This window comes from Mixophyes fleayi, chromosome 7 (assembly GCF_038048845.1).
Source record: "Mixophyes fleayi isolate aMixFle1 chromosome 7, aMixFle1.hap1, whole genome shotgun sequence".
NCBI classification, from domain to species: domain Eukaryota; kingdom Metazoa; phylum Chordata; class Amphibia; order Anura; family Limnodynastidae; genus Mixophyes; species Mixophyes fleayi.
The window spans coordinates 93,399,229-93,514,463 of record NC_134408.1 but is presented as its reverse complement, the minus strand read 5'-3'; the positions used below and the strand labels follow the sequence as shown (position 1 = coordinate 93,514,463).

The 115,235-nt window shown below is 41.0% G+C and overlaps 1 protein-coding gene across 1 annotated transcript; it reads right to left on the bottom strand.

The window, feature by feature from the left end:
- Positions 1–24,878: 24,878 nt before the first annotated feature.
- On the bottom strand, positions 24,879–94,524 carry LOC142097890 (caspase-8-like). The gene is made up of 9 exons (XM_075180126.1): positions 94,434–94,524; positions 86,298–86,623; positions 73,740–73,836; positions 45,177–45,318; positions 42,990–43,040; positions 42,838–42,908; positions 41,556–41,685; positions 37,533–38,022; positions 24,879–27,365 (listed from the first exon to the last, which is right to left on the bottom strand). The coding sequence occupies exons 2-9, from the start codon at positions 86,600–86,602 to the stop codon at positions 27,200–27,202; spliced, it is 1,452 nt and encodes a 483-aa protein (XP_075036227.1). The 5' UTR covers positions 86,603–86,623; positions 94,434–94,524; the 3' UTR covers positions 24,879–27,199.
- Positions 94,525–115,235: the final 20,711 nt, after the last annotated feature.

Sequence of the window (115,235 nt, the reverse complement as noted above, 5' to 3'; positions counted from 1 at the left end):
GGAGGGAGGTCTGATGTGCATGTAAAGGGCATTAGGGGAGATCTGATGGACATGTAACGGTCATGTATGGATGTCTGGGTAGTATGGGAATGTCTGGGTGGCATGTGGGAAAGTGTGAGGGGCATTTGAGGAGGTCTGAGGGGCATGTTGGGGCATGAGGAGACATCTGCATGGCATGTGGGGAGTATTCGAGCACATGAGGCATCTGAGATGTTGTGGGAGTCTGAGAGCCTGTGGGTGTATTTTGTGACAAATGGGGGTCTGAGGGCATGTGGGGTAATTTTGGAACAAGAGAGAGGCATGGGGGTGTAATTTGGGATGAGTGATCTGGGGGTGTTTTTTTTCATTTTGAAAAATTAAGGGTAATGTGCAGTCTCTTTTGAATGTTGGTTGTATGAGTTATATACTGTGCGATATGTGTTATGCATTATAACAGATATAAAAGAACAGCACAGTGCTCCAACAGGGGTGGGACATATCATGCGCTTGCTCAGGGTGCTATGACTGGGTACACAAAGCCTGGAGAGATGGGGTTGAAGCAGGGAGGGGGGAGTACTCCTTGTTTCATTTGCACTGGGCCCCATAATTCATGCTGGCAGCCCTGACCTGGTGTCTTGTTAGGTATCAAAAGTTACTCCAGGTACAGGACATAGGACACGAGCAGGAGCTCATTGAAGCAGCAATGTTTCCCCATAGGTGACAAAGTTATCACAGTTGAAGTTGCTCTGCATTCCAATACAAGTCACAGAACAGCACCGGCAAATTCATCCCTGATATCAGATTTCATAAATTCATATCTATCTGATCACTTTTGGGTCATGATCTTGACACTAGCTAACTAAAAATCCAGAAAACAAAGCACTCCTAACTTATAAGCTTACTTAGAATGGGTGCTCTTTCACTATTTAGGAGTGAACTCAGACTCCATCCTGCTGGCAAATGTCTGGTTGCACTGTGTTCCTTTTACCCACTACAGTGCTTGCAGAACTTTCTAAGGAACAGATAACACTGATACTAGTGTTTCCTAGGCCCACCTCTGCCCCATGTTGGGATCCTCTAACCCAGGATGCAGTGCGCACATGTGCAAAGCACCGTCAGCGCGTAAACGCCATTTTCACACTTAATTTGCAAAGTTTCAGTTCTTTGTACCGCGTTTGCTACCAAAAGTAGCAACTAGCAACTTGACCCATGACTTGCACCATAAGTGGTGCATCACCAGGACCACAGAAGCAGATGAGCCCTTACATTCAGAAAAATAACAATCTGCTACCTGTCCTATCTATCCTTGGCTAGAGACAGAAAAATGATGCAGTAGAGAGGAGGAGCTACACGATATATATGACCTGGGGGCAGTTCTATTTTTCTCTGTCTACCTGAGGCTAGAAGGGACTAACCTATAGTAATGGCGGAGGAGTGAATAGGTATATAATAAGTATATTAAAACACTATTTTATTTATTTTAATATTTAAATATTTGTATATATTAAGTGGCTCTTTACCCTTAAATAGACTTCTGAGTGTGCGTTCAAGACTGTATTTCCTGTACTGTAACTTAAAAACCACATATAATGGTTTTAGGAAAAAAGTAGGATAATTGCCTGAAAAAAAAAGATAAACAAATAGCAAGAGCAAAACATAAAAAACAGTTCCACTTTGCCAGTCAAAAAAGAAAAACATAAAAAAACCATAAAGCTTCCATGGTGAAAGAAAAGCATAAATCTCATTGACCATGCTTAAGAAAGACATATCTGGCTAGTAAAACTTAACAGAGGTACAAGTGTCACCTTTCTATTAGTTATTGCCCAATATTGATTCTCCTGTTATCTCTCTATCATTGTTTACTTAGCTAAGAACTCTGATTTAGGAGCCTATTTATTAATCCTCATTTTCATTGAAATTCCCCGAAAACAGACACAAATCAAAGTGTCATGTGCAAGCTAATTTTTAGGCATATAAATCTGCAAATATGTGTTTGTGAATTAATTCCTAGAAATAATTGACATGGCTCAGAGGAGCAGGTTTAAATCAATGTGTTTTGTTTATGTTAAACTCTCCAGAGGGGGCTAGTAGATGAGAGCCTGAATCCATTGTAGCACCTTGTATCACTTATGGCAGGTCGCAAACGTGAAAGCCTTTGAAAATATCACTTTCAAGACAATGAAATCTAACACATGTCTGGGAGGCCCCAGACATGCTGACTCCAGAGACAGGGTTATATGTTAATGACAAATTCAAGCTGAGTGAGCCCTGCAGCTTGTTTTTAAAACTGCACTGTGACTGTAAGAATTTGTTCACTTTTGGGGAGTCAATCTGATATTGAAGAGTGTCCCATTTTTCCTGCTTCTCCCAGCACCAGAAACTTGATTATAAGTGAGTTATCAATTCAGTGTTTTATACTTTTTATTTAAACGACTGCATTATATTTGTATGCCTTTTATTAACTGTTTTATCTTAAGCACTGTGGATGTATTTTCCATATTACATTACACTTAATAAGTTCAAGTCTCAGGGGTATATTTACTAAATTGCGGGTTTGAAAAAGTGGAGATGTTGCCTATAGCAACCAATCAGATTCTAGCTGTCATTTTGTAGAAGGTACTAAATAAATCAAAGCTAGAATCTGATTGGTTGCTATAGGCAACATCCCCACTTTTTCAAACCCGCAGCTTAGTAAATCTAGCCCTCAGTGTTCTTACGAATTCACGCGACAGTTTGGTCAAGAAGCTACATAATTGAAATGAGGAGAACATTTGTGGTTTATGTTAACTCTGATTAAAGTAAATTGTGCTAGATTAATGCTAGGGAGAACCGAAGGCTTCCTAAATAAGAGTGTCAGCTCTTCATAAAAACATCCTTGGCGGTGGCATAGTTGGTAGGGCAAAGCTAGTGTGGGACATAAATAGGGAAGAATTTAATCATTTTAGACAGACCAGGTGGTTGTTTTTTGTTTAACCCTGTGTTACACACGCATCACGTACGCACAGGTGAGTGCTGTTCGTGACAAATTGGTGGCAAGCTTGTGGGATATATTTTTCATTTTTTTTAGAACTTAAGTGAATTAGGGTTGTGTGATTCCTGAGAGAGAAAATACAGACTTTTTCACCAGAGACTGAACTCAATGCTTAAAACATTAAAAGACATACAGCAATTTGTTTCTTTCCTGTTTTTATTATCTTGTTTTTATTAAACTGTGGGAGATGGCTGCTGCATATAAATGTATGGCCAAGGATACGCTCATTGCACAATGTGAGGAAAATGTAATTCCCAGCCATGGCAAAAGCAGAGAGCAATTGATTGAAGCCCTCTTGCAGAGAGATTAGCATCAAGTCATAGATGTGTCCCAGGAAGGGCACAGCCCAGATTCAGAAGCGGATCTGACTGTGCATATTGCTTCAAACGGTGGACTGTTAATTTCGGATGATTCTAATAGTTCACGTGTGGACACTGCTATGGACGTTTATTGGCACACTGCCCTAAAACATCTGGGGCCAGCAGACATTACAACCAAAATGCAGCTTATACAGCAGTACCAGAAGAACGAAGCTGCAGAATGCCAGCGCCAGTCTGCGGAGAGGCATGCTGCTATGGAGGCAGCGGAGAGGCATGCTGCTATGTAGGCAGCAGCACGCCAGGCAGAAAGAGAAGCTGTCGAGCGAGAGGCGGAGAGGCGGTACCAGCTGGTGCTTGCCAAGCTCCAACACCAGCCAGAAGCCAGAGAGGCTGGTATCGGCAGACCCCGTCCAGAGAATTTACCTGTATTGGAAAAAAATGGGGATTTGGATGCTTTTTTGCGAGGATATGAAAAGACGGTATGCCGACAGTATGGACTGCACAAAAATCAGTGGGCTCAATATTTGACCCCTGGTTTGCGAGGTAAAGCGTTAGAGGCCTTTTCCAGATCTTCCATCTGGGATGGCCGGAGATTATGAGGCAATCAATAGTGCCCTACTACAGCGTTTTAATATCACCCCGAAGGCGCACAGACAGAAATTCATGGCCAAGGTCTATCTTGACTGGGGTGCTGGAAGAGGTCTAAGGGAAGTAGGGGTATCAGACCATATTCCTACCAATGTTTTGCTTGGAACCGATTTAGGCAGGATGTTATCTCATTATGTCGCTAGTAGTGATGTTGTGGACTTTGAACCTAACCATGTTTTTTCCCAGCTACCAGGATGTAACAGAGAAAATGTTTGTTCAGTTGTATCTGAAGTTTGTAAACTAGGATGTGACAAGGAAATTGATTGCTCATTTGTACCCGACCTAGGAAAACTGTCTGTATCCAAGGAGGTAGGGGATGTAACTCAGTGTCAGTGGTCACATGCAGGCAAGCAGTGCAGGATAGGCCCTCACAATTAACTCCTGAGGGAGAGGTAAGGGGGCTGCCAGTAGAAAGCCACTCTGACCCAGAAACTCCCCCTCTAACCCCCTTCCTCCAGCTCCTGCAATGATAGATGTGTCTGATTACAATATGGTAAATTGTGTTGTGTTGCAATCTAACCCTGTCCCTTTACAGACTCCCTGTCCTGAGATAAAGGAAATGGGCAATAGTGTTATCAATGCTGCATATTATACTGATTTGGGTAAAATACATGTGCAATCTGTGCTAGTTGAGATTGTTATTGAGTCTGATGAGTTCAGAATTAACCAAGTGTGTTCTCAGGTAATGTGTACTGAAGTAAGGGCAACATGTGACTGGGAAGGAAGGCAGAGGAAAATTGTGCATCAATCTGTGCCTGAACCAGCATGTCCCAAAACTGTAGTGGACAATGGGGGTCCCACGTACCGGAGCTTAAGAAGGAGAAGTTGGGTAACTCAGCTAGTTCTCTTGAGGTTTTGGTAAAGACAGATTTGAGAGAATCACAGGCAGATGGGGCCCACCTTGAACCTTTATATACTAAGCCAGGTGAAGGAGTAGTGTGGCAGAATGTGGAGGAACAGCTTAACGGGGAGGTAGTACTAGGGGTTAGTGTGTACCCATCTGTACCAAAATTAGTGGGCTCCCCAATATCTAAGTTTAGGGGAAAGGAAGGTGCTTGGTCCCGTAGGCCCCAAGAAGAGACCCAGCTAGGGATAGAGAAGAGATTATTGCGGGAGGTTACCTCCAGACTTTACCCTGTTCCTACAAAGGAAAGTCGAGAACAGGTATTGTGTCACAGGGACAAGAGTCAGATTGAGTGGGAGACAGGACAAAGAGATGGTATACCATGTGTTGTCCCCGATTTCACAGAGACACAAATCAAAGTGTCATGTGCAAGCTAATTTTTAGGCATATAAATCTGCAAATATGTGTTTGTGAATTAATTCCTATAAATAGTTGACATGGCTCAGAGGAGCAGGATTAAATCAGTGTGTTTTGTTAATGTTAAACTACCCAGAGGGGGCTGGTAGATGAGAGCCTGGATTCATTGTAGCACCTTGTATCATTTATGGCAGGTTGCAAAAGTGAAAGTCTCTTTCAAGACAATGAAATCTAACACATGTCTGAGAGGCCACAGACATGCTGACTGCAGAGACAGGGTTATATGTTAATGACAAATTCAAGCTGAATAGGGTCACAGGAAAATATCATATCATTTTCTCCAATATTATACTTACCAGAGGCATGTGTGGTATGCAGATAAAGGGGAACTTATGACCTGTTGTGTAGAGATAAAATCATGTTTGTAAGTCACACTGGTGAAAAGTTAGGATAGGGTAACAAAAACCTGACTTAAAAGGTGTTTTCTCCAGCAGAGTCATAAAACCCTAATTTGCATTCTCACAGACCATTTTGTTCTAACATCACAATAAGGGGGGCTGTGGGCCCTGCAGCTTGTTTTTAAAACTGCATTGTGACTGTAAGAATTTGTTCACTTTTGGGGAGTCAATCTGATATTGAAGAGTGTCCCATTTTTCCTGCTTCTCCCAGCACCAGAAACTTGATTAGAAGTGAGTTATCAATTCTGTGTTTTATCCTTTTTATTTTATAAGAAACTATTGCATTATATTTGTATGCCTTTTATTAACTGTTTTATCTTAAGCACTGTGGATGTATTTTCCATATTACATTACATTTAATAAGTTCAAGTCTCTGTGTTCTTACGTATTCACGCAACAGTTTGGTCAAGACGCTACATAATTGAAATGAGGAGAACATTTGTGGTTTATGTCATACTTGCCAACTCTCCCGGAATGTCCGGGAGACTACCGCATTTTGTGAGAGTCTCTCGGACTCCCGGGTGAGTGTGGCAATCTCCCGAATTCTGCCCACTTCATTAGGAAGTGCCCCACTTCCTAGTGAAGTGGGCATAATTAGGTCCCAAACGGGCGATTCCCGATGAATCGCTACGTTTAGCCCCACCCCCTACTGTCAAATGACGCGTTTGCGTCATGCCGCCACAGTGGGCGGGGCAAAAATGCCGCTATTTTTGGTGCCCCGCCCCCCTCATGCCCACCTCCACTGGCAGGCTCCTGGAAGAGAGCTGAAGAAAGTTGGTAAGTATGGTTTATGTTAACTCTGATTAAAGTAAATTGTGCTAGATTAATGCTAGGGAGAACCGAAGGCTTCCTAAATAAGAGTGTCAGCTCTTCATAAAAGCATCCTTGGTAGTGGCATAGTTGGTACGGCAAAGCTAGTGTGTGACATAGATAGGGAAGGATTTAATCAGTTTAGACAGACCAGGTGGTTGTTTTTTGGTTAACCCTGTGTCACACATGCGTCACGCAGGCTCAGGTGAGTGCTGTTCGTGACACAAAGTATTGTGCAAATGTATCAACAGCTTTGCATTTTTTTTGAAAATACAGAGCAGTCCCCATATAGATATATATGGGGACGGTAATTTACCACAATTTAATAAGGCATTTACACATAAGGTAATGTACGCCAGCTCAGGCACATACAGCTCAAGCTGGGGTACATTACCGTATGTGTACATTTTTAGCTCTGCTCTATGGGGAGAGCATTGCGGTAGAGGTATCTTTGGATCACTCACCGCATCTTACTACTCTCCTGTCACTATCACAAAGATGGCCATGCGATCGTGACCATAGAAAACATAGTATAGAGGTTTTCACAGGAACAGCAGTTTTTCGTGACTGCTGTTACTGTTGAAGATTTTTAAGAAATACACACAATCTTTCAATCCTTTTTTTTGCGATAAGGATTGAAAATGTTCATGTTAAAAATGCAGTCATTAATAAATAGGGGCTTTAATTTCTCACCATTATATTACTATACATTTACAGGTAGGAGGACTTCAGAACACCCTAGACACATTACTTGTGCAGATGACAGTAACACATACTTACCAACTTTTAAAGACAGCCGTCCGGGAGTGGGTCCGTTGAGGGGGCGTGGCCACGCGGGGATGCACCGTTTGGCTCCGCCCCCTGTCAATCATGAGACATTCTGGCCAATCGCAGCAGGGGGCGGGACCACGATGCCGCGGTTAGCCCCGCCCCCACCATCTACAACAACGGGGAGACGCTGGATCCGGGATTTTTGCCTGCTCTCTCGGGAGTCCGGGAGAACTGAGAAAAATTCGGGAGTCTCCCGGACATTCCGGGAGAGTAGGCAACTATGCAGTAACACTGTGAGAGCAGTGAGACTGACTTATACTCAATGAATTATAATACTTCATTGTGAATCAGGTTTCTGATCTAAACCACATAGTAAATACCCAAACCATACTAAGCAAGTGACAATTTATACTCAGAGGGAGTTATAGCACACTACAGGGCTGTTCTATATAGTAACTAATAAGCAAGCTTTGAAGATGAACGTATGTAGACTGTCCGGTGTTGCAACAACAACAAAACTACTATGTTTTAATGTCACACCTGAATACATAGTCCTTGCTCACGTCCTGTCATCTACAAAATGCCTATTGACTTGTTACTAGATAATCAGCCTTTCACTGACAATTTAAAAGAGGACAAATAAGATATTACTTATACATAAAGAGTTCACATAATGATTTATCTTACGTTCTTTCAATTAGATGGACAACAAAGCAGGGCTGTCTTTCCCCTGGGCATACTGGGCAGTTGCCCGGAGGCCCCACGAGTATAGGGGACCCATAGGCAGGGCTCAATAGAAAAACAAATCTATTCACCCATGTATCAAGGCACAGCTGTACAGCATGTTTTTTTTAATATTTAAACACTGATTTTTGTTGCAGGTACCAATAAATATAAACTTAATTTTATTGATAATTTACATTTTTATTCCTGTGTGTGTTTGTACAGGTAGGGGCCCAAGTGCACTGCTTTGCCCGGGGGCCCATAATGTTGTTAAGATGGCCCTGCAACAAAGCAACATGTTATAGCCAGAAAATGGGCACAATAGCATAAATGACAATAATATATGTACAAATAAACTACTTACAGACTACAGTAGCAGGCAGAGAGTAACTGCAGCCGTCTGACAACAAAATATTTTTCTCCACCCACTTCCATTTAATGTTTTAACCTGTAATCACATAGAGCTACAGAGATACATATTATGTTGTAAATGCTGTACTAAGAACTTATAAATAACGTATATAAGTTACAGCTAAACACCTTATTAACTAGAAAGCAGTACAGCATGAATTTACTTACACAAATATGAAATAGCCACAAAGGGTAATTTAGTTACACAGCGTAGCTCATACTTGCCAACTTTTCCTCGTTGGCTTCAGGGAGATCCCGGGGGAGGTGGGCGTGCGGGGGTGGGGCTTGACTAACTACATTGTGCAATATTTGCATCATTAAGCCCCCCCACTTATCTATTGCGGTGGCGATAACTGGGAGGTCTCCCAGAAATGCGGGAGTCTCCCAGACATTCTGGGAGAGTAGGCAACTATGCATTAAAGAAAAGCAGCTAATGAATCTCTAGAGACTGAAATGTCTTTTACATTTCTGTCTCCATTACTGAAGTCCTGTTGTCTTACCTGTCAGTCTTTGATTAAATCGTGGTCTCCATGAAAATGGCCACCTCCATAGGCATCAATACATGGACATAGGACACAATTTCTGAACTGTGTCATCATGCCACAGATGGCAAAGCCAACCACGTCTTGTACTGGCTCAGCATCAGGGAGAATGCCAGACTCTTCAGGGAGTGAGGGAGATCACCCCTATTTCAGGGAGTCTCCCTGACATTCAGGGAGAGTTGGCAAATATGGCGTAGCTGTACTCTATTTCTGTAAAACACAGGGGCTGTTAAAATTGCCTATAGAGATATTTTTTTCACCCACCCACCCGCAGAGAGCTCATTGTATTAGGTGGGGGGGATTAAATGTTTTACAGTAACATAAGCAAAGGCTTTTTTTTTCTATTTAAAACTAAGCAAGGAGTTTGCCAAAATGGCAACGATATCTATACTTCATTATTATTCCACTTCAAATATATTTTGGTATCTGATCAATAATTTGTGTAAGCTTTGTACTCTGAGAATGAAAGGGTTAAACCAGAACATAAACGTGCAAGGTTGCATGCAGCAGTTTCCTTCTAGTGCAAAGCTGCCTGTAAATGTTTCCTTTCCAGAACAGGATTTTCCTGTTTTCGGTTCCAGAATGGATGGAACATTATTTCTGAGGTATCTATACCTGTTGACTTGAAGTGTTTCATGTGATAATATCATACCTCTCTACATTTAGAATCCCAAAGGAGAGACAAAATAAGCCCCAACCCCTGCCCACCCAAACTCTGCCCACAAATTTACTGCTAAACCCCACCCCTTTTGCAGTCTGAAAATCGGGTTGTCATTGCTGCCCCATCTCCTTTTTCAACATTGCTGCCCCCCTCTCCTCCACCACACGTTGTCCCCCTCTCCTCCACTATTATTTCTATTTCAGCAATGACAATTAGCAATGGAGCTCTACTGTTGCGTGTTAGCAATATAACACTGTACAATGTGACTGCAGATTTAGACCTAGACTGCCAGCCCTATTATTTCTATTTCAGCAATGACAATTAGCAATGGAGCTCTCCTGTTTGTGTGTGAGCTATATAACACCGAACAATGTGACTGCAGATTTAGACCAAGACCGCCAGCCCTATTATTTCTATTTCAGCAATGACAATTATCAATGGAGCTCTCCTGTTTGCATGTTAGCTATATAACACCGAACAATGTGACTGCAGATTTAGACCAAGACCGCCAGCCCTATTATTTCTATTTCAACAATGGCAATTAGCAATGGAGAGGTGGACCTCTCCTCTTTGTTACCTATATAACACAGTACAATGTGACTGCAGATATAGACCAAGACTGCCAGCCCTATTATTTCAATATCAGCAATGACAATTAGCAATGGAGCAATGAAGCTCTCCTGTTTGTGTGTGAGCTATATAACACCATACAATGTGACTGCAGATTTAGAAGATCAAGGCTGTCAGCCCTGTTATTTATATTTCAGCAATGACAATTAGCAATGGAGCAATAAAGCTCTCCTGAATGTCACTGAAGACTTTGAAGAACACTGCTACCCCCTCCTCTTTCTTTTCTACCTATGTTGCTGCCCAACTGCACTAGAGACCGCCAAGAACCGTGCTACCCCTTTTGTGTCCCTCTGTGAAATGGCGCCGGATTGCCGTGGAGGGCGGTACTTACAGAATCCAAAACTCGCATGATCCGACAACGTAACGATAACGTTTTGCCTTGATTTCAATTCCGAGGACGCGCGAAAATAACGAGCAAGATCTGCTAAGTTTGGGTGTGTTCGGTTCTCGGGGAACTGAGCCTGAGCATTTCTAGTTAGAACATGTGATTCCAAAACTTTAACTAAGTGAGCAAAAAACATATACATTAATGTTTGAACTCTTTTAAACAAAATAAAACTTTCCAAAGGTGAGAATTAGTGAATATCTTTCTTCTTTCATAAAGTAGTCCAGATGAATTAAAGATATAAAACCACGAGAATATTTTACTTGCTCCTTGAGGAGCAGCAATGAGAATAAATAAATAGACTGTTTATGAAAGAAAGCATCCTACTGACATACTGATATACAATCTAAACACCAAAAGAAAAAGATTATTCCTATAGCGGGCACTTATGAGCTAGTACATAAAACATACATTTTATTGGACTACATGAAAATGTGAATACAGATTCTATGGGGGAATTCAATTATAGTAAATTAGAAAACATGGGGTCTGATTCATTAAGGAACTTAAATTAAGAAACTTCTTATTTAAGTCTCCTGGACAAAACCATGTTACAATGCAAGGGGTGAAAATTAGTTTTCTGTTTTCCACATAAGTTAAATACTGACTGTTTTTTCATGTAGCACACAAATATCAACTCTAAATTTCAGTGTACAAATAAGCTATCAAGTATTTGTGTGCTACATGAAAATACAGTCAGTATTTAACTTATGTGCAAAACAGAAAATGTAACATGGCTTGTTCAGGAGACTTAAATAATAAGTTTCTTAATTTAAGTCCCTTAATGAATCAGGCCCATGAACTTTATATATATATATATATATATATATATATATATATATATATATATATATATGTATCCAAAACGATTTCCCTCAGAGACTTAGGGGTATAATTACTAAATTACGGGTTTGAAAAAGTGGAGATGTTGCTTATAGCAACCAATCAGATTATTGCTGTCATTTTGCAGCATGTACTAAATAAATGAAAGATACAATATGATTGGTTTCTATAGGCAACATCTTCACTTTTTCAAACCCGCAGTTTAGTTAATATACCCCTTAGTTCTTTTCCCTCATATTCACTTCTTTAGTTATATATTCTACCTGAACACATGCAATTCCAGAGATACATGTGTGGTTTAACCTGACAGCTTGTAACACTTATTTATTTCACTGTGATATAACTAAATTAATTTCCAAAATAATTTGTGTTTATATTAGGCTAACCTTCCGTACTGAATGTCTGATAATGCAGTTGACCGTGTTGCTATCCACCTTGGTAATTCATATATCCATCTACAGTACTCTTCTATGATGATTGCACATAGGTTCCATGATCATCAATTTTAATTAGAAAATTCTGTTCCCTGTGAGATCCTACCTCACAGGCTGAACATATTGTAACTGTGCTTATATAATGAAGTGTATCCTGGTATCTTATATTTATTTACATATTCACATAAACAGTGATGTTGGGACCTACAGGTCATTCGGGAAAGTCACTCCGTAACATGATGTGACCTTGTGTACTCAATGGGCGTTTTGCCTTGATTGCTTTATCAAGGGTTGAACCCAATCGATGGGTTCAATAACTATTTATTACCAAACATAGGCATTAACAGGTTAGGGAGTAAGATCGATATCAATTCTGGCTTTATCTGGAGGTAGGTAAATTGGTAAAAGAACACCATCTGGAGGGAGTTAAACCAGACTTGTGAAAACCAGAGACTATCCACAAGCTCATCAGAGCTAAGGACACGATGGAGTCTATTCTTGGGATCCTTGCTGCTACTGCAAACTTTATCTCCAAAGAGCTCACTAACAGACACCAAGGCCTGGCAAGCATGTCTATACAGGGGGGTTTGCCCATAAGAACTTTCATGTACCGACCAAACCTGTACACATATAGACATTACTCCTGGTGATTCATCAATAGGGGAACATCCAAGCGCCCCTTTTGGGATTATGTTTCTCTACAGACAATTTTGGATGCCATTGAACATGAACTCAAAAAGAATGTGCCCATGGACTGCATATCATAATTTATGGACACTTATGGGGCAATCCAGGAGGCCTGGCATCTTATGAATATTGAAAAGGGAGAAGATGACTATGCAGGGCTGTCACAGGCTGCTAAAAAATTGTTCCATGAGGGACAGTCCTGAGGAAAAAGAAGACTAAAACACCTCTCTTTCTCTCCCTTCTCCCTACCTGTGTCTGTTTTCCAATACAGTTTTCGGCCTTTCTATACAATGCTGAGAGCATCCTAGTGATCTTCCTTTTCATTCTCCTTCTTCTTGAGAAAGGAACAAATTGTATAAGGCTTTATTGGTTGTCTCTGGTATGTGCTATTGGTAGTGGGCTGGAGATCAATCTCTTTGTATAACTGAAATATGTCCTCAGAACGAAGCCTATGCTGAGGCCTTAGGGGTTGAGGGTTCCTTGGTTGTTTATCCATCTTCCTACTTTTCAGATTTGGGAGATGTAGTGCTTAACTTCCCAGGATTCCAAAAAAAACTTGTTTTTGTACTTATGATGGATCATACCATAGGATCATGATGTTGATGTTTCCTGGAACGCTATGTCATGCTCCTCTTCAGATTCCATAATGTTTGGTTCACTTTTACAGAAGGTCACATGGACACTGTAAAAGCCTTGCAATTCTTATTGATGCACATTTCAATTTGTACTTAACGCTCTCTTTCTGATTTTAGTAATAGGTGTGAATGTGGTTATTCGTTTAGTACTTTTATTTCTTGCTGTTTTGCAAGCTATGTTTCTAATGCTTCCAATTGATTCTGCCCTACTTCTAGGAACCGTTTGCTGCTGCATTATTGCTTTTGGCTATTTGGAGGTGCCCTCTTACTAAATTCTAAATTCTTTCTAGTAGTGTAAAGTAGGGATGAGCGCACTCGGATTTATGAAATCCGAGCCCACCCGAACGTTGCGGATCCGAGTCGGATCCGAGACAGATCCGGGTATTGGCGCCAAATTCAAATGTGAAACTGAGGCTCTGACTCATAATCCCGTTGTCGGATCTCGCGATACTCGGATCCTATAAATTCCCCGCTAGTCGCCGCCATCTTCACTCGGGCATTGATCAGGGTAGAGGGAGGGTGTGTTAGGTGGTCCTCTGTGCTGTTTAGTTCTGTGCTGTTTAGTTCTGTGCTGTGCTGTGCTGTGCTGTGCTGTGCTGTGCTGTGCTGTGTTCTGCAGTATCAGTCCAGTGGTGCTGTGTGCTGTGCTCTGTCCTTCTGAGGTCAGTGGTGCTGCTGGGTCCTGTGCTGTGTCCTGTTCAGTCCAGTGGTGCTGTGTCCTGTGCTCTGTGCTTCTAAGGGCATAGTTATTTCCCCAATATTCCCCTGTGTTTAAAAAAATAAAAAAAAGTTTTTTTAAAAAATACCAAAAACTACTTTAATTTTTTTTAATTACCACAAAATTTGCACAACCAATCCTGCAGTATAAGCCCATTGGTACTGCAATATTACCAAGTTCACACATTCAGCAGTAAAAGTCCAGTGGTACTGCAATATTACAAAGTTTACACATTCTGCAGTATCAGTCCAGTGGTGCTGTGTCCTGTGCTCTGTCCTGCTGAGTTCCGTAGTGCTGCTGGGTCCTGTGCCGTGTCCTGTTCAGTCCAGTGGTGCTGTGTCCTGTGCTCTGTGCTTCTAAGGGCATAGTTATTTCCCCATTATTCCCAAGTTTTTAAAAAATAAAAAAAAAGTAAAAAAAAATAAAAAATTAAAAAAAAATAAAAAAATATAATAATTATAACCAAATTTGCAAAACCAATCCAGCAGTATAAGTCCATTGGTACTGCAATATTACAAAGTTCACACATTCTGCAGTATCAGTCCAGTGGTGCTGTGTCCTGTGCTCTGTCCTGCTGAGGTCCGTAGTGCTGCTGGGTCCTGTGCCGTGTCCTGTTCAGTCCAGTGGTGCTGTGTCCTGTGCTCTGTGCTTCTAAGGGCATAGTTATTTCCCCATTATTCCCAAGTTTTTAAAAAATAAAAAAAAGTAAAAAAAAATAAAAAAGTAAAAAAAAAATAAATAAATATAATAATTATAACCAAATTTGCAAAACCAATCCAGCAGTATAAGTCCATTGGTACTGCAATATTACAAAGTTCACACATTCTGCAGTATCAGTCCAGTGGTGCTGTGTCCTGTGCTCTGTCCTGCTGAGTTCCGTAGTGCTGCTGGGTCCTGTGCCGTGTCCTGTTCAGTCCAGTGGTGCTGTGTCCTGTGCTCTGTGCTTCTAAGGGCATAGTTATTTCCCCACTATTCCCAAGTTTTTTAAAAATAAAAAAAAAGTAAAAAAAAATAAAAAATGTAAAAAAAAAAATATATATAATAATTATAACCAAATTTGCAAAACCAATCCAGCAGTATAAGTCCATTGGTACTGCAATATTACCAAGTTCACACATTCTGCAGTATCTTGTGCTACATATAATGGAGACCAAAAATTTGGAGGATAAAGTAGGGAAAGATCAAGACCCACTTCCTCCTAATGCTGAAGCTGCTGCCACTAGTCATGACATAGACGATGAAATGCCATCAACGTCGTCTTCCAAGCCCGATGCCCAATCTCGTAGTACCGGGCATGTAAAATCCAAAAAGCCCAAGTTAAGAAAAAGTAGCAAAAAGAGAAACTTTAAATCATCTGAGGAGAAACGTAAAGTTGCCAATATGCCATTTACGACACGGAGTGGCAAGGAACGGCTTAGGCCCTGGCCCGTGTTCATGACTAGTGGTTCAGCTTCACCCACGAATCTTAGCCCTCCTCCTCCTCCCCCCCCTACAAAAAATTGAAGAGAGTTATGCTGTCAGCAACAAAACAGCAAACAACTCTGCCTTCTAAAGAGAAATTATCACAAATCCACAAGGCGAGTCCAAGGATGTTGGTGGTTGTCAAGCCTGACCTTCCCATCACTGTACGGGAAGAGGTGGCTCGGGAGGAGGCTATTGATGATGTAGCTGGCGCTGTGGAGGAACTTGATGATGAGGATGGTGATGTGGTTATTGTAAATGAGGCACCAGGGGGGGAAACAGCTGATGTCCATGGGATGAAAAAGCCCATCGTCATGCCTGGTCAGAAGACCAAAAAATGCACCTCTTCGGTCTGGAGTTATTTTTATCCAAATCCAGACAACCAATGTATGGCCATATGTAGCTTATGTAAAGCTCAAATAAGCAGGGGTAAGGATCTTGCCCACCTAGGAACATCCTCCCTTATACGTCACCTGAATAACCTTCATAGTTCAGTGGTTAGTTCAGGAACTGGGGCTAGGACCCTCATCGGTACAGGGACACCTAAATCCCGTGGTCCAGTTGGATACACACCAGCAACACCCTCCTCGTCAACTTCCTCCACAATCTCCATCAGATTCAGTCCTGCAGCCCAAGTCAGCAGCCAGACTGAGTCCTCCTCAATACGGGATTCATCCGAGGAATCCTGCAGCGGTACGCCTACTACTGCCACTGCTGCTGTTGCTGCTGTTAGTCGGTCATCTTCCCAGAGGGGAAGTCGTAAGACCGCTAAGTCTTTCACAAAACAATTGACCGTCCAACAGTCGTTTGCCATGACCACCAAATACGATAGTAGTCACCCTATTGCAAAGCGTATAACTGCGGCTGTAACTGCAATGTTGGTGTTAGACGTGCGCCCGGTGTCCGCCATCAGTGGAGTGGGATTTAGAGGGTTGATGGAGGTATTGTGTCCCCGGTACCAAATCCCCTCGAGATTCCACTTCACTAGGCAGGCGATACCAAAAATGTACAGAGAAGTACGATCAAGTGTCCTCAGTGCTCTAAAAAATGCGGTTGTACCCACTGTCCACTTAACCACGGACATGTGGACAAGTGGTTCTGGGCAAACGAAGGACTATATGACTGTGACAGCCCACTGGGTAGATGCATCCCCTTCCGCAGCAACAGCAACAGCTGCATCAGTAGCAGCAACTACAAAATGGCGGCTCGTGCAAAGGTAGGTAACATTGTGCATTACAGGCTTTAATAAGAGGCACAATGCTGACAACATATTAGAGAAAATGAGGGAAATTATCTCCCAGTGGCTTACCCCACTTAGACTCTCATGGGGATTTGTGGTGTCAGACAATGCCAGTAACATTGTGCGGGCATTAAATATGGGCAATTTCCAGCACGTCCCATGTTTTGCCCACACCATTAATTTGGTGGTGCAGCATTACCTCAAGAGTGACAGGGGTGTGCAGGAGATGCTTGCGGTGGCGCGCAAAATTGCTGGACACTTTCGGCATTCAGCCAGTGCCTACCGCAGACTAGAGGCACATCAAAAAAGCATGAACCTGCCCTGCCATCACCTCAAACAAGAGGTTGTGACGCGCTGGAACTCCACCCTCTATATGCTGCAGAGGATGGAGGAGCAGCAAAAGGCCATTCAGGCCTACACAGCCACCTACGACATAGGCAAAGGAGTGGGGATGCGCCTCAGTCAAGCGCAGTGGAGACTGATTTCCGTGTTGTGCAAGGTTCTGCAGCCATTTGAACTTGCCACACGAGAAGTCAGTTCCGACACTGCCAGCTTGAGTCAGGTCATTCCCCTGATCAGGCTGTTGCAGAAGCAGCTGGAGAAAGTGAGGGAGGAGCTGGTAAGCCATTGCGATTACACCAAGCATGTAGCTCTTGTGGATGTAGCCCTTCATACGCTTTGCCAGGATCCGAGGGTGGTCACTCTTTTAAAGTCAGAGGAATACATTCTGGCCACCGTGCTCGATCCTCGGTTTAAAGCGTATGTTGTGTCTCTGTTTCCGGTGGACACAAGTCTACAGCGGTGCAAAGACCTGCTGGTCAGGAGATTGTCCTCTGAAGAGGACCGTGACATCCCAACAGCTCCACCCTCATTTTCTTCCACATCTATGGCTGCGAGGAAAAAGCTCAGTTTTCCCAAAAGAGGCACTGGCGGGGATGCTGATAACATCTGGTCCGGACTGAAGGACCTGCCAACCATTGCAGACATGTCTACTCTCGCTGCATTGGATGCTGTCACAATAGAAAAAATTGTGGATGATTACTTTGCTGACACCATCCAAGTAGACATGTCAGACAGTCCATATTGTTACTGGCAGGAAAAAAAGGCAGTTTGGAAGCCCCTGTACAAACTGGCTCTATTTTACCTGAGTTGTCCCCCCTCCAGTGTGTACTCGGAAAGAGTTTTTAGTGCAGCGGGGAACCTGGTCAGTGAGCGGCGAAGGAGGTTGCTTCCTCAGAACGTTGAAAAAATGATGTTTATAAAAATGAATAATCAATTCCTCAATGAAGTACAGCACTGCCCTCCAGACAGTACAGAGGGACCTGTGGTTGTGGAGTCCAGCGGGGACGAATTGATAATGTGTGATGAGGAGGAAGTACACACTGTAGGGGGAGAGGAATCAGAGGTTGAGGATGAGGACGACATCTTGCCTCAGTAGAGCCTGTTTAGTCTGTACAGGGAGAGATGAATAGCTTTTTTGGTGTGGGGGCCCAAACAAACCAATCATTTCAGCCAAAGTTGTTTGGTAGGCCCTGTCGCTGAAATGATTGGTTTGTTAAAGTGTGCATGTCCTATTTCAACAACATAAGGGTGGGTGTGAGGGCCCAAGGACAATTCCATCTTGGACCTTTTTTTTTTGCATTATATGACCAATCAACAGTCGTTTGCCATGTTCAAAAAGTAAAACCAAATTTAAAAAAATACAAGAAATTAAACCAAAAGTAAAATGCCGTGTCATAATTTAAAACAAGAGGTATTGACGTGCTCTAAAACTACTGTATTGTTGTTTATATTTTATAAACACTACACTTGAAAGCTTGAGTCTTTCAATAAAAAAGTAACTGTCCATTGCACGAATATTTGCAACAGGGACAATTTTAGGGTTAAGAAAGTCAACTAATAACACTTCGACGCTGTCTGTCTTTATAAACACTACACTTGGAAGTTGGAGGAGGTATTGTGGCCCCGGCACCAAATTTACTACCGGGGCCACTCCACTGTGCAGTCCATATTTAGGTGTATCAGATATTAAACAACGGTGACAGTTGATGCCCAATTTTTTCATTATATTGTGGCCTCGGTACCAAATTGGGTACCGGGGCCACCCCACTATGCAGTCCAGATACTTGTTTGGTGGAATTCAGACCAGTTGAGGGTTTTATTATTATTATATTGTGTGGACCACTCTATCTATACCACACTACAACTCTATATACCACTCTATTTCATACTTTAATTCTATTTCATACTTTAATTCTATTTAATACTTTAATTCTATTTCATACTTTAATTCTATTTCATACTTTAATTCTATTACTAATTACCATAAAGAGGAACAAAATAAACCAATTTTACCAAAAGTATAATATGACTTAGACTTACAAACACTACACTTGAAAGATCGTGCCTTTAAATGAAAAAGTCAGTCTTCATTGCACGACTATGTGCAACAGGGACAGTTTTTTGGGTTTACAAAGTCAAACAATAACACTTTGACCCTGTCTGTCTGGGATCTCAATGACGAATTGTCTGTACCATGTTTGGAGGAGGTATTGTGGCCCCGGTATCAAATTGGGTACCGGGGCCACCCCACTATGCAGTCCAGATACTTGTTTGGTGGAATTCTGACACGTGGAGGGTTTTTTAATTATATTGTGGCCTCGGTACCAAATTGTGTACCGGGGCCACCACACTACGCAGTCAAGATAGATAGATGCGTATCATAGATAAAGTACATTCAGTGGTGTGGGGCAAATTGAAAAATATTCAAAATGCACTGACATTATCAAAAACAAGAGGTTGTCACACGCTAAAACTCCAACATGTATATGATGGAGAGGATGGAGGAGCAGCCGTATGTGTAGTGTAATGCAGATCTGTTGAAGGTTTTTTATATATTTTATTGTGGTGCCCAGTGCCCACTCCTCTACGCAGTCCAGGTACATTTATTGGTGCGATTCATAAAAGTTCAGGGTTTTTAAGATATTGTGGTGACCCACTCCTCTACGCAGTCCAGGTACATTTATTGGTGCGATTCATAAAAGTTCAGGGTTTTTAATATATTGTGGTGACCCACTCATCTACGCAGTCCAGGTACATTTATTGGTGCGATTCATAAAAGTTCAGGGTTTTTAATATATATTGTGGTGACCCACTCCTCTACGCAGTCCAGGTACATTTATTGGTGCGATTCATAAAAGTTCTGGGTTTTTAAGATATTGTGGTGACCCACTCCTCTACGCTGTCCAGGTACATTTATTGGTGCGAATCATAAAAGTTCAGGGTTTTTAATATATATTGTGGTGACCCACTCCTCTACGCAGTCCAGGTACATTTATTGGTGCGATTCATAAAAGTTCAGGGTTTTTAAGATATTGTGGTGACCCACTCCTCTACGCAGTCCAGGTACATTTATTGGTGCGAATCATAAAAGTTCAGGGTTTTTAATATATATTGTGGTGACCCACTCCTCTACGCAGTCCAGGTACATTTATTGGTGCGATTCATAAAAGTTCAGGGTTTTTAAGATATTGTGGTGACCCACTCCTCTACGCAGTCCAGGTACATTTATTGGTGCGATTCATAAAAGTTCAGGGTTTTTAATATATTGTGGTGACCCACTCCTCTACGCAGTCCAGGTACATTTATTGGTGCGATTCATAAAAGTTCAGGGTTTTTAATATATATTGTGGTGACCCACTCCTCTACGCAGTCCAGGTACATTTATTGGTGCGATTCATAAAAGTTCTGGGTTTTTAAGATATTGTGGTGACCCACTCCTCTACGCAGTCCAGGTACATTTATTGGTGCGAATCATAAAAGTTCAGGGTTTTTAATATATATTGTGGTGACCCACTCCTCTACGCAGTCCAGGTACATTTATTGGTGCGATTCATAAAAGTTCAGGGTTTTTAATATATATTGTGGTGACCCACTCCTCTACGCAGTCCAGGTACATTTATTGGTGCGATTCATAAAAGTTCAGCATTTTTAATATATATTGTGGTGACCCACTCCTCTACGCAGTCCAGAAAGATACCTTGTTGCAACGTTTTGGACTAATAACTATATTGTGAGGTGTTCAGAATACACTGTAAATTAGTGGAAATGCTTGTTATTGAATGTTATTGAGGTTAATAATAGCCTAGGAGTGAAAATAAGCCCAAAAACTTGATTTTTAAACTTTTTATGTTTTTTTGCAAAAAAATCCGAATCCAAAACCTTAAATCCGAACCGAGACCTTTCGTCAAGTGTTTTGCGAGACAAATCCGAACCTCAAAAATAACGAAAATCCGGATCCAAAACACAAAACACGAGACCTCAAAAGTCGCCGGTGCACATCCCTAGTGTAAAGAATACATAACATTGTCTCTGACTGCCTCCTAAACTCAGAACTTTAGAGTGTCCCAGACAAAGCGGTGGGAATGCTCTGCCCCCAAGAAGAAGGTCCAACCTCCCAAAGTCCTCTGCAGTGGCGCACGCAGGGGGGGTTTCTGGGTCTCCAGAAACCCCCCCTCCGCTAAAAAGTGCCCTACATATTGGCACTGTAGTATACAGCAGCCGCGGTGCTGTCTAAGAAGCGTCCTCGGCGGTGCTGTATTGTATACAGCTCCGCCGCGGACGCTTCTTTGACAGCGTCGCGGCTGCTGTATACTACAGTGCAGCCAAAACGGAGCTGCTGCGCATGCAGGTCTCTAGGGTTTTTTTTTTTTCGGGGGTGGAGGAAACCCCCCCTGGCAAATCCTCCGTGCGCCCCTGCTCTGTACCTCTTCTTGGAGATGGGTTGGCTTTTAATCATATACTCTTCAAATAATTAAAGACATTGTTCTTCTCTCCTGAACTAGTCTAAATGGATTACTATAAAATCATGAGAGATTTACTTGAGGAACCACAAGAAGAAATAGTGAAAAGGTTCATACACAAATATCCAATCAGAACGGCTTGTGTCTGATTGAGTGGTGCATTGCTCTTGTTGGCCTTTAGAATAAGGAGAGCATCCCAATGACTATACAATACAGATAATCCTAATGATTTCAATGTAATACAGGGCACTGCTCAAAGTGTGCTGGTACCAGACAGTATGTCATACCGACACTTTTCTAAACTTAATAATCTGCAAGGAAGTATGTTGCTTGCAGACATTTGAGGCATGGTTTTCTGCATCTCTATTTCAGACTTCATCTGAATGTGTTTAAAATAAGTGTCCCTTTGTACAACTTATACGTGTAACTCTTAACACAAACTATAACACGGGCATCACAAAGCTTAGTTAATACCTAAGTGTAGTGGTAGATAAAAAAGGTACAGTTTGTGTAAATTGAAAGGAACAGACCATAAGCAGTGGTAGAATTGGGTTGGGATAGAGTGGTATGCTATATCGCCACTTCTCCTACTGCCTTCATTGTAAAACTGTTGGATTCCATTCACTTACATTCCCATTACATTTTTCATACCGCCAGAGGAAGGGTCAAAATGTTCTGGTGATTTAATTGGTTGTCTCTGGTATGTGCTATTGGTAGTGGGCTGGAGAATTTTTTAGTCATAACATAGAGATGTCCTCAGGTCAAAGTCTATGTTGAGGCCTTAGGGGGTGGAGGATCCTTGGTTGTTTATCCATTTTCTTTCTTTTGAGATTTGTGTGATGTAGTGCCCTCTTTTCCAGAATTCTACAACTTTTTTTTATTAATAAGAAGGATTATTCCGTGGGCTCATGATGTTAATGTTTCCTTGAGTAGTAAGTGATGTTTAACTTTAGATTCCTTATTGTTTGGCTCACTTTTACTGAAGACCACATAGGCAGTGTAGAAGCTTTACAATTTGTATAGTTTCACATGTTTGTGAATTGTGAAGAAGTGAATGTGATTATTCATTCAGTACTTTTTTTGTTGCTGTTATGCAGGCTATGCATTTAATGCCACCATTCAATTCTGCCCCAATTCTAGTAACTGTTTGCAGCTGTGTAAAGTCCTGCCATTTGGATATATGGAGGAACCCTCTTATTAGAGTCCAAATTTTCCTATGATAACATTGCCTCTTCCTACCTCCTCCACTCCAGACTTTAGGGTATCTCAAACATTGTTCTAGGAATGCCTTGCAACCAAAGAAATGGGTCCACCCTCCCAAAGCCCTCTGTACCTCTTCTCATGGGCGAGGGTGGAATAAATTTCATTTTATTATACTCTTCAATTAATTTGGGATATTCTTTCCTGAAGTAACCCAAATGGATTGCAAATATAAAACCACAATAGAATGAAGCTATATATTTGAGGAACTGTAAGAAGAATGAAAAGGTTTATGCGCGAACAGCCAGTCAGAACAGCTTGTGTCTGATTGACTGGAGCATGGAAAAACTGCTCTGTATGGTCTTTAGAATACAGAGAGCATCTAAGTGACTGACATACAATGAAGATAATCCTAGTGATCTCCATGCAATACAGCTAAAACTGCTCATCATCATCATCATCAATACTGCTAAAACCGCTCATCATCAATAGGTACTCCTCTCAGGGCAAGCCACAATCACCAATTGTTGTGTCATCACAGGAGGAGTACAAAATAAAGCAGGTTTTGAATGACTGCAGATACAAAGGCACCCTTCAATATCTTTTAGATTGGAAAGGATTCAGCCTGGTGATCGAACCTGGGTGAGGGCATCAGGTATGCACACTCCACAGGCAAGCAAGTTTCCTGAGGAAATTCCCCCTTAAAAGGATTTAGGGTGTCTGATGGCCACTATTTTCAGGGGAAGTACTGTCCGTATCAGCAGTTTTGGATATCACTGGTCTTCTTCCAACACTCAGCAGTCCAGTTGGTTTTTCCAATCAGAATCCTTAACAGAACCCAGCTTGGCTCATTCTCAGGCTAAAGATGACATAACACCTCTCTCAGCTGTTACCACTAACCTCCAGCAGTGATGACACATGAGGGGAAACGCCAATCAACCAGCCACTATAAAAACCTGCTCAGTGCACTCCTCTGTGCTGAATTATCAACTGTGTCCAACAACGATACTCCCTCTCCGGGACTATACTAGGAAGTACAGCACCTCTTTGTGATTCTCCAACTCCTGTGTCCTGTCTACCCAACATCACTAGCATACAAGCTACAGTCTGTTGTTTGAGTGTTGGTAGTTTAGTGATCTGAACTGCATGCAAAGTAGTATAGAAAATTCACACAACTGATTACAATACATCTGTTAAATTGTTAAATAGCATTGAAAGATTACAGCATTACAAGGTCAGCTTCTAAGAGAACATAATCAACTGATTATGATATCACCGCCCAGTAAAAGCATCCACATTTATATATGGAATCAGGAGTGAAAAACGTATGGCATAATGTATAAGTGATAATGTATGTGGGAGCCTCTTTTATGTGGTTTTAGTGGGCACTCAACTGCTTTTATTTCACAAGTCCATGGCCATGAGTAGGAAGGGGAACAATGTCACAATCAGGATCATGTTTTGTTTTGCTTTTTGGTGGGGCGCAGAGCTGTTGTGATTTAACAGACTGGAGCCTTGATTTGTTGGTGCCTAAGTATAGGTGATCTCATGAACCATATATTGAGCCAGTATTAGAGCCAGTCACAAGCAGCTAACTCTGCTCTAGAAACTTATTTTGACTGTTGTAGGAAAGGCTGCTGCAGCTCACATAAGCCACTGTGATTGGAGCGATACAGGCACATGAATAAAGGGAGGAGATACAATCAAAGCTGTGGGAGGAGTTACGGTATGGCATACCGTTGTATTCCGACCCACTTCAAACACTGATTATTAATATAATAATAATAATAATAATAATAATGAATATATTAAGACAAAACTAAAATCACAAAAAAGGTGTCCACTGTAAAGTTTATTATTTCACAGTAAAGAAAGATTGTCCAAAATTCCACTTGAACACTTTGCATTGCAACACAGTTTTTCCAGCTGCAAATTTGTGCCCTATGAGCCTGATTCATTACCAAACGCAAAACGAACGTAATGTGCTTTTTTTAATAACACACGTACATCTGGTATACACACGTCCGTATTCAACAAGGGACAGAGGTGAATATATGTCTGGTGATGAATACGGGTCTAGGTCCTCTCTGCTCTAAAAGACAGGACACTGCAGGATACGTCAAATACATATGTGGAATACCAAGTCACAAAAGAACACATAGAAAAAAATTAAAACTATTCAATTAATGTCACCTGTTAATAATATAGCCATTAATGACAAAACATAAAAAAATAAAAGTGTTTTTATTTTATTTTTTTCATGAAATACATTACGTTGTTATTAATGTCTACTGTACATAAAATACATTTTTACAGTTGATTGCAAACACATGTTCCAGCATGCATACTCAGTCATCATCACTAGTCATAGGCTGGTGCAAGTGATATGACTGAAAATCAAGTATCTTAGAGATGCCCAAAGTGGAATCAGACACTGCTGTGTGCTCTGAAGCTGGACAGACCTTTACTCTACATTAACTATGTGCATACGCCAATTCCCCTCCCTGTTCCGCCCTTAAATCTTAGGCTGTAGTAAGGGTCCTTTGTGCTCGAACATAAATTGAACGTTGCTGCGTTCTATGGGGTATGGTCAGGGCCGGATTAACCCTAGGGCTAACTGGGCTACAGCCCAGGGGCCTCGGGCATCCAGGGGGCCCTTGAAACTGCTCAGCAGCAGCATAGATTGGTCGAGGGCGGGGGCGCCCCCGGCGCGATCAGTGCTGCTGAGCAGTTTCACTGCGGTCCTTCCCCAGCGTGCTGTAGTCTCCTTACTGAGGAGATCTCGTGAGTCTTACTCTCACGAGATCTCCTAAGTAAAGAGCGTACAGCGCGCCGGGGAAGGAGGAGAAGGAGGTAAGTGCCGGGGGAGGCGGCTCGGATCACGTGGGGGGGGCTCTCATGGGGGAATGGAGGCCCCCTTAGCCCAGGGGCCTCCATTTCCTTAATCCGGCCCTGGGTATGGTCCAGTTCTGGGCATGCACAGAGTACGCAATGTATTGCCAGTTATGCTCGTTAATGAATCAGGCCCTATGTGTGCAGTTTAGACAAGTTTGCTTTAACATGTACACTTCACAGATTGGAAGGGACAGGGGTGATAAGGTGAACCATTTGCCAGTCTCTTTCCTGTTCCTAATGCTGAAGCCAATTGCTACTTTGGACCAATCTAAAGCCACCGCAGCACCCTCTGTAATCTTTGTAGACTTTGGTACAATACACCATACAAAAGGAGCACTGCTGTTACATTGTAGCTGTTAATGCATTTCCGCTTTCTTTCCTTGCTATCAACTTTTTCTAAACTTCCAATAACAGCTATCGGAGAGCTGATGTTGTGCTATTGGAATTGACTTTAGGTAGCTGGTAATGACATCTTGCTTAAAATCAAAGCATAATGTAGTTGTACACATTTTCAGTTAATATTGTGAGGGAAACCTGAGCAAAACCTGAATTCTGAGTTGTAGATTCCTTGGTCTTCATTCACTATTGTCTGCCTCAATAACTGTGCTGGCAATCTAGTCGTTTTCCTGGGATCAAAGGTTAATGTTATTATGAACAAAGAAATAGCTGCAAGATGCAGACTCAAAGTCCGTTGTGTGATCAGGTCAGGAGATATTTACTTCAGTATTGTACTGTAGAGACATCATTTTGTACACATATTGAATGTGTTGGTAACAAACTAATGCATACACATGTGGGCTATATAAACAGAAACAAGCATTGGGGCATGGCCCATGAAGATACCAAGTGAATGGACATAAACAATGTAAAACTCGGGACCTGTTATTATTCTGTATGTAGGAATTCTTATTTCTATTTCTTTGTGACTGAGTTTGCCAAAAATAAAACTACCATAAGCCGCCAAAATATTGTTCTTAATTAGATCCTATGTAAATTAAATTTAAAAGTATGTTGCTTATTAGTTGTGGCTATTTGATTCAGCTTAGAATCTTACAGTGCAGGAAATAGGGTCACCACTGACTCATTAATCTCTCCAATTATCTCTATTAAAACAAATAAAATAAAATAAAAAAAAATAAAAATAAAATCATACCCTGGTCAAGTGAAACATGAAGAGAGGTGAAAGTGAAGGAGTAATGCTCAATTAAAAACAAAAAGTTGGCCCATGCCCAACATCTGCAGTGAGGTCCTTGAGCCTCTCGTTAAACCACTAACCACTAACACACGCTGTTGAGAGCACAATGGGGAAAATGAACTCTGGACAAGTTCTGGGACATTATTCTGGCTTGTAGCTGCACCATTGGGATCCTAGACAATTTCCCTTTTTGTCCTACTCAAATGTTGGCTCTTTGTTTACATATATCTTTTCATTGGCTGACATCTTTGACTTCTTTATTTGGTGATTTAAGAAAGTGAAAATTTGCACTGTTCACATTGCTATAGTATTTAGTTTATTCATATAATCCATTTTAGATTCCCCACCAATTAATAGAATAGAGAAAAAATAGAGAATAAAATAGTAATTTTAACATGATACAAATTTAGTACATTTTCTAAGGAATGGTTCTTATATCTGAGGTTATCAACTTGATTCCTATTCATTTGAGGGGAGTGGTAAAATCAGTAGTTTGCGTAACTCTGATTTGAATGATGCCATCTGCTTCACACACACTTCAGAGCCATCTTCTTTTGTAAGCGTATAATCTTTAATCGCTATGATCTGATGCAATCTTGTAAGAATGCTTAGTAAGTCTTCTTGGCTAAAAAAGAACAAAAATATGTTAAAATAATCATGATGAACAGATTTAAAATCACAATTTTTACAGTACAGAGTAGTGTATTTTATTTTGAAAGTTTCTGGCAGCCTATTTGGATTCCAAAGGGCACATTCAATTAGATGCAAAGTGCCTCCTGAACGGTTGCGAAGGTACTCCGCAGATTTCTCTTCGTCTCTCATAGAGGTGCTACGAAAGAGCCGTGATGTTGAGGTATCGTAGTACCTGCAAATGTGCACAAATGTGGCTAACTGAATATGCCCCCAAGTACATACAATGGCACAAAACCCATCATTTTTAGTTATGTTCATTGGGGCAGGAACTTTCAACAAAATGTCAAATAAAAGTGCTTAATAAATAACAATTGTGCAATCATGTTTATCTTTTTCGGTACATCTTTGAAAAATATAAGACATGATTATTACAATTTCTGTTTTTTCAGTTAATAAACTAATTAATTTTTATTCAATTTAAGCTGTTCCTGGTTGGCTGATATTTCTTTATTCTGCCCTAGGTAATTGCATTTTTTAGTAGACTCTCTATTAGCTACATCTCAGCGCTGCTTTTTTATTTTTTATTTTATTTTAATATACTAGTGGGGTTTAACAATTGCAGCTGCGATTTGTTATTTGCTTGTTGAGAGTGAGCCCAGTGCGGGACTTCATATGTAGGTGAAGGTGTATTTCATAAGTGTCACAATATATGATTATTACACTAATCTGTAATTTTAAAACGCTAATATTTTACATACATTGAGGGGATCATTGTAGTATATGTGGACTACTTTATAGTTCCGCAGAGGTAGAAGTTAGGAGTGTGTTCTAAGGAATGTATTTAGATTATGGTATTTATCATTGGTGGCAAGCGGGTGGCAGTAAGTACCATTTTGTGTTGCTGCATTCCAAAGATACATCTATATTCAATCCTCAGAAAGGAATTCCTGTAATGATAACTGCCAAATAACAAAGATGGACTTTTTTCTTGGGAGCTCACACTTATGAGATCAAATTTAAAGTAAAACCGACTGGTTGACACTTTTTCCTCTACAACAACATGATGAATCTTCAAAATGGGCCAAGAATATATCTATCAAAATATATTGGTAGAACAGCTTCCAATATCTAATGCTGACATCAAGTGAGAAAACATAAATGATCCAGTATTATCTAAGGTATTTGATATTACAGTTAAAAGTTGGCCAAAACATGGGAACTCCTTGTATCCTGGATTATCAGAAATCAGGGATCAACTCTCTGTATGTCAAGGAATGTTAATGTGTGGGTCCAGAGTAGTAGCGTTTACCAAGTTTTGAAACAGAATTTTGGAATAATTGCATAAAGACCATCTTGGCACAATGAAAATGAAGGCCTTAGCTAGAAGTTGTGGTGGTCTGGAATCAATGGTCAGGTCGAATCAATAAGAAAAACTGTGAAAGGGGTGAAAAAATTTAAAAATGTGCCTCCACCAGCTCCATTACATCTTTTGGGAATGGCCCTGCTCTCCATGGCAAGGTAAGTAGATAGGTAGACACACCAGAAGGGGTAAAAAAATGATCAATGATCTACAAAGACTAGAGGAATGTTAATTAAATTACAGTTTAATGCCAAAAACTGCAAAATCATGCATTTGGGTCTCAAAATCCCAAAGGCTAAATACAGTATTAATGGCACTATAATGGAAGCTACTGAGGAGGAAAGGGATCTATGAGTCACTATTTCAAGTGACTTAAAGGCATGTAGCAAATCAATAAGGAAGACAAGTCAGGTGCTTAGTTACATAGGGAGATGAATCGGTAACAGAAAGAAAGTAGTAATAATGTCACTGTATAGGTCATTGGTACGGCCTCATCTTGAATACTGTGTTCAGTTCTGGAAGCCATATCTCCAGAAGGATATAAATATATTAGAAACTGTACAAAGAAGGGCAACTAAAATGGTGCATGGCCTACAGCACAAAAATATATCGGGCTTTAACAAGGTACAGGAGGGAAAAACTCTTCAAAGAGGAATATTAGAACACAAGGACATGCACTGAAACTGGAGGGAAGTAGGTTCGGAGGTAATTTGAGGAAAAGCTACTTCATGGAAAGGGTCGTGGATAAATGGAATAGCCTCCCATCAGAGTTGGTACAGGCTAATAAAGAGCAATTTAAACATGCTTGGGATAGATATAAGGTTATCCTTACAAAGATTAAAAGGACCAAATAGGGTTTGAGGTTACCATAGATTAATTAAAAAAATGGTCAGACTAGATATATTCTATGTTTCTGTGGCAAAGAATTTATATTGATTTTGTAGGTCCATGGATCACATATCCTGATTGCAGTAGATCTTTCTAAGTGGTGGCAGTCCACAAGATGAAGGCTACTTCATCTGAGAAATGAAGAACTATATTGAGAACTATATTTTCTAGAAATGGGCTACGCTACCAAATCTGTAGTGATAACAGGTGCCAGTTCATTTCAGAAGAATTCTAGAGATTACTGAAAAGTAATGTTATAAAGTACTTCCCTTCGGCAACATACCACCCAGCTACAAATGGGTTAGCTGGAAAGTTATCAAAGCCATGAGTCACAAGCAAATTACTCTACAACAGAAAATTGTCAATTTCTTATTTGTTTATCAAAATGTGGGACTTGCTACTGCAGGGCAAACTCCAGCAATGGTGTTCCTCAGGAAGAATCTGAGATCTTGTTGGTACTTATTGAAACAGATGGGCGTAAAGAAGTTCATGACAAGAAATTTTAAAATATGTATCAAAAACCTAATTTTCGATGTTGGTCAAGAAGTGTTAGCATAAGATTATCAAGGGAACAAATGGCAACCGGGGTAAATCATTTCAAAGTCTGGTCCCTTAATGTAAACTGTCAATGTCGGAGAAAGCTTATGGCGTTGTCATGTAGATCAAATCCCTAATATACAAGGGACAGAGGTCAAAAGCTCAAATGTTGTTGAATCAATTGAAGAGCCAAATGTAATGTTAGTTGACCAACCTCAAGTTGCCTCCATAGTATTAGCAAGACAATAATGGAAAAAACTGTCTGCGCAAAATAGGTTGGCTGCCGCTGATTAAACCAAAACAGAACCCATCTAGTTTCCACAAACATATACAACAATAACGGTATAATCTACGGCGCTAAACTTTTGGTCATAGAGATATTCAGAAATATATAGAATATAATTCAAAATATTTATCAATCCATAGAATAAATTATTTCAGACATCACTTGAGAAGTCACTTAAATTTGTCATCCAATTCTCCGATTCTACTCCATAAATATCGGACTTATATCGGTACTATGAAGTATGGAATCCTATTTTTAATGGTATCATAAATAGTAATGTAGATCACGATACACTCTTGCCTTAGTATGTCTCTCGTGTAGAATTCTTTCTCTCATATATTCCCCAACGGTCTATAAATCCAATAAAACAGGGGAAATATAGAGAATATATAGTGCTTTATCTTTAATACAAACAACTGACAACAACAATGTACAACATAAAAATGTAAAAATTGTAGCAAAAGCTGAAAAAAATCTAATTCACAAATACAGCGTATTTTATAAGTGCAAGTCTACCAGAGCTCCGGAATATAAACAGCCTGTTTATATATCGGTGGGCATATCACCTCTCCACCATAAGAATTCCGGTGCTGTGGAAGGGGGTCTTATCATCGAATGACCAAAGCGTTTCGACCACCTGCAGCGGGTCTTTATCAAGGCTTCTACTATACACTTAACACGTCCTCTTCTTATAGTTTTGCGGTAATCGTCCTAATTGATTTCAAAATGTTACATCCGGTTTTGCGTGTCATATGTCGGCTTCAAAACGAGGCCTGATACGCATATAATCTTTATTGATCCAAGCTACTCTTACAAAACGAACAATACTAAGAAACATAGCCATCGCTTACAATTACAAGTTCCAATCTATTTGGAACAATATGATAGAAGATGAAATAAATAAACTATAAAAATATATATAAAATTATATATAAAAGTTATATAAATATAAAATATAAAATTAAATGATAATAATGAAAATGATAAAAGTTGTTAAAGCTGTTACATATCCAATCTTCTATTACATTGATCCATTACATATATATCCAATAAGTGCAAGTCAAGAAAATATATCAATGACAAAAGATTTTTTCTCGCTCTCCTTCCCTTCTTATCATAGACACATATATTATTTTAAAAACCATTTTAGCTCAAATTCTAAGTTTAAGCGTTCGGGTGATAAGGTATGTAATCTATGTATCCACCTCATCTCTGTTTGTGCTAGCTTTATAGGTATATCTTTGGTTCTCCAATTAGGCTCAATTAGCTGGATACCTCAAAAATTCTTCATATGGGTTTCGGAACATTCATGAACTTTCTTAAAATGGGCTGGAACAGAATGACTTTCCATACCCGTCTTTATATTCCTAACGTGTTCAGCTAGTCTAATTTTTAAGGATCTAGATGTCCTCCCAACATAAAAAAGACTGCATGAACACTCAATGAGATATATAACGTTTTTAGTATGGCAGATAATAAATTGATTGATCTTATATTTCTGATCGCCAACTTGAAAATGAGTGAATTTATTACATTTGGATTTGCACGCTTTACATGCGACACATGTCCCACATCTGTGAAAACCTTTAGTGTTTATTTGTCCATCTTTATTTAACGTAGGAAGAACACTCCTAACAATTTTGTCTTTCAAGGATGGTGCCTTCCTATATATAAAGAGGGGTTTAGTGGGTAATACTCCCTTAAGAACAGGGTCCTTTATTAGTACATGCCAATATTTTCTAACTATTTTCTCCATTTGTTTATGTTGGCAATTATATTAAGAGAAGAAAGCCCATTTAAACTTATCTTCTCTCTGTGTATCATATGTCTCCTTTATTACCTTTTTCTTTCCAAGTATAGTCTGTCTTTCTAAGGAATCAACTTTGATGCCTAACTTATCTAGTTGTTCCTTATCATAGCCTTTTTGTAGAAACTGATTTTTCATAACGGCTAACTGTTCTTCAGAATTACTTTTCTTGGAGCAATTACATTTTAGTTTCCTAAAGTGGCTATAGGGAATTCCTCCCAACCAGTTTTTATGATGTTCACTTTTAATAGGAATATAGGAGTTAGTGTCAGTGGGTTTAGAGAATGTTTTAGTACATAATTCTCCATTCTCAAAATACAAAGTGAGATCTAAAAAATTAACTTGTATGGCACTAGCATGAAAACTCAACGAGATATTATATTTATTGTTGTTGAGATATTCACAAAATAAGTCTAAAGTATCTCTCTCCCCTTGCCATATAAAAAGGATGTTGTCTATATATCTATGCCAGGACACCAGGTTCGCCCCATAGGAATGGCCTTCCCAAACATGGCTGGTTTCCCAATGGTCCATAAAGATATTGGCATAACTAGGGGCAAACCTGGTACCCATGGCCGTACCGACATCCTGCATATAAAACTGTCCTTCAAAGCAAAAGTAATTGTTATATAATATGAGCTCTATACTTTCTAAAATAAAATTTTGTAGAGATATAGGGAGTGTACTTTGTAGAGATTCCTTAATGGCCATTATACCTATTTGATGTTTAATTATAGTATAAAGAGAACTCACATCAGCTGTTAGCAAGATATAGTTTAGTTTCTATTTTAAATTAGACAATTTTTCAAGAATATCTCCTGTATCTCTCAAATATGATTTATTTTGTGTCACTATGGGTTGAAGATAGTGATCAACTAACTCAGAGAGATTGCTTGTTATTGATCCCACTCTAGCTATAATCGGCCTGCCTGGGGGATTTTCTAGGCTCTTATGGACCTTGGGGAGAATATATATTGTCGGAATAACTGGATTTCAATTTTAAGGTATTCTGCCGTCTCAGTATTAATCGTATTATTTTTCAAATATCTATCCACTAATTGTGAGACTTTTTCTTTAATACAGCCCGTAGGATCTCCTCTAATTTTTTTATACGTAATGCCATCAAGCATTAAGCGTATAGTAGAAGCCTTGATAAAGACCCGCTGCAGGTGGTCGAAACGCGTTGGTTATTCGAGGACAAGACCCCCTTCCAAAGCACCGGCATTTTTATGGTGGAGAGGTGATATGCCCACCGATATATAAACAGGCTGTTTATATTCCGGAGCTCTGGTAGGCGGACTTGCACTTTTAAAATACGCTGTATTTGTGGATTGGATTTTTCTCCGCTTTTGCCTCCATAGAATTGTCTATTCAACAAGATTTAACTCCAGATACTTTATTAGCTACACCAGTAAACCAACAACAATGTGGATCTTCAACTATACTTGAGAAAGTTGCAGAGTCTACAAAGGAAATAGAACTTACAGAAGAAATTTTGGGCAGCACAGTGGCCTAGTGGTTAGCACTTCTGCCTCACAGCACTAGGGTCATGAGTTTGAATCCTGATCTGTGTGAAGTTTGTATGTTCTCCCTGTGTTTGTGTGGGTTTCCTCCAGGTGCTCCGGTTTCCTCCCACACTCCAAAAACATACTAGTAGGTTAATTGGCTGCTATCAAAATTGACCCTAGTCTGTGTGTGTGTGTGTGTGTGTGTCGTGTGTGTGTGTATATTAGGGAATTTAGACTGTAAGCTCCAATGGTGCAGGGACTGATGTGAATGAGTTCTCTGTACAACGCTGCGGAATTAGTGGCGCTAAGTAAAAAACTGATGATGATGATGATATTTGTGTCTAATTATTTTGTGTTGCTATTCATATTGCATTTATTTTCTAAGACACTAGGAGTGTAGTATATGTGTACTATAGTTCCACTCTGATAGACATTAGGAGTGTGTGCTAAGAAATATATTTATATAATGTGTCCAGCTGTCATTTTATTTATTATGTGCCTGAGCTCAGAAGTAAACAGTTCAGCTGCCTCTGTTCCTAATCTTATCAGTTGGTCAGCAAGTTTTTTCAAAACTACTTACACCAAAATCATGATACAAACAAATGAAATATCAAAGACATAAAACAGAAGATGATGGCCCTGTCCAAATGAAATTACATTATAAAAGGAATGGAGTACATTTCATTAAAAAGGTAGCGAGGTAACAATTGTAGCTGTTGTTGGTGATATATTTTCATGGATAGAGGCACTGTGCTAGATCCCTACTCCAGGCTAGTTCCTGGCCTCAGGCAGTTGGTGATTACAGGTACTGTACTAGTCCCTAGCTCTTGTCAGTTGGTGACTATAGGCACTGTGCTAGTTCTTGGCCCTAGACAGTTGGAGATTGGAGGCACAGTGCTAGTTCCAATAAGATTGAGTAATTGTAATAGTAATAGGGGAGAGAAGAAGATAGGGTGGAGAGGTGAAAAGGGGGAATGAATCTATGGGAGAAAACTGCTGATTGAGTTCTGGACACATGTTTTCAAAACTCAGAAGTCTATCAATTGTAACTGTTATCAGTGATAATTTTTCATGGATAGAAGCACTGTGCTAGTTCCTGGCTCTAGGCAGACATTTACAGTCCATGTGCTAGTTCCTGGCTAGTTCATGGCTTCAGACAGTTGATGATTACAGATACTGTACTAGTTAATAGCTTTAGGCAATTGGTGCTTACTGTTACTGTACTTGTTCCTAGCTCTTGGCAGTTGGTGATTATAGGCACTGTGCTAGCTCCAATAAGGTTGAGTATATTTAATAGTAGGGGAGAGAAGAAGTTAGGGTGGGGGTAAAAAAGGGAGAATTAAGTTATGAGAGAAAACTTCTGATTAAAATCTGGACACATGGGGCCTGATTCATCTTCAGACGCAACCTGCACGCAACTTATGTTTGAAAATTGAGCATGGAGCTTGAGCGTAATTCCGACCATATTCAAATACAAGTGGATCTCATTATACATTAACATTTGAATCTGGGTATAATACGCTCTTCCTAAACGTTTCTTGTCTTATGTACACAGATAGAACAGAGTGTAGGATATGCACAGGCATATATGCAATATAAAGACTCATCAGAATGCATGCAAAAAAATATATATTTTTAAATAAATGAACAACTCTTAATACTACAATCACTAATAAACGTATTTGTGAAATAAAAGTTTTCCCATTTTTTTCAACAGTAAATACATAAATCAGGATGTTTTTAATGCGTACTGTGCATACAGTTGTTCTGTGCTATCTAGTGACATGTATACGTGTAGTTTTGAAAACAAAGACTATGCTGTCATCACTATCAGTTGGCACTTACACCTGCCCTGTGGCTGGTGCCAATGATACGGCTAAAAAACACATAAGTAAGAGAAACACAGGACTTGAATTGCCCGCTTCTGCGTTGGCACGGCCTTACTGTACATTGCCTACGTTCATTTGCTCCTTCCCTCCACTGTTGTGCCCTTCAAGTTGTAGGCAGTAGTAGTGTCATTTGTGTTTAGACATGAATTGCATGCAATTGCATTCATTGGTGCAAGGTCCATTTCTGAGCAAGATGCGGCACACAAAGGGACTTATGTCCGAAGACTACGCAGGCTCATGGAGATTTATAGTACTCAAAAGGCTTTTGGCAAAAATATAACATTCTATGGAAAATTACCATAAAGATAAAGAAACAAGATATGTTAAATAAATTGTATTGGCTTTGGGATTCTATAAAAATCTGTGTTATCCACACATGTCCAAATATATTTTCTCTATCATAGGGGTAATATGTGATTTATTCCATAGAGGCAATAAGCCAAACAAACTTTTAAGAGCTGATATTGAGGGGGGCTGTTTTTCCAATTTTTGTCTTTAAGGCTTTTATTATATGAGACATCAATTTCTTAGAGTGTTATTTATATTTTGTGGAGTATAGCACAAAAGAAATGTCTGGGGATCTTTATCTATAGCAGATTCAGAGGGTGACTTGCAAATTTTAGCCCGGGGTGATGAGACTCGGTTCAGCAGGCTGTTAGGAACATTGTAATGGAAAGAAAATTCAGGTAGCCCGGTATGGGACTAGCCCATGGGGCAGTTGTCCCCCTGCCCCCCAGCTGACACTTGTCATAGACGGCAGCAATAAATTGCGAGTGGAAAAAAGGCTGCGGGTGGGAATCTCGTCACTTAGTGTCGGACATACTGTGTATGTGAATTATGGTAAGTCTATATTTCCTTAATGTCGCTTTTATAGTAATTGGCCTTTTTAAGTTGCTCTAACCATTGTTGCTATTAATGTGTCTGGAAAATTGTACCCCATCCATTAAGGCATTCAGAAGCAGCTACATAGTATCTGTTTATGTGTCCATGTCTAATTGCGAAGTATTTATGCGAATATGCACTTGCTGCATACGGGTTACACTCGAATGCCCCTTACCTCCCCCATTTCTCATTTTTGGTGTGAATGCACAGTACGAAAATGTGTATCTCATGCAAAAAACAGATTACAAGTCCAACTCCAATGATCCCTTAAATATCCAGGCCCTAATTTTATATATGCTTTTATAATTAATTTGTTTTACGTATAAGGGATAGCTTAATGGCTCAGTCCCCTTTGGACAACTCCAACAGTGGTTTAGAGTTGCTTACAACCTGCACAGACAACCAAGAGATTAGAGAGCTGTCAGCACTGGCTTTAAAAACTGGGTGAGTGTTTCAAAATTCTGCCCGGTATATACATACAGTAAATACAGCTTCTGCTTGCATAGAAGCCAAGACTAATTCAATCAGAGGCTGCATTTACTGTGCTAAACATCATCACTAGCACTTTCCTATCCTGGCTGTCAGTGCTGCATGCCCTGTGGTTATAACCTTGTTACGAGTCTTGGGTGGGTATATGAGAGACCCTAATAAACACGGGAGGCCTTATTCATTCAAGAAAGTAAAGCAAACATTTTTAGTAACTCTGAACCTTGGCAAAACCCCATTTTTGAGGGGGAAGGTAAATTTAAAATGTGAGGACAGATTTATCATTGGCATACAGCATGTCCTAGATCAACTTTAAGTTTCAGTGTACAAATATATCTATCAAGTATTTGTGTGCTACATGAAAGAACAGGCAGTATATATCTTATTTACAAAATAATAAACTAATCAGGCCCAGGATGTCTAACGCCTATAGAGATGTAGTACAAAAACCCTTATCACACGAAATGTTTTAGTTTAGCACATTCACGGGCATATATTCACATTGACTGTACTTACAAACATTGCGGATCCTTCAAGACTTTGCACAGATTCTGAATATAAATGGAACCACTTTCAGTATCTCTTAAAGATGTATGATCTTCAACAGTGGCAAAACCTGTCAGGAAATCAGCATTTACTGGAAGTCGACCCTCACTTCCATCATTTACATATATGGATTCATTGCCATCTTTATCATATATGACTCCTTTTTCATCTTTGTCGCCTTGGCATGCTTGAATGAAGAATACCTTTGGTTTCCCAACTAGTGTTTGACAATTTAGACCATTAAAATAGTTGGTTAGTTCCTTGATTGACACCTTTTCTCCATCTACACCATACACAATCCCTTTATCACCATGTGAGAGAACAAAACACACAAAACTGTCTGATTGAGAGTGATCCTTTTTCTTATATTGCTCCATGATGTCTAAAATTCCTTTCCTCGCCAGGTTCTTGTGTTCTTCTACTTCATAGCCACGTGGTTTAAATACTCTTGTTATTGCCTCTATCAATAGAAACAGTATAGGGAAAAAGTAAACATTAAAATACATTCCTTTAAAGTGCACAAGTTAAAGCCTATCACACATAGTGGGTCCCACTTATCTGTAGTTTCCTGTATATTATAATAGAAAAGATCATTGGTAATGATATACAGTATATGTCTTCAAAAATACAGGGAGAAGAGCCATCATGTCAGATATTACCTATTTACCACTCAACATACAAACTTCACACCATACCAACTGCTTGACAAAAATATAATTGGTTTTGCCTTATGTTAGGCCTGGCTAACCAGTGGCTCTCCAGATGTTGTGAAACTACAAGCCCCAGCATGCTCTGCCAGCAGATATCCAGGCAATAGCTGGCAAAGGATGCTGGTACTTGTAGTTTCACAACACCTGGAGAGTCACAGGTGGGCTAGGTCTGCCCTATGTGCTTTTAAAGTAGACTAGTCGGTGTTAATTAAATAGTACATAAAATATTACCCATGTATCATATATACTATTTGTTCCAGAAGTGCATTTTTGTTATTTAAATTAGTTTATATTTTACCTCACTTTTTATCTGTTGTCAGAAATATTCTATATAAAAGTAGAGATTACAGATAGTTCATATTTGCCCACTCTCTTGTAATGTCCAGGAGACTCCCGAACTCCCAGGAGAGTAGGGCATTCTCCCGCATCTGCCCATTTCCTAGTGAAGTGGGCAGGATTTCGAGCCCCCATGATGCGATTCTCAGGAAATCACGTCATTTTAGCACGCTCCCGCGGTAATATGGTGCTTTTGCATCATTGCATTGTGGGGGGCGGGGCCAAAGTTTGCAAACAGCTTTGGTGAGGTGGAAAGAAGATATCAAATATTACTTAGGGGCATATTTGTGAAAGGGTGAAAAACAAATTTGAGGTAAGGGTTATGTTCTCTTTGCCCAATTAATCAAAGGGATTACTGATATCATTGTTATCGCTGGCAATAACTCTGCTTGTGGTAAGGTTTCCCCAGTGAAGGCTACCCCATGCCTTTGTCTCGCTCAGCTGCCTCGGTGACACATATGTCAAGGATCGTATTGATAAAAATATTGATAAATGGACAGATAGGCAGATACACCTTTTAGGAGGTTATCGCTCATGAATACTGGAGGCCTGGTGCAATGATAAGTAATGATTATGATGACTATCAGCAGGACTATCTAGCCACCTCTTATTGGCTGATTGTACATAGACCCCTCCAGATAATGGTACTTTATTCTATTTTTCATTGCTTAATTGACCATTTGAACTGCTGCAGAAAAGAAGATTCCCATGGGACTTTAAAGGGAAAAACAACAGATGTTGTTAATTTATTTAATTTGTGTGGTATTTAATTACATTTTATATTGAAAATGTGACTTTCGTGTTTATTAGTAACTGCCCAGACAGAGGCGGATATCTTTTCCTGGTTGACCAATAGCTTCATGAGGCCGACTTTATTATTGTCTATGTGTTTGTAGAAGGCTGACTCCTAGATCATTTTCTCTGGGTTTGATCAGCTGTACCTGGCCAACCCCTGCTGAGTGAGACGCGAGCTAAGAGAGGCAATTATGAGAAAGACAGACTAAGAGGTAAAAGAGAGGTAGGCTGAAAGAGACGGGTTTAGATCTTAGTTAGAGACAGGCTGAGAGAGATGCAGCTATGAGATAGACAGACTGAGTGGTAAAATAAAAACAGGTTGAGAAAGACAGGTTGAGAACTTAGAGAGACAGCTGTGAGAGACTGACTTAGAAAGAGAGAGACTGAGAGACAGCTATTAGAGAGACAGGTTGAGAGCTTAGAGAGAGACACATGTGAGGGAGAATAGCTGAGAGCTGTGAAAGAGGTAGCTGGGGGCAAGACATGTAAAGATAGACTGAGAGCTCAGAGAGACCTCAGAGAGGGAGGCTGTAAGGGAGAGAGACCCCAGTGATAGAAAGAGGCTGAGAGACAGAAAAACTGAGAGAGAGAGAGTTGAGCTCAGAGCTGTTAGAGAGAGGCATTTGTGAGAGGCAGGATGAGAGCTGAGAGACAGCTATGAGAGAGACAGGCTGAGAACTGAGAGAGAGAACCCTGCTCAGCTCTGCTGAAGATTTCTGGAGGAGCACCTCACAGTAACATTTCCAGGCCCAACCCTCCCTACACCAGTCACAGACCATGGTGGATGACAAAGCGGAAACTGACTTCCATTTCCTCCCATACCAGATGAGCATCCCCTTCCCACATAAGAAGCTCAGTGCCACAGATTCCCCTCTTTCTCCTCCTGTCCAGCAGCTAAAAAGGGAAATTTGCTAGCGGGGATCTAACTCATTCCAACAGGTTGCTTAATTAAAGTCTGACCCACAGCTAAAACGGGGCGTCCGCCATAGCCACTGAGCAACTGGGTCTCAAAAAGAAGAGGCTAAGACAGGTCAACTAAAACGTCAGCACCTGCACGGCCTTGGCCTCAAGTAAGTATTTAAGCAGAGGATGATGTCACCCTGATCACTGACATCAATAGATATCTTAGTGGCCAAGACCCTACTCAGTGTAAACATGAATATACCGACATCTTAGTCACTGACCCCTTCCTTGGTGTATATGTAAAGTGTATTGTATAGAGGTCACTGGGATGCTCTCTGTATTGTATACAGATCACTAAGAAGCTCTCTGTAATGTATATCAGTCTCTGGAATGCTTCCTGTACTGTATATAGGTCCTGAAAATGCCTGCCTTGCATTGTTGTATCATTGTGTGTTGCATTGGCCTTACCACTGATGTGGCTAGGGATAATGGTTTGCTAACCATACTTAATTTTGCATTGGCCCCACCTAAAGTTGGTTTGGACCCACCTAAATGAGGGCACTTTCAAGGGCAATTTTAAGTACCTAATTCATCCCTGTGCCCAGACACTTTTTTATTGTGTATATGACATTTCTTTACATTATGTTATTTGTACAAATTTTAGCATTTATTTCAAACACTGTAAAGCCATATCTCTATTCTATCTCTGCAATTTTCCTACTCTATCTCTATGCTCTCGTGGGGCGAGAATACACAACTGGTGCAAAATCTACTGTTTTTTGAGCTGGGCGCTTCTTGAGATGCAACATATAAATGTGTTACGGCTAACAGCTACTGATATGAACTTCTAGAACAGGTGGTAAGAGGTCTTCGCCTATAGCGCAACCTTTCCCATAGAGCTTGTTGTAAAGCATCCCAGCTGTTGCCCTGACGACAGCTGAGGCGTGGGGACAGAAGTGACGTCCCGGCTGTCAGGACATGGCACTCAATGAAGACGGTTTGTAACAGAATGTAGATACGCTTTTTTTATGTGCGTCTTTATCCCATGTATGTTCTGAGTCTCTATGTGTCCATCTTTAGATGAACCCTTATATGTTTAGAGAATAATCAGTACAGTATATTACCATGTATTGATGTTAGCAGAGTCTCAGAATGGATGACATATTTGTGTATGCGTAAATTTGTATAACTTTAATTATTAGCGCTACTTTTTCCACACATAACTCATAAATTAAAGTATTAATTTTACCTGCATCTTTTTCTGTTCCACGTCTGTCTTTAAATGTCAGACCCAATGATCTGGCTTTATTGAAAATGTGGTTATTCACAATAAGGCACCAGCCATGTGGGATTTTGTCAAGTGTATATTCTTCCACATGCTAGAACATTAAATATTCCAGTTATAAACTGTACATCATACACAATACTATGAGTGGAATTCACAGAGCTAATTATATGTGTTTTAGCATATTTTTTAACAATTATTCCTTTAACAAAGTATTCACAAATAGTGAATGTATTTTCAACATGAAAGTCGTGTCAGAAATTTATTGTTAAAGTGTGCATGGCCAAAATACCATCATTTATAACAAATGTTTTTGAGATTAGTTTATTAAAATATTCCAAAAAAATGAAGACAAAATAAGTCACGCCAAAATCAAACCATTCAAATTCATGCAAACTACATGCAAGACCCCTCTAAATTCCACTCATAGCTAAATGAACAACAAGGCAAATATTTTGTAGAACAATCTTAAAACTTTAGCTTATCTCTACCCAGTGGCCAGTGGGCATTATGTCTAGTCCCAGTGTTCATATTTGAAATAAGGAGACAGTGCTGAAAAGAAAAAGATCAAGTGACGTTGCGAGTGTATTAGTATGGATAAAGGTCTACACATACAAGAGTCATGAGCAAAAAGCAAAAGGACTTAACTTGTTGTCAGTGTACACCCTGCAATGGGTTTTAGACAGAACCTTCTTCTACAGGCAATGGGGAATACTATGGTATTACTAAACACCTTCAGTAAAAGGTTGTATGTAGGGATTGGGGTTAGGATCTGGCGGGGTTTGACATTTTATTTAATTTTTTAATTTTGAGAGTTAGACACGGTGCAAGTTTAGGATAATGTTTAGGTTGGGCTAGTTTATTTTTATTTATTTTTGAAGGGATTTTATTTGAAAATGGCAGACAGCTATTATAGTGGATAATTTTATTATTCACTAGAGCGTCACAAACTATATATTAATCTGAGCCACACAGTGCCCACTGGGCCCTAGGTGGGTGTCTAGGCTGCTAAGTGGGGATCCGGCTCTACATATTTGAGGTGGGAGCATTAAAATGAGTGATGAGAAAAGATGAAAGAACATATTGTAAATGAAAGTCAGACTGTAGTGAAAAGTAATGAGAGATAAGTAAAATAATGCAAGTAGAGTTGAGTTACAAAAACGTAAAAGTAAATAAAATGGGGTGAAAGTTAAAAAAAAAAATAATCAGTAGTTATGGGCCAATTATCAGGCATCTAACTTCTTACCCTCTCTGGCACTGGGATTTTGTTCTCCGTTTCTGACTTTGTGCTGTTAGCATTAACATTATGTGAACTTTCTAGAAGAAAGAAAAAAATGAAGATAGATCACTTTATAAGAGCAAATCAGTTTTATGGTCATTTTGTATTTATATACACACCTTGAATACACATGTTCTCAAATGGTTTGTCAAGAAATGATGCTTGAATTCCTGCAGAATGCAAAACAGTCACAGAGTCATATCCAGGGAGCTTGTTAGAGAATCTGTCAAAACTTATAAGCGTTTGCTATCCTTTATTTGGAATCCACGTAAATAGTGAGATGTTTTAGAACACCTTGGGATGAATTTTAAAGCATTAATTGGACAATTTATTGTATGCTGGAGGTAGTCCTTAAATCTTTGCTTTTTACAGTTTAATAAATTGACTAATGCTGCTGTTTCCATAGAGGTATATTGGGACAGCGGTAACCTCCAGTAAAAATATTAAGACTGGAGAAATATCTGATTTCCCCATTTACTCTTTGTTAAATAAAAAAAAACTTGAAAGAGCCTTTTGCCAGCGGTTACATCTTCTTTTTGGTTCTTCACCGCTTGTTAAATAGACCCTTAAATCACTCATATTCATCAAATGACTTGCTGACGACACATGTGAAATAAATTATGCCTGCGCACACGCTAATTCGGGCACTGGGAGAACTCCGAAACAGTGGAAAGGTAGGATGTATTTCAGGCTCCATTATATTGTCTCATATTAATTTATTTATTTAACTTGTAAAACATAGGAAACAATCCTTAAACATGCATCACACATTATAAACAATTCAGTAATATGTTTTATATGAATGGTGTTTTATATCATTGCATTTATAAAAAATATTTATATTTTATACATAGGGGAAGACCACCTTTCATTTCTTGAATTTGATGCTTGAGTACTGGGAATATATTCCTAGATCTGCAATAGCTGGTATATTTAAAGTATTTTATTCCCTTCTACACCTGCTGTGTTATTCATCAGAAGGGTGTGATGTAATTTAGACTACATAGTGTGTGAGTATCAGCATGTTGATAGTGATTTATATTTATCATTTTTATTTACTTTTTTTATCTTAGAAAATAGATTAGCACATGGAACTGAGTAAACCGAGGACAAATTTGAGGAATACAAAAACAATGACTGCAGAAGACATACCATACTCTGTGTTATTATGATCGTGCAAATGACCATTTTTGACATACAAGTATGTTTCCATATATGCACCTGTTTTTACAGGTAAGCACATGGATTTGCAGGCCAAAATTGCAGCATCTACGGGGATTAAACAATAAAATGAGAGCAATTGGACAACTGGGAGGGGTCCCTTGCTAACTGCAGATTAGCTTCACAAGTGCACCTACAGTAGTTTTGCACTGAAATTGAAAAGCAAGGTTTAATTTTGCATGATGGGATTACTAAAAAGGGTTGGAGAAGGCACATTTAAGGAGTTGTTCCCCATTTTATTTACTGTAATTTGAGCTCTCCAGCTGGTCGGAGGTGCTGTAAACCCAACCTAATCCCTTTACTTTGAATTTAATACATTTTATACCTTCTACTTGCACTTTGCGGGAAAGATCAAAATTAAAGGGTTGGACTGTATAGTGACATTTTTACTGTTTCAACTGTGCACATTTTCCAGACTATTAACAAAATTGCAAAATTGACAACCCTAGTTTAAGAGAGAGGGAAAGTGAAGTTGTGGCCCATGTAGACCTGCACATGCCAGACATAGACCCAATAACGGGCAGCACCAAGGTTAAATTCTTATTTGGGGATCAGGAGGGCCCGTTGCTTAATGAGAGTCATGTGCTAGGCTCTCTATGACGCAGATGAAGCTAAAGACCCCCTTCCCTATTGCTATGCCTGTGGGTGCCACTGAAATACATTTAAGCTGTTTTACATCCTTTGCACTGTTACAATGTCCTATGATTGTTTCAATGTCGTTTGCGGAGTGCTCTACTTAAATTATGAAAGGGCCGTAACTAGGGCACTGTGAGAGGGGCAACTGCTCAGGGGGCAAAGCTGAAGGGCGCATTGAAATTAATATTTAAGGCTAATTTGATTACAGTTGAGGTCTAGGGGCATTAGATTTCCTTCTTGCCCAAGGCGCTAAAATTTCTGGGTATGGCTCTGAACAAACATATACCAGATTGTTGTATAACCTGCCTACATATGCAAGGATAGAGTGAAGTTATGGAGCATTATATGATTTTTACACAAGGGAATAGATATATTTGTGTACAGTTATGTGTTTTTCAAAGAAGACTCTGATGTTATCATGATTTTCAATATCATAATAATACAATTACCTTGTTGACTTTCATATGTTTCCACTTTCTGACGGAGATCGAATCTACGGATTTCAACTAAAACATCTTTCAGTGTTTTCATATCATCTTCACTCAATTTTGCATCTTTTTCCATTTCTGTGATCACATCCAACATAGATTCCTTAGGAATAAAAGAAATGCATGAAGCAATAGGATAGTATACATTTTAGCAGGGTACATTGCTAATATGAAAGATTGCAGATCACTTCTTCAATATAAAACCTGACTTTTGGTCAGTTTTGTAAACTGGTCATGGGCTCATGTCATCCCTGCATACCCCCCTGAAATTATTTACCTTTTTGGTACACTAGGTGATTTCATGTCAATATGGTCTCATATGCAAAAGAAATTGCCATAGTTTTTGCATATGAGACCATTATCTTGACTAATGATATGGTACAAATTAAAGTGCGAGATATAAGTTAACAGGTTAACATGTCAATGCTTGCTTACAGTGGATTTAAAGATCAGACTTTATTCCAAGCAGACATATACATCGATCACCCACAATATTAAAACCACCATTGTGTAGCTCTGACCCTTCGAAGTATGGACTCCACAAGACCTCTGAAGGTGTCCTGTAGTATCTGGCACCAAGATGTTAGCAGCAGACCTTTTAAGTCCTGTACGTAGCGAGGTGGGGTCTCCATGGCTCGGACTTGTTTTTCCAGCATATTCCACAGATGCTCGGTCAGATTGAAATCTGGGGAATTTGGAGGCTAAGTCAACACCTTGAACTCTTTGTCATGTTCCTCAAACTTTTCTGGAGCAATTTTTGCAGTGTGCTGAAAGAGGCCACTGCCACCAGTAAATACCATTGCCATAAAGGGGTGTCTTTGTCTGCAACAATGAATGGTCATTAGACCAGGCCACATTCTTCCGTTGATCCATTGTCCAGCTCTGGTGCTCAAGTGCCCATTGTAAATGGTGAACAGGGGTCAGCAAGGGCACTCTGACCAGTCTGCAGTTATGCAGACCCATACGCAGCAAATTGCGATACACTATGTGTCCCGACACCTTTCTATCATAGCCAGCATGAACTTTTTCAGCAATTTGTGCTACAGTAGTTCTTCTGTGGGACCAGACGGGCTAGCCTCCACTCCCCACGCTCATCAATGAGCCTTGGAGCACCCATGACTCTGTTGCCGGTGCACCAGTTGTCCTTCCTTGGACCACTTTTGGTAGGTACTAACCACTGCATGCTGGGAACACCCATAAGACCTGCCATTTTGGAGATTCTCTGACCCAGTCGTCTATCCATCACAAATTGGCTCTTGTTAAAGTTGCTCAGATACTTACACTTGCCCATTTTTCCTGCTTCCAACACAACAACTTCAAGAACTGACTGTTCACTTGCTGCCTAATTTATCCCACCCCTTGAGAGGTGCCATTGTAACTATTGTAAAGAGATAATTAATGTTTTTCACTTCATTTGTCAGTGGGTTTTAATATTGTGGCTGATCGGATTATACATGTATTTATGCCTACTGAAAGACAGCCACAGGGTTTCGAGCATATTGCATTTATGGTGTCAGCATGTAATTCAGAACATGGCACTCCAACACATCATCATCATCATCACCATTTATTTATATAGCGCCACTAATTCTGCAGCGCTGTACAGAGAACTCATTCACATCAGTCCCTGCCCCATTGGAGCTTACAGTCTAAATTCCCTAACATATACACACACAGACAGACAGAGAGAGAGAGAGACTAGGGTCAATTTTGATAGCAGCCAATTAAACTACTAGTATGTTTTTGGAGTGTGGGAGGAAACCGGAGCACCCAGAGGAAACCCACGCAAACACGGGGAGAACATACAAACTCCACACAGATAAGGCCATGGTTGGGAATTGAACTCATGACCCCAGCGCTGTGAGGCAGAAGTGCTAATCACTTAGCCACCATGCAGCCCCATGAGCTGCTGCATTTGAAATACATTTAAGGGCACATTCAATTAGCTGCAGAGTACCAACAGAACAGTCGCAAAGGTACTCCACGGCGAAGTCACATCACAGATTTATCTTTGCCCCCATAGGGGTGCGAGGAGACATCTGCGATGTTCAGATATCGTAGTACTGGAAAACCTGCAGAGTAATTGAATATGTCCCATTAAATATCATTAGATGCACACTGGAGCTATGCTATATTTTTATTATATATAGAACCAAATTCTGTTACATAGTGTAAATGTTCACCTTGATAAACCATGTTGCGATAGAAGGGGTGCAAATTCATTTGGTTTTGCATGAAGGGAAAATACTGCCTGATGTTACATGTAGCTCACAAATGTAACTCACTCAACTCTAATTTGTATGAACATTTTAACTCCCACCCCATGTGCACAGCAAAATTGTTTTGCCAATGTGCAAAATTGCATCTTTTACCAGAATTTACTCAAATGCTAAATGATTCCCATGATGAGCACTGAATGGGTCATCTCTAATATATTTAGAACGTTTATTCATGAGATCAGTGTTTTGGTCCTTTGCTTGGGATTTTTTAAAACTGTTTGTATTAAAGTCAATAAATATTAATTACAGCCAATAGAAAACAGCTTAATAGACAAATCGGACATATATTTTTTTGCTATGTAAACAAAAATGTGAAAAAAGAGGGGGCAAAACACATTTGGGGACTACAAGAAGAAGGAAAGGGAAGGAGGGGGTGGGTAGAGAAGGGGAATGCTGTGCTTCTTTAATCCAAAACAGGTCGATAAAGTATCTATCAACCAGCCCAGGAAGTACTAAAATAGCCAGATCTAGATATAGTAACTTTTATATGTATCGGATTCGTTAAAGGTCATCCAACTGAACCAAGTTGCAGTAAACTCTACATTTCTGTCTAGGGCAGCTTAGTTGATATCTTCCACTGACATATAGATATCTATTAAACCAATCCTTAACTGATGGGGGGGTTGCGGATTTCCATATAGCCAGGAAAACCGCCTTTGCCACATTATTAAATGCTTTAGAAGGGATTTCTGATATGAAGTAATTGGAGCCTTCACTGAATTTAGAATCCATAAGTCTGGGCCCTCTGGTACTCCTTCTTAAAAAACTCTTTAGAAATTGTTATCACAGTCGTCCAAAATAGTCTATGCTTCAGACATCTCCACCAATTATGCCAGGGATCTTCTATAGAGCTATCACATTGCCAGCATTTATCTGTTAGTCCATGGAACATCCTACTAAGTACACTGGGACATCTGTGTCATCTAGTAATCATCTTACATTTCCAACACTGAAACACAGCTTGAAAAATCTTGGGTGAGCTAAAAGATTTTGATCCAGCTAGGTGCTCCTACTGTGGAGCACCTAGCTGAATCTCTAAGTCCTGCTCCAATGCTTCAGTAAATTTGGGAGGTGAAAGCCATAGGTCAGTAACCATAAGTTTATTGTCACGAGCCGCGGCGGTACTCACAGCCGCCGCGGCTCGCTTCCTGCCTGCCCCAGCGTCCCGGCCGTCACCATGACGACCGGGACGTCACTTCCCTTCAACTCCCGACCATTGCCGAGGCAACGGCCAGACCCCCAGCAGTGTAGCGCCGCGTCCCGGCAACAGGGGACAGCCGGGCGCGTGCGTAGAAGGACCAAATAGCCTGCTGGCTATTAGGCTGTAATTATTTTATTAGTCAGCTCCTGGGAGTAGTTGCAGAGCCTAGCTGGCTCTGATTGGCTCACCTGTGTATTTAAGGCAATGAGGTCTGCTACCTCATTGCCGGTTATAGCGTTCTGTCCTCAGTCCTGCTGCCTGCTTGTGCTATCCGTTTGGTTCTTGCTACCTTGGATTTGACTACCCGTGTTTTGACCCCTGCTTGTTCTTGGACCTGTGACCCCTGTCTTCTGACCTCGACCTTTTGCCTGGATTTCGGATTTTGCTTCTCTGCCTGTGTGTCTGACCCTTCGCTTGTCTCTGGATTTTGCATCTGTGCCTGTGACCCTTTGACCTAGGATTCTGCTTAACTGCAGCCCGCCAATCACTCCACTCCTGGGTACTCCTTTAAGCCAGTATACGTTACTCGACCCTCGGTCGGCCCGCAGCCCAGTCTGGCCTGTTGAAGTCGTATAATTGGATGAACGAAAGTATATTGGTTTAATATTGGTTTGCCGTGCTTATTGCGAAGCGTACGCCATGTAACATGTGGCGTGATGCGATTGCACGGTAAAATACGCACGCACACACCCGCATTACAACATTTAGTTATTTATACAATTCATATTCATATTGGTTCCGTTACACTGTAATTTATGAGCAGATAGCATTTGATTTATTATTAGTTTATATATATATATATATATATATACATAGACATTGATTATATGTACACTTCAGTGTTATTAAAGGTTTAGGTTATAGGAAAGGTGTCATGCCTGATATCATATTGAAGCCCTAATCATCAGCAGCTGTCCGGTGCAGTCGGCGAAGAGATCGCACATTTTATACTTTAGTTATTTATATTAGAGAATAAACCTTTTGTATGATGCTGGCTATGAAAGGAGCAGACCCCCTGGAGAGACGACCCCCTCCTTTGGATTCCTTAGATTGAATCAGCCTATGAACTGTTTGTCCTGGAGATACCCTTTGTCTGGAGCTATGGAAGCAAGCTACGTCATTTGCATTGTTCTCTGTAACACTGAATGAATATATACGATCACAGCTGCAGCTGCTAGTCCAGTCTACTCTGACCACAGTTATCTAAAAGATATACTGTTCCATTGGGACCCATGGAAGCGCAGCGATTGCAGCGGTATGTATGTATTTATCTTTTGGTATTGGCTGTACTGTACTTTATCATAATATAATAATGTATTGAATTGTTGACTATTTACATCTGCTAAAAATAAACCACCATGTGCTTTGGATACACATACAATTGATTGGGCAATGCTTATTTGAAAACGATAGAATTACTTTAATAGTCCCTACCACTAGGGGCTCCAGCGAACACCGGGCCTTCAGAGTAGTCCCCGAGTTTCACTGTACTGGCTTGGGAGTTCCTAACATTATAACTGGCCATAACAGAAATTCCGGAGACCAACTCTAATGGAGGAAAGCGGAATCAAATCGTCTCCATTTCAAGTGCTGGCTGGCCATGTTGACACGTGTATAAAATGATCCAGGGATTGGCCCAGCGTTTGTCAGCGCAAGAAGAGGCTTCCAGAGACCTGCAACCTCAGCAAGCTGCCTCTGGCGTACCTCCAGAGCCGAAGTTGAATTTGCCTGATCGATTCTCAGGAAGCAGGTCTTTTTTCCGCAACTTCAAGGAGAGTTGCAGGTTATACTTTCGCCTGAGGCAACGCTCCTCTGGTTCTGAACAGCAACAAGTAGGGATTGTTATCTCCCTACTCCAGGGCGATCCTCAGTCTTGGGTCTTCTCCCTTACACCAACAAGTCCAGCCTTACAAACCGTGGATGCCTTCTTCCAGGCTTTGGGGTTGCTATACGATGACCCAGACAGAGTGGCCTCAGCTGAGTCTCACCTCCGGGCATTAAGGCAAGGATGTCGTTCCGCTGAGGAATATTGTGCGGAATTTCGGCGTTTGTCTACTGATTGTGCCTGGAATGATCCGGCACTGCGGAGTCAATTGCGTTTGGGCCTTACCGAGCAAATTAAGGACTTTCTAGTTCAGTATCCTGTACCCGCCTCACTTGAAGATTTGATGCAGCTCGTCATTAAAATTGACCGTCGATTTAGAGAGCGGAAAACTGAACGTGAGTCATCAATACCTCCTGGCTCATCACCCAGTTCCGATTTTTCTTTTCTTTGCTGAATCCATGCGGCTGTGTGTTTATCGCCTGCCTCCAGAGGAACGCTCCAGAAGATGCTCACTAGGTCTTTGTTTGTATTGTGGCCAATCAGGCCACCTAGTACGTTCCTGTCCCAGTAAGGCGGGAAAACGCCTAGACTCAAGTGCTGGAGAAGTGGTGCGTTTAGGTCTCCAAATAACCTCTTCGGAAAACTCTCTTTTAGTCCCTGCACGCTTAGCCTTCAGACATCGTTCCACTGACCTGTCGGCCTTCCTTGATAGCGGTGCAGCAGGTAACTTTCTGGACATTCTGTTGGCTCAAACCCTTAGAATTCCCGAAGTCAAACTGGATTCGAGCATTACCGCCTGTGGCTTGGATGGTAATCCCCTGGTTGGGGGCCGAATACTCGCCAAGACCCCATTGGTTCGATTATCCGTAGGCGCTCTCCATACTGAAGAACTCACATTCTTCCTGATCACCTGTCCCTCCGCTCCATTGATTCTGGGGTATCCATGGCTGCAAAGTCATAATCCCCTTATTGACTGGAAAAGAGGAGAGATCATCCGTTGGAGTCCAGAGTGCTCAACTTCATGTTTGACCCTGCCTCTCAGAACCCTGCAGCCTAGTCCAGAATTGTTGCCTACACCTTACCAGGACTTCAGTGACGTCTTCTGTAAACAGAGGGCTGATTCTCTCCCGCCTCATCGGGACTACGACTGTGCTATCGATCTTGTGCCGGGATCTAAATTGCCCAAAGGGCGTCTGTATTCCTTGTCTAGCTATGGAACAGTACGTAGAGGAGAATCTAAGCAAAGGGTTTATCCTTTCCTCTAAATCCCAGGTAGGTGCCGGCTGTTTCTTCGTGGCTAAAAAAGATGGCAGTCTGAGACCTTGCATCGACTACCGTGGCCTAAACGAAATCACAGTCAAAAACACTTACCCGCTGCCTTTGATTTCTGTTTTGTTTGATCAGCTCAAGTCTGCCACCATATTCTCTAAGATTGACTTACGGGGTGCTTATAATCTCATCCGCATCAGACAGGGAGATGAATGGAAGACCGCCTTTAATTCCCTCTCTGGGCATTATGAATATTTGGTGATGCCATTTAGATTGTGTAACGCTCCGGCAGTCTTGAAGTATTTAATTAATGACATCTTGCGAGAATTCCTGGGTAAGACCGTGGTGGTTTATTTGGATGATATTTTAATTTATTCGCAGTCCCTGCCTCAGCACCGCCAACAGGTTCGGGAAGTTCTGGAGAAGTTACGTCAACACCACCTCTACGCAAAATTGGAGACGTGCGAGTTCGAAGTCTCCAGGGTGGCCTTCTTAGGCTATATCATTTCTTCATCTGGCTTCTCCATGGACCCCAGTAAAGTCCAAGCAATCCAAGACTGGGTTCTTCCTACTAACCTCAAGGCGATCCAAAGGTTCCTTGGCTTCGCCAACTATTATCGATGGTTTATACGCTCTTTTTCCTCCTTGGTGGCTCCTATTACCGCCCTCACCCGGAAGGGCGCTGACCCAACTAATTGGTCCTCGGAGGCGTTAGCGAGCTTTTCTGCCCTTAAAGTCGCTTTCACATCCGCACCCATTCTTAAGCATCCAGATCCTGAGCTTCCGTTCATTGTCGAAGTAGACGCTTCAGATGTAGGAGGAGGCGCCATTCTCTCTCAAAGAGATCCTCAAAGCAAAAAATTGCACCCATGTGCATATCTGTCCAAGAAATTCTCATCTGCCGAAATTAACTACGATGTTGGGAATCGAGAGTTATTGGCCATCAAGTGGGCCCTCGAAGAATGACGGCATTGGTTAGAAGGAGCATCTCACATTATTACCATCTTCACTGACCATAAAAACCTTCAGTATATTCAGACCGCTGTTGAAGTCGTATAATTGGATGAACGAAAGTATATTGGTTTAATATTGGTTTGCCGTGCGTATTGCGAAGCGTACGCCACGTGTTACGTGACGTGGTGTGTTCGCACGGTAAAATACGCACGCACACACTCGCATTACAACAGTTAGTTATTTATATAATTTCATATTGGTTCTGTTACACTGTAATTCAGGAGCAGATAGTATTCAGTTTATTATTAGTCTATATATATATACATATATATAGATATATGTTGATTATATGTACATTGTAGTGTTATTAAAGGTTTAGGTAATAGGAAAGGTGTCATGCCTGATATCATATTGAAGCCCTAATCATCAGCAGCTGTCCGGTGCAGTCGGCGAAGAGATCGCACATTGCATACTTTAGTTATTGATATTAGAGAGTAAAACCTTTGTATGATACTGGCTATGAAAAGGAGCAGACCCCCTGGAGAGAAGACCCCCACCTTTGGATTCCTTAGATTGAATCAACCTATTACCTGTCTGGCCTGGACCCACCCAACGTCTGGACCTATAGAAACAATCTACGTCATCTCTATTGTTCACAATGAAACACTGACTGTATATATATTAGCTGCATCTCACTGGGGCCTCAGTCAACTCTGACACAATATTCTATACAGAATATTGTCCATCGGGTCCGGTGATTGCGCAGCGTGCGCAAGCGATTGCATTTGGTATGTACTTATCTTTTGGTATTGGCTGTGCTGTACTGTACTTTATCATGATATAATAATGTATTGAATTGTTGACTATTTACATCTGTTAAAAATAAATCACTTTGTGCTTTGGACACACATTCAATTGATTGGGCAATGCTTATTTTAAAACGATAGAATTACTTTAATAATTTGGGGGCTCGTGAGTTAGGAATTACGTTACCGGCAGGTATGCAACGCTTACGATATTCGGTTCCTCAACAAAGGGTGGATGGACGGACGCGTCGCATAAAGCAGGAAAGAACGCAATGCGTCTAATACCTGTGGTTCACTGTGTGTTGCGAAACCGAATGTCCGTTGTTGCATAGACTGAAGGAACGCTAATTAGAATCTAGGGACAAGAAAGAAAAATGTTTCTTTTTATTGTCGTTTTAATGGTTTAAAGTGTATTGCATTGCATAGGGTATGTGTACTTCCTGCTGTGCGTACGCAAACTTCCGGTAGATTTGCCACGTGGTTGAACAATTGTTTTGATAGTTATTATATGCATAGTATAATTACTTGTGAAAGCCTCTGAGACATTATTACGGTTGTTGGGAACTTTCAATTTTCTGCGCAGAAAAGGTGTATAGTGTGCGATTTTGTAACGTAGATACACTGTTTATTGTTGAGGTGCTCAGTTGCTGTCTGACGAGGCGGATTGCCCAACTGAAGGACGGTATACAGGGCAGGTATACCGAATGCGAAAACCGGGTTTTCGCAAAGCGCTACCAATAGATCGCAAGGTTTGCTAATAATTAGTATTGGTAGGCAGTGCGATCCGATCGCACCGTTAGTGCGAATTGGTGAAGCAGCTAGGAGGAATTATACTGGAAAGGCAGGTTGATTGTATTAACTTGCGCTCCCAGCGATAATAAACTCAGCAGATTTTTGTGGTTGAGCCAGGGTATCGAGGAGCTGATAGCCCTTGGGGCCCACAGTGATATTTCTGTATTAGGGAACCTCGCCAGGGGCGAGAAAAGCGAGTGAGCGCGGCTAAAGGAAATACGTTCACCGAGCATAATAGATCTCTAGCGGTGAGTATAGCAACAGAGTTGAAATATTTAGTGGAAAGAACAGAGCATTGCGGTGTGTCTGTGTTTCACATTTGGCCGGAAGGAACAGAGCATTGCGGTGTGTCTGTGTTCCGGGTAGAAAGTATATTGTACAACATGGGTGCTAGGCATACGCTAGAGATTGCCAATTTACTGCCTAAGGAAGGTCTTATTGAGTCAGCGAGATTTCTCATGTGTGCAAAATATGGTGCATACGCAACTGTGTATTGTGACACGTGGGTCGAAATGACCAAAGATTGTGATAGGCCTTTCCCAACAACAGGGAGTTTTAATGCAGAGGTGCTTAATACCGTAAAAGATAAAGTACGGTTGATTAAGTCAACGAAAGTGAGAAATGCACATAATCATTGTTTAAAATCGTGGCAAATGGAAGGTAACACGTGGCAGAGCAGCGAACGCACAGCGGAAGTGAGTGTAAGGAAAAACACGTGTTCAGCGGAAGTAAGCGTACCGGAAACAAGCATTCCGGAAGTGTGCGTTGCGAAGCGTGGCGAACTGAGCGCAAACACGCCCCCGATAAATTTGGTCGGGGCGGGAAGTACAGCCAATACCAAAAATGTAAAAACTGTAACTAGTAAGTTGTATGTTGTTTTAAGTAACGTTAAAAGTAATGTTTCAGGACAAAGAAGAGGAACGGTCCCACCAGCAGGGGCAGCTGCTGAAAATGGTGAGAATAATGAAAAGGTTAACACAGGGGGAGACATCCATTGTACTGCAGCAGCAATTTCAGCAACTAGTTTCAGTGATTTGGTAGACTTACATCCTGTCTGCACAGCAGCAGTTCCCAATGGGAAAGCAGACAGGAATAATGATGTTCCCTTAAAACACGTAGCAAAGCATGATCCATGCACTAGGTCTGAAACATTTTCAATTTTGTCTGATTTCCCTGATCCTAGGAAAGATTTGACCAAATGTCAGCAGTTTATTAGATATTATGGTAATGTGTACGAGCCAACTAATAACGATTGGCGAGTATTATTGAAGACCTGTCTTCCTCTCAATACTGACATACAAAAGTTCATTAAGGATTGTATGTTGGAGGAGGATGAATCCTTAACCGAGGATGATAATCAGGACAATATTAGACATATAATCACACAGTTGGCCACATATTTCCCAGTGATAGTGGACTGGAGTAAAATTTTTAGTATCCAGCAAAAAGATAGTGAAAATGCAGCAGACTATTTTTGCAGAGCTTTGATAGCAATGGGCAAATGTACTGGGGTACCAGACATAAAAGATAATCTATATTACAGAGAGGTTGCTGTTAAAGTTCTAATGGATGGCCTCAGGGAAAACTTGAAAAGAAGGGTGCAAACTTCATTACCATACTGGAAAGGAACCACTGTAAGTGCTCTCAGGGAGTCAGCTATAGAACATGATAAAAGTATAAACAAACAGAAAGAGACACTAAGTGATAGGGTAATGATGATAAGTATCCCAGCACTAGAGGGACTGCACACACGACCACCAGAATACAATCCACATAACAGGAAACCCAGAATAGTGAGATGTTACAAGTGCAGAGAAGAAGGACACATTAGGAAAGATTGTAAAAAGGAAGAGAAACAACACGAGTTGAGGAAGTGTTTTCAAGGCAATAAAATAGGACACCTAGCAAAACATTGTGAAGACATGACAGGGACGTGCTTCTACTGCCATAAGAAGGGACACATGAGTAGGAACTGTGTAGAGAGAAGAATGAATACCTGGGTTGGAAATCACATAGACATCCACAAAGGAGGCGTACACTTCTCTTAGAGGTTCCCCTTTAATTGATTGCACACTCTGTAACAACTAGTATTCTGGGGGAGAAATATAGCCAACTCTAGAGTTAATCTGTGGTGAGCATTAAGGTGCAAAATGTAGAAAGAAACTTATTTTTTTAAAAGTAATCTTTGTTGATTTTGTTTGTTCGGTTTATGTTGTCACATGTTTGTTTTCCTAAATCGCTAGCCGACGGCAAAGAATAGAAATGTTTGTTTTGTTTGCTGTTTTAAGATAACTATCTTGTTTTTCTTTTCACAGATAAAAGGGACACAAAAGAAGTATAGACAAGTGTTTAAAAGGGGTGAGATAGAGAAATAGAAGAATTACTCTTGAAAGACTAATTAACAATAGACAATTGGAACACTCTTTTGTTTTAGGCTGCAGTGACTCATGACAATTTGTTTGGCTGAGAATCATTATCCAACAATGAAGTATGTACATACTTTGCTCCAAAATATCGTTTTATGTATTTCAGAAAAAAAAAAATGAGTCACTAAGAGTACATTTTCACATTTCTCTATTATAAGTTAGAAAAGTCCGTTGAAAAGGTATGTAGTCAATGAGATACCGAGTTCTTAATGAACAAATGACGGACGACACTGGATTGCACTGTTAAGAACCCCTAGTCAAGTATGGGGAGGGGTCATAGTTAGCAAATAGCTAAGGGGAACAGTGGAATGAATACAGCCATTTCCCCATAGAGTCAGAGTCCAATCCAGCTGTCATTTTGTTGTAAAAATCTCCCTTTCTACATGTATGTTCGTATTCAAACCTTTGTATTCCCATCATTCATTGCTTTCCTATTTCTCATTCTTTACACAAACGCTACTCTCTCGCTCTCTCTCTCTCTCTCCCTCCCTCTCTCTCTCTCTCTATCTCTCTCTCCCCCCCTCTCTCTCTCTAACTCTCTCTCTCTCTACTTCGCTCTCTCTCTCTCTCTCTCTCCCTCTTTCTCTCTCTCTCTCTCTCTCCCCCCCTCTCGCTCTCTAACTCTCTCTCTCTCTACTTCGCTCTCTCTCTCTCTCACTCTCTCTCTTTCTCTCTCTCTCTCTCTGCTCTGGTAGAGATAAAATCAGACAGTCTTAACAATGGGGCTAAAACATATTTTATGTTTTTACATAAGACAAATTCAGAGATACACACACTAGATTGACATGAGTTACAGAAACAGTCAGGGGTTTTGTTTTCATGTGTATAGAAACTGCTGATTTTAAGCAGAAAGGTTCTGTTGTGGAAATACGATTCATGTGTTATAGATTGCATATCTGTTTTGTTTTTTTTGTTTTGGCTCGTGCCTCCTGTACAAAAATGTGCCTTTATATGGATGCACAAAGGGTGGGCAGGACAGGAGGACAGAAGAATGCTAGAGGTGAGGCATACAGATATGCATCTCTGTATAGAACATTGGAGTAGGATTTTTACCACAAGATACGGCATAATGTGAAACCCTAGAAAATGTAGAATTTTCATGTTTTATAATTTTCACTGTTAGACAGGCATGTACTGGATACTGTTATATTTGAAGAAAGTGTTATAGAAAGTGACCTCTTTGCCTTTCCCACTTAGTCAAGTAGCTGAATATGAGGTACTGAGAATGACATGTGAGTTGGCAGAGGGAAAATCGATTGATATACATTGGTCTTTAGCATTTTTCTAGTCTAGAGGGCGATGTTGAGGTGACTGAGAAATCGTTTTATAGCAATACCAGCACATGATTAGGACACTACATAGAGGACTTTATACAGTGACACAGTTACCAACTGAAGTAGCTGCTAGTAAGGTCCACACTTACACGCACAACCATACAGGGCTGTCACACCAGGGAGAACATAGCTGTCAAATAGACAACAGGGTTTTATGTGACAGCTAACAAATCTATGTTTTGTTTGTTTTTCGTTGTATTGTTTTAGTTTTAAAAAGGTGAACACACACACACATGCACGCATGCACATATTGGTTAATATAGGAAGATTTGTGTTACCTGAGGGATAAACTGTCTGGAAGGTGAAGAGATGTGGTGAGGAGTCTGGTGGACTCTGGAGAGATGGACAAGGTAGACTAATAGAGCCATCCCATATCCCTCCTGCTGATGGGTTTTCCTCCAGGTAAAACAAATACACATCATCCAATTACCACCATGCAGGATCCTCAAGTATACACTGGTGTACCAATGAAATATGTCTAGGTAGAGGTGTATTGAAATGTGTCTAATGTATTACTGTTTCATACTCAAAGCTTTTGTTATTTAATGTGATAGTCCTAGAGTTATAATAGATGATAGGGGTATTCATGTTATTGATAATAGATGTATAATGTATGAGTAGTGGTAACAAATCACATACTTTCAATTAGCCATAAACCAGTGTGAACATAAAGTAGTGGTACTCGGTAGAATGAATTGAATAGAATAAGAGTTGGAACTTGATTGAAGTGCCACTAGTCCTTTCCCGCTACCAAGAGATCACCCCTGGGCAGACTCCTAACCTGTCAGTTTTTGAAATGTTCTTGACCCCTCGTGAGATGAGATTGTAACTGGGAGGCTAGGTTAGACCTTGAGAGAAGGTAAATAGTGAGACAGCAACTGAGAACGTCCAAAACACTGTTTCCTGAAAGGTCACACTAACTGTCAGGATGTTGGATCAGGAGAGTAAGTTGTGGAGCAGAAATTTCTTAAGCTTAGGTTATTTGCCAGACAGGTACCAGGTGTAGGCTACCAGCCTCACGGCTTTAAGGGTAGCAGAGACACGCTGGTGCCCATACCACCCACTGCAGAGGGGCCAACACTCAGAGAAGGGTCCAAGGGCACTCATGAGTCTGTACTGGAAGGCCTCGAATGCAGTTAGTAGCACCTGAGCCAAAGGCTAAGACTGTTGTCCAGCATGAAGTTGTAGTTTTTCCTCTTTTGTGTTCTCTCATTTCACTCTCTTCTCAGGACGGTTAATTCTTTTGATTATTAGCAGGTGACAGAGACTGGTTCGGGTAATGATAAGGAGGTATTGGGGAGGAAGAAGTTAGTAGCATAATCAGTCCGGCCAATTACTCTATTCAATTCAGGGGTAAAGGAAAATTTGGAAACCTTGGAGCTTGGAGAAAGTGCGAGGGGCTATTGTCTGAGTAGCATTACGTCCGTAAGTACGGCGACCCCATAGAAAAAAAAAAGAGACACACCCAGCGATGCCAGTCCAGTAATATTCGGACTTGAGCAGGCATCCTTGAGAATGATAATCATTCTTGGGAGGGTAAGGTTTTAGACCAAACAAAGTGCTGGGCGTGCTCACGCGTGCCTCAGTGATTATATCAAGTAGGATTAGTTCTCTTTCCACTAAATATTCTTGAGGTACCCGAACTATGGGTGGGAGGTCACTAGGGAAAAAAGTAGGACACCTAGGTCCCTTAGTCTGAAGTCTCCCAATGCTTTACAAGCCGATTACTGTTAAATCTGAGTATTGGGAGACTGGGAAGAACGAACAGACAATAGCCCGCCCACAAGTGTTGATGAAAAGAACTGGTGACATTATGAGATGTGTGTATATTAACGCAAGTTGAAAGAGATTGCATATGACATTATTGATAGACATAGGATGATGCTATTGATGAACATGAAGTGTTTAAATGTATTCTGAGCTTAAAGACATGCGTTGGACAGAAGAACCTGTTAAACTTGAAGAACTGTAGTAGAGAATTCTGTATAGCTGATACACGTTCTACTGTACCATGTACCTTTCCAAATAATGTATTAAGTGTTTTATTGCACCCTTGAAGGGCATACAAAAAGTTATCTCCAAGCTCCAGAAGTGTACGGTTTATAGTAAAAGAAGAAGTCGTTTAGAGGATTAAGACTCTCTCTTATGATAACTTGTTTAGACCTACAAACAGTGTGGACATACACCAAAGGGGATTTGTATTACATAACAATGAAACGTGGTACTGAGATCCTGCTTATAACATCTTTAAGGTGATAGTTTATTGTACTATCAAAGGGTGGACTGTTGAAGTCGTATAATTGGATGAACGAAAGTATATTGGTTTAATATTGGTTTGCCGTGCGTAATGCGAAGCGTACGCCACGTGTTACGTGACGTGGTGCGTTCGCACGGTAAAATACGCACGCACACACTCGCATTACAACAGTTAGTTATTTATATAATTTCATATTGGTTCTGTTACACTGTAATTCAGGAGCAGATAGTATTCAGTTTATTATTAGTCTATATATATATACATATATATAGATATATGTTGATTATATGTACATTGTAGTGTTATTAAAGGTTTAGGTAATAGGAAAGGTGTCATGCCTGATATCATATTGAAGCCCTAATCATCAGCAGCTGTCCGGTGCAGTCGGCGAAGAGATCGCACATTGCATACTTTAGTTATTGATATTAGAGAGTAAAACCTTTGTATGATACTGGCTATGAAAAGGAGCAGACCCCCTGGAGAGAAGACCCCCACCTTTGGATTCCTTAGATTGAATCAACCTATTACCTGTCTGGCCTGGACCCACCCAACGTCTGGACCTATAGAAACAATCTACGTCATCTCTATTGTTCACAATGAAACACTGACTGTATATATATTAGCTGCATCTCACTGGGGCCTCAGTCAACTCTGACACAATATTCTATACAGAATATTGTCCATCGGGTCCGGTGATTGCGCAGCGTGCGCAAGCGATTGCATTTGGTATGTACTTATCTTTTGGTATTGGCTGTGCTGTACTGTACTTTATCATGATATAATAATGTATTGAATTGTTGACTATTTACATCTGTTAAAAATAAATCACTTTGTGCTTTGGACACACATTCAATTGATTGGGCAATGCTTATTTTAAAACGATAGAATTACTTTAATACCGCCAAAACTCTAAATCCTCGACAGGCCCGCTGGGCTTTGTTTTTCACCCGATTCAACTTCCTTATCACTTACCGTCCAGGATCAAAAAATACTAAGGTTGATTCTCTATCTCTGAGTTTTATGGCATCCCATCCTCAGCCCCCTGACCCGCAACCAATAATTCCCTTGACCTCCATTCATGTCGGTCTAACTCAGGATCTTGGGGCCACACTCTGCCACTTCCAGAAAATTGCTCCAGCTCAGACACCTGCTGATAAATTGTTTGTCCCAGTTCATCTGAGGAAGTCGGCCATCATTGAATGCCACGACAACTGCTCAGCAGGTCATCCCGGTATCAAGAGGACCATAGAAATACTTTCCCGCTGGCTTTGGTGGCCAACCTTGTCTTTGGATGCGGAAAACTATGTTCGCGCCTGCCCAGAATGTGCTAGGAACAAGTCTTCCAGAGTCCGTCCTCCAGGTCAACTTCTACCCTTACCAACTCCAAACAGGCCATGGACCCATATTTCCATGGACTTTGTTGTCGACCTCCCTTTGTCCTCGGGTCATAACACCATTTGGGTAGTTGTTGATCGATTCAGCAAGATGGCACATTTTATACCCTTGCTCAAATTGCCGTATGCCAGAAGTTTGGCCACCTTATTTATTACTCATATCTTCCGTCTCCATGGCCTTCCAGAAGACATAGTCTCGGACCGAGGGTCCCAATTCATTACACAATTTTGGAGGTCTTTCTGCAATTCCCTCGGAATCAAAGTTAGTTTGTCCTCAGCTTACCACCCTCAGTCAAATGGTCAGACGGAAAGAACCAATCAATCTTTAGAGCAATTTCTGCGCATATACATTTCCAAGTTTCACGATAATTGGTCCTCCCTCCTATCCTGGGCAGAGTTTGCTTATAACAATGCTTGCCACTCTGCAACACGTACCTCCCCGTTCTTCTGCAACTTTGGGTTCCACCCGAAAGCGAACTCTCTCTCCTCTGCTGTTACCATTGGTGATCCTGGAACACTTGCCTTCACTGCCAGGTTGAAGTCAGTTTGGAAGAAGGTACATTCCGCTCTGTGTCAAGCTTCTCTTAGGTCTAAAGCCTTCGCTGATCGCCATCGTGGTCCATGTGCATTAAAAGCAGGAGATCGTGTATGGTTGTCCACACGGAACATCAAATTGAGACAACCCTGCAAGAAACTTGGTCCTCGATTCATCGGGCCATTTTTGATTGAGAAGAAAGTAAATCCAGTGGCATTCCGACTCAAACTACCACCATCTTTAAAAATTCCCTGTACTTTCCATTGTTCTCTTCTGAAAAAAGCCGTTGCTCCCAGCAAACACAGTCAATCGTTGTTAGGAACCCCTCCAGCCGGCACAACACAACCCGGAGTCTACTCTGCCAGTCAGGTGTTCACTGGAGCCCCTGATGGTGGGGACAGACTGGGCTGCAGACTGACAGAGGGTCGTGAAGTGTGTACCGGCTGGGGAGAACCCAGGCAAGAAGAGTCAGGTCCACGCAGAGGTCAAAAGGTCGGCAGCAGGTAACAGTAACAATGAACAAGCTGAGGTCAGAGGTCACAGGCAAAGTAGCAGAACGGGTAAACGAGCCAAGGATCAGGGTCACAGGAAACACAAGCGAAGTCAAATACGAAGCCAAGGGTCATACACGGGAAGTCAAAACGTAGATACAGGAACTGGAACAAGCAGGTCAGCAGACTGGAGCACAGAAGCTATAACCGGCAATGAGGCAGCAGACCTCATTGCCTTAAATACAACCCACAACCAATCAGAACCTGCCCCTAGACAAGGCCACACTTGTAGGCTAATTGCCAGCACCTAGCAAGACCAATCAGGGCTTAGCCCTGAAATCCACACCTGCAGGCTAATGCCTGCTAATTCAGCCACAGGCTAAATCTGCCTGATTGTCGCTAGAGCGCATGCGCGCCTGGCTGCCAGGACACGGCGCTGAGGAAGCGTCCGACCGTTGCCTTGGCAACGGCCGGGAGTTGGAAGGAAATGACGTCCCGGTCGTCATGGTGACGGCCGGGACGTTGGGACCGACAGGAAGCGAGCCGCGGCGGCTGTGAGTACCGCCGCGGCTCGTGACAGTACCCCCCCCTTGAGGAGGGGTTAAGGAACCCCGACATCCCGGTTTCCTTGGAAATTTTTTAAAGAACTCCTTCAACTGTTTAGGAGCACCGAGTTGTCTCCGTGGGATCCAAGACCGTTCTTTCAACCCACGATTCCTCCACTGCACTAGGAAGTGCACCTGACCTTGCACTTTTTTGGAATCCAAGATCTTCTGAACAACGTATCTTGGTGATCTGTTTGATTTTCTCTCAGGCAAATTTGAAGACTGGATTTGAGTAGGATATAATACCGGCTTCAACAGAGAACAGTGAAATGTGTTGGGAATTCTTAACCTAAATGCAACAGAATTAACCTGCTTGATGATAAGGAACGGGCCGATGAACTTGGGACCCAACTTTTTGCAAGGCTGTCTGAGTTTAATGTTTTTTGTAGACAGCCACACTCTCTGGCCCACCTTGAAGGAGCAGATGGTACGGTGGCGATCCGATTTTTTTTTTGCGACAACTGAAGCCTGTTTCAGAGATGCCTGTACTTTCCTCCAGATAACTCTGAGATCTCTTGCAGTGGAACGGATCTCCTGGACACCAACTGGGTTAAGCGAATACAGGGAGTTAGATCTGGGGTGAAAACCATAATTGCAGAAAAACGGAGAAGTTTTAGTAGATGAATGACAGGAATTGTTACAGGCAAATTCCGCCCAAGGTAACAAGGAAGACCAATTATCATGGAACTCTGACGTGTAGCATCGCAAAAATTTTTCCAAGGACTGGTTAACTCTTTCGGTCTGCCCATTAGACTGAGGGTGATATGCGGATGATAAACTAACCTTGATTCCGAGAAGGGTACAGAAAGATCTCCAGAATTGCGCTATGAACTGAGAACCCCGATCGGAAACTATGTCAGTAGGGAGTCCATGGAGCCGGAAAATATGTTGAATGAATAAGACGGCCAAATCCCGAGCTGTAGGGAGTTTGGGTAAGGGAACGAAATGGGACATCTTGCTGAACCGGTCTACCACGACCCAAATGGTATTGTGTCCTGCAGAAGGTGGTAGATCCACTATAAAGTCCATGGACAAGTGGGTCCATGGTTTTCCAGGTGGTGCCAAAGGAACTAACTGGCCTATTGGGCGGATCCTAGGAACTTTGTTTCTGGCACAAACCTCACATGAGAGGACATGACTCCTGACGTCAGCAGACATAGATGGCCACCAGACTGTACGGGAAAGGATTTCTAACGTCTTGAAAATTCCAGGATGCCCTGCAACCCTACTGTTATGCGCCTCTGCAATAACCGCCTTCCTTAGATGGACTGGAACAAAGAGACGTCGCTCCGGAGTAGTATCAGGGGCTAATTTCTGGAATCTCTGAAGTGTGATACTCAGATCTTGGGTCAACCCGGCATGGATTACAGAAGGAGGAATAATCGGCTCTGGGATAGTGACTGGAATGTGGTGTGCCGAGAAACTTCTGGAAAGGGCATCTGCCCGGACATTTTTGGAGCCTGGTCGGTAGGTGATCAGGAAGTTAAACCGGGTAAAGAATAACGCCCACCGGGCCTGTCTGGGATTTAAACGTTTGGCTGACTGTATATATTGTAAATTCTTGTGATCGGTAATGACAGAGATCTGATGTGAAGCACCCTCCAACCAATGCCGCCACTCCTCGAAGGCCCATTTGATTGCCAATAGTTCTCTATTACCGACATCATAGTTGGCCTCTGCTGAAGAGAACTGACGGGAGAAATAAGCACATGGGTGCAGACGATTAATATGAGGATCCTTCTGCGATAGGATGGCACCGGCACCGATGTCAGAGGCGTCGACCTCAAGAATAAATGTCCTAGCTGGATCCGGATGTCTAAGGACCTGAGCGGAGACAAAGGCCTTTTTCAGGCTTTCGAATGAGGCTGCTGCTTGAGACGACCAATTAGTTGGATCCATTCCTTTACGGGTCAGAGCGACAATGGGAGCCACAATGTCGGCAAAGTTGTGAATGAATCTCCTATAATAATTGGAGAAGCCCAGGAACCTCTGCACCGCCTTAAGATTGTTGGGTTGCACCCAATCCAAAATAGCCTGGACCTTAGCTGGATCCATGGAGAATCCCTCAGAAGAGATTACATAGCCTAAAAAGGATACCCTCTGTACCTCGAACTCACACTTTTCCAGCTTAGCGTACAGGTGGTTCTCTCGTAATTTCTGTAGAACTTGTTTGACGTGAGTCTGATGGGCGGGCAAAGATCTGGAATAGATGAGGATATCATCTAAATAGACGACCACGAAACAACCAAGGAATTCCCGAAGAACTTCATTGATCAAGTCCTGGAACACTGCAGGTGCATTGCTAAGGCCAAACGGCATGACCAGATACTCGTAGTGGCCAGAGTGCGAATTAAATGCCATCTTCCACTCATCTCCTTCTTTGATACGGATGAGATTATATGCTCCGCGAAGGTCGATTTTAGTGAAGACAGTAGCCCCTCTTAGCTGATCAAACAATACCGAGATGAGAGGAAGGGGATAGGTGTTCTTGACTGTGATATGATTCAATCCCCGGTAGTCAATACAAGGTCTTAACCCTCCGTCTTTTTTTGATACAAAGAAGCATCCTGCTCCTACGGGAGACTTAGATGGCCTGATGAAGCCTCTCTCCAGGTTTTCGTCGATATACTCCTGCATGGATTTTGTTTCTGGAGCAGAAAGGGAATATAAATGCCCCTTAGGTAACTTGGAACCAGGAATAAGTTCGATGGCACAGTCAAAGTCACGATGTGGCGGTAAGGTATCAGCAGCCTTCTTGGAGAACACGTCCCAGAATTCATGATACTGTGAGGGAAGCCGCTCCGGAATAGGCTGAATCATACGCAGAGACAGTGACAAACAAGACTGTGTACAATAAGTACTCCACTTGACAATCTCTCCTTTTACCCAGTCTATGACAGGGTTATGACAGGAAAGCCATGGGTGGCCCAAGATCATAGGAACCGACGAACAATCGATCAGGAAGAAGGTGATTGACTCAGAATGGAGAGCTCCGATCTTCAACTGTAGTGGCGGGGTCTCCCAGGAAATCTTGCCACCAGGCAACGGACCTCCGTCTAAGCCACAGACAGTAATGGCAGAGTTGAGTTTTACCATCGGAATTCCGGCAGAGCGGGCAAACCCAATATCAAGGAAGTTGCCTGCGGCTCCGCTATCAATGAAGGCCGACAGGTCCACGGAGCGAGCCCGGAAGGTGAGCTGTGCAGGGATTAATACAGCATTTTTCGGGGAGATAATTTGCAGACCTAGGTGAACTTTCCCCTCATTCCCTAGGCATGGTCTTTTCCCGACTTATTTGGGCAAGAACGGGAGAAGTGGCCTTTTATGCCACAGTATAGACATAGACCTTGCGAACGTCTCCTGTCTCTCTCTTCAGAAGAGAGACGATATGCTCCTAATTGCATAGGCTCCTCACCATCCTGGGAAACAGGAACGAAGGCGGATGGAGGTGATGATGTTTCCTTTTCAGTTTTCCGCTCCTTATATCTCCTGTCAATTTTAATGGAGAGGTGCATCAGATCCTCCAGAGAACTAGGAGACGGGTATTGCACCAAAGAATCTTTAATCTGTTCAGATAGGCCGAGACGGAACTGACTTCGTAAGGCAGGGTCGTTCCATCCACTATCAGGTGACCATCTACGGAATTCAGCGCAGTATTCTTCTGCCGACCATCGGCCTTGTTTCAAGGACCGTAGATGAGCTTCCGCGGAGGCCACTCGATCCGGGTCATCATACAGTAGACCCAGTGCCTCGAAGAAGGAGTCTACGGACTGCATGGCCGGACTGGTCTGCGGCAAAGAAAACGCCCAGGACTGGGGGTCACCCTGTAGAAGGGAAATAATAATCCCAACTCTTTGCTGCTCTGAACCGGAGGAGCGGGGTCTCATCCGAAAATAGAGCTTGCAGCTCTCCCTGAAGTTCCGAAACAGGGTTCTATTTCCGGAGAACCGATCTGGTAAGTTCATTTTGGGTTCACAGATGGGACCTGGAGTCGGTTGTGAAGCTTTTGTGGCTTCTTCTTGAACAGACATACGCTCAGCCAATCCCTGCATCATCTGATACAAGGACTCAACGTGGCCTGCTAGGGTTTGTGCCGGAGACGGTGTGGATCCACTTGTATCCATTCTAACCTTGTCTCCGTGAGTGGGCCGGTTATAATGTTAGGAACCCCTCCAGCCGGCACAACACAACCCGGAGTCTACTCTGCCAGTCAGGTGTTCACTGGAGCCCCTGATGGTGGGGACAGACTGGGCTGCAGACTGACAGAGGGTCGTGAAGTGTGTACCGGCTGGGGAGAACCCAGGCAAGAAGAGTCAGGTCCACGCAGAGGTCAAAAGGTCGGCAGCAGGTAACAGTAACAATGAACAAGCTGAGGTCAGAGGTCACAGGCAAAGTAGCAGAACGGGTAAACGAGCCAAGGATCAGGGTCACAGGAAACACAAGCGAAGTCAAATACGAAGCCAAGGGTCATACACGGGAAGTCAAAACGTAGATACAGGAACTGGAACAAGCAGGTCAGCAGACTGGAGCACAGAAGCTATAACCGGCAATGAGGCAGCAGACCTCATTGCCTTAAATACAACCCACAACCAATCAGAACCTGCCCCTAGACAAGGCCACACTTGTAGGCTAATTGCCAGCACCTAGCAAGACCAATCAGGGCTTAGCCCTGAAATCCACACCTGCAGGCTAATGCCTGCTAATTCAGCCACAGGCTAAATCTGCCTGATTGTCGCTAGAGCGCATGCGCGCCTGGCTGCCAGGACACGGCGCTGAGGAAGCGTCCGACCGTTGCCTTGGCAACGGTCGGGAGTTGGAAGGAAATGACGTCCCGGTCGTCATGGTGACGGCCGGGACGTTGGGACCGACAGGAAGCGAGCCGCGGCGGCTGTGAGTACCGCCGCGGCTCGTGACAATCGTCCTCTAAAAAACCTCGGCCTCTGCTTATTAATGGAGACCACGAGTTCATCGTTGAAAAAATTCTGGACTCAAGGAAGGTTCAAGGGCAGGTCCAGGTTCTAGTCCATTGGAAGGGTTACGGCCCAGAAGAGCGAACTTGGATACCCCAGAAGCGTCTCCACGCTGAGAAACTACTTAAGGAATTTTTTAGGAAGTTTCCCACTAAGCCTGGATGTCGGGGTTCTTTGACCCCTCCTCAAGGGGGGGGGGGGTACTGTCACGAGCCGCGGCGGTACTCACAGCCGCCGCGGCTCGCTTCCTGCCTGCCCCAGCGTCCCGGCCGTCACCATGATGACCGGGACGTCACTTCCCTTCAACTCCCGACCGTTGCCGAGGCAACGGCCGGACGCCCAGCAGTGTAGCGCCGCTTCCCGGCAACAGGGGACAGCCAGAAGGACCTAATAGCCTGCTGGCTATTAGGCTGTAATTATTTTATTAGTCAGCTCCTGGGAGTAGTTGCAGAGCTAGGCTCTGATTGGCTCACCTGTGTATTTAAGGCAATGAGGTCTGCTACCTCATTGCCGGTTATAGCGTTCTGTCCTCAGTCCTGCTGCCTGCTTGTGCTATCCGTTTGGTTCTTGCTACCTTGGATTTGACTACCAGTGTTTTGACCCCTGCTTGTTCTTGGACCTGTGACCCCTCTCTTCTGACCTCGACCTTTTGCCTGGATTTCGGATTTTGCTTCTCTGCCTGTGTGTCTGACCCTTCGCTTGTCTCTGGATTTTGCATCTGTGCCTGTGACCCTTTGACCTAGGATTCTGCTTAACTGCAGCCCGCCAATCACTCCACTCCTGGGTACTCCTTTAAGCCAGTATACGTTACTCGACCCTCGGTCGGCCCACAGCCCAGTCTGTCCCCACCACTAGGGGCTCCAGCGAACACCGGGCCTTCAGAGTAGTCCCCGAGTTTCACTGTACTGGCTTGGGAGTTCCTAACATTTATAGACTGAATGTTTTGTATCTTGCTGGATGGTACAGATAAGTTCTACTAAGGGTGTTGTTTTTATTAACAATACAAAGATACTGAGTAAGCCAAGTATATCCTAACACTACTTGTCTGGGAGTGCTAACTCTATTACTACCCAGCCACAGACACAGTGAGGACCAGCAGAGCACCATTTCTTAAACATGTGAGGTGTCAAACCTTGGGGAAAAGTCTTTGTTATGTGTGAGAAAGGTCAGGGGCAGGGCTGGATTAAGGGAAGGGAGGCCCCCGGGCTAAGGGTACTGTGAGGGCCCGCCTCCCCCATGTGCCCCCCCCAACCCATGAGGCCCCAGTCCGTGACCTTACCTCTTTCCGTTGTTCCACTCCCTGCAGTGCTTATGCGGCATGCTGTAATCTCCTTACTAAGGAGATTACTGCGTGCCGCATAAGTACTACAGTGACAGCAGGCAGCTAACAGCATAACATTTGCTGTTAGCTGCCTGCCATTCTCCTTGAACAGGTGACAGTCGGAGCCGGGTGCAGGGTCTCCCCCGACCCAATAAATGTCGGCGGGTCCCCAAGCTGCCCTGAGGCCCCTGGGCTGTAGCCCCTTTAGCCCTATTGTTAGTCTGGCTCTGGTCAGGGGGATAGTGTCACTCACTGGTCCGCTGGTCCCTCTGGCTCAAGATCTAGGGCTCTCTCTGCCCTGCCGGCGCCCGTGCAGCGCCGCAGTCGTCCACCATTGTAGCTATGCGTTTGCGCATGTGCAGATCGGAAGTTTGGTAAAACCTCCGCTCTCCTCTCATTGGATGACTAATTACCTCTCACTATTTAAGACTCCCTCGGCCCTACTACCTTTGCCTGTTCTTGGTCCTCATTCCTCTGAGGTAACCAAGGAGTCCGTTGCTCCTGTATCGTGTTACCTGCCTGCCGTGGAAATCTCCTGTGCATTCAGTGGTTATACCTGTCAGCTGCAGCTCGTTCCATGCTACCTTGTATCGCACCTGCAATCTGGACAAGTCTCTACTCCACGCAAATGGTGATACCTGTCAGCTGCAGACCGTTCCACGCTACCTTGTATCGCACATGCAATCTGGACAAGTCTCTACTCCACGCAAGTGGTAATACCTGTCAGTCGCAGACCTCTCCACGTTGCCTTGTATCACACCTGCAATCTGGACAAGTCTCTACTCCACGCAAGTGGTAATACCTGTCAACCGCAGACCTGTCCACGCTACTTTGTATCTCACCTGCAATCTGGACAAGTCTCTACTCCACGCAAGTGGTAATACCTGACAGCCACAGACCTCTCCACGCTACCTTGTATTGCACCCGCCATCAGGAAAAGTCTATACTCTACGCATGTGGTAATACCTGTCAGCCGCAGACCTCTCCACGCTACTTTGTATCTCACCTGCAATCTGGACAAGTCTGTACACCCCTCCAGTGATAATACCTGTCAGTCGCAGACCTCTCGACGTTGCCTTGTATCACACCTGCAATCTGGACAAGTCTCTACTCCACGCATGTGGTAATACCTGTCAGCCGCAGACCTCTCCACGCTACTTTGTATCTCACCTGCAATCTGGACAAGTCTCTACTCCACGCAAGTGGTAATACCTGTCAGCCGTAGACCTTTCCACGCTACTTTGTATCTCACCGGCAATCTGGACAAGTCTCTACATCACACCAGTGGTAATACCTGTGAACCGCAGACCTCTCCGCGCTACCTTGTATTGTACTGCAATCTGGGCCAGTCCCTACTTTTCGCCAGTGGTGAAATCCATCTACTGCAGTATACTCTCCTAGTGTCCTATATTATTACCACCTTGACATTGCGATCATTATTTGCTGTTCCTGTACAACTTCTACTCTCCAGAGGCTATTATATTCTTCCAGTGTGTCTCCTGCTACCCAGTTCAGAGAGCCATCTGACCCCATCGTGTATTGCTGTATTCCGTCCATTTACCAGATTCTCCAGAGGGCCGCGACCTGCACAGTGAAAGCCGCTAAAACCCATACTTCCTTGCGGGAGTTCCTGGAGAAGACCAGCCGCTGTGTTAGACTCCGCGCCTCTGGTGGGTAATTGCCAGCTATTGATAAATTCTGGGTCGAGAGTCCTAGTGACCGTGGCAGATAGTAAGGAAGAGATTTGTTCAAATTGTCTCAGTTTGTTCCATTGAGCCAGTGTAAGGGATAACGTGGAATGTGTTATACAAGGCAGAGATGGGGTCCATGCAGCGATTCGATTTTTATAAAGATATTGTGCAAACAGAACATATTTACATACTTATAAACTTTTGAAACTGATTCTGGCATCAAAGTTCATTCATGAAAGATTCATGTTGTCCAGCGCTCAAAAACAAACAATATAAAAATCACTATGTGTCAGCATATACATAAAGGATAATTTTGTTTGGGAGTTGACCACTCCCTCCAGGTGCTGCATGCCTTACAAAATGGAGATTGAGGGAAGATTTTAAATGTGACACCCTAAATAAAATTTGTTTCACTGGCTAGGGACTCACCTACAGGAGATGCCTTGACGCGGCAGGTGAGCTTATATCCCAATATAGCTATATTGTGCATAAAATTCTCCTTTATGTATATGCTGACACTTAGTGATTTATATATTGTTTGTTTTTGAGTGCCGGACATTTTTCTTTTGTTTGAACTTGCACATTGGTCTCAATTGTCCTTGGCTGCCGTCTCAAATGATTTTATTCACTTGTACACATTTCATTAATTAAAGAAGCGCCCCTTTCCCCTCTTTCACTAAATTTTAGATAGTTTGTTTTGGAGTTGTGATTTATATATTGTTTGTTTTTGAAGTTATGATGCTGCTGCAAATTAAGTAAAAAATGACAACGTGTAGCCAAACATAATTCTAAAAGCATTCAGAAAAACAATATTTAGATTGATAAGTTGAGCGATATTCTAGTCAAATCAAAAGAGACAAATACATTTTACTGGCATTACATTACAGTAAGGAATAATTAATTCTGCATCACGAATTTATACTTAAAGTCTAAGTTTATATAAAAGTCAATACCTGTGCTATGTAAATCATATTGTTTGGATTTACTTCATTTGTAAACTTGTGCGACCAATCTGTGGGGGAAATCAATCTTCTACGTTGAGTCGAATGAAAATGTCCGACTTTGTTTATTTACATGTACTATGGTATCTGAACATCACAGATTTTCTTGCAGGGTGCAAGGTGCGAGAATTCATCTCTGGTGTTACATTGCTGCAGACTGCCTCTGGAATGATCGTGAAGGGACTCCCCCCTGTGACTGTTAATGTGTGAGTGCTATTGCACACACATATATATATATATATCTATATATCTATATATATATATATATATATATATATATATATATATACATTCACAGTGTGATCAAAATGTACATTAATAATCGCATATTTTTTTCATATATCATATTGGTATTACAGAGTTGAAAACACAAATGTTTGTTACTGTGATTATTATGCCATTAGAGTCTAAAGCACGGTTGCTCAGTTGCTAGCATTTCTGTATATTTGAGTAGGCTTACTCCAGGTGCTCAGTTTTCCTCCCATACTCCAAAAACATACTGGTAGGTTAATTGGCTGTTGACTAACCGTAGTGTTTGTGTTTGGAAATTTAGATTGTAAGTTCCAATGGAACAGAGACTGATGTGAATGACAAATATTCTCTGTACAGTGCTGTGGAATTGGTGGCGCTATATGAATTGATGATGATGATGATGGAAGTGTTCTTCTGTATTCTGTAAAGTGAGTCACAACAGTGGTGCACCTTTTCTTAGAGTTGACAGATTTGATGTTCAGACTAAATCCCCCTTCAAAACAATAAAATAAAATAATATATATTGTAACAAAGGGAGGCATTTACCTGACAAGATACAGAGAAAGCATACAAGCAGAGTAAGACATTGGCGCAGTTATGCACCTAGATTGAGGTTAAACCAGGTAAAGACTTATGTGTAGTTTAAAGTTTGGTTAACTTACATGATTTGAAAGCTCCTTCCTCTCAGCAAACAGACAGGGTGTGTCTGTTAGTGCAAACAGAGCCAGCCACCTGCCCATCAAGCTAAGGCTGGGGGAGGAGTATCATGTATAAAAGCTTGCTTGTGTCATTTGTTCACTAAGACCAAGGCTGGGGAAGCTGGCTGGTCTTGAGAGAGCTGGTCTATGTCTAGCTAGCGTTTAGGGTCTCCATAATTGCTGTGAAAGTCATACGGTGTCAAATACATTTTAACCATCCTGACAATAAAGCTGCATAACAAGAAGAATTTGTACGTGTGTGCTTCAACAGTAGCGGGCTCTTGCCACAATATATATATATATACACATATAAAAACGTATATATGTGCATGTACATTCAGAAAGTGTGTGTGAATATATATTAGTGTATGCTTTTAATTTCACAAATATGATTCCAAAAGTAGCTCCAAACAAATTTCTTACTGTTTTGGTTATTTTAGCTGTTCCTGGATACAGCAGAAACTTCACCATTTCTACGTCATCAGTAGTTAGACTTTCTGAAATTTCATAAAGCAGGATCCTGTGAGTTTAAAAACAGATAATTGAATTAATCAATGTTTAAATATTCACTTTTACAACATACACACCTGCATATATACCTCCCATCTGTCACAGTTAAGGACTCAAATACATTTTTTCCCATTTTGGATCTGATACACAGATAAGGTAGTTATTGATAAACTCTTAGGGCAGCACAGTGGCTTAGTGGTTATCACTTCTGCCTCACAGCACTGGGGTCTTTAGTTCAATTCCCTATCATGGCCTTATCTGTGTGGAATTTGTATGGGTTTCCCCCGGGTGCTCCGGTTTCCTCCCACACTCCAAAAACATACTGGTAGGTTAATTGGCTGCTATCAAATTAACCCTAGTCTGCGTGTGTGTGTGTGTGTGTGCGTGCGTGTGTGTGTGTGTGTGTGTGTATGTTACGTAATTTAGACTGTAATCTCCAATGCGACAGAGACTGAGGTGAGTGAGTTCTCTGTACAGCGCTGTGGAATTAGTGGCAATATATAAATAGCTGATGATGATGCACTCCTCTAATGGCTCCACTTGCTTGTTGCTAGAGGAAAGTGCCATCAGTTGCTACCCAGATCCTGGCATGCTGAAAAATAGACTGGCTTGTGACTGACTAGTCACAAACCATTTCATAGCTTGAACTCTGACACTATTAACAACTTAGTGGGTTGGAAGTGTCTGTTAGATCTTAATGACAGTTTTGTTGTGGCTCTTCCCCTAGCAATGAACAATTGCCAGAGAGCTTGGGTCCTCTATGCAGCTTCCCCTATGAAAATTAGCATTTATTTTTTTTTGTTTTAAGGATGTGATACTTCTATGTATGCAGTCTATGTTCTTGCACGCCTATAATTTTTAAAAAATATTATAGGTGGTATCTCCCAGGAGGAGTGAAACCTTGGGTAGACCTGGAGGTAGCGTGTACTCCAGAATTCCCCTTGACAGATCTTTTATGGATACCTGTCCAGTGGAGACCTCCTGTGGAGACCTTGCCGGCTCTTATCAGAGATATTTTGACTGTGTGGGATCGATTATGCCAGAGTACCAAGGGGCTGTTGCGTCCCACGATGGGTGTGTCTCTATGGGTGATCGCCAAATAAATACCGGACTTGAATCTTTCTGGATGGATTGGTAGGGGTATTCGGACTCTAGGACACTTGCTGGACTCGGGTGGGCTCTTCTCCTACTCACACCTCAGTGCCCTATATTCGTTGCCCAAAGGTGACTTTTAGAAATACCTCCAAATCAGGCATCTATTAACTTCCTTGCCGTTCAGTATTCCGGCAATAGGCCCTCCTTTAGCCAGGTATTACTCCCCATTAACTAAAGGTAGTAGTAGAGCCAGTATTACCCTCTGGTATAAAACCTTATTGAGTCTTGATATCGCTCCTAAGTCTAAACCTCAGATCCAATGGGAATCAGACCTTCAGTTAGATTTGTCAGAGGAAGACTGAGAACATATTTTCGCCAACTCCTTTAAAATGTCCAAGTGCCTTAATCACACTGAGATGTTGGTAAAATTATTGAATAGAATATATGTTACCCAGACAAACTTCATAAAATCTGGCCTTCCATATCCCCACTATGTTGGCGTAATTGTTCTGAGCGTGGTGATATTTTCCATATATTTTGGTCATGCCCTGTAATAAGGCCTATATGGAATAAGGCCTTTCAATTGATAAGCTCAGCCCTTCGTCACTCGGTCCTCCCCACACCAGAGTTAGCTTTATTGCAATATTATCCCCCCTCTCTTCCCAGTTGGGATAGATAAGTGACAGGCCAGATACTGATAGCAACCAAACCAGTTATAGCTCAGGCTTGGAAGCAGCCTCTCCCCCCTACTCTGGCCAAGGTAATCTCCAAAATTAATTTCAATTTCGAAATGGAAACCCTGGGTGTCCCATATTCCACGTCAACATCGTCCCCGCTGATTAAGTGGAGAGCCTGGCATAATTATGTGACAGATGGGGAGGGAAATCCATCACGTTCGCTTCCCTCGCCCTCTAATGACAATGACGCCTGTGAATGATCTTTTGTTTGATGGTGTGTAAAGTATTAGTCAAGCCAAAGGTACACACTGTATAGTCAGATACATTTGATTTTGATGCTGTATTTTTTTTTTCAAGTATATTGTGTATGTGTTCCATCCCCTTTATGTACCCTTTTCCCCCCTTTTTTTTTTTTTCTTCTGTACCCCTTTTGAAAAACCTTGAAAAACCAATAAAAATTTTTATTCATTAAAAAAAATATATATATTATAGGACAGTTGGTAAATATAGTGCAAAAGCAAAAATACCAATAAGACACCTATATCTCAAATACACTTTTATAAATGTACCTAAATATGTACAACCCATTAAGGATCAGTATACTTTACCACTTCCGGTAGCTGTTACTGTATACTTACCAACTTTTTACTCTTTCCCTCCGGGAAATCATGAGGGGGAGGTAAAGTGTGAGGACAGAGGGGTGGTGGGGCACTGCGAATCGCATTGATGCAAAAACAGGGACAAAATGACGTGATTCAACACAATTTGTGGCATAGAGGCTCCCATCCTGCCCACTTCACTGGAAAGTGAGCAGGATACAGGAGAATATCCTGGTCTCCCGGGAGTCTGGGAGATCTACCAAGAATTCGGGAGTCTCCCAGACATTCTGGGAGAGTTGGCAGATATGCACTAATGTAATTGCTGAACACGTTTACCAGCACAACACTGTAAAACTCCATTTTAATTTTTTAAACCATGGAAGAGTTTTTACATTTTGCTGCTGCAGATTCTGAATGTGAAATATATTGGATAGAATTTTTTGGGTACAGATGCTCTGCACTATTTGTTATTTGTCAAATCAAAATAAATATTCCAAAACCTTGTCAGAAATTACTTAAAATGAAAAATGAAATTATTCCATTTTAAAACAGTATTCATATCTAAGCTCAGGTTTGCACAGATCAGTGGCGCACGCAGGGGGGTTTCTGAGTCTCCAGAAACCCCCCCTGCGCTAACTAAGTGGCCGCTATAGCTGCACTGTCCTATATAGCAGCCACGGCGTGTCTAAGAAGCGTTCGCGGCGGTGCTGTATACACTACATCACCGCCGCGGACGCTTCTTAGACAGCGCCGCGGCTGCTGTATAGGACAGCGCTGAAGAAACGGAGCTGCTGCTCTCACGACCCCCCGACAATCCTCCGTTCGCCCCTGCAGATGTAAAACATTACCCACTGTTTAGTAAAACCACAATTTTTTTTAGTGATTCTTTTTGGCAGTTTTCAAATCATGAATTTACTAATAGTAAAACGCTGGTTTTCAAATCACCACATTAGACAGTGCTGTCCAGATTTTTTTACATGGTATGAATACAAAGGGTGAAATATATACACTTATTAATTATAAAAGCAATCAATATTAATTGATTAAGGGACATCATTAATAATGATCCTATGGGAGTAAAAATTTTTATGAATATATTATGGGGGGCAAAATAATGTGTGATTTTAAAATGATAATTAGAGGGCAATATTATTTTATATTTCAATTTTGGGGGCAATACTATTTGATGATGTGGGCACTATTTATGCACACTTGTTGCACTACAAATGTACTTGCATCCATGTGCATATATACTACATCTATAATTATATTATACACAATTTACTTTATTTCAAGGTCAGTAGCTTGCATTTTAGCCTCTGACATCAAAACAAACTAAATAGAATTGGTTGCTTGGCCTCAGTGTCATTTGGCTGGATCTTTGGCCAAAGCAACAATCCATGCAGTCTGTGCTTGGGAAAACTGTTAATGCAAGAACCACAAACATGGTCAGACTAAGGTCATTGTCTGACTGCATTTTCCGCCAGTACTGATCGGCATAGTTTATCCCAATCAAATACTCATTTGCATTAGCTGTCATATAAACAACCTAACTCATAATCTGAAACTTTGTGAGTATAGGCACATTAACTGCAAAAGTTAAAAAACGTACTTATACTATATTGTTTTAAATTGTTAGGAGTTTGAAATGTATCCCAAAATAGAAATAGCCTAATTAACTGGTACAAAATTTCAATTTATCCAAACTATTTCTCTAGAGTAGTGAGATATGAAGTGCAGTGTCAGGCTTTAGCAGTTAAAGAATGTTTCTGGTTGTCTTCAGATGTGCTTCAACTGTGTTGTTTAACTGGATTTTTTCTACACTTTATAAGTAAATCATTTTGTAAAGAAATCACCAACAAATCTGCCCCCTAGACTGACTGTTAGGATATAGTAAGGCCAGAACAAGGTACACAAGAGTTTATTGGTTAGCTGATTAAAAGAATACCATGTGTCAGGACTGGAAAGAACCAGGCTAGTATATTGTCATTAAATATGCATCACTGATCAACAGGTTAACAGAGGTAAAAACAATTGCAGATACATATATTGAAAAATGCGGATTAAAGTCAGATGAGGTTCAGATATGAGAGAAGATGGGTGCACAAATCAGGGGAGGGCACTGGTGTGCACGTGCACAAGTCAGTGGAAGGCACAAGTGCGTGGGTGCTGCAGTCACGGGGAGTCACAGGTGTGTGGGTGCACATGTCACCGGAGGGCACAGATGGGGCAGTGGTACTGGGTCTCAAGGCTGTCAGCAGATGAGGAGGTAGTCAGGCTCTGGTGGGAAGGATGCAGCCGGTGCTAGGATGATGACACCAGCCCAGGAACATTGCCATGACTGCTACAGCACAGTCGCCTTAAATGGCTGCAGCAGGACATAAACTGAAGTCTCAGCCAGATAGTTAAATGTGAATGTTTGGTGTTAAATTCATTCACGATAACCATTATTTTTGCTCAGCTTATACAGCACCCAGTGAATCTTAATAACAAGTACTGTTAAGGTCACACCCTACCTGGGGAACAACCTTTATTAACTGTGTCATACTATAGTTTCTCCTATTGTATCCTAATTTAACATTATCTCATCTAATACAAGCACATGTGCATTTAATGTAATCTAGGGTTCAGATTCTCTAAAATAAAAGGCCAGATCTCATTGTATTTTTCTTTTAGTCACAGATACAGGTTTAGCATTTGCTGGTGAGAAGATAAGGAATCTCCTCAGCACATGAAGATCAGTGTTAAAAAAAATTATATCAGCACAAACTATAATATAATGTGAGAGACTCAACCACTCACTACAGTGGAGTATAGCTGATAGCATCAACCATGTTTCTGAGCTCACATCAATGGCCTGCCTCTCATGGGGTAGTGGCTGATGTCCGGAGATCTGTGCTGCTTCCTCAAGGATGCTCCCACCTATTAATTCTCTGACTTTTTAACCGGACCAAGAACTGAAGTGATTTTATCCCGGATTGTAGCTGCTCATCCTTAACAGGAGGCATTGTGTGGCCAGGACCTGGTGCTATCCAGGGAACCCCTTTCTAAATAATGCTGCCTGATTAATTTTATATATGTATATATATATATATATATATATATATATATATATATATATATTATATATGCATCCCAGAGATTTGTGCTGATATAACACCCTTAGTCCTTTATTTTATGTCTTTCCCTATGCCCAGCCACTGGGTGTAAAAGCCAGAGTGGGAGGGACTATAGTTGGCAGGAATCTTTGCAGTAGTGGAACAGCAGCACAGCAATTCAGAGGGCTCTGAGGATTCAAACAGAGCGTGCAAGGGAAGTATATGACATCACTTCCATTACACATTTTCATCTCCACAAATGTTTTTTTACTAGGTGCTACTAAAGTATTTTCCCTTCAATAGTAGCATATTGATGATCTTATCTTTATTTGGAATGGGGATATTGATTCTACATAAGTTTTATTAATCACATTCATTAAAAATACATACAACTTATGTCAATATAGTGTGTGTCGGCAATGGGGCTTATGTCAGTATAGTGTGTGTGGGCAGTGGGGTTAATGTCAGTATAGTGTGTGTGGGCAGGAGGGCTTACGTCAGTAAAGTGTGTGTGGGCAGGGGGGCTTATATCACTATAACGGGGGTTAGGGCAGGGGGATTTTGTCACTGTAACAGGGGTGAGGACAGGGAGCTTATTGCAATGAAACAGGGGTGAGGGCAGGGGTCATATGGCAATGAAATAGGGTGAATGCAGGAGGCCATATGCCAATGAAATGGGGGTGAGGACAAGGGGGCTTATTGCAATGAAATCGGGGTGAGGGCAGGGGAGGGCTTATGGCAATGAAATGGGGGTGAAGATAGGGGGCATATGGGAATGAAATGGGGTGAAGGCAGGGGGACTTATGACAATAAAATGGGGGTGAGGGCAGGGGGGCTTAGGGCAATGAAATGGGGTGAGGGCAGAGGGGCTTAGGGCAATGAAATGTGGGTGTGAAGTAGGTGGTGACTAAAGGGCCTATTAATTTAAGATGAGGAGGCCGGACTTTAATTGAATGTGGGGCTGTGTTTTGGGAGGAGGGCAATTTATTAAATGTGAATACAAATAATTTAATGGCAGGGATGGTTTTGGGAAATGGTTATATTTATTAAACGAAAATGCTATTTATTGCTGGGCCTGTTTGGAGGTAGGGAGATAGGTTAATTTATTAAATGGGAATACTATTAATTTAATGTTGAGGCTGGTTGGGGGAAATATCTCTATTTATCAACTGTGAATACTATTACTTTAATGGGGATGGAGGGAGGCCTAATTATTAAACGTGTTTACAATTGATTTAACGCCGGGGTTCGTGGAGTTTTCTTAATTTCATGTACCCATTTTTTTCCTTAACATTCCAGGATCCAGCAACTGAGCTAAAGACACCAGCAGTCATAGGTAGGGAAAGCGACAAAAACAGAACATACATACTCGGGTACATTAAGTGGGTGCACAGACACAGTGAGCGCACACACATACAGGGACAGACACAGTGGGTACACACACATTCTGGGCCCTGCCTACCATTTATTTGGTCCCGCCCACATGAGGCCACTTTCAGACTTTTTTCGAGGGACACTTTAAGTTCTCAATCCGCACCTGGCAGCCTCCCATTCATTCTAGGCAGGCACAGCTAACAGCAAATCTGATGCTGTTAGCTGCCCTGCTGTCAGTGCGGCCACGGTGCACATAGCGCTACTAAATAGAAGTTCTCATGAGACTATGACTAATAGTCACACGAGATCTCCTCACTAAGCAGCAGCTGGTGTGGGGGGAGGGGGTTCGATAAGTTTAAAAATGTTGCCAATGCAAAGCTTCGGGATTTAAGAAATTAATGAGGGAGGGATTCAATTAGAATAAAATCTAAAAAATAATATTGTATGTTTTGCTCTGGCTTAAAAATCAAATGAAACGATACGATGTGCTTTGGAACGATAATAGTTTATCGCCGCAGCGTACACACTAATGAGATACCAGGCCGAACGGTTGTTATTTACTTTTTACAGATATTTTGTCAGGATAAAATCTGTATGATCAATTTTTGATCATGCAGATTTTACAGATCATAGTGTATATTTGTCCCCCCATCTTTTAGGCCTCTCTATATGTTTTTATTATTATAATGGAGCTGTTTATTCAAAATTTATTTATGGTTTTTTTAATCAGATACCGTATTTTTGGTTATTAATAACATGTTACATGTTTGGTTGTATTCTGAATGCGGAATGAAGAAAGTATTAGGGAGGCTGTTTCAATGGAGTCTTTAACTGTACACATTAAATTTGTAGTTTGTTGCTATAATACTCTATATTTCTGATAAATGGGAAACTGCAGAGTGGTTTTGCATATGTAATACAAACCACATGGACAGATGATAATATACACCACATATCTACTTGAACATGATAATGGAAAGCATATGGAATAGTTCTTCCCAGTGTGTGTGTGTACTTGCATTCATATGCTTGTGGGGACATTGACCTGTTTACACACCAACACTGTGGGGACCTGAGTCGCAGTGGGGACAAAAATGGAGGTCCCCACAAAACTTCCCAAGGCTAATCAATGCAGGGGACCTTGCTGATATGCTTAGCATAAAAATCTGGCATGTCCCCGCGAGTCACATTTGTTGGAACAAAAGTGTGCGTGTGCCCAATGTGGAGGGGAGAGTGTGTGCATCCCACCGAGAGTGGTCAGTATACCGTCCAAATGTATAGCAGGAGCAGGAAAAGGAAGTGACTGGAGCTTGCCGGCACTTTATACACCAAGCAGGTAAAGATACAGTCGCATCTGTCTGCTGCTGACGGTAAAGCGGGGACATGAAGCATGACAGAGCCTACAGAAGCTCCTACTATAGCCCGAAAAGCAGTGAAGATGAGTATGCCCCTGACACTTCGGAGGAGATTGTTTCAGATACCAGCGGTGATGCCCTGTTGCCCACCAGCGCAGCAAAATGCAGGTACGCAGAGATGAATTTTATGTATGCAGTGTCTTACTGGGGCATGAAGGGCACATCGGGGGACTGCAACGCTAGGGGCCCACCAATGGTGGTGTGGCCAGCCATCATAGAGGCGAGACCAGACACTGGACGGGGAGTTGTCAGCCCACGAAGGACAGCTAGCGCCATAGTGTAGTATATAAAGAATGCAGTGTGTATATAAAGAGTGCACTGTCTTGACCTACCCCTTAGATTGGACAGAACAGTCACGAAAAATCGGGATTGTCCCACTAGACTCAGAACATTTGACAGACTGTCCTGCCTGTTCTTGTCACTTTCACCACCTGTGGCTGCTGGTTTCTTTAGTTGCGGCTTGTCTGGATCCTGGAATGTTGGGAGCCCTATTTGAAAAAAACAGATGGGTACATTTACAAAATTCCAACCAGCCTTAGCGTTAAATCAATAGGACCCACAATTAATACTTAGGCCTTCCTCCAGCCCCAACATTAAAGTAACAGTATTCCCATTTAATAAATAAACCTATTTCCCTCCCTCCAGACAGCCCCATCAATAAATTGATAGCATTTACGTATAATAAATATACATATTTCCCACAACCATCACTGCTATTAAATAATTTATATTCACATTTAATAAATAGACCTCATGCTCCTCAAACTCAGCCCCACATTCAATTAATAGCCCCTAAACCCCCCTCTTAAATTAATAGTCCCCACTATAAAATTAAATTGCCCCACCATCACCCCACAAACAAAATAGCACCGATTAGTTAGCCACCACTTACCACACACACATTACATTGCCACAAGCCCGCTGTGCCATCACACACACATTACTGTACCCCTTCATCATCATACTGTGCCTCCTTATGATCACACTGCGCCCTCCATGCAGTTTTGGCCCCCCTTCACACTCTGCCATGCTGCTTTGGCTCCCCTTCACACTCTGCCATGCTGCTTTGGCCCCCCTTCACACTCTGTCATTCTGCTTTGGCCCCCTTTACACTCTGTCATGCTGCATTGGCCCCCCTTTACAATCTGCCATGCTGCTTTGGCCCCTTTTTACTCTCTGCCATGCTGTCTTTGCGCCCCTTCACTCTCTACCATGCTGTCTGTGCTCCCGCTTCACTCTCTGCCATGCTGTCTTTGCTCCCCCTTCACTCTCTGCCATGCTGTCAGTGCTCCCCCTTCACTCTCTGCCATGCTGTCTTTAATCCCCCTTCACTCTCTGCCATGCTGCCTTTACTCCCCCTTGCTTCCATTCCTTCACTTACCTTTTCTATCGGCTTCTTTCTTCTCTTCTTCTCTTCTGTCTTCTTGCCGACTTCTCTCTGCGCCGCTCCTCACTGAACGTCGGGCGTGAAGACTTCACGCCCGACATTCAATGTGAACGGAGCAAAGAGGAGGGACGCTGGCGCTGCAGTCACTCGAGTATTTTTTTCAATTTTTTTCAATTTTTTTTTGTTATCCGCTCCCCCACCAACGAAGAGGGGCCTACCGGAGGATACCCCAGTCCCCCGGCGGCCCAGTCTGACCCTGTATGTACGACCATTCTCGACCTTCTGGCAGCTGTTTTTAAACACAGAGGGTCGGAGAGACGATGTGGTGTCTGTCCAAACGCTATCCAAAAACAGTTATGGCTCCAGAGCATGTAACAAAAAGCAGTACTTCCTGTACTGTGAGAAGCCTCACTTAAAAAATGTCTGGCACATGGAGCATGATCACCGAAATGAGACTAAAGTAGCCTGGGCCCTGAAATTCCCCAAGCACTCGAAAGAAAGGTGTATGCAATTGGCACATCTTTGCAATAGGGGCAACTTTGCAAACAACACTGAGGCAATGAGGGCAGGCCATGGAATTCTGGTCCCATGCAAACTTCCAGACAAAGAGATGGATGCCAAAGGCTTCATGCACAGTGTAACCTGCCAGGACATGTTTGCAAGGAAATACCTGTGGCGGCACATGAAGAGATGTAAGCTAAACCGAAGAGGCAACAAGCTCACACCTGGCAAGAAGAGTCCAGTAACTGTGCACCTTTGCTCAGCCTATTCCACCTGACATCAGTGCTGGCTTTTGAAATGACCCAGGATAAAATCTTACTCGCAGTCAAAAATGACCGATGCATCATGCAGATGGGGCAACATCTCTTCAACCGGGTCGAATCAGATGTTGGCAGGCATGAGTACATCCATCAGAAGCTTAGCGAAATGGGCAGGCTACTGCTACAGGCCAGAAGAGCTACCTCTTTGAAGAGGATAAAAGACTTTACCACCCCATCAAACTTTCTTCACGTAGTAGACACTGTGAAGCTGGAAGCTGGCTATGACGAGGAGACAGGTACATTTAAAACACCCTCGCTGTCACTCAAGGTCAGGCACGGCCTGCAAAAGATAGCGATCATTGTGGAGTGCCAAGCCATAATGGAGGGCTGCACTGCTGCTGTTGAAAACACACAAAATTTCAGGAAGATATATGAAGCGAGATGGAACGAGTTGATCTCGTTGGCTGCCTTGAAAACTCTTAAGGAGTCCAAGTAAAACATGCCTTAGTTTTTACCTTTCACGGAAGATGTGAAAAAGATGCACTTGTACCTCAATGAGAAGCAGCAAGCCTACCAAAATGGTATATCCACCGAGCCTACGGTTAACCACTGGGCACTACTTGCAAAAGTCACCCTGGTACAGGTGATCTTGTTCAATCGAAGAAGTGAAAGAGAAATTTCAAAAATGTTGCTGACTACCTTCTCCTCAAGAGATACATCGGATCTCCACGAAGATGTGTCCCTAGTGCTTTCCGAGGTTGAGAGGAAGCTCTTCCGGCACTTCACTCGCATTGAAATCAGAGGAAAATGACGGAGAAAAGTCCCCATCATGCTGACACCAGTCATGCAAGCTGCAATGGAACTTTTTGCAGAAAAGCGTAACAAATGTGGAGTGGATAGCCAAAATTTCTACATGTTCGTCAGACCAGCTGTCTTGTCACACTTCAGAGGCCCCAATTGCATACGACTGTTTGCCTGAGAGTGTGGGGCCAATTTACATATGTTTCTTTTCAGAACTGGCCCAGCTACAGAGGGACATGTCGGATGATGAGCAATCCTCCATGACAGAGGGACAAGTGGTCAAGCTTTTGGTCGATACTTCCATGTCAGAAGAGAGGCAGTGTATGGACCTGGCAACATGAGACCAATGCCCAGCCATGGCTTCCACAGGTATGTGTAGCACACAGCTATAATGGACCACTCTACTTCCTTTTGGGTTGCGGAGGAAATCCTGGGACAGAGAGCAGGTCAAGGCTGTGGAGTAAAACCTGATTAGGTTTATACAGACATACTGGGTGCCTGAAAAGCGAGACTATGATGCGTGCCTCACGGCTGAACCATCCATACTGAAAGATCGGAACTGGTTGGGGTGAAATTCTACATAAAGAACCGCATAACAGCTTTAAAGAGGGATCAAACTTGTTGAAATGACAGTGTGGTTGAACAGGGCCGTAACCTCCATGGCAACATGGCAAGGTGTCGGTGTAAGAGGGCATGCGGATGTCCTCAGACGGCCAGAAAGCACAAAACTTTCCCTACCAATGTTATTATTAATTAATTTATGTATGCGGGAATGTCCTCATAAATTAATATATGCTATATATATATATATATATATATATATATATATATATATATATATTTAGTCTTGGTCTCAAAGTACCCTTAAATCACCAAAGAAGAGATGTTGCCTATAGCAACCAATCATATTCTAGATGCCATTTTGTAGAATCTACTGAATAAAAGATAACTATAATCTGATTGGTTGCTATAGACAACATCTCTACTTTTTCACAGTTTAGTAAATATAACCCCTAGTGTTAAAGTTAGTGGAAATAGCGCTACAACATTTTTCTTTTAATAAAAACAGGTATTGAACACCTTTAATTGTCATTAAGTAAATAATTAAATACAGAATGAAAAAATAACTTTTGCAGTTCTTTATGTTACTTGCAAATGGAATGATTTTACATTAAAAAATGTTTATTGATATAAAAATTGAGCTAAATTGCTGATATAACCTTTATATATTGTAATAGTTGTGTTGATTATAACTTTTCCTCACCTGTATGAAGAAATGTGTTGGGTGGAGATTTGAAGATGTTCCATTTCCGGTGCTGTAATCCTCAGTGTCTTCTTTAGGATGTCTTTTCTGCCTATTCTGTACAAAATCTCTTTAAGAAAGGATAAGTCGTCCTCTGAAATCAAATCTTTACTTTGCAGAAGTGAGAAGAGCATCTTTGCATCTTTTATGTTGTCCTTTTCTACTGTTCTTATATTCTCCCCACATAGAAAGATCAAGGCTTGTACTTCCTTCTGGCCGAGGCCATCGCTAACACGCAGCAGCAGTTTCTGTATATTTTCATTCATTTTCAAGGTATGGCTAAAATGCTGTAAAATGCATATTATATGTTTACCTCTTTTTCTATGTTCATCATAACATTCACGTACAGTGCTGTATAACTGTGTTTACCTTTGCTTTAATGTAAGATTAACATATACCTTACACCTTACACAATTGTAATAATGAAAATAGATGAATTTTACTGAAAATAACTGCAGGGAAAATAAACAATTTACCACAAATTTCTGTAATGCAAAACCCTGTGGAAAACTCTAAAGCTACCAAAATATGCAGATTTTATCTGCCAATTTAATCATTTTTTGACCAAGTTGACAGACACTTGGGATATGTTTAGGTACCAATGCACATGGTCCTAAAAAATCATAATATTTTCTAATTGTAAAGTTGCCCTTACATAACTGATCCCAAGCACAGAGTGTCCAGATCAATGTTGTACGACCAAATTGGATAGATTTGGTCATTTGTTGCGGGATGCGGTCAATTTTCTGACAATAGAAATGTCAGCACTTTCATTCTGGTGATATCGCTGGCATCGCTCTTATAATGACATTTTTATGTCAGCAAGATAACTGTCGACATTTCCGTTTTCAACAGTATGTACCCAACCCATCAGTGCGTTTGTTGAACAACAAAGCCACTTATGAAGTGCGTTCTTAACTACTTTATTGACAAAGCATTTCAAGTTTGCACCAGTGCTCAGGTGGTGGAGATTTGGGGGTACATTTATCAAACAAAGGAAAAGTGGAAGTGTTGCCTGTAGCAACCAAATCTACCCCTTGGTCTCATCCTTATTTTTAATGGTATGTATTTTGTACCAGTTGCACTTAGAGAAACTAATTTCTAGGTACACTTTTCCAGTTGACAAAAGGTTCAAACACACAAAACTGCCACTTGTAATATACACAATTCCAATGTCCCCTCACTCTCATGATTAATTAAATCAATAAATGAGTCTTTTAGGAGAAAATTTAAAGATTTTAATCTACTCAAAAAGATGGTTCTAAAGTGGGTGCAGGTTGGATTTCCATATGTGATTTACAATATTGCACAGTGGACCATTTCAGATTGTCCACCTCCCTGCAAAACATAAGCACAGTTTTAAGTTGCAGCATCTTCTGAGAGTGGAGAATAGGCGGGAACCTGGAAGTATGCTAGGCAGACACTCTAGGTGCATTGGTACAAAACCAAAAAGATATGTGTGCTTCATAAATAAAGTCGACTGTCAGAACATGGTCATTGTCCAATTTTCCACCAGTCCTCATCAGATGTTGGCTGAGTGATCATATTAGGCTCAAGCGTACAGCAATTTGTGGCCAATTTAGTCTAAAATAACAAAATTACAGTTCGCGCTGACATTATTTGAACATATGATTAAGAAGTTGAAACTGAGCACCAAATGACCAGATCCATCCAATTTGGACACACAGATTGTGATTTAGATTTGGACAATTAGGCTGAGACACTGAAAATAACCATGCATCTTTATATAGTAAAACAACAATCAATTGCATACTATGGGTTTTTGCATATTAGCACTTTTGCAATTTTAGTCTATACTCTAAATAACTGTAATATATATATATATATATATATATATATATATATATATATATATATATATATATACATGTATATATATATATCTTAATACCAGTATAGATGCAATCATATCACTATATATAGACAGAGGTGTCTGCCTCTGAAATCTACAGAGCCGAATGGTAGAGGGTAAGTGTCTTACTGTAATACTGTAATAGGGGTGGAGGCTGAGTATTAATTTAATAGTGAGGGTGGGTGATAATTTAATAGTGGGTGGAAAATATAAATTTATTGATGTGTATGCAATTTATTTTGTGGTGCATAGTATTTAATTTAATAGTAGGGTCATAGTAATTAGTATTAATTTAAGATGGTGTCATGGCATTACCTGTGTTTGTCCAGGCCAGTGTAGAAATATGGTGGTGTGCAATGCACCTCTATATGAAATGAAGTCCATACATCGATCATGTATTGACTCCTTGATCTATAAACTACTGATAGCTTGTCCAATTATAAGATATATGTTTTTGGTTTTAGATGTCCCATAGGGCTGGTGCTACAACTAGGCAAACCTAGGGTGCCAGTATTTAAGGAGAGTGTAAAACACTGAATGAGTGATGTATTGACAATCTTTCAATGTCATATTCCTTCCCAGCACCCTCTGACACTCTCTCTTCATTTGATCCCATATATGAAGAGGAAATCTCTACTCTCTTCTAATCTTTCTACTCTACCTCCTGTTTTCTCGATCCCATACCCTCACAAATTAGTAGGTCCATGTCTCCTGTGCTCGTTCCACCTTCAACCAAAATCTGTAATTTATCTCTCTCTACTGGTATCTTTCCATCACTATTCAAGCATGCAGTGATTACTGCCATTCTGAAAAAACAAAATTCTGACCCGAACTCTCTCTCAAATTACCACACCATCTCTCGGCTCCCATGCCCCTCCAAGTTTCTAGAAAGATTACACTCGCCTCACATGCTTTCTTTCTGCAAACAATCTATTGGACCCTCTACAGTCAGGCTTTTATTCTCAACACTTCACAGAGACTACGTTGACTAAGGTTGTCAATGATTTGATCACTGCTAAAACTAAAGGCCATTACTCTCTTCTAATTCTCCTGGATCTCTACGCTGCATTCGACACTGTTGACCACTCTCCCCTCATACAAATGCTACAATCCTTAGGTCTTCAAGACACTGTCCTATCCTGGTTCTCATCCTACCTATCTAATCGCTTTTTCAGTGTTAATATCTCTGGAACAACCTCCACTTTGCTTCCTTTATCAGTCCTAGATCCTCTGCTATTCTCTATCTATACCACTTCTCTTGGAAAACTAATTAGTTCCTTTGGATTTCAGTATCAGTATCTCTATGCATATGATACACAAATTTATCTATCCTCTCCTAATCTCTCACTATCTGTGTTGTCTTGCGTTACAGACTGTCTTTCTGCCATTTCGTCTTGGCAGAGTGGAGGACACTCTTACCAACTCAAACTCAATCTTTCAAAAACAGAATTAATAATATTCCCACCCACCAATAGAAGCTTCCTGGCTGACATTTCTATTTCTGTTGACAACATGACCATAGATACCACCCAACAAGCTCGCTGCCTAGGTGTAATCTTTGACTCACAATTATCCTTTGTTCCCCACATTAACTCTATATTTATATCATGCTGCATACATCTAAAAAAACATTTCCAGAATAAGTACATATCTCACACAGGACACTGCAACAACTTTAATTAATGCGCTCATCATCTCCCACATCGACTATTGTAATTCCCTTCTTACTGGTCTTCCCAAAATCAGACTAGAGCCCCTACAATCTATTTTTCATGTAGCGGCTAGATTGATTTTCCTTGCAAATTGTTCTTCCTCTGCTGAGCTACTCTGTCAGTCTCTACATTGGTTGCCTGTTTTTCAACAAATCCAATATAAAATTCTTGCACTAACATACAAGGTCATCAACAAAATTGCACCAACATACATCGCCTCACTTGTCTCAAAATACTTCCCAAATCAACCTCTCCGTTGTGCACAAGATCTGCGTCTCTCTTCCACTCTCATCACATCCTCCAATTCCAGGTTACAAGACTTTTTTCAGGCTGCACCCACTTTATTTAATTCACTCCCTCGCTAAATAAGACTTTCCTCTAGTCAAGCTATTATATTCCTCAACCAACCTCTTAATCTCCCTATTACCCCCCTCTACACAGCTAACTCAAGACAACAACCCTCTAACCAACATTGCTGTGTGACTGATCATACAGCCCTACTTTTTAACCTTTGCATTCTAGCTGGACAAATATGCAATATGATGCAGCACTTGCCCTTGTGTATCAAACCATTGTCCCATAAATTGTAAACTTCGGAGTAGGACCCTCTTATCTCTCTGTATGTATTACCCAGTATTGTTTTATTACTGTTTATTCCCAATTGCTAAGCACTATGGAATATGCTGGTGCAATATAAATGATGATGATGATGATGTTGATGATCATGATGATATACCCTGTGCCCACCACACACAAAGCTCTCGCATGGAGGGGCAGCACCTGTCAGCTTGTACCTGTGAAGCTGCTGCTCCTCCATGTTGGTAATGGGATGGTAGAGTGGCGCAGATGATGCTGCTTTGCCCCTGCTTCTCACAAGGTAAGTATTAGGAAGGAGGGTTGCTGGGGCTTTGAAATAGGGGCAAGGGTGATGGAGAGGTTGAGTGAGATGGGTGAGAGCTGCCTAGGGTGCCCAGGATGCCTGCACGGCCCTGATGCCAGAAAGTCCAATATACTGATGCTTTTAGATCCCATTAACACACTTACCTGGCTTCATTCTACAGAAAGTACAGCATATTTAAGTCAGGACATTCAAATGACCCACGTATCCTCCCCAAATGTGAGCACTCTGGTTTAAAGAAGTACAATTAAGATGAAATATGAAGATTAAGAAACCCTTTTCAAATGGCATTTAAGGAGAATTATATGTACATAAGGTCGTTACGGAAAATGTTACATCATTCATAAAATATTTTAAAGCTAGTTAGCGTTTAAAAAAACCCAAAAAAAACTAGTACATTGTGCAAGTTAGCTTTAAAAAAAACTACTACATAGTGAAAATTAGCTTTAAAAAAACTAGTACATAGTGCAAATTACCGTATATACTTGTGTATAAACCGACTTTTTCAGCACATTTTTTATGCTGAAAAAAGCCTCCCCTAGGCTTATACACGAGTGAACTTACCTGTTGTCCAGTCCCTCAGCTCTTAACTTCCGCAGTGGAAAGCCACTGACAGGAAGTTCGGCATTTGGAATGCAAACTTGCGTTCCAAATGCCGAACTTCCTGTCAGTGGAACGCACATGCGTTCCAATGCGGAGGTAAGTTAAAGGCTGAAATCTCTCTCTCTCTCTCAGCGATTTATAAATGGACGGTATTAATGAATGCACTAATAAATTCACTTATGAACTGACTTACAATTTTAATCATTACATATTATATGCATAGAGGTCGAAAAATCCAACCTCCAACCCTTTATCACCACCTCTTTCTTTTTTATTTTACTTATTAGTGTTTATTGATTTTATCATGAATGGAGGGGAACAGAATATGAAAAAGGGGAAAGGAAGGACAAGAGAAGGGTGCAAAGAAATAAGTACAACATGCTCATATCAGACAATCTCAATTGATTTCAGTCAACACCAAAATACATACACCAGGAGGATCTGAGTATAACAGTCTCTCCTGCAAACACAGTGGCGATGGGTCAGCTGAGAAGTTTTTTTTATTTTTGAAATTTACCAGTAGCTGCTGCATTTCTCACCCTAGGCTTCCTCCGTCCCCCAACTACGCTGCCTGGGCATCACCCTCGACTCCTCCCTCTCTTTTACCCCCACATTCAATCTCTTGCGCAATCCTGTCGCCTTCAACTTCGTAACATTGCCCGCATCCGGCCCTTCCTATCTAATGAAGCAACCAAAACTATTATCCATATCATCATTTCCCGGCTGGACTACTGCAATCTTCTCCTCACCGTCCTCCCCTGCTCTCACCTTGCCCCCCTTTGTTCTATACTCAATGCGGCGGCGAGGCTTATCTTCCTTTCTCGCCGCTCCTCTTCTGCCTTGCCCTTCACTGGCTCCCCTTCCCCTATCGAATTCTTTTCAAACTTCTTACCCTCACCTACAAGGCCCTCTCCCAGTCTACTGCCCCCTATATCTTCAATCTCCTCTCCATCCACACTCCCGCCCGGTCCCTGTGCTCGGCCAATGACCGTCGCCTCTCCTCCACTCTAATAACCTCATCCCACTCCAGAATTCAAGACTTCTACCGAGCTGCCCCCTTGCACTGGAATGACCTCCTTCGCTCCATCCGTCTATCCCCTAACTTGTGCTCCTTCAAGCGGGCACTCAAAACTCATCTCTTCCTCAAAGCTTACCAGCCCTCCACTTAACCCTCTTTCCATGCTCGCTCTCATCTCCTGCATCTTCCTTGAAAAGGGTGCGCTTGCTCCCCTCCTCTGACTCCCTCTGTGCCGATTGTCTGTTGCCCTCCCTTTAGGATGTAAGCTCTAATGAGCAGGGCCCTTCTCCCTCCTGTCTCTCTACGTTCTCTTCTGCTCCAACCTCAATATTTTTGCTTTTCCTGGAGCATCTGAAGTCTTGGTATTACTCGTTTATTGTTCTGTACTGTTATTCCCTGTACTGTCCATTGTTTGTACTGTGTTCGGCGCTGCGGAAACCTTGTGGCGCCTTATAAATAAATAATAATAATAATAATAATAATAATAATAGGCTTATACTCGAGTCAATAAGTTTTCCCAGTTTTTTGGGGTAAAATTAGGTGCCTCGGCTTATATTCGGGTCGACTTATACTCGAGTATATACGGTAGCTTTAAAAAACCTAGTACATTGTGTTAATTAACTTTAAAAAAATCTAGTACATTGTGCTAATTAGCTTTTAACAAATCGAGTACATTGTTTTTTTTGCTAGTATTACATTTATGTGTATATTATCTTTTTAAAAAGACAGTGGTCTCCCTATGCTTAGTATTAAACTTGCTATATTTGTGCCCAAATTACACAGTTGAACCGCTATTGCAATGATGCCAGTTTGGGGCATATTTAATGCTGGTAGTATTGAGGCGCAGGGTACTCCAGTGGAAACAGGTAAACTGAAGCAGTTGTCTCAGACAACAGATATATTGTGCTGACAAAATGTTAAGAATTTTCTGAACAATGAATATATTTCTTGATGTAAAAGTCTTAATAAGTGGCTTGTACTGTTTTGGTATATCTAATAATTGCTAAACTAACTGTATTTATCTTTTATAGTGTACATCAATCCAAGTAGTTAGAATTGGTAAGAATTGCATAATTATATTTGCTACCAATATACAGTAACTAATAATCTGATTATAATAAATAATTCTATAAATTATAATAAATAATTTTCTCTATAATAAATAATTATCAGATATGTTTGTAAAAAGCAATTGAAAGAGGGCTGCTATTAGCTTGTATGTGGTCATCTTCTGACATCAGTAACAGGCCAAAATATGGACCTAATGTTATTCAATTAGGTCACCCACTTGAGAGGACAAAACGGGTCACCTCTTGTTTGACATTTGCCCAAGTGGTCTGTGTGTGGTCAACATAAGGCTTTCAGGCTCCTAAGTAAAATGTGGTACTTAGCTTTCCGGAACACAAAACATCAAAATGCTAACATGACATCCCAGCATGTTCTGTCATATAAATAATATAAATAAGTAGATAATGGAAGAGATTATTATAGGACAGCCTATGGTAATAAAAGCGTATATAATAGTTTAAGATGGTAGAAGGCTGCATATGTTTTAGGCAATGTATGGATAATTCGGCCCAATAGCCTCTGGTTAAGGAGTAAAAATTGGAACGAAAACATATTCCTGTTGTTTAATTTGTCTTTTTTACATTGGAGGGCAGGTGGTTGTAGATAAACTGAGTGTTAAAGCACATTGAACAAAAAACGGTGATTCATTTAATCTAGCTTTAAACAATATAAATGTGTTAATCAACTTGACACTTTAGCATGAAATTTGGACCCATGGCTGCTGTATTTCTAAAGCAGGGTGATATTTTACAATTACTTCAATGGGTTACAATGTTTTCTGATACTGTTTTAAAGGAAGAAGACAAAACTGAGTTTCACTTTCTATTTGTAAACACAATTTACCTTTCAATTAAACAAAATTTGATCGAATGTATAAGAATTGAAGATTACTGTACGTAGGTTTTAGCAAGAAATTCTTACTTACTTTTAAGACTTTTTTTCTTAGTTGCAAAAAGTTCCCAATCGTATCTCATTACTTATCCTGCAGAGCACTAGTTCAAACCAGAGTTGGGCCCATCCCACACACAGACTTCCTGATATGATTCAGTCCCTCTCAGACTTACTCCTCTTCCTGTGTATGAATGTACTGTAACTGTCAATAGCGTCCTTTACAATTGTTCCATAATATTGTTCAAAGTGTTTAAAGACAAGTCATTCACTGTATGAGTTTAAAATGGTTCTGTCGCCTACAAATTAAACAAATATAAGAAAAGGCAATATAGATGTGTAAGATTTTTAAAGGATCCTCAGGGATAAATGGTGTACATGGCCAGTCCATGGAGGGGTTGTGGTCTCCCAGCAAAGGCTGGAACATGTGCTTAACAATCAACAGATTGGTTCCTATAAGTGCATTCACTTTCCACATTCTTTCTTTTTTTTTATTATTTAATGATTAGTACCTGCAGAAGGGGGTGTGTGCACATCCATTGCCAATATTACTAATATTTAATAATTACTAAGTATATATATATATATATATATGTATATATACATATATATATATATATATATATATATATATATATATATATATACATACATATATACATACATATGGGCGCAAGGGACTTCTCATCAAGTGACAGATGGATAAACTGACAGATGCATGAGAGGGAAGCCCTTAGCACCACGTTCAGCACACAACTAAAGGTGGGGACAATCTTGCTGCAACAACTACTGTGGCCTGGAATGACTCAGATGTAAAGAAATAGTCAGTGGTGGTATTGATGTAGGGGCTCTAGATCACTGCACAAAGTGCAGAGTGTCCATGATGACATAAGGTGGAAGCTGATAGCGACGGATCACCTCAACATCTGACAACTTAATGAGATTGGCACTCCTTGGACAGTGAAGCTTTACCAGTTGCTGGTTTGGGAGCGGGTGATACCTGTCATCCTCCAGAATGACACTTTCTTGCAATATGTGAGAAAGATAGGGAGGGTATATCTACTTTATGAATTAAAGATTTTTCTGGCCTCTTTAAAACTTTACATTATATACAAAAAATATGTACAGCTAGCACAACTTTCATACTTTATAATACTTTTTTTTCAATTTGTGAGTGGGGAAAATAAAAACAACAGAATAAATTTAATATAATAACATTTAATTGTCATTCAGTAAAATCAAGAGTGTAATGTTATAGTTTTTACAGAATATTAAGCTTATAAAAAAGACGGCTAAAGGATAATAAAAATCCCAAAATACTAAACAGCAATGATAATATACAACTGCTTATAAGGGATAATAAAACCAAAAACAAAAAACCCCACATGGTTAATATATGCAACTTCTTTAAAAAAATTATATATACTTAATTTTATTTGTTGCTACAGGAATTCATGTGTGACATTTTCACCTGCCTCTTTAACAAAGAATGCAGATGTTAGAAACGGAATGGCACAATAGGCGCCCCCCTGCAGTGGTCTTATATAGTGCTGTTTGAGATATGTGGTGCAGGTAAATAGGCCCTCATCCTATTAGATTGTGAGAGACAATGTCGTGTTTGATCATCACTATCATCCGTCAGTTACACCTGCTCTGGCGTAGGTGCAATCCATATGTCTGGAAAAAAGCCTACTTACGGCAGAGTCAGGATTTTGTCAGCCTCATCTGCGTCGAAACGCCCTTACCTGACATGGTCTATGTTTGTCTGCCCCTTCCCTCCCCAATCGTAGGTAGTCCTAAGTATCATCTGCATCCAGACGTGAATTGCATACAATAGCGTTCCATGGTGAAACCGTTTCTGGGCATGCGCAGTGCGCAATCACGCAAGATATGCTACGGAAAGGATAATACGTCAAAACATCAATCAAACACAGAGTATCTTCTCACAATTTGTCTTCTACAATTTAACTAGGAGGGTATGAGCATAGGGTAATTTTAAATGTATTTTATGTTCATTTTAGTGTTGGAGACTATGGGGTAAAGAATAAGAAAACCCAAGTGCTAAGCATTCTGGATCTATATAACAAGCTTATCACATACAGGTCAGTCTAGGCAGACCTTGGTGCCAGTGTCAGAGCTATTGCTACTGCAGGGGGTGCAACCACTACAGGGCCCTGAGGTTGCAAAAGAGCAGAATAGAGGCTTCTTCTTAGCATGTGCAGTTTTGGCACATTTGCACTAAAGCACCTATCCTTTGAGATCAGAACGGAGGCTTCGGGGGCTAAAGCGACATCACAGAGCCTTTTCCCAAATTTTGCTATGGAGACCAGGAATGCATTATTTAGCCTCTGCTTGACATTGGCAGCTAAACTTATTTGTTGGGGGGTTAATTGATGGCACTTGCTGAGTGGTTGTATCTGGGAGAAGCTGAGAAATAATAGCTGCAATTATTTGGCATTTCCACAGAGACAACAAATTTTTATATTAATACTGGGGAGAGAACAAAATACTGCTGATGGGGCCAAAAGCGTATTCTGAAGCAATATCCAAATTAGATTTTCAGTGGCCCACCACCTCCACATTATAAAACACAGTCGTTACACCACAAGGTGCACCGGTGGCGGTGAGAAAAGACAAAGATTCCTTACAAACTGCTCTACAGTTGTCAGATCTATTACTGGCGAGAAATAAATGCTAGATAATACTTACTAATAAAATTTGGCAGTTACAGGAACATTTAACATCTGACAGAACATACAAACCAGCCCTGACATGGAGAAAAGGTTTGTGTCCTAGAGGTTAACAGACACAAGTCTATGCAGATTGTCTACTCCTTATCATAATACCTGGATGAAAAAAAAAGCATGTGAGAAGTAATATCCAGCTCCACCAGGGGCTGAAGGTAAAAGCATGAGGAATTGTTAGAGGTACAGCTTGTTGACATTTTTGGTTAAGATTAGAGATGCTCAGGCTCGGTTCCTCGGGAACCGAACACATCCAAACTTAGGGGATCCGACTTGGCTCGGTACTTTCGCGTTTTTTCAGACTCGAAAACGAGGCAAAACATCATTGTTACGTCGTCGAATCTATAAATACCGCCCTAGCGCCATTTGAGAGAGGGACACAAAAGGGGTAGTACAGAGTGTAGAGAAGTTGGGGAGGCACCATTATACAATTGAAAGAGGAGGGTGGTAGCAGTGTTGAACAAAGTAATCAGTAACATTCAGGAGAGCTCCATTGCTCCATTGCTAATTTTCATTGCAGAAAAATACAAATAATAATGCTTACAGGGTTGATGTTATTCTGCAGTCCAATTCTATTGTGTTATATAGGTAACACAAAAAGGAGAGCTGCATTGCTAAAACAAGAGCTCCATTGCTCCATTTCTAATTCTCATTGCTGAAATACAAATACTAGTCCTTGCAGGCTTTTCTTCTGAATTTGCACCAAAAAGTGTACGGTGTTATACACACCCAAAGGCAAGAGCTCCATTGCTCCATTGCTAATTGCCATTGCTGAAATACAAATACTAGTCCTTGCAGGTTTTTCCTTCTGAATTTGCACCAAAAAGTGTACAGTGTTATAGACACCCAAAGACAAGAGCTCCATTGCTCCATTGCTAATTGCCATTGCTGAAATACAAATACTAGTCCTTGCATGCTTTTCTTCTGAATTTGCACCAAAAAGTGTACGGTATTATCAAAATGGATTCACAGCAGTACACAGAAGGGCAGGAGCACCAAGCAGCTGCTGCCACCATTCATGATGATAGTAATCCCTGCACGTCATTAGGTAAAGCCTATGTAAAAGTACATAGCAAAAATGTAAAAAAACACCTTTTACCTTGGTCAAGAAAAAAAGAGCTGTAATCCGGACAAAGTTATCTGCAGAAAAAACTAAAATTGCCAACATGCCATTCTATACACGCAGTGGCGAAGAATGAATGAGGCCTTCGCCTTTCTCCATGAGTGCGAGATCTGAAACTGTTACTGAGCCATCTTCTTGTGAGGTCAGTCGTGACCAAGCAAGACCTTGTCATTCGGACTCCAAAAGTGGTGCCCAAATACTTTTACGTGTAAAAGCCGAGCTGGAAGAAAACAGTAAGGCATTATAGGAAAATGTATGTTCAGATTCAGAAATGACACCAATCCCTGAGGAGAGTCCATCCACGAGTACTGTGTGTAATCGTGAACATTCTGTACCCATAAAGAAGGCCCCTTTCAGCATTTTTGCAGATGTGTGCTCAGGCACAGCCTGAGTGTAGCCAGTGATACACCAATTGAGGCTGCCACTTTGGAATTGCAACAGGATGAGGGGGATATTTGTGTAGCCGACGAGGGCGCTAATGAGGATGTTGATGAGGATGAGGTTGTTTGTGTAAGTCCTGCATCCGTGGAAGCAGTTCTGGCACGTGATAAGAAGAAGGCCATTGTCATGCCTGGACATAAGACCAAAAAATCCATTTCTTATGTCTGGAATTATTTTTACCCAAATCCTGACAACAGTTGTCTAGCCATTTGTAGTGTATGTAAAGCCAGAGTCAGTCGAGGGAGGGACCTTAACCATCTAGGAACCTCATCCATGTTACGCCATTTGACGCAAGTTCATGGCAAGGTGTTGGGAAAATCTAAAAGTTATGCTAAAAAAATACCAACATGCAGTCCATCATCAGCTAGGACCCTTCTCTCACCTACATCCCGACGCACGCAATCTACACTCATAACACCGTCCTACTTAATATTCTCAGTAGCGATCGGAGTTAGTCCTGCATCCAAGTTGCTAAAGCAAGATCACTCCACCACTATCCTGGATTCCTCAGACGAATTCTTGATCGTTAGTCCCACTGATGCTGCTGCTGCTGCTGCTGGGGGTGAATCTTCATCCTAGAAGCAGACCAAGAAGAAGACTACTAGTAGTTTGCAACAATTGACTGTTAAACAATCGTTTGCAAGAGGAAGCAAGTATGAAAGCTGTCACCCAGTCGCAAATCGGATCACAAACGCCATGGCGACTATGCTAGTATTAGATCTGCATTCAATATCCACTATTAATGCAGCTGGTTTTAGACAGCTACTTAAGGTCTTGTGTCCCCATTACCAAATTCCATCACGACACCATTTCAGTAGAAAAGCTATTCCTCATCTCTACCAGGAGGTTCGTAAAAATATTATTATTGGGCTGCAAAATGTTATTCTACCCACTGTACACTTAACCACAAATATGTGGACAAGCGGAACTGGGCAAACTAAAGATTATACGACTGTGACAGCCCACTGGATTGGTGATTCACCTTCACCAGCAGGAACAGCAGCAGCATGTACCCAAGTACGTCCCATTTGTCAGAGGCAGGCTACTCTGTGTATCACCGGCTTCACTAAGAGGCATACAGCTGACAATCTGTTACAAAAACTAATGGATGTCAGATTACAGCAGCTGCAAGACCAATTTAATTTGCCCTACCACCAACTGAAGCAAGAGGTGGCCACAAGGTGGAATTCCATCCTGTATATGCTTCTGCGTATGGAGGTACAGCGAAAAGCCATCCATGCTTACTCCACAAGCCATGACATTGGGAAAGGAGGAGGGATGTATTTTAGTCAAGCGCAGTGAAGAATACTTTCCGTGTTGTGCAAGTTACTGAAACCATTTGAAGTAGTCACCTGTTAAGTGAGTTCAGACACTGCGAGCTTGAGTCAAGTGATTCCCTTAATTAGACTTTTGGAAAAGCAGCTTGAGAAACTGAAGGAGGAGAGTAAACAAAACAATTACGCTAAGTATTTCGGACTTGTAGATCAAGTACTTTATTCGCTTCGCCAGGATCCAAGAGTTATCAAAATCTTGAAATCGGATCACTACATTTTGGCGACTGTGCTTGATCCTCGGTTTAAGAGCTATGACTTCTCTTTGTTTCCAACTGACCCAGATTTGAAGAGATGCAAGGAGCTCCTGGTGAGCAAGATGAAAGCTCAAGTGTTATGTGACAGGACATTCGGCGTAGAAGGTGACTTCCTCAAAATGTGGAAAAGATGATGTTCATAAAAATGAACTTCAAGTTCCACGAGGAAGGCCTTTCCCGCCAATTACATCAAAATACTGAGACTTCTGTACTGGTGGATTCCAGCGGTGATGAATTAATGATGTGTGAGGATGATGTACACACTGATGAGGGTGAGGATGAGGCTGAGGATGATGACAACATACATCTTGCCACAGTAGAGTTAATTAACAGCAATGTTACCTTAGGTGGCTTAAGGCCATTGTTACCTTATTTTGTGGGGGCCCAAACAAACCAAGCACTTCAGCCACAAGAAATAGCCCATTTGTGGCTGAAGTGCTTGGTTTGTTAAAGTGTGCATGTCCTTTTTAAGATCCAACATAAGGGTGGGTGGGAGGGCCCAAGGACAATTCCATCTTGCAATTTTTATCCATTATTTTCTATCCTGATACAATAGAAACACATCGTTTCTGGAAAGAAAGAAGCAGCTGTTCCCTACTAAACTTTGGTTGATAGACTTTTGTTTTACTCCTGAGGAACTGCATGCCAGGTTGGAACAACATCCGCACATGTATACATTGTTTTCTGTTTTCCTTATACATTGTAACTGATTGATAATACTTCTATTGCTCATGGAGCTAGAACATTGCGTTGAGAATTAAAATGTAACTAATGTCCTCTAGCAGCTATAAGTCTGGCAGTGCTGGCATCTATGTATAGCTGATGAACACAGATAAACTTTATGTAAGTCCCATACAGATCCATTTTATAGGATATAGACATTGTCTCTTATCATTGTTTTGCTCCCAGTCACTGATAGTGACATCAACAAGAGAGAGCAGGAGAGAAAGAACAGAGAAATTATATGGTGCCGTGAGGGGTGAAGAAGGTTAGGGAGGGGTGGGTGTGTGGGACATGTATATGCAGTGTGGTGACTAGCAGCTGTCCAGCATGTTTTATTTTCTGTGAGTTTAAAGTTTTGTGCATATTCTGTATATAAAGTACAACTTTTAATTAATAAATAGGGAGGTTTGTCTAATATAAATGCAGAAGCTGTTAAAATGGCTGACAAAATAATGTATGAGAAGCAGCTTCCTCCTCTCATATCTCCCTGTGTAAAGTGTTCTGTTCCATGCTGGAGAAATTGTAAGGCGTACATTCTGGAGGCAGGCCAGTGATATCAAGACAATCAATGTGTTTTCAGCTTGTAACTAGCCCTAGCCCTGGTCATATACTGTAAAGTCAAGAAGGCAATGTACTGTATACTGTGTGAGCCTATTATCAGGAACTGTGGAAAAGCCTGTGCCAGGATTGTAATGTTCAATTATTTAAGATTTAAGAACAGAACATTGGCAGTATATCGTTCTAAGAGTTTAATGTTATATTATAAAATTAGGGAGGAAAGGATTGAGAAGGGGAGTTAAAATGGGACCAGAGCGCCTTTCAAGGTATGTACAAAACCAAGAAAGAAAGCTAAAGGACATTCTAAGGGGCATATTCAATTAGGATTCGCGGCCATGATTACACGCGGCTGCGATTGTAAAGTGCCATTACAGTGCCGCAACATCACGGATTTCTGTGCGCACCCCTATGGAATGCATACAGAAATCTGCGATGTTGCAGTAATCGCTAAGTACTAATGGCAGTAATGTTATGATGAATATTGTAATTGATATCGCCCTTGTCAATTTCAAGCTGAAAGAGAAGAGTAATTACAGAATAGGGGAGGCAAACGTAAACCAAGGATCTACTTTCCCCTGGAGTAGATAAGTGATTTGCGATATGGAAGAAATGGACAAAATGTTGTTCTTTACACGCTAATGGGTCCATCCAGAATTTAGTTATGGAGGCTGAGAAATAGGGAGGCATTCCAAGGGGAGATGAAATGCATCATTTGCCAATAAGTATGATGGAGGATGTGAATGTTTTTTAAATGCTAAACTGTATAGATTGCATGGGAAATTGGGAGAATCTTGTCAATTCTTAATAAGTGTGGCTGGTGCAGACTCTAGCCTATTAGGTTTACTGAGTCATCTGTATCTTACTGAGATCTCTAGGTATAGTCCTCCACATTAAAGGTCATATTCTTGTCACTTTTCTTCTCATGCATATTGCATTGCTTTCTGACACAATTATTGTATCTATCCTGGAGAAGAATATATTCAATTTGATATTTAATTGCATTCACCTGTAAGGGTGGATTTCCAGCTAGATATTTATCTCCTCCAAAAAGAGTTCCATTGGTTAAAAGTTCCATAGACTTCAAATAATTAAAAAAAAAAAGAACTTTAACTTGTTTTTGATAATAATGAAGGTACAGCTATACGTTTAATGGTTTGGATGGAATGCTTCTAAGGCTTATATTAAGGGAAACGTAACAGCACAAATAGCAGTACATAACAAACACAATAGAAAGAGAAAATACAAGCAGAGTTCAACATTAAAAATGTAGATATGTAATATGTAGTCTCCGCTACTCCTGTTGCTCATGAAGCTTAACTAGAGGCCAAACGCTCACACCAATTACACAGGTCTGCAAAAAAAAAAATTTTTGGACAGCTGTTTTGATTTGGTTGACTGATTCTTACGTTTTTTGGTGCGCTGAATTTAAATATGACAGCCGTTTTGTCCTGGGACGTCAGGGTTTCGAACAAACTGGTGGTCATTGTTTAAAAAAATCTCAACGCAAATATTTTATTTACATGAAAAATATTAACTCATCTGCACAAGTGACGACAAAATTAACACCACACTCAAGTAGATTGCTTGTGAAATCGTCTTTTTTTAAAACTCTAAACTTCTTTTTAAGCTTTTCCTCTTGTAGGTGGCTTCTGGAAGATCCCTGTATAACATCCAGCAGTAGTCAGCCATCATCGTAACACTCCATTTCCCTTGATACCTTCTTTCCATTACTTTTATATCTTGATGGAAACGTTCTCCCTGCTCTACATCCACTGCTCCCAAATTATCAGGAAAATAGTCAAGGTGTGAGTTGAGAAAATGGACTTTTAAGCTCATGGAGCAACCAAGCTTGTGGAACGATTTCAACATTGTTTCCACCATTTCCTTGTAATTTGGGTCCTTTTGGTTTCCCAAAAACTTTTGTATGACTACAGTAAAGGCAACCCACACTTCTTTGTAAGTTGGAGTCATTGAACTGATGAAGTCTTTGTCGAATATGAGTTTTCTAATATCCGGGCCAACAAAAACCCCCTCTTTCAGTTTTGCCTCCATTAAACCTGGAAACTTGGATTCCAAGTACTTGAAGCATTTGCTATTTTTGGGAAGTGCCTTAACAAATTGCTTCATTAATCCTAATTTTATACTTCCACTTTGAATTGTACCCCTTCACATCACAGGAACAGAAATAACAATCATCACTATGATTCTTTTGCTCGTGCCACATCATAGGAATTCCAAATCGAAAAGCTTTTATCTTGCCTTTTGAACAATTACGAAGATCTTCAACGCACCGCTTACATACTTTATGAGGAGCCCAAACTTTATCTTGGTCACCAAGTTTTAATTTAAAATAAACAAAATAAACTTTCTTAACAAAATTCGTAATATTCAACTGCTGCTTTTTCACCATGAACTCTCCACATATGAAACAGAAACTGTCAGGCTAATTTACACACTTTCTTGGAGGCATTGCACTAATTTTGAACCACACAGACAATAGCAGGATGACGACTGAAAATAAATACAAGATTGTGGAGGAATCAGAGAACAAGTTAATGCATGAAAGAACATGTCCGGGCAGGCCCTAGCAAGCACACTCAACAATGCAGTGATTACTATAAGGACCAATAAACATGTATTTTCATGTTTTTGGGAGCAATGGCAGTGAAAATAAATTTGTTTTTCCATGTTCAGTTTTTTTCACCAAGTATCATGAATTTGAAATTTAGCGATTTCCAGCTACGTGTTTGACCAAGGCACATTTCGATTGTGAAAAAACCTGACGTCCCAGGAAAAAACGGTGGTCATTTTCGAATTCAGCGCACCAAAAAACATAAGAGTCAGATAAAATTATGAAAACAGCTTTTTGGTTGCAGACCTGTGTTCTTATTGGTGCAGTATGCCAAAAGATACTTATTCGTTGCAAGGCACATCTGGTTTGAGAATGAGGAACGGGAAAGTAAAATGCTGATTATTCCTTATTAGGGAACCACATCTGGGTCCATTAATTAAAAAATTGAGAGATTTATTTAAGATAAGAGATATCCCTTGGCTAACAATGGCATTGGATGTGACTTTAACACTAGAGAGAGCACCCTGTCTCCTGCCTTATTTGCTTTGGTCTAGAAAAATTAAATGGATAATAGCATTCTACAGAGTGGGAAATTGTGTTGAGGGGATTATTGATATACTGTGGATACAATAAATATTAAAGAATGTTGTTTGGAGATGGTGTTGGGGGTTAAAGATTAATGGGGACTGGTGTAGGGAGGTTGATGTTAGGTAGGGATTGGTGTGGGGGTGTAATATTATGTGAAGATAGGTCTCGATACTGCTATGCCAGTACTGGGGCTTAATGTAATATGGGAACAGGTGAGGATTCATAAGAAGAAAAGTAAATTAATTCTTTTAGTACACTAATTCTTAATTCTTGTCAGTTCCTCGTTAAGTGCTAGCCCCTTCCTTCCAATATGTAAGTCAAAATATTAATATAGCGAATAATATATGAATTTAGGGGAGATAACAGTGAAACTATTCACAGTTAATAATTTCTGGTGAGATAACAAAATATTCCTTTCCTGGGAACTGGTGTGAGTAGGGTAATGTTACATTAGGACTGGCGTGGGGGTCTGATGTTATGTGAGATTGTTAATGTTATGTAGGGCTATTCATTTCATAGTGTGGCTCGTTGTGACTATCAAATTTTAAGAGTTATTAATGCAATGTGGGCTATCTGTATTAAATGTGTTGAAGGGATATACTTATTAAATATGAATACTATTAATTCAATGTTGGAGCTGGTTGGGAGAAATAGGCCTATTAATTAAATATGAGTATTATGTAATGTCAAGATCGGTTGGGGGGATGAGAACTAAACATGGATTCTGTTGATTTTAGAGAACTAACACTTCTCTAATGGCGGATTCCAGCAGAGATGAATTAATAGTCTGTGATGATGACGTACACACTGATGAGGGTGAGGATGCGGAAGATGATGACGACAACATCTTGACAGTGTAGAATTCACTTCACAGCACTGTTGGTCTAACATGCCTTTAGGGCATTGATAGCTGGTTTATTAGGGGCCCAAACAAACCAAGCACTTCAGCCACAAAAGTGGCAGCTCTTGTCGCTCAAGTGCTTGGTTTGTTAAAGTGTGCATGTCCTTTGTAATATCCAAGATATGGGTGGGGGGGAGGGCCCAAGGACAATTTCATCTTGCACCATTAATCTTTCCTGGCGCTGATGCGTGTTTCTGCCATTACTCTAACAAGCCCATTGTTAGCTTGTTTAGGGAGGGCCTAGCAGTGATTAAACTGTATTTTTCTGAATTTGCACTAAGTGTAGGGTCTAATATATATACCCTTAAAGAAGAGCTGCTTTGGTCATTTTTATTAATCTACAAGTCTTTGCAGGCTCTTTTTCTGAATTTGCACTACAAAGTGTAGGGTCTAATATACACCCAAAGATGAGTGCTTCATTGCTAACAGTCAATGATGAAGAGGAAGACAAGCAGCCTTCTCTGTAGAATTTGCAAGCAAATTCAACAGTGTTACATTGAATAAACAGACACATAGGGCTAGATTTACTAAGCTGCGGGTTTGAAAAAGTGGGGATATTGCCTATAGCAACCAATCAGATTCTAGCTGTCATTTTGTAGAAGGTACTAAATAAATGAAAGCTAGAATCTGATTGGTTGCTATAGGCAACATCCCCACTTTTTCAAACCTGGAGCTTAGTAAATCTAGCCCATAGGCGGAGAAGAAGAGGGAGACAGAAAATTAATCATCTTCCTCTTACTCAGGACTGTCAATGGTGTTATAGTCTCTTAGTAAGCTGTGGATCAGCCTGCGACAGTCCTGGATGGTCATCTTCTCCCTTTTCAAGATGATTCCTGGCAAGCCAAATAGCGTCCTTAAAGCAGTTCATTAGGCTCCAGGCCTCCTGGATTGCCCCAATGATGTTGGCCCCAGAAAATAATCCATAAAATACCGAATGTTATGAAAGGCAAGTTCTGGGCACACTGTCCTTACGTTCATGTTTTAAGGCATCCAACAGTGCCTGTGCAGTGGGGCAGTCCCAAAAAAAAACCTGCTGTGCTCTTTCCCTTCTGGTGATACAGAAGAGGCAGTGGACATATCGGCACAGGTTCCGGGAGTGCATGAATGTCCTGAGAGGCTATCCCTGGATAGCCATCCATGCAATGTCTTTGTGTCTAGTAGTCAGCCTCTTAGAGGCCACATTCTACCATATGTGTTTTGTTGTGTTTGTAATCAACACTTTATATGAAAGGTACCTAACTAGATTATAATTTGGTGGGAATTGGGGCTGATTCGAAGCTCACTGATGAACTGGCTTTTTGCTATGAATTTCAATGGCTCTTTTTAGTGCATTGTCTGGCACCCTGGATTGGTGTGTGTCTGATAAAAGCATGCATCCCGGGGGGGTCAGTGCTCGTTGCCATGTATTAGCTGTAGAATTACCTCACTTATCCAAGAAACAGGTGGAGCAATCCAATGAACCATAACTGGTTTCATGATCCAAGGACAATTCCATCTTGCCCCACTTTCTTTTCTGCCACTGCTGTGTGCCAGTGTGTCCTAGATGTGCTAGAACTGCCGTGTGTTTGAGTCATTGCTCTGTCGCTTACCATCCAGCCAGATTGCTGCAGTATTTGGCTGAAAGTGTATGAAAAGCATATTGTGACCTGTGAGATGGTAAAAATTGAATGGAAATCACTGGAATTTAGTGTTAGTGAGGTTAATAATAATGTAGGTACAAAATAATACCTAAATTATGTGATTTTAGCCCAAAAAATTTAATTTTGTAAAAGAAATGGCTAAACAAAACCAAAACACGCGAGGGCGGTTTTGGCAAAACCAAAACGAAAACCCAAAGGTAATCCAGATCCAAAACCAAAACACGAGGGTCAGTGAACATCTCTAGTTGATTTACTGTCTGGGCTGGTTGGGGATAGGGAGACATCAGTGTTCACTTGTTTCTCAGCTTCCTAGGTTGTCGTTTTGATTAAACAGTTGGTAGTCTGAAACATAATTTACCTGCTCAATTAATTTAACAATGGAAATCTAACCAAAAGTATTACTGTGCAATATCTATTTTAAAAAAAGTTGAGGAAATGGCATTTGCAAAAAAAACAAAAAGTCTATGAAGTATTTGCCAAAACAGAGGTGTAGCAGTGGTAGGAAACAAAATTTGGCTCAGCTGCACTCTCCACCCACATTCTATGCAAGTATATGGCAGGTATGAGAGGGACAGACAATAGGATAAAGAGGTCACAGGCAAAAGTGTGGCGAACAATAGCGGAGTGACAGATTTCAGGAATCAATAAGACAGGAAATACAGGTGAAGAATTCTTAGCATGTGATATATATGTGTGTATGGTAGATATTAGTTTTGAGTGTTTATGAAGGGGTTTTTAATTGTGTATCTGAGCCCAGTCTTGATCTTATTTTAATAGGATAAAAATACCTGGTGTCTTAAAGAATCTGAACTAGGGTTTGGTTTACAGTTTTACTTTCTATCCAAAAAGAACAGATTGTACATAGAGTACCTTATTTATAAAGTTCACTGGATGCTTTGGTTTTGCACAGGTGAGTCTAGGTGATCCATCCAGCATGTATAAACCCTAACGTGCTGTGTTTTATTATTTTTGCTGTAGGTAAGGCTACAGGCATTGGTGGAAGTGGTTGGCGTTATATAGGGAAGTTGCAATGGAATCCATTGGTTTCCCATCACTGGACGTTAAAGAAAGAGAAAGGCAGTAAAAAGCAAATTAAAATTGTACAAAATAGAGTTTGTACCACTTAAGAATCCAGCACTTTTTGCTAAGTGTCATAGAGAAGTTAATCAACATTTTGCCACATTTAAAATTTAGATCACTGAGAAAGAAAAGAAAAGATATTGGCATTGAAAAGGCTGATTATTACTTTAATATGATTAGAGAATGGAAAAACAAACATAGGGCAAATTCATGTGTTTATCCCATCTAGAGAACAACAGGGTAAAAATATGTAATTTCAGACAGAATGGTCTATTTAGATAATACATCGAAACCTACCAAGTTTAATTTCCATTCTGAAGCCCTTCTAGGGGCAAAGTCAAAAAAGTAAATATAAATATACTTTCAGTGAACAGGAATTTTTTAGATTCAGTACCTCCATATTTGAACCTACCTCCTCCATTAAGCTGACCAAAGTTGTTTCTCCAATACAATCAAAATGAAAGAATGAATTTTTAAGATCACCAAAAAGTGACAAAAAAAAAATACAAAAAAACTCAGTAAAAATAATATCAAAGGGGTTCTCAATTTGTCCCCTGCCAACTTAACTGAAGAACAGCAAAAGGCTTATCCTTCACTCAATTGGCCCCCTTCCAACTTAACTGAAGAACAGCAAAAGGCTTATCCTTCACTCTGAGTAGACCCAATGTTATTTTAACTTTTTATTAATTAAAACCGGTTCACTAGATAATATAGAACCTTTTACTTTAAATATTGATTACTTGCAAACATTGCATGAATTGCTAAGTGGGAATAATTATGTTTTTTTTCATACTTATGAGACACACAGCGACCTTGATTTGCAGTCATACCTTCATTCATGGATGTAATAGCCTTTGAGAATAGTACCTAACCAGTAACTTCCTATAAACCTATGTCTAGTTTTAATCCGGTAAATTCTAGTGACAGTAATGTGGAAGCATTTTATCAATCAGTTTTAAATGAGATCAGATATATTTGTGAATCGGATAAAAACCTGAGCACTACAACTTAAGTGTAAGAGAAAGAAGAGTGATTAAACAAATTATTCAGAACTCAAGTTAGTTATAAAAAGTCTACTATAAAAATCTTACAAATGACAACAAAGATTTTCATGGCAAATGTATAAAACTACTATCAGAAGCCTAATCAGGTGTTTGGATGTTCCTATTCCTTGTACTGTTCTTTACTAGTAAGGGTGTAGTTTTTCACACATGGCTTCTTCGCATTGGCTTATATTTTGTTGAATAAACAATGAGAAAGTTAAAATCTGCTATGGGTAATTTGTCAAGAGATTAGATTGAACAAATTTGAGAACTGGGTTAGGGGTAGATGCTTGTTAATTATGTTGTGATATGTAAAACACTGATTTGAAAGAGGGTGTACTTTCTCTTTCATGTGAATGTATTTCTAGTGGTTAGTGATTGGTTGGATGGTTGGTTGAGATAAGTTGGAGCTAAGCATTTTAGGCCTTATGTAGAGTTGGACGCAATTGACATAAGAAAAACATAGTAAGCATGTATCTTAAGATAACTGAGAGTCTCTATAGTCCATATACATTTCAATAAGATATGCTTAAAGTATACATACAGTAAAGGCGTAAGATATGCTGTAAGCATATAATTCGGAAGAGACAACTGGTATTATCATCCATGTGATAATGATGCCTGTTGTCTATATTAATTAATGATATTATCTAATATATAAATGCTTAGTGGCGTCTGTCTGTCTGTCTGTGTGTGGAAAAAAAAAACCAAGTTGCAGCACCACCTGCTGGGCAGAGTTACACACTGACCTACTAAATTCTTAGTGTGTGTGGGAAAAAAAATTCAAAAAGGGCTGAAATTTGGTAGGGCTCAAACTCATTTTCGTGAGGTAATTTTACCTCATGAACACACATGTGTAGAGGCGTGCATTAGTGTGTGTGTGCCCTGTGCTGACAGCACCCCTGGACAGTACTCTACTGATCCCAGCATGCCCCGACTGTCTTAAAATGTATGCCGATTCTTGTAAAATTACAGGTGAATTTTTTTTATTTTAACTGCATTTTAATGGTGTTTGAAGCATATAGGTCAGTGTAGGACCGGCACACAATGAGGTGCCCTTGACGCTGGGTTGCAGGCTTAAATGTTTTGATCTAAATATTAACCAATACCTCATGTTTTCATTTTGCTAGATACACACAGATATGCAGTTTAAAAGACAAGCACTGACTACATCGGTCTTTTTACCTTTCCATGAAAGCCATATTGCAGTCTTTTTCTAATGATAGATTCATGAACTTAACCATTAACTTGGTTTACAGAGGCATGTAGAACTGTGCTTACAGAGGCATGCAGTCCACTGGACGTAGCTTTTGGTTTCTTTGCATTGTCTTGGATCATACAGTTTGGGTGAATTTGCTGGAATGTTTCTCACTCTAGAATGATGGTTCAAAATAACTTCTTTATTGATAAGGAAGCAGTAAGGGTGCACTTACTTTTATAGATGGCTTCATGTTGGCTTATTATTTTCTTGAATAATGACAAATTAAAATGGCATAAATTTATCAAATTTAGATGGATTATAACTCATAATTCATCTAAATGTGAGTGTATCACCCTCATATGTGATCCCAAGGTTTAAACAGTTTTGCAATATTTGTTTTAATTTATTTAGAAAATAAAGATTATTACTATCAATAGATCAACTATTTGAATTGAAAGGTCTGATACAAAATGTTGTTTAGGTGAGTGCATTCACACACTATGGGAGAGTTCAATTCAGCACAATGCGCCTCCAGAAAGTTTAAGGAGACGCATCACGCCGATGTTATGGCAGGAATCTCTGCTCACTTTACCTCACACCCCATAGAGGTGCACAGAAAAATGAGCGGATATTCCTACCATAATGACTGGCAACGTGCACTCCCAAACATTGCCAGCAATTAAATCTCCCCCAATGTATATATATTTTTTAATTTGAGCATAATTGCATGGCTAAATAATCACATGGTAAGAAGACTGTATGTAGTAAATTAATTAACCAAGACTGGTTCCTCATTTTTTCCAGGTGAACATAACCCAATGTATTGTTTGTCTTATTATTTTGTACACAAAGATAACTATTTTTGTTTTATGTCCTGCATTGGAGAGAATATTTGAATACACAATGATGTTGTGCTGTTAATACATATTTGCTGAATTTGGAAAATATAGACTTATTCTCAATACCTATTAAATTGACATTACACATCATATTTTGATTTTTTTTTCCCATTTATTGGAGGTCCTTATGTGTCAGACTTTTGTGAGATTTGGGGTTGACTTTCAGAGCTTTGATGGGAGTCCCCTTTCATCAATGGGTCACAAGTTAGCACTTCTGCCTCACAGTACTGTGGACATGAGCTTGATTCCCGACCATGGCCTTATCTGTGTGGAGTTTGTATGTTCTCCCTGTATTTGCGTTGGTTTCCTCCCACACTCCAAAAGCATACCAATAGGTTAATTGGCTGCTACCAAATTGACCCTAGTCTCTCTGTCTATTTGTATGTTAGGGAATTTAGACTGTAAGCTTTATTGGCGCAGGAACTGATGTGAGTTCTCTGTACAGCGCTGCGGAATTAGTGGTGCTATATAAATAAATAAATGATAATGATACAGGCGGTTGGGTACGTTTTCCCAAGTATCACAAACCCAACAAGCAGGATCCCTACAAAGAAAATCCGACTGGCCAAAAAACGACTGGAATATAAACAGACTTCGACTGTTTCATTAAACACTTAACCTGTGGGGTCCCGACATTGCCGATTTTAATTAACATTTATCTAGGTCGCACTGTTAACTGACGTGAAAATCGACTGCCGGAAAGCTGTGTATTCGGAATGAGTTGCTGTCAGTATGCGTAGATCGGAAATGTGCAGATTTGGTTTTCAGTAAGTCTGTTCATATTCCAGTAGTTTTTTGGCCAATTGGATTTTCTTTGTAGGGATCCTGCTTGTCGGATTTGTGGTAATCAGGAAAATTATTACCACCGATCCAGGCAACTCTATAACATTTATTTTGATTACCAAGCATGTCAGGTGGCGCCATGTTCAATCCCTAAGATTAGAGATAATTTTCTCCAGTCTCTGATACTCCATAACCAGCAAGCTGAGGCAGTTTTACACCTTGTACACAGTGGAGAAGTGACAACACTATACACAGCTACTATGAATAAGCCCTGGCTAATGCCCGTTTACCTTGTCCCAATGTGATGCTACTAATGCCTACTGTTGACAGATGGCTAAAAAATTTTTAGTTGTTAACAATGTTACTAACCTCATTAGTGTTTACATTTTAACTTAAATAAAAAATGCCAACATGCTTGAAAAGCAGCTACAAAAAGCAGTTTTCTCAGGTGTTGTTTTAATACGTTTCTTTGTTACCTTATTGCAATATAAAAAATATTATATTTTTGCCACATAATTTATATTATAATAAATCTATATTGTTTCTAATCAAATTTATGTATTTATTATTACTATTTATTTATAAGCACCAGCATATTCCACATCATTTTGCAATAGTAATTATATAATCACTGGGGTTATTAATTTAGGTATTTTAGATTTTGAGGCTTGTGGTTACTGTGCCTATACCTAAGAAGCTTAATGCCTAAGTTTCATTTGTTTGTTTCTGCACAAGTCCTCTATTTTGCATATTTAGCTTTCTTAAAATATTAGAATATGCTATTGACAAGACAAGTGTTAATTTCTAGCAGCAGTTGGGTCTTGTAATGAATCAAAATGATGGATTAGACAACATGGTTTAGAGGAAGCAATATATTTACATTAGCAGACTGCAGCGAAACTATTATAATTCCCCTTCTGCCACTACTGAAACGCTTGTTTACTTTCTGGTGATACAATAAAAAGAAAAGATAAGCAATAAAAATAGTACAATGGGCTTATGTTTGTTGCTGGTTCAAATGTTTAGTATACCTTGCTCATCTGTTATAATATGTTTGCAATTTAGTTTATCTCCCCCAGTTTGTTAACTCCCCCTCCCCTTATTTATTTTCCGTTACCTTAATGTTTTAAAATGTTTCTCAATAAAAAGCATTGATGAAAAAAAAAGGGAAAGATGCTTCCAGATGAAGCCAGGATAGATACCCGATAGTAGATCATGCATACTATATTCTGCAGCAGTTATACACCCTTTGTTGGTGCAAGCCCTGGGGCACCCCCCCCCCCCCCTTCATTTACATGGAATAGCACCACCCACTTGGGCATTGCACGCCCATCGCTACTTACCTTAGTTGCCAGGAGATGAGGGTGGCAACCTGCTTCTCTGTCTGGAAGTGAAGCAGTTGGTTATAACATCATGGATAAATGCCACATATGACATTAAGGAGCAAAAGTCACAACTTCACACGTCAGAAGCTACTGACTGCTTCTCCTTCATGTAAGGGGTTGGTACTATACTCCTTGGAGCATCGTGTGGGCATTAAAAAAAACCTGTATATTGGACATGTCACTCGTGCAGTGCTTTAAGCATCCAACATCACAGGCACTATTGGACGTGCACAGATAAGCATTCTAACCTTAATGATATGTGTAAGTCAAAATTGGATGCTTCCCTAAGGGGCATGGTTGAATTGTGTGTCCATGCCCCTACTGTACTAAACTTACATGTGAGTGCCCCAGACAGTGTAAGGGGCTGCAAGTCTAATATATATTAAACTACGTATACACAGGATGGAACTTCCATCCAACTCTAAATGAGGCCTTTATGTTTTGTTTTACAGTAAACCCAAATGATTTTTGTTAAAAATTACAAATCATTTTTTCATGAATTAAATCAGGGGTGTCAAACCTATTAGCTTCCCTGGGCCACATTGGCAGACGACAAGTTGGTTTGGGCCGCACATAAGATACACCAACAATAACGATAGCTGATCATCCAAAAAACCATAGAAAACATAGTTAACATATATATATATATATATATATATATATATATATATATATATATATGAGAAAAAAAGTGATATATATATATATATATATATATATATAAAATATATAGAGAGATAGATATCACTTTTTTTTTCAAATCCCCCTATACTTACCTTTCAATCGCCCTGTTCAAAAAATCCTCTCTAGTTATTATACTATAATCACTTTTTGTATTATTTTGATGCAATATCATTTAAGCCAGGCATTGTATATCAGGGTGCCCTGACCAGGCCTGCGGTACCTGCGGTACCACTGTGACCCCAAATTGTGACCTGATTTGATAATTACCCCACTATGTTAGTTAAGGGATAACAACTTATAATGGGCCAAAGAGAATAATATATAATGCCCCATTAGTAATACAAGTAGAAGTATGTAGCAGGGAGATAAGGTCCATGATGCTCCAGGACCAGGTGACTTTTATTCACTTGTCAGCATCCCTTGAAAAAATAAAAAAAATCCCCCTTAACTTACCTATTAATCAGCTTGTTCTCCTGTCCTCTTCTCTTCTCCAATTCTGTGCTGCTGATTGTTCTTCTCGCGCGGGTGTCTCCTCTGTGCTGCGCTCCGCAATGGATGTTGGGCGTGATAATATCACGCCCGACATTCACTGCGAGCGCCGCACGGAGGAGGAGACAAGGGATGGAGCCAGAGTACCAGCTGACGTGACCGCGTGACCGCAAGGTAAGTAGTTTCTTTTCTTTTTGCAGGATTTTTTTTTTCCATTAAGAGCCCTGCCCCCTTGCCACAACCAGAACTCCTTCTGGGCCACATTTACAGGCGTGCTGGGCCGCATGCGGCCCACGGGCTGCTGGTTGGACAACCCTGAATTAAATCATTAAGATAGGATAGAATGAGTTCACACATAAACAGGTTTCCTTACACATTCTGAAACATGTAAATGATG

Excerpts from the sequence above, each read along its gene's own strand:
- LOC142097890 (XM_075180126.1), bottom strand. The coding sequence starts at position 86,602 with ATGAATGAAAATATACAGAAACTGCTGCTGCGTGTTAGCGATGGCCTC. Across the intron at positions 73,837-86,297 it reads CAACACATTTCTTCATACAG|GATCCTGCTTTATGAAATTT; the intron begins GTGAGGAAAAGT and ends TTAAACTCACAG. Across the intron at positions 43,041-45,176 it reads AACATATGAAAGTCAACAAG|GAATTCAAGCATCATTTCTT; the intron begins GTAATTGTATTA and ends TGCATTCTGCAG.